The 144,179-nt window shown below is 40.3% G+C and overlaps 6 protein-coding genes across 13 annotated transcripts in view; all 6 read left to right on the top strand.

Moving 5' to 3' along the window:
* The window catches only part of gga3a (golgi associated, gamma adaptin ear containing, ARF binding protein 3a), a 12,155-nt gene extending 2,886 nt beyond the window's left edge, over positions 1-9,269 (top strand). For both annotated transcript variants that reach the window (XM_047579357.1, XM_047579356.1), the window contains exons 7-16: positions 1,385-1,465; positions 1,645-1,782; positions 2,115-2,196; positions 2,398-2,517; positions 3,746-3,952; positions 4,038-4,527; positions 5,235-5,443; positions 7,129-7,298; positions 7,451-7,561; positions 7,830-9,269. In XM_047579357.1, the coding sequence (XP_047435313.1) occupies positions 1,385-1,465; positions 1,645-1,782; positions 2,115-2,196; positions 2,398-2,517; positions 3,746-3,952; positions 4,038-4,527; positions 5,235-5,443; positions 7,129-7,298; positions 7,451-7,561; positions 7,830-7,940 (1,719 nt within the window). In that variant the 3' untranslated portion in view covers positions 7,941-9,269. The remainder of the gene's footprint in view (positions 1-1,384; positions 1,466-1,644; positions 1,783-2,114; positions 2,197-2,397; positions 2,518-3,745; positions 3,953-4,037; positions 4,528-5,234; positions 5,444-7,128; positions 7,299-7,450; positions 7,562-7,829) is intronic.
* A 1,203-nt stretch (positions 9,270-10,472) lies between these two features.
* sumo2a (small ubiquitin like modifier 2a) lies at positions 10,473-14,167 on the top strand. The gene is made up of 4 exons (XM_047579507.1): positions 10,473-10,627; positions 11,468-11,599; positions 12,238-12,309; positions 13,649-14,167. Exons 1-4 carry the CDS (start codon positions 10,607-10,609, stop codon positions 13,715-13,717), a joined length of 294 nt encoding a protein of 97 aa, XP_047435463.1. The 5' UTR covers positions 10,473-10,606; the 3' UTR covers positions 13,718-14,167.
* A 2,505-nt stretch (positions 14,168-16,672) lies between these two features.
* On the top strand, positions 16,673-28,776 carry jpt1a (Jupiter microtubule associated homolog 1a). The gene is made up of 5 exons (XM_047577596.1): positions 16,673-16,867; positions 18,038-18,180; positions 24,205-24,302; positions 24,538-24,565; positions 27,297-28,776. Exons 1-5 carry the CDS (start codon positions 16,812-16,814, stop codon positions 27,434-27,436), a joined length of 465 nt encoding a protein of 154 aa, XP_047433552.1. The 5' UTR covers positions 16,673-16,811; the 3' UTR covers positions 27,437-28,776.
* A 933-nt stretch (positions 28,777-29,709) lies between these two features.
* On the top strand, positions 29,710-37,537 carry zgc:174863 (uncharacterized protein LOC100136852 homolog). 5 transcript variants are annotated; one of them, XM_047577592.1, is made up of 9 exons: positions 29,710-29,857; positions 33,186-33,262; positions 33,353-33,673; positions 33,914-34,222; positions 35,002-35,127; positions 35,526-35,558; positions 35,941-35,988; positions 36,074-36,112; positions 36,240-37,537. In XM_047577592.1, exons 2-8 carry the CDS (start codon positions 33,196-33,198, stop codon positions 36,109-36,111), a joined length of 942 nt encoding a protein of 313 aa, XP_047433548.1. In that variant the 5' UTR covers positions 29,710-29,857; positions 33,186-33,195; the 3' UTR covers position 36,112; positions 36,240-37,537. The 5 variants fall into 5 exon arrangements, with proteins under 5 accessions (XP_047433548.1, XP_047433546.1, XP_047433549.1 ...); XM_047577590.1 differs by having other exon boundaries at positions 29,711-29,857; positions 36,253-37,537; XM_047577591.1 differs by lacking the exon at positions 29,710-29,857 and adding an exon at positions 30,630-30,652 and having other exon boundaries at positions 36,253-37,537.
* Positions 37,538-42,683: 5,146 nt separating this feature from the next.
* On the top strand, positions 42,684-45,737 carry LOC125004372. The gene is made up of 4 exons (XM_047578933.1): positions 42,684-42,793; positions 42,997-43,323; positions 43,611-43,753; positions 44,798-45,737. Exons 1-4 carry the CDS (start codon positions 42,685-42,687, stop codon positions 44,888-44,890), a joined length of 672 nt encoding a protein of 223 aa, XP_047434889.1. The 5' UTR covers position 42,684; the 3' UTR covers positions 44,891-45,737.
* A 1,384-nt stretch (positions 45,738-47,121) lies between these two features.
* Positions 47,122-115,676, top strand: septin9b (septin 9b). Of its 3 annotated transcripts, none has more exons than XM_047577481.1 (11): positions 47,122-47,385; positions 76,057-76,737; positions 99,386-99,571; positions 102,581-102,709; positions 103,289-103,370; positions 104,019-104,156; positions 107,784-107,901; positions 110,265-110,360; positions 110,542-110,638; positions 112,992-113,043; positions 113,727-115,676. In XM_047577481.1, the coding sequence occupies exons 1-11, from the start codon at positions 47,364-47,366 to the stop codon at positions 113,941-113,943; spliced, it is 1,818 nt and encodes a 605-aa protein (XP_047433437.1). In that variant the 5' UTR covers positions 47,122-47,363; the 3' UTR covers positions 113,944-115,676. The 3 variants fall into 3 exon arrangements, with proteins under 3 accessions (XP_047433437.1, XP_047433436.1, XP_047433434.1); XM_047577480.1 differs by lacking the exon at positions 47,122-47,385 and adding an exon at positions 60,644-60,794; XM_047577478.1 differs by lacking the exon at positions 47,122-47,385 and adding an exon at positions 67,884-68,098.
* Positions 115,677-144,179: the final 28,503 nt, after the last annotated feature.

Raw genomic sequence — 144,179 nt, 5'->3', positions numbered from 1 at the left:
TTATCAGAAAACCATCCTGCCTCTTGTCAGTGCGAATGAATATCAGCTGGTTCAGTCTAAATTAATGGCCTATAAAAAGGTGTCATTACCAAGGTGTCACACAAGGAACATCTTATGATGGATAAAAGCAAAGAACTCTCTCAAGACCTTTACAACCTTATTGTTGCACAACATTCTGATAACATTGGTTACAGAAGGATTTCTATACTTCTGAACGTTCCAGTGAGCACTGTTGGGGCCATAATCCAGAAGTGAAAAGAACATCGTTCGGCCATAAACCGGCCACAACCAGGAGCTCCTCGCAAGATTTCTGACAGAGGAGTGAAAAGAATTATCAGAGGAGTTGTCCAAAAGCCACTTGTGGTGAGCTTCAAAAAGACCTGGAATTAGCAGGTGCAATTATTTCAAAGAAAACAATGAGCAATGCACTCAACAGCCATGGCCTGTATGCAAGCTCACCATGCAAGACTCCATTTCTGAAGAAAAAGCATGTTGAAGCTTGTTTGTACAAGCCTATAAAATACTGGGAGACATAGTCTGGTCAGATGAGAGCAAAATTGAATTCTTTGGATGCCATAGCACACACCATGTTTGGACGACAAAATGCAGTACACATCACCCGAAAAACACCATACTGACAGTGAAGTTTTGAGGTGGGAACATCATGGCGTGGGGCTGTTTTTCTGAATATGGTAATGGCAGATTTCATATAACTGAAGGGAGGATGAATGGAAAAATGTACAGAGACATTCTTGAGAAAAATCTGCTACTATCTACCAGAATGATGAAGATGAAACAAGGGTGGACATTTCAGCAAGACAATGATCCCAAACACAGAGCCAAGGAAACTCTCAACTGGCTTCAGAGAAAGAAAATAAAGCTGGTAGAATGACCCAGCCAATCACCTGACTTGAATCTAACTGGAAATCTATGGAAAGAAGTAAAAATCAGAGTTCCTAGAAGAGGCCCACGGAACCATCAAGATTTAAAGACTGTTTGTGTGGAAGAATGGGCCAAAATCCAACCTGAGCAATGCATGAGACTAGTTTCTCCGTACAGGAGGCATCTTGAAGCTTCATTACCAACAAAGGCTTTTGTACAAAGTATTAAATAAATATCAGTAAGCATGTTCAATACTTTTTCCCTCTGTTATTTTATATTATTACACATAACTTAATTTCTGAACTTATTTGTTTTGGTTTCTTTCAGATGTGTGTGTGTGTAGAATTGAGAGGCACAAATAATTATGATTTGTGGATCTGTGGATTCAGTTTGTGTTTTTTTTAAGATTGTGGGAGCAGGAGTTGTTTTGCTGCTGTCTGTGTGGTCTATGGGGAAACAGGATTGTCTGTTTGGTAACGAATGGTCCCTCATCTCTGTGCAGAGATTAGCAGAACTGCTTAAAAGCAAAAAGCCTGAAGATCTGCAAGAGGCCAATCTTCTCATCAAGAATATGGTCAAGGAGGTGTGTCAGTTTCAGATGAACGGTTTAACTTGTTATGGTTGAGTTTTATGTAAGCCTTAGTCCTGGCTGCGTTTTCCATTTTTGCTTCAAAACTAGTATTGTCAACTCATTATCAGGTTTTGTGACTTTGATAGACAAATGCCACTCAACAATTCTTTTTTGTCTTTTTTTTTTATCAGGATGAAGTGAGGACAGAAAGAGTAATAAAGCTAAAAACCACCTTGGAGGCTGTCGACAACAGTGTCAAACTTCTTAATGAGATGCTTGTTCACTTCAGCCCAGACGACTCCACAGATGGAGACAAGGAGCTTATTAGGGTTGGTTCTGTTATATAAGATTCAAATGACCTTTTTAAAGCAATTAATTTATTTTTTGACCTTAATTGACCTTTCTGGAAACACTTGGAAATGTCCAAATGTTACTGATACAACCTCAAGAAAGTAAGTAAGCTGCTGTGGAGCAGGAAGACAAAATAGTATATTTATTAGAAAAACTGTGGTGATATAAATACACTTATTAAAAAAAGTTATAAAACTGAAGTAAAAAAGGAATATGTATGCAACGAAAGGACACTGTATTCTTTATAATAGAGTTGAGTATGAGACGGCATTGGTTATTTTTTCATGCTCTATTGCTTTATTATTTCCAGGAGTTATATGGTGATTGTGACAGTCTTAGGCAAACGGTATTTAAGCTTGCCACTGAGACTGAGGATAATGACAGCAGCTTGGGTAAGAGATCCTGTAATTTGTTCCTGTTGACTGTGACAGTCTTGCTGTTTTCGCTTGTGCTTACGACCAACATGTACCAGACCCACTCAACTTATGAAAACAGTGTATTTACATTTTACAAATTCTGTGGGAAAAACTGGTTTGTTTGTTTTTTTTTTGGAAAAAAAAAACTTTCATTAACTTTCCCCTGGTCTACTTCAGGAGACATTTTGCAGGCCAGTGACGATCTCTCCCAGGTCATTAACTCCTACAAGAAGATTGTGGAAGGACAAACCATCAATGGGGATTCCGGAGTAGCACAACAAACATCAGTCAGACAAGGTAAATTATAACTTTTAGGTCATTTGAGATTACAAGCAGATGTCTTTATGCGGGTTTTGCAGGATTTCAGTAAATATTGTAGCATGGTAGTTTCTTAGCGGTTCTCCTAAAGGTTGTCAAATAGACACAGTATTGCCTCATATTTTGTGTGAATCACAACTGATTAATGCACTGCTGTAAACACTTAAAGCTATACAGTGGTGTGAAAAAGTGTTGCCCCCTTCCTGATTTCTTTTTTTTTTTTTTTTTTGCATGTTTGTCACAGTTTGTCATGTTTCAGATCATCAAACAAATGAATATCAGTCAAAGATGTCACAAGTAAACATAAAATGCAGCTCTTAAATGAAGATTTTTATTATTCAGGGAAAACTAAATCCAAACCTACATGGCTCTGTGTGAAAAAGTGATTGCTCCCTAAACCCTAAACCTGGTTGGACCACCCTTAGCCACAACTACAGTGAAGCATTTGTGATAATTGCAAGAGGGAAATGCTCTCTGCCTCGCTCCTTTATGTGGTCATAGTGCGCAGTTTTCTGAGCCATTTGAATTTAATAAATAACGAAAAGAAACACAATCCTTAAAACAGCTAACTTCAACTGCTCCATGTTTGCCGTTTGTATTAGGTGCTACTGACTGTTGACTTTCTTTCCACTGATCATTTGTTTTTCCTGGAGGGGAGGGAGGGACTTCCTGTCCTACATCGTCCAATCTACGAGAACTCCTTTCAGCCACAAGATGTTGCTCAGAAAGCTTGGTGCGCTTCTGATGTTGCAGTTTGAAAGCAGAACTGAACCAAATGATAAATGAAAAAAACAGACAAAAAAAAATAAAAAAACAAAGCTCTCCAATTGAATGGAATCCTCTTGGCCAAGAATGAAAACAACCTAATAAGTGATTTCTTGATTGAGAACAGGTGTGGCAGTAATCAGGCCTGGATGTGGCTAGAGAAATTTAACTCAGGTGTGATAAAACAGTTTAGTGGTTTTAGGTGTAAGAAACATGCAGAAGTGTCAGTGGTAATGGATGGGATGGATTGTCCATGATGGAGAGCAGTTTATCCAGTGTCTTCCAGTCCCTCACTCCAACTCTCTACCAATCACATGTCCAGCCTTCTGGATCAATTTGTTGATCCTACTGACGTCTTTTTTTTGCTGGTGCTACTCCCCAACAGACCACAGCAAATTAGCACATTTGTTTGCCAGTTCTGATGTTGTGCTCCATCTGATAGGCACTGGACGCACAAACCAATCAGAGATTCTGATTGACCTGGTGGATATGGACACACAGAGTCCCTCTCCAACCAAGCAGCAAACCCCAGTAACTCCTCAGTCCTTTCCTGTCGACCTGCTGTGCGGATCAGCAGCCACTGATGCTCAAAGTCTTAGCTCACCCTCTGCAGCATTCTCACTGCTGGATGAAGAGCTGCTATCCTTAGGTAATGGGCAGTATGATGTTGTTCAATCCCTGTGATTCTTTTCTGTTATAAGTGACATGTTTTCAACATATTTGTGTATTTACAGGCCTCAATGAACCCGTTCCTGTTCCAAGTGAAGCAACACATATAAACCTGAGCAATCATTTTCAGGATTCCAGTAAAAATGTGGGCCTTTTTGACACCAGTTTACCAACAGTTCCTGCATTCTCTACATCTTCACCCTTTCTAGATGGCCTACCTACAACAACCCCCACTTCCTCGATGGGTTCTGCCCACACTTTTACAACTGCCTCTGGCTTAAGCTTCTCAGGCCCTGTTTTTTGCACACATCCCGTTTCTACAGCATCTGTCCCGACCACATCAGTTGTTCTACCACAACCCCTCAGTTCGGTACTGACTTCCATGGCCCCAGCTGCTCTTCCTCAGTCATTCAGCACGACTTTGCCTTCTTCGTCAGCTACACATGTTAACCAACAGCAGGTCACCATTTCATCTGGAGTCTTTCACTCACCCTCAGCTTCTGTCAGTAACAATCTGCAAGACCTCTCCTTGCTGGATCTGGGCAGTCCTAATAAGTGAGTAATGTGCACGTCATGAAACAAACCTGGGTAGAGCAGGCATCTGTCCACCTGCCACCCAAAATATCTTGCATTCTGCATTTCCTTTTCATGATGTGTCATTAAGTAGTTTTACTTGCCATTGTTCTGTTTTATTGTTTTATAAAATTGCCTAGTGAGATGTTTGCCAATGACACCTCTGTTTTGCCATATGAAATTGCATCTCAAGCACAGGTTTACAGTTGACTGGTGAGACTGTCTTATCCTCTGATAGGAACTGACACTAGTAGCCACTTAACAAACCCAGCTTTGTTCACTGTGACAACAAAACATTACTGAAAGTGATTAAGTTTTTTTTTGGTTTTGAAACACCCTAACATTATTTTGTGTTGTCTCAGTGTAATCAAAATTCAAATATGTGGGGCTAATAATATAATGTGTCTGTGCTAAATGTTCCAATTTGTTTAGTTTTCTGGTGGTTGAGATGTTCTGTAATGTGAAGCTAAATGCGTCTGCATTCCACTTTTAATGATAGACCAAATGGTAGTATTTATTTTTATTCTGCTTCTGTCACCTTGTTATCACAGAGGTGTATTCTTGTGATTTTAAATGTAGACATTAAGGAAGCTATAATGTCCTTCATGCTATCAAGATCTTTACAGTAACATTGGTTTGATGGACTTTGGCAGCTTGTTCAAGACTGAATTCTCTTGCTTGTCTTCCAGTTTTGGTGTTACTTCCACTACACCCAAATCACTGATTGCAGGAGGAATGCAAGACTGGCCTACTCCTCCCACTACCAAGAATCAGGCAGATGACAGCCCTCTGCTACGCTCTCTGTCCCCCATCCTTCCCCTGAGCCAAGTCAATCCAGGCTGGGGACAGGAGGTGTCCCTGGCTAATGTATTTGTCCCTTTGGATGCCATCAAGCCAAGTGAGTTGAAGAAAGTAAAGTTTACGATTTGTGTGTTTTAAGGAGTAGGGATGGCTCAACACCACTTTTTTCCATCCGATTCTGCAGCCTTGAGGGTCGGCCGATACCGATCCATTTGTTTTTGTCTCAAAGTTGTTAATAATACATGAATGTAATTTGCTTGATACTGACATCTAATAATATCACAGCACAACAGCTATTCTGGTCCCCAAAAGAAAAAAGGGAAAATATGTGTAAAATATTTATGAATTAACATAAAATAATAGTAACTCCACTAGAATAATGTAGGTAGTAGTTACACCTGGCTCTTTAAGACACACAATCAAAACAAAAAAACTCGAGGCTATACACCTGATTTGCTGCACCAAAACAAAAACAGAACAACCCCCTGAGATACTCGTTTTGCCAACATTGAACTCAGCTGTTTATCTTCGGTTAGTGTAAAGTAATTCCACACGGCAGACATGACCACAGCTCTGCGGGCTTCTGTTCACATGACAGAAACATAGGCACATGGCAACCATGGGACAGCTCGACAACAGTGTTGCATGTGGTGCAAAATGAAGTTGGGCTTATGGATTGGATCAGATGGATTCTAATAAAAAAAATCCGATACCTAATCCAGTCTTTTTGGCCTGGATCGGACTCGATACCAATCCAAAAAAAAATGTGATATGGTACATGGGAGATGGTCTTTAATCCATGCCATTTTACAAATGTGAATTTCTGTGAAGTTCACAATTCTTTAAAATAATACAATAAAAAGCACATACTCGTATTAGAATAAAAAAGGAAAAAGGTGGTTGCCTTAATAGCAGAGCGTCTCCCAGGTACAGTTATATCTTGGTTGATTTAGGCTGGTTCAAATGTTTGTGTCCATATCTAGACTTGCATAAAGATCAGAGCTCTGCAGAGTGTCTGCCATTTGCCACAGGACTCTTTGTTCCTATTGTCACTGTTGATAGATGTATATGACTGGTTGGACTTTATGGGTCATTTTCATGTACTTCTATATGAATTTGGGACCGATCAGAGGTCTACATGAGGATGGCAAATTACAAGGCTTTAAACGAGGCTTTTATCACTGGAAAATCCAACACCTTTGTCACAAATCACTTCATGCAAATTGTTTCATGCAGATTTTTGTTTATGCAGTGAAACAAGTGTTTTGTAACCTTTAAACTTCCAAGTAAAGATGGCTATTTTTCCTTCAACAACCACAGTGATTTGGGGAACTGATTGTTGTATCAACAACAGTCTGTTTTTCATCTACACTTCAGTAAAATATCCCGTAGACAAAGTAATCACATAAAGATACTGATACTGATGTCTTTATGGCAGGGGCAGTTTTATAAACTCCTACTCTTTCTTGTCAGAAACAGCTTTTTTCATCTAGGTTCTAAACATGAACATTAGACATTAGTGCCTCTTAGTGGTGACAGTAGCAAACTGGAAACAGAAACTTAATGTGCCATTAGTGATATTGCATGTAGTTTTGTAGTTTAAGTAATTATCAGAGCATACGGAAATATATGGATGTGCACAAAAAAACGACTGCTCTGGAAACAAGATGAGGTATTTGAGGGAAGACTCTTTGCTGCACCACACTGGCTCAAATTTCTTTGTGCCACTCTACACTGTATTAACAACCATTTGCTTTCACTCCCTTTTCTGCTGTCTCTCAGGTAAAGTGTGTCCTGTGACAGCATATGACAAAAATGGTATTCGTCTGCTGCTGCATTTTGCTACTGACTGTCCACCTGGCAGGTCTGACGTGTTGGTGATGGTGGCGTCCATGCTTAACACAGCCCCACAACCTGTCAAGAATATTGTTCTGCAGGCTGCTGTGCCCAAGGTAAAACATCCATGGCATCAATTTTATTGCATATTAAGCTACACATTGTGGATCAATATTTAAGTATTAATGTAGGCAAATGTTCAGCTCTTAACAAAGATACTTGAGTGAATAGTAAATCGTGTCTATGGATGTCTGTTCCAATTTTCCAGTCGATGAAAGTAAAGCTGCAGCCGCCCTCGGGGACAGAACTGGCTCCTTTTAACCCAATACTCCCCCCTGCTGCCATAACTCAGGTCATGCTGCTTGCCAATCCTCTTAAGGTAGAGCTCATCCTTGGGCTATTTTTTGATGTTCATACATGTGTTCATACATTCAGCATTCACTGTATTCACTGAAAGAAATCCTGCTTGCTTCAGTTGTATCTCAGACCTAAAAGCAAAGCTCAGTTTTACTCCCTATCACAGTCCTATCCCTTCTTCTGTTGTATCCTAGATATTATGAGTGGCATCATCAGCGCACAAGATATTGTGTATTCCAAAAAGCTAATGACAGCTGCCAGCTGACTCTGTTATGCGTTATGTTTTTCAGGAAAAGGTTCGGATGAAATACAAACTGACTCTCACTCTGGGAGAGCAGCCACTCACAGAAGTGGGGGAGGTGAATGAGTTTCCACCTGCTGAAACATGGGGGTCTCTATAGCCCTGCCTAGCCATTTAGGATGGCCAGACACCACACTTAAACGATTTAGTATGTCAATGGGAAAAATAAATTTATATTGTATACTTTAATTGAGAAGCTCTAGATGGCCTGCTTAAGTAGCCAAAGTTCTGTAGTGTATATCCATATTTAGTTATGACAGTGCTGGGAGTAGTCAGTGACACAGTAACAAACCATAAACACAGGTTGAATGTGGATTGGATGAAGTGTTATTTTTTGGTGAAATTTAACATTTGCAATGTTGTATTACTATTTTGTCCTTCTCCTCTTTAAATGTACTCCTGTTTCTCTATCATATCAGAATATATTGGATAAGACTTAAATGGAGCAAAAACACACTGATGGAGAATTTAAAGTCATGGTTATATGATCATGTCACCATAAACTGAATTTCACAGGATTTTCTGCTGATTTTATATATGATTGAAAAATGGTGAAGACTCTGGGCTGGAGCAGACAAAAGCCCCTCTGTTACTAATTACTAAGCACACATAGGTTGGATTATGGGTTATGTTAAAATGTTGTTTCTCACAGTTGCTACTGAATACTTACTGCGTTTATACTAAATCATAGCTCAGAGTCTTATACTTAGAACGATGTTTTTAGTATTTCAGTATTTATTGTCATGAATGTATAATTTATTTTTCTTTGGGAGAATGATATCAGATCTGTTACCGTACTGAATAGTATTGCCATCCACACTCAGTATTGCTGTGAGAGATATACAAGCCTGAAGCTGTGTCTCAGAGGCTTAAATGTTACCAAATGTTCAGATAGTCATGTTTAATTATGTTACATTATTTATTGGAATCCACACCTAGGTTGCTAGGCTACATGTCCTGTTCCATGACCAGGCTGTAAATTCTGGATAGTGTTTTATTAAAGAAATTCTTGCTAGATATAACTGTAGCCATGTACAAGAGACTACTAAGGGCAAGAATCAGGTGTTGACCCTCTGATAAGCCGTGGACGGTATATTGCTAGTCAATTAGATACTAAATATATACATTTGACCTGAAAGACAGTGTGATGCTGACAATTCTCTCAATATCAAGCATAAATGTTGTTTGCATAAGAGTATTCACATCAAACTAAGTACATCAGTGGTAAAACAATAAAAAAGCTTACAATGTCATCATCTGAAACGTATTTATTTTTTCTTTCTGGGGTTACTTTTTCCTTACATAATAGTTTTCTTAAAATATTATTTATTTATCTTTGAATGTTTAGCTAATTCGTCATTGCATTTTTTCAAAGATACTTCTGTGTTTGGGAAAAAAAATAAAGACTGGGAATGATCTATTTCTCTTATCTTGTTCACATTTCTTGCCTCATTTTTTTTTTTTTGTGTATAGAGACCCCTGTGTAAAGGACAATGTGCACAACACTGATATGGTCTATTTAATGTGGCAATCATAATCAGATTGAGTAAAATCTGTTGCGTTGAGGGTTTAAAAGCGCTCTTTAAAGGTCCTACATTTAATCTCAACAACGGCAGCGATGCAGGAGAGGGATCCCTTGTATTGTGATATAAGAAAAGATTCACTGATCTCCGAAGGGAGATTGAAGTGTTGCAGTGGTGGGACAAACAGTGCAAAAATACAATGTAGAAAAATAAGATAAGAAAGAAGTGACAATAGATAACATAATAGAGGTACAAGAAATATTTATAGCTGTTTTACCAAACCTAAGTCAAGTGAAAAATGTGGAAGTGGTGATGAAGTATACACTACAGACATGAATGTCATGAATAATGACAACAGTTATAAGAGTACGCACTTGAGAAAAACTGAAGCTGAATGTGAAGTTTTTAAGATGGAGGAAGATAGAGTATGTAGACAGTCCTTTAGGCACGGAGGAAAATCAGCAGCATTGCTAGGGTAACACTGTTACATTAATGATGCATTCATATGCAAGAAATGTATTAACTCAGCTGTTCAAATATAAGCGTACACTAACCCCTTTGTGTGCTCTAATGATAAAGTCCATTCCATTCACGTTGTGGAGTAGAACTAGAAAGTACAAAACGGAAATACTACCTCACTCAAGTTCGCAGGTAAGATAAGAATGCTAATGATGGAGTATTACTATGTTATTTCTTTGTAACTCGTATTGTGGAAGAGGAGCTACCATGACATTGCTCCAGCCAGCATATTTCAGCAGCGCCCATATGCACCACATTGTCTGCAGCTGACGCAAAAAGCCGCGCAAGACAGTTTAGCTGCAGCAGAACAGGCGCAGCCGCAGAACACAGTGGTGCGCGGATCGACCAAAGTAGCGATGCTATCGGCATCGTATCGATCGATATTAGCGGTTGTTTGCACAAACGCTAATAAAAAGTATTTTATTTGTCTACAGTTGTGTCCTTTAGTGACCATAATCTTCAAAACAAAATTAAAAACAAAATCATTCACGCATCATGCATTTTTTTTTATCTTCATTCAAATTTGGATATTGATGATGCGTTCACTTAAAATAATGATGTTGCATTGCTCTCCATGAAAGTAGCTGCTTTTGTTAAGTGAAAAGTATTTGTATCGACAACACTGTGCTGTATTTACTTGGTATCGGATCGATACCGGATTTTGCGGTATCGCCTACTCCTAGCAGAACAGGCGCAGAGTCAGACAGCAGCTACAGCAGCAGTCATGGCGGACGAAAAGCCCAAGGTGAGGAGCGGACTTTGTCTACAGTATTTTTTGTTGTTGCTGTTGTTATTGTTGCTGTTGTTATTGTTGCTGTTGTGTGCCACCGTCGTCTAGGTGGTAATTGTAGAGTCTGTGCTGTGGGTAATTCCAGAAAACGATTCAACCCAAACACTAGCTAACGTTAGCGCCTTAACCGCCCATGTAGGAATTAGCTGAATGAGCTAACATGCTAAAACGCCTGAATCCCCGGCACAATGGAAGAAATAATATTATCTGTCCGTTTTGAATGCACTCAGTCGTCTCCCTCCGAGCGTTACCACCACGATTAATGACTCACTTTAATATTAGTGAAAAGATGGAGTTGTTGTATATCCAGGGGGCTTGATATACAACAAGTACCAAAGAAAAGTGAGTGAACCGCAGTGTGCAGCGGATGGGCCCCAAATCAATTAAGTCTTAGTTGTTAAATTAATTCTACGTAAATTGGGTTCGTTGTGTTAAGCATCGACTAAGGGAATAGCCTATCTAGATATGTGGGATTGTTGATAGTGAGCATTTCCAACTTGGCTAGGCCGTTGGGCATCCTTGTTGTAGGCCATTGTCGGTTTGCTTGCTTAATGCTAATGCTAACATTGTTGAAGTTCTAAGTCTTCGTTCAGTGTCCTGATCACGTCCGATCTGTGCCCACCGAGGGCAGTCATGCAGATGTTTCAGTGGTTTTAAATGCAATTTTGTATTTGAGTTATATCACACGCTTACTTAAAACGTATCTGGCCCCGAGGGTGGTGGATGCGCCATTACTTCTCATCCTTTTTTTTCAAAGCGATTTGACTCACTGTGAACTTGTTGCTGTCTTTCCAGGAGGGAGTGAAGACGGAGAACAATGAGCACATCAACCTGAAGGTGGCAGGGCAGGATGGCTCGGTGGTGCAGTTCAAGATCAAAAGACACACTCCTCTCAGCAAACTGATGAAAGCTTATTGTGAACGGCAGGTGAGGCAGTTACACAGCTAACATGCAGATACTAAGGAACACACTTTTATTGCTTATATGATTACTCCAATAATATTCATGTCAGTACAGTACATGTCAGTATTGAAGTAGACAATACTGTCATGAATGCAACATACATATGACTATAACTGGTTCTCTCGCTCTAACTGGTTACATTTATGATCTATTCCTGAAACTCAGGATCCCCTTGCCCACAGATGTCAAACGTTAAAGATGCCCGCCAGAGGGTCTAATGAGACCCGTGGGATGAATTTGCAAAGTGCAGAAATTACATATTAATTGCTATTTATCCAATAAAAGCAACTGTGACTCATAGGTTTCACACAGTTTTAGTAAGAGTTGTGGACATGACACAACGCTGAGACCTACAAATATACAGAAGTTGCACTTCTTTTTCTTAAGAAATGTCCTATTGTTCCTTACATGTTTTGTAATTGAGCAGGTCATTGAATGTGAACATTTTCATAAAGGACTTTGCACTAAAACAAAGAGAAACATTTGAGCTTGGCATTATTTATTGGTTAATACACTATTGTGTTATTGTTCTGGCCCCCTGCCCTAGCCCATAATGGTGACTTTAAGTAGTTTAATACTAATTCCTCTGTCTGTCTACACAGGGACTGTCAATGAGGCAAATACGGTTTCGATTCGATGGTCAGCCCATCAATGAAACAGATACACCTTCGCAGGTAAACCTACAACCTCTTTTCCAACCTGTGCATTGCTCTGGGAAGCTGTATACATTCATCCCACTACTCTTCCATCAGTAAACATATCAGATGTAATAATCAGTTTCAATGAAAATCAATATTATTTAGTAACAAAATCAGCTGGTGTGGGCTATTTTACGTTACCTGACTCTTCATACTTTTATAAGACACTGTCATTTCCTTTGCATTCCTATTGGAAGTTATATTAACCTGCCTTGATGCATATTAATGCAACTCATTATTCAGACCTACATGATTTAGTTGCGCTGTGAAACCCTGTAGTGGCTGTGAAGCTTCTTATCCAGGTCAGATTAAGTTATACGTTTGTCAATCCCCCATCCAATTGAGGGTGAAAGGGCAGCATCAGGAAAAATAAGAAATCTGCAAAAATACTTTTGTTAACAAAATAGCAGATTAACGATTAAGATAACAAACTGTGTACACTAGAGGTGCATATGCAGTTTTATGTACATGTGCAAGCAAATTTAGATTGAGTGGGGACATGCTCTTGTGTTATGGTGTGCTTATTGTTTACAGACAAAGCGCACAAATACCAGTGCTGAGGAGCTATGAATAGATTTAAATACATACTGCAGTTGCAGGCTCCCATATTGTACATAGAGACGGTTTGTTTTCTCATGGAAAGTCAACGATCATCTGAAACTCTGCTAACTAATGGGTGAAGATGAAGCAAGGTAATATGATGATAACCATATGTTAGGGCTGGGTTTATAAAATTGATTGTCTGATTCAAATTGATCTTTAAGAAATCCGATTTCTATTCATATCACACTAGGATTGATTTGTTTGTAAAGTTATATGCCGTTTCCTACACTGCAATTACTCTACATCTTGTTTAGAAATCTTCCTGTGGTCTTGCAAGACAGGTTTTGTCTGGTTAGTTTTGCAAGATTGTGCAATGAGAAGCACATGAAAGGAGTTACAAGCTGATATGTGGCAGCATTTTTGATTTTAAAAGTATGATGGTAGCAAAGAGCTCAACAAAAGAAAAGCCATGTGCCAACTAGAGGTGCAGTACTGTGGATTTACTACAAATCTTAAAAACCAATAACATTGGTTTTATGAATTCTCTTTCATCACTAAGTTTGTTACAAAACTGAAAGATCTCTAAATTAATCAATAAAGAAATTAACTGGATTAGAATTGAATCAGTTCAGGAAATCAATGGTGATTCTCATCCCTAGTAAGTGTGGAGTTGATTTCTGTTTAGGTGAACATTCATGCAATACACACCTGAATGACTCACTTACGTCTTTAATGTTTCAAACCACTAAAATTTCAATATTTGTTTTTACAGCTAGAAATGGAGGACGAAGACACAATTGATGTGTTCCAACAGCAAACCGGAGGATCGCTCTTTCTTTAAAGACTATTTCCTATGAACGTCCCTACCTCCCCTTTTTGCCCCCTGAAGATCTTTGTTATGCAGTCTTCACATGCTCCTGACCAGTGTTAATACCATTCAATCCACAAAATGCTCAAATGCAGCAGTAGCACAGTTGATGTGCAGTTTTGTCACTTTCACATTCATATGTTAACGTGTGTGAACTGCGCAGTGTAGACAACTTGTGAGCTGCAGTGAGTCTAATGTGCCGAGGAAATTAAAAGCTTCACATAATAAGTTGTTGCTTTTTTTTTTCTCTCAAGACTTTTCTAAAAACAAATCCTACACCTTGTTTTTGTTTTTATACTTATGTCATTGATGGTTTGATTCAGATAGAATTTTGTCATTGTTAGGTAAGCCTGTGTTTGAAATTCACTGACATCTGTGTTTATTATAAAATGTATTGGAATAAACTGAGTCTTTTTTTACACATTTTGTTTTGTCTATTTTTTTTTTTTTTTAACCATCCTAACATACCCCCATCTGAACATTTCCGCCATCATGTCTGGAGGTTTGAGATTCCACTGATCTGTCTGTAAGATGCTAGGCTGCATTTGTAAAGCTGTGCCTTTGAAGTCTGTAAACAAGACCTACTTCCAGTCTATAAAAGAAAAAAAAAAAAGAAAAACACTGACTCTCTTGAGAATTAATTGGGGAAAAATATCCAACAGTGTACAAAATGTCAATTTTGCTCTCTGAGGCAGATGTATTTGACCTCAAACTGCTGTCAGTTAAGATTTAGTGTTGTATGACATGTTGTATCTGCTGTGACACCATGTCAACATATTGACCCAGTACCTAGCAGCAGCTTACTTGAACCACATGACTATCTACCAGGCACTGTTGATTTCACTGTTGGTACTAAACAAGACGTGACAAGTTACATCAGTAAATCAGTGTTTTCCCTCTGGGAATGATATGTATCTCTCTGCCCAATGTTTCCCAGAGACATTCAAAGGCACCATGATTTGTGAATTTGTGTGGTTTCCCTGAACGCCATGAAAACATTCTCAAAACTTAGTCTGTGCTGCCCTTTCTGTCTATGTCATAGGCTGTTAATAAAGATTATATTTCTATACAGTCTGTATCTGCCAATTTCATATGCGCACGCTTAACAATTAGGAACGTCCTGTCACAGAGTGATGCTTCAAAACTAGTTGATGCATTTGTGTCTTAAAGGTAGGATTGCTGTAATTCATTACTGTCTGGCTGTCCAAATAGCTCTTTAGAAACCTCCAATCGATTCAAAATGCTGCAGCAAGAGCATTGACAAGAGAGATCATATCACTCCAGTTTTAACTTCTCTTTATTCAGACCAACTGTAATATATATGTAAATATTACACACACAGCTCTTAAAGGCCTAGTTCCATCATATCTGGAAGACTTTATTGTACCATATCATCTCAACAGATCACTTTGAATGCGGGCCTGCTTCAGCCTGTGGTTCCTAGAATTCAAAAAGTAGAATGGGAGGTAGAGCCTTCAGCTATCAGGAACCAACTCCCTGTTTAGGTTCAGGAGGCAGGCCAAGAACAACAAAATTAATATTTTGGAATGGCCAAGTCAAAATCCCGAACTTAAACCAATAGTAATGTTGGAAGCAAGCAGTTCATGTGAGCAAACCCACCAACATCTCAGACCTGAAGTGGTTCTGTGGAAAAGGCTAAAGTTCCCCCAAGCTGCTGCAGACCACCGATCAGAAGTTACTGAAGACATGTGGTTGATGTTATTGCTGCGAACATCAAGGAGGCCACACCAGATAAACAAGGGTACACATACAGTATATTTGAACCTCACACATCTGTACATGTGATGCATTTTCCTGAATAAACAAATACAAAAAGCATAATATTTGTGGTTTATTTGTATGATCAGGTTCTCTCACACTTTCAGACACACTAACACACACACAGACATACTCACACTTGTGGTCCCCAGTAGCCACGTGGCTCCATTATAATAATGGTACTTTTACAAGAACGTAAATGTACAGTAAACATGTGAAATATCACTAGTTGTCTTTTAATGAAACGTTAACATCACAGAATGCATGGTCTTAACATTTTAAACGTCGTATTTTCAAACTGGCATGTAAACGGTTAAAATCCTGAAAACTTGAAATTTTGGTAGTTTCAAGCAGGTCTGAAGTTGTTTTAGTGATTCATGAAAAAAAGTAGAAAAGATTTCGAAGTATGATGATTTTATGATTTATTCTTTATGCGTGTATATATATACAGGTGTCCAAAGGAGTAAAATTTTAAGGAGGGCATAAGTGTTAATTTGATTTGATAATCCACATTCCTCCCGACCTCGCTGTATTTACTGATACCGTTTTTATTATGTATTTATTTCAGTGTACCTATCTAGTCGGGTTAATCCTGTTTATGTTTTATGCAACAAAATGTCTTAAGAGCGCTTCTTCAAGATATATAACTGCATCCTCATCTATTTGGGACTTATATAATCCGTAGCCTTGACTGGAAACAAAAAGCAAAAGAAGCAGTTGTTGACTATGATACTGATGTTTGACGTCTATCTCTATCTCTTTCCGTGTCATGTAAATAAGTAATCCAATCATTTGTTTGATTAATGTCGCAGGATCCAATCAAAAAAGGAGCTGTGCTTTTGTGGGTGTTACTTATGGTCTGTGGTCTTATTCCGCATCGCTGTAAATTTATCAGAATGAGCAGAGAGAATCCGGAAGAGCGGAGAGTTTGCCTTCACAATATAAGCCAACAACTCACATGTATTGAGATAAGAATTATTTAAAAAAATATCACATCTGAAAACCCAATTTTATTCTAAACTAGTTATAAACAATTTTATGACTTGGCATGGCCATACAATCGAAATATTCCATTTGTCCTCCTGTTATATTTAATTTAGAAAATACAACCGGAAGTTATATATCGGCTTCTGGTCAATTTGTCACTGGGCCACTCAGACAGGAGGCAAGTTGATTAGACCACCAGCTAGAACAGACAATGATGAGGTGGTAAAGTACTGCTCATGAAAGTATAATTCGCGTGCATTCAGACAGATTTATATATACTGTACGACATATTGTGGAGAAAATGACGACTACCACGACATTTCAAGGGATGGAGCCCGGTGCTAAAAACAGTTCCAGGTAAAAGGCGTCGTTTGGTACCCGTTAGCATCCATGAGGCCAATAAGTCCAGCATTTTCTGACTTCAACCTCAACGCTACACAGCTCAACCGAAATTAGAAATCAGCTTCTTTTGACCTTTTTCTGCAAGTGTTACTGAACCGCTTTGAATGGATCTGAAACTAAGCGTGGGACTGCATTAGCAGGAAAGGCTCGGTACCACACCTTCCTGTTTTGTCCGTAAATATGGACCATTTCCATTTTAACGTTAGCCTGCTATATAGCCAGCTAACATGCATGGTACCCTCCCTTTTGTGGTAGCTAGTACACAGTGGGCGGCTTAGTGGTGGTACCTCCGCAGGCCTTGTACAGTCCCGCATTGGTTTCTCGAGTTTAGTCTGCAAAATGGGAGAGGACATAGCATCTGTCACTCCGGCTGGGTGGAGCCCTTGGAAATTCATAACAGCTGTCGATATGATCCCAAGTCATCCTCTGGTATTTCTTTCACATGGCCTGGATATGGCGAGGCCCACAATACAGCTGGCCACACCTGACGTTACCCGAGCCACATTTATACTGTATTCCATCTATTTTATTATCATCATTTAGGGAGATGTAATTCTAGGTGTAGCCTTCTACCGCTGCCTCAGGCACGACAAGACCAGAATGATGCAGTTTGAACATTGACAATGTTTAAATGAATGAGTTATCAGCAGCTTATATGGTAATTATGGTGGAATCCATAATGTCGTGGTAATAATAATATTGTCACAAATATTTACCACGATGTCTAAACACTGTCAGGAGTTATCTCCTGCAGAAAAAATGCTTTATTTAATGAATTTACTATGTGTGCAGTACAATAAATAACAGATGGATGTTCAAAATACAGTGGGATTCATGAATCATATGACTTTTTACCTGTGCTTGGACAAAGTTGTTTTTTTCTTTGTGCTAAAATCTGGCTGCCTAAATGTGCAATTTAACTATTTAGGTCAGTGAAATAAATGTGTCTGGTAAGACATCATGAGGTTATCCCCATAGAATCTGACATCATCCAAAATATTTGATTTGTTTTGTTTATGTTATCTGAGCCGTAGGCTTTCAATAGTTTCCTAAAAACTAAACAGAATGGTGAGAAGAAATTAAATATTCATTATCTAGCTTTCAGTAATACTGTTATCTTTTTAGGGTTTTGCGTCCTCCTGGTGGTGGCTCCAACATTTCACTTGGTGCAGATGAGGAGAAACCTCCTGTTCGGAAAAACAAGATGGCCTCCAGTGTTTTCGCTGAGCCAGAGGACCCCTATGCTAATCGAAGGAACAATCCGCCAGGTATAGTATACCTCACCTCCAAACATGTGTTGCTTTAGTGTTACTGCTTAAAACTTGCTTTGTCATATGGATCTTTATATTAACAGATTCTGATATGTGATCTATGGATTTAATGCTCCAGCTCCTTGTTATCTTGTTTTCACTGGGTTATAAAATTGAAGTTTCACAGACTAATATGAAGTTTGCCTGTAACATATCCATCCCAACTAGAGATGGCCTCATATGACTTTTTTTCAGTGGTGGGGTTTCTGCTTCCTCTGTAAATGTTGAATGATGCACAGTAGTGTCCAAAAGAAGAAATAATAGGAAGGGAATGTGATATTTGCCAGGCATATTGTATCTAAATGTTCTGTTCCTAATTTTCACTGGTCTGTGCACACATCAAAAATAATTTGAGCTAAGATCGTTTGCTACGGAACATGTCTGTTGGACAGAGGTAATACTGCTGCCTATCCAAGCTTTTCCCTGCAGATGAGACCGTCCATGTATTTGTAACAAGACATAATCCCAGCTTTCATTGTACTTAACACAACCATTGTAGGTCCCTCCTTCCACTATACTCTAAAATCTAGGATAAAAGCGCAGAGTTTGTAGTAAATATGGTTTCATGTCTCACATCCTGTGGTAGAAAGGAACTTAACGTTGGGACAGAATTTAGTTTGATTTATTCCAGTCGTTCTCACTTCCTACTTTTACTTCTGGTGACACAGGCCACAAGTCCTACCATTTTGAACCTTGGTAAAATGGAGTCAGAGTGTCTTTCTTCCTTCAAGAATCGGTTTCCTCACTGTCTTGACTTTAACTGCCACCACACATATGTCTCAGAGAGACACATCTTGGAAGACGTATACCCTGTCTGACTATAGAATTAGCATAATTAGAGAGTCTTGGTGTGGATGTTATTTAGACATGTACCACCCACATCCTCTTCTTCTCAGATGCAGAGCAGCTCGTGGATCTCACAGTCTTACCAATGCACAGCCATGATCGTTAAAAAACAGAGTGTGGAATATATAAGCTGTATATAAACACAGTCACACATGCATTCCCTGATCGGTACAATTTCCCCAACATGACGTAGGCCTAATTCACCTATGCGCTTCCACTAACAATTGTGTAACAACACATTTGATTTGTTTGGCCCTTCAGAGATCGTTTTTTATGGGAGTAGACCAAAACTTTCCTCTGTTTTTGAGCTGGAGCTTCTACAATGATACAGTCTGAAAGGTCATCGAGTGCCAAAATCAGAATGCAACAGGCAGGCATATCGTCAAAGCGAAAAACCTGGGTCAACGCGGTATTTCTGTTTACATCGAAGCTGAGCCAATCCAATAAAATCTTGGGTCAACTCTTTCACATCGAGCCGGTTTTTTAGGTCACGTTTATAAAGACTGATCTCTGAAGGGCAGAGATTTTTGTTAATTTTTTTTTTTTTTTTTTTTTTTTTTTTGGTTTCAATAACAAAAGGGGCTTTAGACCAGACCAGGCTCCCCCACCCCATAGCAATGACACTCGTTGATGGTAGCAGTCATCCCCAGGATGCAGCCTGACACAGACACACACAAAAACGGTTTAGGAGCAACTCAAAAACACCACAACATGTTGACCTGGCCTCCAAATTCACTAGATCCCAAACTAATCAAGTACAGTCCCCTCCAAAAGTATTGGAACAGCAAGGCAAATTCCCTTGTTTTTCTTGTTCACTGAAAACATTTGGGTTTAAGATCAAAAGATAAATATGACACAAGAGTTCAGAATGTCAGCTTTTATTTCCTGGTATTTACATCTAGATGCGTTAAACAACTTAGGATATTTCACCGTTTGTATCACACCACAGCATTTTTAGGTGAGCAAAGGTAATGGAACAAATAATCTTAAAGTAAATAACATTTAATATTTGGTGGCATAACCCTTGCTTGCAATGACTGCATCAAGCCTGTGATCCATTGACATCACCAAACTGCATTCTTCATTTGTGATACTATTCCAGGCTTTTACCACTGCTTCTTTCACTTCTTGTTTGTTTCGGGGGGTTTCTCCCTCCAGTCTCCTCTTCAGGAAGTGAAATGCATCCTCAGTTGGATTAAGGTCAGCTGATTGACTTGGCCAGGCTAAAACGTTCCACATTTTCCCCTGATGAAGTCCTTTGTTTTCTTGGTAGTGTGCTTTGGGTCATTGTCCTGCTGCATGATAAAATTCCTCCCAATTAGTTTGGATGCATTTCTCCATGAATTGGCAGACAAACTGTTTCTGTACACTTCGGTATTCATTCTGCTGTTACCATCATCAGTTACATCATCAATAAATATTAATGAGCCTGTTCCAGTAGCAACCATGCATTCTCAAGCCATGACATTACCTCCACCATGCTTCACAGATGAGCTTGTATGCTTCGGATCATGAGCAGTTCCTTTTTTTCTCCACACTTTGGCTTTTCCATCACTTTGGTACAGATTAATATCGGTCTCATCACTCCATAAGATTGTGTTCCAGAACTTTTGTGGCTCATCTCTGTACTTCTTTGCAAATTTCAATCTGGCCATCTTTTGATATGGCCTCTATATTTCTGCTCTCGGAGTCTTCTTCGAACAGTGGATTGTGATACCTTAACCCCTGCACTGTGGAGGTCGTTGGTGATGTCACTTACTGATGTTTGGGGTTTTTTCTTTACAGCTCTCACAATATTTCTGTCATCAACTACTGTTGTTTTCCTTGGCCGACCTGTTCGAGGTCTGTTGCTCAATACACCAGCAGTTTCTTTCTTATTCAGGACATTTGAAATTGTTGTGCTTGCTATGCCCAATGTTTGTCCCATGGCTCTGACTGATTTTCCTTCTTTTCTCAGCTTGGCTTGCTTTTCTCCCATAGACAGCTCTCTGGTCTTCATGTTGGTTTATCGTCTTTAACAAGAAATGCATACTTTATAGGTTTCAACCCAGGCCAAAAAATAGACTAGTCATGTAGAGCTATTTAATGTTTGAACAATCAATCCTGGTCAACAAGAAACACCTGTCAGTCACATGTTCCATTACCTTTGCACCTAAAAATGCTGTGGTGTAATACAAACGGTGAAATATTCTAAGTTGTTTAACACATCTAGATGTAAATACCAGGAAATAAAAGCTGACATTCTGAACTCTTGTCTCATACTCATCTTTTGATCTTAAACCCAAATGTCTTCAGTGAACAAGAAAAACAAGGGAATACTTTTGGAGGCGACTGTCTCTGTGGGATGATCCACAGAGGCCCCTTACTCTCTTAACGTTAATAATATTCTTCGAGGTACAACTGTAACATCTGTTCCTGGCCATCTGTTGTGTAGGCAAAAAATGGGAATTTTCTTTCTATCATATCACATAACTGGGCCAGAAGACTGTCTGTGACATATCCTGCAGCGTTGTTTTCCAGAAAAAGTTCTCAAGTTGTTCCTTCATCAAACAATAACATTTTGTCAAGTGAGGTTTTAAGGAATAACCAAATATATGCACTCACAGAAACATTTGGTGTCAGTATATGAACCAGACAAGTTCACATCATGCAGTAGAAAATGGCAGACACCACGTCAAATTTTTGTGGATTTTGACAGTAGTTGTTCATATGTTCTGTCAGGCAGACAAATGGTTTAGATATGTTAGTGGTGCACACTGCCCTGGGTTCTTTCCTCTGTCAGTCATTGTACAGATACTTGCTTTGTGTCCTACTCACAGGCTGACTAATAAAATGTCTGCTAAGCGTTATTTTGTTTAAAAAAGATAGTGAAAATAAATCTGCAAATCTGAAACAATCCAAGGCTCCAAGGGAAAAAGCCTACACAGCAGGACATGAATGCATGGCTTTATTGAAAATTAACATTGCTGTGAACAGAGCTGTTGTAAGAATGACATTTAGAAGTAAAGTGAAACTTCCAAAACACCGTAAGGCAAATAGAAAACTAGATGGAGACTGTCTGGTGTAATTTCAGAATTCATAGGGTCAGGCCATTATGTCAGCAGACTGCAGCGGTCAGTGTTGTGCACCTTGTGGGAGTTCAATTTTATCAACAATTAACAGAGGATGGCGTTGCCTTTTTAAATTTATGTTCATGCAAACAAAAACCCTTTTGCTGAACCCCTCAGCTTAGCTTTTGGATCAAACTGTTCTAGGAATTCTGAAAGTGACTATTCACTGGAGAGCTACCCCAACAACTGTATACTTGAAAGGGACTGTTTTTTCAGTGTCGTACCACACTGATCCAGTCTTAGCAATGATTTGGTACAATAAATGTCACTTAGGTCTGCAGAACAGGAAAGTCCTGATCCAGTACCGATCTTTTGGTATTCATTATTTTCTGGATCCAAAAAAAAGGTATTTTATTATTTTACTTGTGCCTCCAATAATGTCAAATGCAAACAGTAATAAAGCCTTGATGTAATTATTGATTGATTTCTCATTATTTTAATACTAACATTATATTTTTGCCTAGACTCCGGGACAGATTTTCAAATTGGGTTGCATCACGTACTTCAGTAAAAACTTCATAGATGTTCTCTAATCTCTACAGGATATTTCTTATATCACTGCACCAGGCCAGTGCAGCAACTCGCTAGAAATCTACTGATCCACACCCTTCTCCAGTATACGACATCCACCAAGAGCTAATGCTAACGCAGCAATTAACAGGCTATATGTTAGCCTTACCAGACAACAAAACAAACACCCTCATGGCTTCTTTATTGTAGCTGGTGACTTCAGTCACGCCCATCTGAAGACTGTGCTTACCAAATTTTTTAAAAATATAGATATCAATACAAGGAAAGGCAGAACACTTGGAGCTGTTGTTTGCAATAGTTAATGATTGTAGTTAATGAGTCAGCAATGGTAGATAGGCTAAATAAATCTTGGACTTTGCCTGTTCTAAATGAATGTGTTTGAAGACGATGTTGATAAGTATATCTTACATCCTATTTCAGCTGCTACTGATGATGTTTTTGATCTGTGCCTATTGCCTTAATCCAACAATAATTCAACGATTTAAACACATGTAAACACCTTACTTAGACAGATCCACAAGGGCCATTAATTGGTCAAAGTAGCTTAATTGTTACAAAAAGATGAACTGTCATACAGCTAGATGGAATAAGGAATAAAAGAAGTTCTGTAGCGTTCACTATGGCAGTGGAGCTGAATCAGTCTGCTGGAGAACGAGCTCCTCCGCCCCTCTAATGTTAGGGTTAGGGTTAGTGTTAGGGTAGTGTGTAGTGGATGGGATGGATTGTCCATAATGGAGAGCATTTTTTCCAGTGTCCTCTTGTCCCTCATTGAGACAAACAACTCCAATACAAGGAGCGTCTACAAGGTGTTTTTTTTTTGCTGGTACTACTCCCCCAACAGACCACAGCAAAGACCAGGCCACTTTCTACAACAGACTAGTAGAAAGACTAATATTAGATTAATAGTAAAGACTAATATCAGAGTTCTCCTTATCTGATTAAGACCTAGGTAATACAGTTGGAAATCAGTTTTCACTGGCATGTATACGACTTAATCGGAGTTGAACTAAACAACACTGCCCTGGCGTATGTCCATAGAACAAAAACATTCAAGAAAGCTAGCTACAGAAGAAGAACGTAAACAGAGTTGGTAGAAGAAACACCTGAGGGATAGCCCTCATCTTATCTGCACCAGAAGTAGTGCAAACATTTCATACGAGATTAAAAAAGCTTTACTATTACGCATCTGGTTGTTATTTGAAATACCGATCTACTGCATTAACAACTTTTCTTCTTCTTCTTCTTCTTCTTCTTCTTATTATTATTATTATTAACTCTTTTTTATGATTTATATTGACAAAAATACATATTGCCACCTAGTGTTGTCTTTTATTCGATTTTCTCCATTGCATGTAAACTGGGACAAGGAATGCATTCAGAAAGTTGAGTTTTGAGCATAGCTAAATAAAGCTGTGAGTGAGTGTCGCTGAATGTCTTGTTATTAATCCTGTTGTTAATCTTCTGACAAAGGCATTATGTTTCTTTTCTCTTCCAGGTGGGAAGCCCACAGGTGTGCTGTGTGGTGAGCCATCAGCCCCCCTGAGAAGAGGGGGAAACCACGCCACCAATCACTCTGGAGACGACCCCACCACAGTAAGTCCATGAATGAGGTCATGAGTTGGATCACAACATAGAAATGAAGTGAAACCTGAGGCCAGGCAGACACAGAGGGAACTTGCCCTTGTTTTCCAAATCTCATGGTGTATGCGTCAGTAACAAAGAAGTGAGAGATTACCAAATATAATTTAGGTAGTATCACAGAAATTTCCCGTTCTTAATTCTGTAAAAGTTGTTGAATACTAACCAGTTCTTTTCTGCTTATTTTTAGGATGGAGAAAATATTGTGCGTAATAATGGTAAGCATCTATTTGTCCTCATTGCATCACAGCTCATAATATTATATTCCACTCAAAGTTAGTTTTAAAGAGGACACTAAATATAGTTGTGATAATTTAAAGAATTATCAGCTACATATACACTACCGTTCAAAAGTTTGGGATCACTTAGAAATTTCCTTATGTTTGAAAGAAAAGCACTGTTTTTTTTTCAATGAAGATAACATTAAACCAATCAGAAATACACTCTATACATTGTTAATGTGGTAAATGAGCTGCAAATGTCAGGTTTTTAACGCAGTATCTACATAAGTGTATGAAGGCCCATTTCTGGCAACCATCACTCGAGTGTTCTAATGGTACATTGTGTTTGCTTATTGCGTTAGAAGGCTAATGGATGATTAGAAAACCCTTGTCCAATTATGTTAGCACAGCTGAAAACAGTTTAGCTGGTTAGAGAAGCTATAAAACTGACCTTCCTTTGAGCTACAGTAGATGAGTATCTGGAGCATCACATTTGTGGATTCGATTAAATTCTCAACATGGTCAGAAACTTTCATGTGAAACTCGACAGTCTATTCTTGTTCTTAGAAATGAAGGCTATTCCATGTGAGAAATTGCCAAGAAACTGAAGATTTCCAAGAACTACTCCAAGTACTACTCCCTTCAGAGAACAGCACAAACAGGCTCTAACCACAAAAGAAAGAGAAGTGGGAGTGCTGGCCTTAGGGCAGAGTGGCAAAGAAAAAGTCATATCTGAGACTGGCCAATAAAAGGAAAAGATTAATATGGGCAAAAGCACACAGACATTGGGAAAAAGTGTTATGCACAGATGAATCGAAGTTTGAGGTGTTTGGATCACACAGAAGAACATTTGTGAGACGCAGAACAACTGAAAAGTTGCTGGAAGATTGCCTGACACCATCTATCAAGCATGGTGGAGGTAATGTGATGGTCTGGGCTTGCTTTGGTGCTGGTAAAGTGGGAGATTTGTACAAGGTAAAAGGGATTTTAAATAAGGAAGGCTATCACTCCATTTTGCAACGCCATGCCATACCCTGTGGACAGCACTTGATTGGAGCCAATTTCATCCTACAATAGGACAATGATCCAGAACACACTTCCAAATTATGCAAGAACTATTTATGGAAGAAGCACTCAGCTGGTATTCTATCTGTAATGGAGTGGCCAGCACAGTCACCAGATCTCAACCCCATTGAGCTGTTGTGGGAGCAGCTTGAACGTATGGTACGCAAGAAGTGCCCATCAAGCCAATCCAACTTGTGGAAGGGGCTTCTGGAAGCATGGGGTGAAATTTCTCCAGATTACCTCAACAAATTAACAGCTACAATGCCAAAAGTCTGCAATTCTGTAATTGCTGCAAATGGAGGATTCTTTGACGAAAGCAAAGTTTGAATGAGAAAATTATTATTTCAAATAATAATCATTATTTCTAACCTTGTCAGTGTCTTGACTATAATTTCTATTCATTTTGCAACTCATTTGATAAATAAAAGTGTGACTTTTCATGGAAAACACAAAATTGTCTGGGTGACCCCAAACTTTTGAACGATACTGTACATTGAAAATGACAGGGAAACAGGAGCAGATTATAAAACGAATTAAAGGAGGCATGTTCTGAATTGCTCCTGGATGGCCACATTTTATGAAGTTAAAGATCAGGAGAAACCTGTTAATTTCCATCATTTGCCACTAACACAACCACTTGTTCCCTGTTGTGGGCTAGCTGCACTTAAAAGGAAGAATCTAGAACTGGAATTTGCGTCTTGTCACAGTTGGATCTGAATAAGATTCTAAGTTGAGCTTTAAAATGCAAAAAGAAGAAATGGGAGCAAGAGACCAAAAAATTTGAGCAGGCAATTTATTGACAACAGTAATTAAACTGAGTTCATTCATCAGTTGATCAAGTTTAAGAATGAGCTGTGGTTAAATAATGTTAAAGTTGCTCATTACCGAGTGACAGTTTTATTGCTGTTTCTGTGTTGCTGATCCTCTCTTCACTGCTGTCTCCGTACAGAGCTGCTGAATCTCCTTCATCCTCTGTAAAAATGTCATCCTTCTTGTCAGTGGCTCAAACGTGCAGGCCTCATCCTCTTGATTTTCTCCCAAACTAGGTCTTCTTCACTAGCGGCCAACACAACTAACCCATCTGATGATGTGGGTAGTTGTGTAAAATAAAATTAAGTTGGTAGAGATATCACCCCAAAACAGATCATAAAAAGCTTTTATTCTTTAAAATGGCTGATTATTACAATGTTTCATTTCATTATTATATTTAAAATATGTTTACATATACTATGATGGTGTCTGTTCCATTTGTTTCATGTCCTCTTTAACACAATGTATGCAACAAAAACCAAACCAAACCAAAGGCTGGATAGAGATTTAAGTGATATATTATGTATATGTAAGTGAGGGTTTGATTTTTGCTAAAAGTTAATCCAGTAAGTTTGGGCAGTAGGAGTCCGTGTACTGTCTGCACACCATTTGAGAAGAACAAAGCAGGAGAGAAGTAAATACATTTGTAAGTTGTAGCTGATACGTCCATTGCAGCTGAAGCCAAATGACACACACGCGATGTGGTTATTCATTACCTGTTCTTTCGGGATAATGAATGTTGTAATATGAGTCATTAAACTTAATTGACGAGTTGCTGACAAGTCTGTCCCAGACTGAATTGTGTAAACTGTTCCGGACAGTGTCATAATTTTTTTTTCCTGTGTCTGTCCAGAAAGTAGTGCTGCTGAACCTGAAGCAGTTCCAGAGCAGGCACCACAGGCTGAGGAGCCGCAGGCTGAGGATCCCCCTGCAGGACTACCATCTGGTCGCCGAAATCCTCCAGGGGGCAAATCCAGCCTCATCCTAGGCTGAGTGCCACTCAACCACCCCTGCTTACCTCCACTCGTCAAACTCATCTTTTTTTTTTTTTTTTTCCAAACAAGATACCCCATTCGTCTGTACCGCATTTAACCCTCTGATGTCCAGCAGACACCAGTCTCCTCCACATCCCCAAGTGCATTGTTTTGATACCTCTTTTTTGAAAACTGTTTTGTACTGTTTTTATTGTTTGCTTATTTTGACAGAAGCACTTTATGTATTTCTATGTAAATGGTTCAAAGTCAACCTTTGCCCCTGAAATGCATTAGACGTGCCATGAAGGGTACAAGGTTCACATTTCTCATATCAACCAATGGTAAAAGTCCCCTAACTTTATGGCAACAGCACAAGGCTGTAGAGGATTACACAAGCAGTTTGGAGAAGAAGCAAAGAAGAAAACCTTTGCACTGTCTTTATTTTGGGTCCATCTTGCATGCACGTCGGGTCTTTAACGTATGAATGTGAGAAGAAACATAACTGTGAATTTATTTTCAATTATTTTCTTTTGTTTTACTTTTGTTTTTTTCTTGTGGACTGATTATTGTATTGTTGTTGCATGATGTCTTTCTACTGATTATAGTATTATCCATATAGGAGCCAAATAGGATCCATATAAATTACTGTAATTGTGATCTGAAAGATTTGTATTGAGATAAGCACTGTAGGTCCCATGTCCAGTAACAAAGTTGGAAACAAGCCTTCTTTTATAGTGTAGTCAGTAACCCTAGGTTATTGTAACCCTAGTGCCAGTTTTGACTGCCCCATGTTTTTACAGGTGAAATTTACTCTAAAGTGCACGTCTTTGTGTGTTAGGCTACAACATCAAACAAGGTTGGGTTTCCCAATAGCATCCTAGAAATGTCACAATGAATACTCGGCAAATCAGTGAAAAGCTGTTGGTCATGACGCTCAAGTGTTTCTAGTAAACTCATCCTAGATTTGACAAGTGACCTTATGACAGCTCAGCCTTCTTTTTCACTCTTTTACCCCCCGATCCATTTAATATTTCCTCGAATCTCACTGCAAATCTTTTGTACATTATTCAAACCAAAACAACTTCCTGCTTCTGTTCTCTGGAGTCACGTGTGACTGCTCTGTCTACAAGCTGTCACGCAAGAAAATCTGCATTTCACATACACTATGTCTTTCCGGTGGTGTTATTTTTTATTTAAAAATGTTACTTTTTATTTTATTTTTTTAACGTGTGTTATGATGCCAGACGTGTCTGTCAGCATCATGTACCAATTCATGTTGCTGGATGTAAGCGACTGCAGAAATTTGAATTCAAGAAATGGCACAAGTGGAAATTAACATTAAAATCAATTTTGACCATGCATTTTGTTAGCTGTGTGTAGCATCAGTCTGATAGTTATCAGTTGTTTCAAGGGATTTTTTTTATTTTTTATTTTATTTATTTATTTATTTATTTTACTGAAAATCTTTAGGTCCGGAAGATTTCAAACTTCAAAGTCCACTTGATTTAACTCATTGTCTTTGAATACATTTTTATTTAAATGATTGTTCTCTGTTACATATGATTGGGTCCATATACTGTATGTTTGGATAAACAGTGTATGTAAGCTGGTTCATCAAAAGTTACATGTTCTTATATTTAAGAAAATTCAGTGTTGTCTTAAATTTGAAGGGAAGTACATCCGCATTGAAGGAAATGTGTAGGAAGTGTGAGCATTTAAACACAGCCACCTGTTCTCAGGGGATCATAAGGTGATTTGACACATAATTATTATTACCAGCTTGCGATCGAAGGAGCTCTCGACTTGAAGTGAAACAGACTATGTTAAGATTGCAAAACAAAATAAATTGTTCAGCTAGTATAGGCACTGGTGAACTTGGCAACAAAACAATCTTCAGGAGGTAGACATAACATCCAGATCTGCCATAAAGAGAAGACTTCACAGGACCAGAGACAGTTTACCACATGCTGCAAACCATCCATACATCACAACATCTGTCACTGGCAGCACATTTGGATAGGATCTCCTAACAGTGTTATAGCAGATACCTTTATGGACATCATAGTTGGCAGTTGCAGGTCAAACCAAGGAGGAGCAGGTTGTGGATTTCAGCCATAAACACATAGCACGCACGAATACTGGTGACACGTGGCTGGGATTTGAGACGCAGGGTTAAACTTTTTTTTTTTTTTTTCAATTTATGTATAGCTGTTGTTGGATGCCACTGCAACTTGATCTCATTCTAATATCCAGCCTTTGGACGGCAACAAAACTAAAAGTGCAGTCTGTGGTTACAGCCCTCTCTAGCCTCGTCTAGCCAATGACCCTGTTTGATTACTCCCTCTTACTCATAACGAAAATGAAAGCAAGTTAAGACCAGACTAAGGAGTCCGGAGTCCCAACAGATCCACACATCTCCCACCGAGAGGAGCGTGTTAAGGTGAGTCATAAACATACCTAAACGTATGTAAACATAGGCTAAACTAATGTAGGTCGTATGCATTGGACAGATTTAAAGTTACATAGAACCAAGGCGTGTAAACCAAGATACGTACCTTGAGGTTATCAACTATTCGTTCATTTGACTTATTTATTGGTGTCCGTTGAGTGTTTTGACAGACACAGTGTTTTAATAGTGTTTTAACTTGGTAACTATTTCTGTATAAATCATTATTGATCACATTGAATTCATTGTAAATGAAGTACGTCGCGGATCACCACAAGGAAATGAAAGTGAGCTGGTCGAAACTGCGCAGAGAAAAAAGTCGTTCGCTATGTTCCCATTCCTTCTCCATACGCTTCAGTTTCAGTCGAACGACACATTTTAACGTATTTCATTCAGCTGAAATGGTGGGTGATTTCTTTTTTATCGAAGCAGGAGCCGACGACAGCAGCACAATACCGCAGCGTCGACAAACATATAAATCGAGGTCATAGCCCTGCGGGCAATCTTTAACGTCACAAGAACTCGCTTTACGAAAAAAAAAACTGGACTGAGCTCGTGTAAAATACGTAAAAATACTATTTTTATTATCATCTATTATTATCGGCTGTGAATTTTACATTCAAAGTGTAAGTTTGCATTCAAGTGCAATTTTTCCACACTTCCTGGATTTAACATTCAAATCCTACTTTGAATGTTAAATCAAGGAAGTTGAATAGTAGAGCTGATTTTTTTTCTTTTTTTTTCCCCATCAGGATATTCTGACTTTTCTATGTACACAGGAAGAGAAAGGTCAGTTCCCCTAGGGCCATATAATTTATCTTCTCACAAAAAGAAAGAAAACTGAGGAAAAAAGAAAACTTTGACTCTTGGGAAATCACTGACAAACAATGTTGCTGGAGTAATGTTAATTCATGTGTGCGTCAGGCCCTTGAGACATCCACAGTTGGAATACTGTGCTTCAAGTGCATGTTTGAGAGCGATGTGGTGGGCTAAACTGGTGTGGGGATTGCAGATGCTGATTCTGGCATCCAATACCACACAGCTGTCGTGGTTAAATGATTGTATTGGGAATGCATTTTAGAACAGAAAAGTCCTGTGCAGCTTGCATACAGGTGTCATATTAGTCCATTTCAGTTGTTTAGGAAATTGTTTGGGGAAAGTGGTCTGTCCTTGCCCTTTAGCATCGTCGTAACTGTTTCAGATCAGATAGCTGAGTAAAGCTCTGTCACAAACGAGGCCTGAATTCATGGGATAGTGGGCCTAATCTTTGATTATGAAGTGTTTTTTGACTGCCATCATGCTGTGTTGTGAAGGTTCAGGATGAAGAAGTATTGTCAAACTAAAAATAAAAGTGGGCAATTCTATTACAAAAGCTAGTTACACAATGAGTAATGTTAGTGATGTAAGGAGCATGTTGTGCTTGAATACACTTGAAACCTCTTTTGTCCTGGCAGTCATTGTCCTTTTAGGCAACTCTACTCTACTTTACAATATTTGTAAATATTGATGTGGATTTATTTATGAATATTTGTTCTATGATTATACGATAAAATGTTTTGGCCTCTGGGATAATAAGGGTATTCTTGATATTTGATCTCAGTGTGAATAAAACAAGGACACACACAGACAGAAAGACAAGAAACTAAAAACAAATTCAGTCGGGCTTAGAACAAACACTCAAGCCAGGGAAGTTCCTGTCAGTTCTGAGCAGTATCAACACTTAGCAATGTGGAAGTGAAAATGATACAACAATGGACACGAATGGACACTTTTTTAGTGAGAATATATTTTCTCTACTCCTAAGGTATGTAGCCTCATTTTTGGCAAGGCACTAGACTTTCTCTTTCAGTATGACTGCCTTTAGCCCTGAGCAGATAAAAAATAAAAAATAGTGGTCAAACTGGCCACACAGGCTTCTGTTTGGATTTAAGCTACACTGATATTTGCAGCACATGAAACAATGGGAAAATCAGTAATTAGATCAGTAGTCCACCCATCAACCCACCAGGGGAGTAGCATTGCAAATTAGCTCCAATCTTAACAAGCTAGGATATTTTAAATTAGTTTATTTGTGAATGTTTTGTCCTCATATATGTTCCTTTTTAAAGTGAACACACACATCAGGTGACCCCACCCCCCCACCCCCACAGCAGCAGTATACAGATAATAATGTTTAATGTTTAATCAGTTCATTGCAAGAAAGCAAAATGTTGTTCGCCAATCAGTTACAGTTATACGAACTCAATTGCTATAAAACCATAACGCAGTTTATGCCAGTGTAAATATTGGACCAAGTTTTCCCCTCAGTCATGATAAATCTATTTGAATCACATCCTGATTGCTGTTTTTTTCTGTTCTTTCTGTCTGTCAGGGAATTGATCTCTCCCTTTTTGTTGTGTGAAATCAAACGTGCATGCAAGGATTTTCACCCAGCAGTCATGAAAGGAACAAAACTAGAAATTTGAGTTTAAGTTTGCTTAAGAGTATAATAAAACTTAATTAGAGCATGCTGAAATGGTTTCTCAAAAAGATTTACAAGTTGAAAGGAATGGTTTGCTGTGGTTAAAACTAGCCCGCGTAATTTTGGTGCTGGAAAACGTCGCTGGCCCTGCTCCTATGATTTTGAATACTTTGAAACAAGGAAAGAAATTTGCCAGGAAAAGAAATCTTCCTGTATTAGTCTTTTGGCACTTCATCGCACTCACGCCTCCTATGAATGAACAAAAATTTATGAAACAACCTGTAAAAATAACTTTTTACTCGTGACTAAGATTCTTTTTGTGAGCAATTCTCAAAAGCCTTTTCAACCAGACATACAGCTAATGAGAAGCATTCATCAGTAATCAAGCCATAGTAAAGATCTAAATAGTTATAAAATTTTGTTTTGAAAGAGTTATAAAATATGAATCCTCAATAAACACTTGTATAAACAAGTTTGTCACAGGGGACACAGGGAGAGGAAATGAATACTGTTAGTATGATTGGTAAATCTTCTGTGTTAAGACTGCATCTGTCCATTTTTGGGTGTGAATCGAGCGCTTCCCCCAGTTCAGTAATGATAACCAGTAATAATGCTGGGTTTGTTTAAGGTGACATGAATCCCAATCACGTATGCTAGTGAAGTGTGTGTACTCCTGCTGAGCTGCTCCAGTCTGGTGCTTTTTGTGGCTCACAAAACTACCCAAAGTATCCTGAGTGCACCTGAGTGTTCTTAACACCTTAATTCACAGAAATGCTTCCATGTGAATTAAAGCAGCTGTGTGTGATTGTTACATCTGACCTGATTGGCACATAAAAATGTTCACTCCAAATGTCATTTTAGGTGAAGAAACATGGCCTCCTGTGGTACCATCACCTTCATCTTCGGCTTCTTCATCTTCATCACTGCAGTTAACACTTGTAAGTTCTTTCATATGTGGACAATATCAAGAATCAGTTGCTGCTTGCTGATCATGTTAGTTACCATTCATGTTTTTTCCATCTTAACAGCTTCCATGAATGTGAAATGCAGTACTGAAAGTGTGGGAGAGCATGGCCACGAGTCACTGCTGAACTGTGTTGTCGAAACCGCAGCAGATGATCAAATCCGAGTGGTTATTTGGAAGAAGGGTGAAGAGATTTTGCTTCGTTATTATGATGAGGAGCTGACTCTGAAGCCAGGCTATAGATTTGCTGACCCCTCCTGGATGAACACGAGGAACGTATCCCTGCTCATAACCAACACTGTCGTGACAAGTGAAGGCGAATATTCTTGCAAAGTGCACACATATAATGGGGACGACGGAAGCACAGTCAGCTTCAAAGTCAAAGGTGAAACTGAAACACTTTTAAAACTTTTAGCATGCAGGATCGATAATTTATCTACAAAACTCTTACAAACTCATTCATAATCTTAAACACAATATAAGTTGTTGAACATTTGTTGAACATTTTCTGGCCAATCAGATTGGCATTCCCCTTAAGTTGTGTCAGCTCTATTTATGTATACTTTCAGTTTCATTATGACACTCAGCTCAGTGATTATGTTTGCTCTCCATTTTCTGTTTGCAGCCAAATACAGTGAGCCTAGAATCAACTCCATCCCTGAGAACATTCCCCCAAATACAGACAGTACCCTGATCTGTAAGTCTGAAGGTGGCTACCCACAAGGTGAGATTCGATGGTTTGATGAAAACCATCAGGACTGGACAAAAAGTTCGAAGATGGAGGTGATACAGACCGACAATGGTTTGTATCAGCTCTCAAGCAATCTGGCTTTGCTGAGTGGATCCACTTTCTCCAAGTATACCTGTGTCGTGTTCAATTCCAGCGGAGGCAAGGAGGGGGAAGCCACATACGAAATAACATCTATACCTGAAGGTATGTTACTGAGCAACACAGTTAATACTTTGTAGGCCTATCGGGACATGCCTGCTGCTCACAGTCGCATGCCATCCTGTAATTCAGTCTGCGCACATGAGTAAACACACCTTGAAAATGTTTTTGTTGGCTGCATGGAAAGTCGTAGGTGGCTGAATTATCAGAGACCAAGACTACAGGAGTGGTTAGGCATTGGAAAAAAAAGTCTAGGTAATGTTGAACCACAACAGAACAGAAAACACATGTTGTAAAACCATGTTTTTATGTTTTACAGCACAAATGTTGGTACTGTTTTTGGTGTACACTTCACTAAATGGACAGACTGCAACCTGTCTTTGTCCTAAAAACTTTAAACATTCTCTGAGATAAAGAAAAAAAATACCAGCAGGCATGATGATAAGCTCCGAAAAAGACTGAGCAATGTGTCTCGTGTTTCTTTTTTAAATACTTTCAGTCTCCTTGATCGGAAAAAGAGAATACCTTAACAGGTTATTTTTGCTTCTATGTGAGCTGTTACCTAAGTTATCCAACTTCTCGTAACTGCCAGATCAGTATCTGTCTATGCCACGTTTTAACAACAGTAGTGACAGTCTTGTACACAGTCTGCAAGGGAGGAAACTAAGAGCTACTGTACACACTGTGCAGACCCCTCTGTGTGAGTTAAAGTAAACTGAATGTGGGCTAATTATTACACTGATAACTTTACTACCTCACTGGATGAAATAGATCATCCACTCTTATGAGTCATGATTTGTTTTTGTTTTTTAAAATTCATTCAGTTTACGGCAGCCTAGGAGCTGAAGAAGGAGGGAAGGAGGCCTCCAAAATAGTGGCCCCTATAGTGGTCATTGGATCACTGCTGGTGGGATTGCTGATGGTGCTGCTGTATAAAAGACGATCTCACCGTGAGTATTTTGGGAGTATGATGTGTGGTCTTAAAGTACTGGTTGAATAGTGAAATCGTATACGTTTGCATCACTTGCATCCTGTAAACAATGAAATGCTCAATGGAAAAAACGTCCAATGAAAACAAAAAAGGTCTAACTGGAAAAACCTGTTGAACACCTGGCTAGCAGCCATGCTATTCAAAATGGGAAAGTACGATGCTTTGTTTTCTTGTCATTCAGGATTGAGCAGCCTAGTTTTTTCCACGGTCTATACAGACGCTCAAATTTACTTTTCATTTTCTTATTCATTCAGAGACAATGTTGTCCAAAATGTCTCATAAATGTTTAGTTAAGTTAGAGATATCTGTAGTGAGTGTGGGCTCACTGTCGTGTCTTTCCTTTTTGTTTTTTTACAGAGGCACGAAGGCCCTCTGCTGCACCCCTTATGGGTTAGTCCATCTTTGGACACACTTTTACAGCTCATTTAGTTCTTTTCTACCTAAAACTTGACCTGATCTCATTCTACTTCAGTTAAGCGTCACTACTAATCACTGTCTAGGATCTCTACTGTTCTTGCTCTAACTGTGTATCAAACTGAACTGAATTTCTTCTATTTGGGAAGTACAGTGATATAACACACTATATTTCGTGGTTAATCACAACCATTCAAAACTTAACTTTACATGACCTTACTTTTCCTGAAAACCTAACTGGCGGGGGTTTATCTGTGCTCGCATGTCATGAACTTGCTGATGGTATGGTGATGGTTTCACAACCTACCGTTGTAATGTGCAGACAAAACTTATGTGATGTTTTCATTTGTTCCAAAAGGTCCTTACATGCATGGAGGTGGATGTCACCATGAGGAATGTAGGCAAGGTATGTACTGTATGTGTAAATCTGTCTAACTTTGTTTGATTCCAGTAAATGTCTCCCCCTATAATGCTCTGTGATCTTTCATCAGAAGCTGAAGAGGTGATGGACACCAACAGCCCAGCCTGAGGTAATTATAATGATCCAAACAACCAAAAAAGACTAGTTCACCTCCTTTTTGTAATGTGTGCACTGCCAGACAGATATCAGTAACTAGACAAGAGTAAATAAATAAATAAAAGCTCTTTCTCATGCAGACTCTCTCCACAGGAGACATGGCATTCTACAGGAATAAAGGATGGCATCTTCCAAAACCTTCCACAGCTCTGCTCTCACTGTACTTTTCCTGTTTCTAACACCTTCCAATACCTAGGAATAACTTGTATTATTGTGATTCATCAGAAGAAGAAGATGTTCACTTTTTTGTGACTAAACACTCTTCAGCAAAGAATACGCCTAAAAAAAGGGCTGAGTTTGAATGAAGTGGATTCACGGGGAAATTCCATCAATGTCAGACGCAAAGTGATACATGACTGAGAGAAATGACGAAAGTGGTTTTACAATGGTTGTTGGAAAGTATGATTGCATGTAGGTTTGTCTTTGTTCCGCCCAAGCAGTAACTGTAGCTAATGCCAGCTCGGCACTTCCTCTTCTCATGTTGCTTCATTATTACAAGGAAATCATGAATCAAATTTTTTGGGATAATGGGAAGTTGTCATCTACATTATAGGTTTGCGTGTGTATCTTGTAATCTAATGTATCTCAGGTCATTGTGTTGATTGTATGATTTTTTTACAGTTTGATTTTTATCTTTTGTCTGTATTGTTTTTTTCAAGATGCTCACACATGCACTGTAGCTCATTTACACATAAACAACGCTCTTGAGAACCCCAAGTAAAAAGAAAACTAATATATAAGTAAAAATGTAGTCAAATAAAATAAAATAATATAAGCAGAAAATGCACAAAATTAGTAGATAAACAAATATTCGAGAAATAGAGACAGAAACTAGCATATGAGGAACTTATCCCATGTGATGTCTTAAAGCTGACCACTCTTTTTTGTTTCTGCTTTTGTGTGATGAATGAAACTGTGCATATGTAACTTTTGGAAGTCACACTGAAACTTTATGGTCAAATCAACATGTAATCGTACCACCTCAGGGTTGATTATCGAGGACTGTCGCTTGTGGTTGGCTAAGCAGGTTAAGGGTGATTTGAGTTCATTATCGACTGTATTGAGGAAAATCAACATCAGGGTGAATGTTTTAAGATCAGCATTATCAGAAAGAAACAAAATATTCTTATATTCAATCAAATCATCTTGTATCAAGAAAAAAACATCTGCCAATGAGTTCAGCTTTTCTTGTTTGACAAAAATTCTTAAAATAAGCACTCTCGAAAATCCTTTTTTGCAGTGCTTTACTTAAATCATTCATTGGGTTAATGTGAAAACAGACACAGTCCTTGCTGTGTATTTTTTCTGTGTGGTTCACTTATGTACACTGTGATTTGTGGTGGTAAGCTCTTATTAAAACATTTGTACCTACAAAAAAGAGAACGTGTGAATTATTTCCTGTATGATAATGTCATACAGATACAGATACAAATAATTTCCACGTTGCATGTGGTTACATGTGGTTACATGTAATAATTGCTGCAAAGCTCCAGCTGCAACACATCAACATACCTAGACTTAGAATGTTCAGACCCAGTGTCAAACTGTTTCACTTGTTGACTGTTTTGCAGATGTTTGATGCTGATATAAGCTGGTTTCTGTTTTCTTCTTTCTCATGATATGATAAGATCATTTGGCCTTGATTAACATCCTACTGTTAAAGTGAGTCTTTCTTTCTTTTTCTCTTCTTAGTCCACTTTCTCTTTCTAGTAAACTGTCTCGTGTGGACATAAAGCCATGGAAAGTGACCAGTGATGATACATTCAAACCTGCAGTTTTAGTTACTTTGTCAGCTATTTAGGTTGGTCAGTAAATAATATTATCAAAGGATATACAGTATTATTTCATTATATGAGATATTGTTGGGACCCTTCAGAACAGGTTTAATAAGCCACTAATGAATTTAATAAGCCACCAATGAATAGAAAGTCTAGTTAGTCTAGTTAGATTGATTTACAAAATTACCAGGTGCAATAAGATCACATGCATTTAGGAGATGTTGTACACTCTCATCTTTTGAATGCACGAAAGTGCCACATTATTAGAGTAATAGAAAATAGCTATAGCTAAATCTATTACAGTAATGGATTTACAAATTACTTTTGTAAATCACCAATTTACATTGGGTTTAACAAGGTTCTTCTTGAATTAGGGTTTGCCAGCAGACACAACAAACTGAATGAATGCATGTAAAACTTTACATGCTCACATGTTCATCCGAAGGTTACATTTTATATACTAGTGGCAGTGTTGTAATAAATAAAATGTTTTGCTTTTCACATTGATTCATCTAGTAACTGTATCATATATTTAAAAAATGTCCACCAGAGGGTGATCTGGCTGTTGTATTACTGTAAGCTTTTGATGTTGTGCGTGCCATGACAGGTCTTACACATGGTCATACATTAAATTTTTTATTCTGGCGTCTATATGTTTTTAATATATAGATGTAGTGGTCTATGATCTCATTTTCTTTTAGATCTCTGTCCCTTTCTGTCACACTTTTAAACAGTGCACTACAGCTCGTTGCATTTGTTGATTTAAGGACACAAATGTTCATGGCCTCCTCCAGATGTCCACTCCTACCTAGATGAACAATTCACCAACCTGCCCATGATTCCTGTTATACTCACAAACTGTCACATAAGATCATCAGCTATGTGTTATATTACTAGATTCTACATGTTTCCTTCAGCTTGATGGTTGTATCTATGACAGAAGTTTATCTTGTTTCTCTTGTTCTTCTTTACTCTCTATCTACTCTGTTTCTACCCGGCTGGCCTTCAGCAGATGGGTCCCTCCATATGAGCTGGGTTCTGCTCAAGGTTTCTTCCTGTTAAAAAGGAGATTTTCCCTGACACCATTGCCCTCAGGCTGATCTGGAGGTTGCAGGCTGGTTTTTGTAAAATGTCTTGAGACAATTTGTATTGTTATTGGCGCTAGATAAATAAAATTGAACTGAATTGAAATAAGCTGCAGGTGCTTGACATTTTAAAGGAAAACAAGCAAAGCTGAAAATACTTATATAATATTTCTGGTATTATTTATAAAAATTCTCAAACCCCATGTCTACATCTTTTTAATACTGTTAATGATGATCTCAAAACTTCTATTTGATTGTCTGACTATGTCTATAGCCTATTCCAGCTGTCAGTGGTCTCCAGTCTATCTCAGTGCAAACACAGAGAGACAGACCATGCACACTCACACCTATGGCCAATTTAGGTGGGAACCTGGAGAGAACTCATACAGGCATGGGGACAACATGCAAACTCCACCCAGGAAGGCCCCAGTCAGCCAATGGATTCAAACCCAGAACCAGAACCACCAATCCACTATGCCGCCCGCACACTCAACACATTTCCACGGTTTTCTGCTGACTGGACTGACACAGTTAAAGCAACCATTTCGCCACCTACCAATGACTTATCCATCACCATAACCTTTTTGTTTTTAGTCAGTTTGAGCTTGTAGTGGATGCTGTACCTCCACAATTCTTAAGGGATATTTTTTAAACTATTGGAGCAAACATTCAGACTATTGTACAGTCTAGGATAGTGGCTGGTGGCAGGGAATTTTAACCATGCATTGTGGTAACCATTTACCAAAAAATCCAATCTGGACACATTCTGAACTTAGTCCAATCTCAAAACTCTCTTCTCTAACATACTGCAAGCTTTTTTAAAGATACAGTTGGTACCTTAGAGGCGATCCAGTCTGGTTTTGGGTCTCTTGGGATCACTGAACCTGCTTTTCAAAAAGCTTTAAAAAGCCATATCACAGCTGAATTTTAAATGGTAGACCACACAATCCTTACAACTGTGTAAATGTTAAAAGCACTGCTCTGTAGTGGAAAGTTCTCTGTTGGCCTTGGTGACTGCATCTTCCTCAGCACCTCTCTATATTCTGGACCAACTTTATATGGGTATATTTCTATATATAAATATCGAGAAAAGTAAAAATATGATATCTTTACTCAGAAAACTGAGGAAGCACACAGTGACTTGGATAAGTAACTTTAATCTGATTACTGTGTTGGAAATAGTAACACCTAAGATTACTTGTTACTGAAAAAAGTGGTCAGATTACAGTTACCGGCATCAATATAATATTGTGTGTGGTGACTTTGTATATTGATTGTTGTTGTGACACCTGGAATAAGATTTCATTATACTTATATAGCCAGTTATGTTATTGTACAATTTGTTCTGAAAAGTATTATTGCACTCAACAATAGGTGGCAGTAGCTTACTGTGACTACACCACTGATGCCGTTAATGTGTGCAAGCAGTGTAACTGTGTAACTCTGCTGTGTATAAGGTGTGCACCGTTCACACAATGAGTGATGCATTGTGTTTTAATTGTTGTCACATTATTGTTTCAATCTTTTCAAGTGCAACACCAGTATTTATCTATAAACAATGCACCAGAACCAAACAATTTAAAAAGCATGCTTAGTCTCAATATACTTTATATATTGTAAAATACCTACACCTTACGTGAGTGACGACTGTCTTATTATGTGCACGACCAAAGGAATGAGTGTTTCAATATACACTTGAATCACTGCAACCATGGTTACACACCCATTTTTATGAACTGAAGCCCATGAGTATTCTGGGAATTCTGGAGGTGTTTTGTCACCTCATATCTAAAGTTGCTGTGTGATTAATTTCATACACTAAAAACAACTATGGCTGCCAAATAAGAACAGCACTATAATAATCATTCAATATAGAAACTGAATGTAGAAATATAGAGAAGCATCTTACTCTAGCATAAACTTTAGTAAGTAAGGTTGAAGGTGACTGTGTCAACAGCATATTGTGAATTGTGTAAGCAGTAGTTTCCTTTGCTTGAGACTGGTAAGGGGTAGTTACAGGGATGGGTAAGATGTCAGTAAGCATTCATGCAATTTTGTTCTTGTGTTTGAGATATAAACAGGACAAGAGTAACTGTGTGAATCTTAAAGATTGCATCTAATTGGTCAGAGTTCATGATTATCTTATCAAAATATGATATTTACATAATATCTCATCTCATCTTCCGTACCGCTTAATCCTTCACTAGGGTCGTGGGGGTTGAGAGGCGGGGTACACCATGAACAGGTCACCAGTCTATTGCAGGGCTAACACAGACAGCCATTCACACTCACACGCCGTCTTGGTACAGTGCCAGCAGAGGCAGCAGTGCATGTAAACTAATGAAGGAAAGAGGTACTAAGCAATTTTAAAGTACAATTATTTGCTACTTTTTGGACCAATTTCAAAACAATTTGATTTGTTAAAAACGTCAATATGTTGATCTTACTACCCAAATACAAAATAAAATAAATGTCCTATGTCATTTTTTTTTTCTTTTTTTTAATATTTTTAACAATAAATACTGTATATTTATTCACAAGTATGATGTTAGTAAGGGATAATATAGAGTGAGCAAGTTGTTGAAATAAACACTGACAGGACAGACAGAGCATCGCAAGGGTGAAACAAGTAGCGTCCCTAGCAACGGCCTTTTACCCTGGATAAAAACAGACCTTAGACTGTGATTGGTCAGCTACAGCATCTAATAGACCTAATAATTACTGATCATTAAATTATTTTTGCTGTGGACAGTTCTTTCCTTGGTTACTTTTCTCGCAATTTTCAGTTTTCCCAAAGAGAGCATTCTGAAGGTTTTTTGTGTTCCTTTCATTCTATTTATTATTTATTCTATCTCTCTGTCTCTATCTATGTATCTATTATGTGTAACATTTGTAACGAACAAATCCCGTGACAATAGCTTGCCAGGTGAGCAATTTATATCACATTAATTGTGTAGAATTGATCTATAAGCATAAAAGATGGCCGTCCTGTAGGCACTTCTCTCCAATGAGTGGCAGCAGTCAACGCGGCGTGTATGTATAGAGGGCATGCATGTGACGTCACAGCCAACGAGTGACGTCACAGTCAACGACTGTGTGAATGACAGTTGATCATGGAGATCAGCAGCATTTTAAGTTATGTTCTGGAGGGCTGTCATATACGTTTGTGGATGTTGTTGTTTTCAGGTAGTTGCCGCCAGCAGTAACTGTTTCAGTTCCAAAAATAAAACAATAAATGGAATATTTGCAATCACACCTCGTCATTCCTTTAACCTCTAAAGTATTATGTGGCTAACGTTACTTCTCAGTAATGCTCTTAGCGTTAGCATCTTTTATTTAGCTACATTTATCATAAAACTAACTTAGACTAACTGAAACTGAGGCTAGCCCACTTTTCCAAACTAATAAGTAAATAACAGAATGTAAATAATTTAGCTTCACAGGATGCACATCTGAGATAGACTGGTCACCTGTCCACGGTATACCCCAACTCTCGCCTGATGACAGCCCCGCGCAACCCTCTACAGGGCAAAAAATTAAAGAGGTTATAGAGGGAGGGAGGGAGAGAGAGAGAGAGAGAGAGAGAGAGAGAGAGAGAGAGAGACTCCATATCAACCCATACAGGAAGTACTGCTTGCCTGTGGTTTATTGTTTCCAGACATATGTGGATTGTGTGTGTGAAACAACGGCAGAAGATGCAGTTACGCACCCACAGCTGCAAGATGATGCTCCTTCTGTCCTTAATGTTGCTCTGTGTTTCCACTAATTCAGGTATGTCTGTTTACATTATGAGAATGAGTAGTCTGCTAGCTGCAAGGATATTTTCTTTCTTAGTTTCATCTCTTAAAGGCTGATCTGAAATTAATGTAACAATTCCTACTGTTTTCCAGAACTGTGTTAGAATGATGCAGATCATCACATACACACTTTATTTTTTAGACCCTCTACTAGACTTTTTGTCTTTTTAATGACAGACAACACCATGATGTTCATACAGTCTGGGGAGGACATCACTGTGAAGTGTTCCTGTGGTACTTCTGAGAATATTGTCGGGATGTATCTGCTCCACAAAACTGGAAACAATGTTAAAGAGAAGGAGGTGGTATTTCTTCGAACTAATTCAGTTAGCATACGAAGCAAGTACCAGAACAGAACTCGTATAAATGGCTCCCTCACGGACTCAACCATAACCATCACAAATCTGACCGTGGATGACTCTGGTGTCTTCAGATGCAACTACAAAGATCAACGCATCCATGATGTTGGTGCATGTGGAATGACCTACACAGTTTTTGTGAAAGGTGTGTTTCTGTTTTATTCTCAAAAACTCTTTTATGTATTTACTTTTTTCTTGAGTAACTCATAGTGGACTACTGTCAATTCTGGGGCATTGCGGTTGTGTAGCACATTTGCAGACTTACACAGAGAGTTGGCCGTTGCCACAAACACAGCTGCTGCACTGATGACAGGATTAGTAACAACATCTACATTGCGTTACCCTATTTACTGTTCTCTGGCAGCATTATTCAAAAAGAGGAGATGTTAAGAGGTTTAACCTCTTATTGATATAAAACTCATTGCATTGCAGGGCTGAAGCTCATCATGGCACATTGCAGACGTGAAACTCCTCCAGTTCAGACTTTGACATTCTCGGTCACCTGTGTCATCTGCGTGCTCGCTATTGTCATTGCCATCTTACTGATTTTACTGATCCTAATCATGTACCGGAGGGTAAGTTCAGACTTCTCTTCTCAGAACTTTGTCAACTCTATCCCAAGTTAAAAGAATCAAACATCGTAATGTTCTACTGACCCTCTCACATTTCATATGTCTGAGGTTAATAGTACATTTATCAGTTTGTCACACACCATCCTACAAAAACCACATAACGTCTGCACAGTTCACTGCACTAACACGCTGATTACACCTAAAACTGCTGCATCTAAAGCACAGCCATAGAAACAGCTTCTCAGAATGTGCTATACCACTTGTCATAAGAATAAAATAATACTTTACATCAAGCCTTTCCTCTTTACTGCCCCCTAAAAATGAGATATTTACTGGTCCATGTAGGCGGAATTCAAAAAGACCCAACAGCAGCGAAGGGAGTTAACGTTAAAAGTGTGTGAAATTGGAACAATGAGTGTGTATTCTACTTAACAAAAGAGAGAGACGTCCTTATAACTGGTGACATTGTCTTTGCATAGTATTTCAGTAATTATTAGAATAATAGCCCAACCACACCCAAAATACCCCACATAACAAGTCGAGTGGAACGAATTGATAATCAGAGTGAAGAAGTATTGTCCATGTCAGTGTAGTCTGGTTGTTGCAGCACCCACTGGCCTGTATCCTGCAATTACAAACTACTTGTTAGAAACTAAACTAAAATTGAATTGAAATTTTTAACCCCATTTATTTGATGGGTACAATAAAATTATGTGATTCAACAGAGCTTAATTAAGTGAAATGGTGCAAGAAAATGAAAAGTGAAGCACCACATGTTGTACTTGCCATAACGCCACAGTAAATAAAAAAATCAACTCTGGCAGCTGGGCTAAATAGCATTGTGTATAGAGAGTAAAATCAGAGGTATCAGTGAAAGTGTTCACTTGCCTCTTTTCAAGGTGATCATGGTTGAATTTCATCTACTGTTAACATTTGTCTGAAAATCAGTTTTCTTTATATCTACTTTATTTGTGGTTTGTCTTTAACCTTCCACAAGCCCTCATAGTATATAACCAATCTACTTTTCTGACTTTTCACTACCAACAGGTGAAACCATCCAGCGGAATGAGAAGACAGCAAGTCAATAATAATGACTATGTGTATGAGGTAATGACCAAGAAATCCGATGCTCCCCTGTAGAACCGGAGCAGTTGTCACGAAGTCTGTATGATTTTGCAAAGCAATCCAATGTTATTTGAAAGTGATTGCTGAATCAGTATTTGATATTTCAGTGCTCATAAAAAAATGTAACAAACATTACTGCCACACAGATAAGAGAGGTTTTGAATATCACTGGGAATGACGGTAATTCCCTAGGATTGAAGAGGCTCATACTATATTATAATTACAAATAAAATGCCTGCCTAACACCTTGATGTAACATAAACAGAAGAGAGCAAACAGAGTCAAATTAACACGTTAACTGTCTAAACAAAACTGAGCGGCTTGGAATAAAAGTACAAGTCTGCAGTTTGAGCACCATGGTTAAAGTTAAAATAATCTTGAGCAGTGATGTTATTGATTTCAAACTAGGCGTGGAACACAACCTAACCTAGAAATATTTAGCTGTTCGTGAACAGTGTGGGAGTGTGTGGGAGGAGATGTTAAACCTCTGCAAAAACCACACGGCTTGTGTATCAGTTGGTTTCAGTTCATGTTTAGATCTGTCACGTAAATGTCCATATGTGTATATACATATAATCCAGGCATTCATAATCAAGATACAAACATATCTGTAAATGGTAAATTTGAAGAGGATTCTGGTGGATGGTGCAGGTACTTATGGTAAAGGTTTAAGTCATTCAGTTTGTTTTAGTTTTCAGCTACTGTCCCTACTCTTGCTTATGATACAGTTTTCTTTCAATTGTTTTTCCATACTGAAGCTACTGATAATGCCTGCTGTGTGCGATTTATGCCATAAGTGACAGCAATTGTAATAATGTTCAAGCCTCCTAATATTGAATATTGCATAAAAGAAAGAAAGCTATGTCAGAGTGTGCTGTTTTGTCTTTCTGTAAGAATGTTTTTTTGCAACATGCTTTCTTTCTTTGTTGGTCTGGCTCAGACTTTCTGTTCTCTGCAACTCTAGATCAGGCTCTTGTTGTTCACACCTGCCACAGCAGATGACTTCCGTATTTTTCACATCACTTTGTAGAAGATTATTTTTAGACCTGCTGTGCAGACCGAATATACAGCTTGTTTACACATGTCAGATGCATTTACTTTTGATCTGGTTTAACAGCACTACCATGCTGCTTTACAGTCTGGATTTTATACATGACTATAAGGTCATAAAAGGTGATAAAAAAAAGTCACTGAAAAACAAAAACAACAAAAAACAAAATTCAAATACTGAGTCAGACAACAGGTTAATAATCACAGGCAGCATTATGAGATTGTAAATTTAACTGATTACTGCATAGAAAACATCTGTAGAAGTCGCAGTTACAAAGGTTTAACTTTAACTTTTTGCAGGCATGCGAGAAACTGAGACACTTGGGAATAAAGTCCAGGTTTATGTGGCTAATAAACACGTTACCTGTTATCTAAACCCAGTGGTTTAGATTTAAGCGTGCAGTGTGACACACTGAGGTTTGTTGAGTGACAAGTGGCTGTGGTGTAGGCTTGTCAACAATCATCACATAATCAAAATCATCACATAAAAAAAATAGTCAGAAGGTTTTTTTTCCACGCGCGTAGTGAACGTTGAACAATGGTGAACGTTGCTTCAGTCATGTCATAGGAGAAAATAAAAATACAGGCCGGACCACTTCAGTTCAGATTCCGTTTAGATTCATTTTTTTCGTCTTCTGCAGGACATTCAAGCTTCTGAAGAACTGCAAGTCTCACTTTAAACCGGAAGAGAGCAGCATTTTGTAGTGGTTAAACCGCAGCACGCTCAGTCACCACCCGAGCAAACACCTTCCATATAGAAAATGCCACGGACTTCTCAATACCTTATACTCCACTGATTGGTGTAACAAAACTGGCCACTAGCGTCATGCATGTGTTCCTGATTATTCAGTCACATGTTTGTAATGATTAAGACAAATGTGAAACTACATTTGTTACATTTGTTACAGTGTGCAGTGTATTTTAATCCACCTCTAATAGTGTATGTGTATTAGAGTCTGGCCACGGACGTAACCTTAAAAGACATGATCAGGATCACACTATTTAATTGCGTGGGTCACTCAGTAAATCTGAGAAGTAAGGAAGGTCGGTTGTTTACATGTTTTTCATTCGTTTGTACACACTAAACATTTTGCGTGGACTGAGCAGCGGCAGCCCTGTACGCACAGTCTGGATACGCGCGTAAAAGCGCGTCAGTGGACTTGTCCACCCGCCTGCCCTCGTGCGCTAGTTTCATCGTGGTCGTGAGCTCTCGAGACTCCCAGCAACCCTGTGAAGCACATATCGAGCCTGGCGGACTTCACGGTATATCTGCATCTGTGCTGCCTGCAGTCACACGGTGCCATCACGCACTGACAGCTAACTGCACGGGAACAAGTGCAGAGGAACGGACAAGCAACTCGACTCCAGTTTCCCCTGAACACCAAAGCGCTGTTTTTAGTAACGACTGAGTGAAGTGAGCCAGCTGCTAAACCAGAGTATGAAGAAGACTCCAAATTCAGGTACAAATTTTATACGATTTTTGGCATGAGTGGACGGCATGGTTATGAATTATCTTACCTATGTAGTTTATCTCTGCAGAAAGTACTTACAAGAATTATGCATGGAAAAATATGACCTACATTAGGCAAGCTCTAAGTATGACTTAATTAAGTACTTTTAATGGTTAACCATGCTATAGTAGTAATATCAACTAATGTACAAGCATTATCCTGCTAATCATATTTCACATAACCCTTCTTTTTCGTTGGCCTTATCTCTCTGTGGTTTTATGCCAGTTTGTTTTGCAGCTGAGTGTAGAGGACCCGGGGGAGTCCCTCAGGGTCTCCCGGCTATTACAGTCTGATTCACATCACCATCTTCCTCCTCAGCCTGCCCTTCTGTGTGGATGCACTGGTTCCTCCGGCTGTACTCTCTCCCTGGGCTCAGTGCTGTGTGTGTGCAACCTTTTTGGGATGTTTTAATATTCACTTTTTCATGATGTCATTATACAGACACTGGTATATACACGAGCTACTGCATTATAAGTGTGGGTCATAATATACTGTGTGCTTGTGCGTATAATAAACACATCACAGGCTTTCCTCAGGTCCCATCTGCATGATCACATTCTAAACATTTCAACGGACTCTAAGGAGAAGCACTCTAGATTAAACAGACCCAGAAATGTGGCACAAGCTGATGTTGTTGAGGCTTGTGTTGAAAACAGGAGACATCAAATCCAGGGCATGATTATTTGCACAGTTGCACAGTTTTTGTTGCTTTCGGCTTCATTTATATGTATTGAAACAACTGTGTGGTTTCTCCAAATTTCTATCGTCCAAAAGTAAATGGACACTTGTGTAGTGACTATCACAGCACAGCAGCAGTCTGGTGTCTGGAGAAATCAATGCTTGGCCATTTAGGGAATAGAAATGTGGGGAAGGTCAGAAGAGGTGAAGTGCTGGGAGTGAAGTGCTGTTTAAGGAGTCTTATCAGTGACTGTCAGTTTCTACCTCTGGAGATCCTCAGTGCTACACCTGCACTTACACTGCATAGCTATACAAACACCCTTGAGCTTTCTCTGTTGTCTTTAGACACTTGCGATGTGGTAGCTTAGTAGGTGGTCAGACCACTGAGGAGGCCGCCATACAGTCTCTGTCCCATTTGGTGTGTAATGATCACAGTTATCTGTGCTTTGTCATTGTTTTCTCCCTCTTTTCATAGAAAACTGTTTAGATATCAGATCAGTATTCTCTGGAGCAAGACAAACCATAATGTCTGGGTGCGTCATGCTCCCCTCCTCAAGTGTTTAGCTCCAGGGGGTTTTTCTCAAGCAACATCTTAACCTCAAGGTGGTAAGTCATCTGTCAGGCAGGGACTTTTTCATGACTGAACTCAGAGCGAACTCGATTAGAAGTAGAAGCCTTTAAATGGTGATTTTTTTTTTAATTTTTTTTTTTTTAAAAGCATCCTCCTCCCGCATATGTGTCACTTATCCCAAAAGCAAAAACTAATGTTTGAGTGGGCAGTCCCTGTGGTAATGCTGGTGTTTGCAGCAGATGTGTGAAGCTGTGCAGATGTGTCGCTGAGAGTAGCTATTATCTGTTAAAATGGTCAGCTCAGACCAAGATGAAGGAGAACTGGTGTGAAAATTCTTTCATAATGACCGTCTGTCCTATATTTTCCTTCAAGAAAATATCTTAAACATGTCAAAATACTACCTGGGAAAAACAACCACTCCAAAGCTTTTTAGGAAAAGTGCATTACATCGTAGTTTTGTTGTGATTTCTCAGCTTAATCTTACTCATCTTACTCATTTAGTCTGGACACAGGACTCAGGGATATTTGGGCATAGTTAACTATATGTACCCATGTAGTTCTGTAGTTTCATGTAATGTGACCCTGAATGAACAGCGATGCCCAGTGGAGTAGAAGCACTGTGGGTTTTTTTTTTCTTCCACGTTTTTTTTCCCCTCTCTTCCTACGCATGAGAGATCCCAGTCAGCTGTGCTATATATTCTGATGGCTGGGTCATTTCTGAAAGCAAGGCTGTACTCAGCTTGAATAGACTGCTTTGTGGTGGACATTTGCTGTGGGCTGGTTGTTTGTCTTTATGGAAACTTTTCATGCTTCATAGAAGATTTGACATACTGTAAAAAAGGAGCATTCCTGATAATAACATGTAAGTGGAATACAAGACACTTGGCCTATAATGGAGGTCTACATTTCTGTCAGCATAATTTTAAAAATGTACTTTGCCAGCAAAAAAAAACAAAAAAAAACATATTTTTTTGTTAGCCTCAGAAATCACATTCTACAAAAATCTTTCTGTGTAAACTACCATATAGACTAACACAAGTCATTCTCATCCACATCAATTATACAAGGACATGTCAAATCTTCATAGTGACTCAACGTGCCAGTACTCTGCAAGTGCTGATGGCCAGGATTTATCCTTCTGGATTACTTACATTGCATGATATGTGCAGACTTTGGCACTACAACATAGACTAAACTGAATTTTGCCAGTGCATCCTGAAGCGTGAGCATACATTAAGTGGGAATAAGTCACACGCTGGTCCTTTCTCCATCCAGACTGCCAGATATTTAGAGACTGTGATTGTTGGTTGATTTTTTGTCCCATTTTGATATGAGCCCATTATAGTGCATAGTCAATTTAGGTACAGCTTGACCAAACACAGTATTTTAGGTTTTACTGTTAATAAGGCTTTCTTTTAATTCCATAGAAAGGTATATAACATAGAACACTGCAGGAAACATCAGAATATGTTATATGATCTGCCTTTGTGGCAGTCCCAATAGACAAATACTGTAATGTGTATAAATATTGTGTGTTTGTATTTTTTTTTTGTTTGTTTGTTTTTTGTCAGGTTTTAGTCCTAATGTAAGCAACGTGCGTGCATGTCCGTTAATGAAGGAGTCCAACAACGTACTGGGTTCTTACTCCAAACTTTTAGTAAAGTCCCAATACAACACAGGTTAACAGTCCACCATCTCTTCTCTCTCTCACCCGCTCACTAGCACCACTAGGTGTTACCTTAAGATAACGCTATAATGAACAATTCTCCAAAACACTACATTTAACACATATGTGACCATAACCTTTCTTCATAAAACATAAATTTCATCTTACATTAACACTACCGCACAAGTTCCAGCATTAATACGATATAATGTTAAGGCTTTTTGACGTCAGCACAAAATCAGGACAGTAGATGCAAGTGGAGATAAACTGGAAGCGATGTAAAAAGAGAGGGGGCAACAAGCAGGAAATGGTGTAGGCCAGATTGAAACTTGTGTCACTGGAGTGAAGACTATGACCTTGGGTTATGAGTCATGCACTCAACCTTTCAGGCAACCCTGAAACAATGTATTGTCAGTTGTAGTACTAGTTACACATTCAAATTCATTACAAGGCTTAACCTCATCTAAACCTGGCCTGAGGTGTCATACATGCCCAGTAATAAAGCTTGTGTCTTGCTGTTCAGATGCAACTTTCATGTGGTTCTCACAAGCGTAATTACTTATTTTTTTTGTGGAAATACCAGGAACTGCATTTGAAAATGAGAACCATACTAGTTCTCAGTTGATCGAAAAACCCTATTTGAAATCAAGTTCAGATGCAGATGATTTTCTTGAGGACTGGTCACAGTCATATGGTATGACTGCTTTCTTTAAAAGGCTTTAACACTTGAAACTGCAGAGTCAGTCACATCATCCATCCACCCACTAAACCACACCAGTAGGTCCCACAGAGAAAGAGCAGATGAGAAGAGTCAATACAGCTCTTTATTTCTCCTTAACAAAGGCTCCTCAGTGACAGCTAAGCTGCATTCCCCTCAGTCTGAGTCATATATTGGCATGAACTGACACTACATTCACTACAACTCTCTGTGATAATTAGACTTTTAGACTTTCTTTGGAGACTTTGATATTCACTGGCGAGTGTCTGTTTAAGTCACTACATTAGGGCAGAGCTGCCAAGGCCTCTGGTTCATTAAATGCATATCATATTAAAACCCTGCTTCAGTATTAGTCGAAATTTTATCAGTCTTATTTCATAAGTGCTAAGTACGAAAGCTCTCTGCCTTTGATTCAAGTTATTCAGCCAAACTTTCTCTCATTGAAAGATTAGAACTTATGATTTTTTCCACTTTTCCACCTTGCCAGAACAATTAGCCTAATGCTTTTCCTCCCACCAAGGGAAGTAACATGTTTTTTTTTTTAATCTCTCTTTTATGTTTCTTCACAGCTGTAATTCCTGTCTGGTTAAACTCTAAGATGATTCAACAATGCATGCATGTAAAAATCTCTCTCTCTCAAATGAATAGTCCCTTACACCCTTACTTTTGTGAGTCCATTCATACACAGTCACACACTCGTGTGCAAGCATGACATCATTAGTCAGTGTTTCACAGCTCGTCTATAAATAGATACGAGGCTGATGATGACGTTTCAGCTTAACAAAGCCCCCTGCGAGGAACATAAGGTTGAGAACGGGCCATGTCACTGCTGCTTATTGTGATGAGCAGCCACCCAGTCGTGAGTAATCCCGCTGCACGTTCATTAAAGAAACACCTGATGTCACGAGCAGATGCTGTTAAAGGGAAGGACCCAGTCTTAGCAAGAGCATCACTGTCCGTTTGCATGCTGATTATTTCATGCAGCACAGAGAATAACATTAATGGTCTTGCAGATTTTTATTTGCATTGTTGCATCATCCCTATTGGTATTGTTATTTATTATGTCTTTGAGCCATCAGTGTGTCACTGAGTTTGGTCATAATGTCACTCTTATCTTGTTTATAAAGTAAACAGGATTTTAAGTGACCGTTTACAAGCATGCATTGGTGGTCAGCGCTAGTGGTTATTTTTTATGAAGTAGGCCTTTATGCACATGGTTCAGTGGGAATTACTGTACACTGTCACAACTAAAATTTCATTTTGAGACTTAGATCAATCTTAAATCTTAAATCAATCAAACCCAGTAGCCAAATTAGACCATCACATAGTAAGTTACAGGTTGTAGTTTATCACAAGTATTGTAGTACAGGGATGTCAAACACTTGTGTAGAATCAGTGTTCCTGTTACATATGTTGTTTGCTGCAGGAAAAGTTTATTTTAATAATATATAGTAAAATGGCCTGCATTTATATCTGGTGTGTTCACCTTTCAAAGCAACTCAAGGTCATCTAACAGCAAAACAGCAATGCATAAGACATCACAAGAATAAAACAAACAACGGAATAAAAATGAAAAGGGAAACCAATAAAATGGCTTTAAAAAGATCTGTTTTGAGTCTGAACTTTCAGATGTCAGCTGGGAGAATGTTCCAAAGGCGGATAAATAATATTAATAAATATCTTTGACCCATTTAAATCAACAAACAGCACCAGTATCTTCCTTAAATATCCAGCATGAGTTGGCCCCATAAAGCTGATGAATCATGTGCGACAATAATGCCTCACTACAGCATAGATACTGTACGCATTTCACCCGCACTCATTTTGCATTTGTTCAGGACGTGCTCCTTTTCCAAACTCCACATGAGCAGCGATCACCACAGAGCTCATGTGTCAGGAGCTTTCTCTGTGTGTGTCATTGTGTGTCTCTGTGTATGCATGTGTGTTGAGCATGTGTGCTGTCTGGGTCTGAACTGTGGATTTAGACATCAGGAGCTTGGCATGCTGATTACAGAGGTCTGAAGCCACAGGGAACCACAGGAACTCTCCTCTCGTTCTCCCTTCGTTCTCTTTCCAGCACCATCCCTCCATCAGTTCAGGCTAATTTGCAGAGTTGGAGGTGAAAGCAGGAGGACTCGGGCTCATGCAGTGAGATTTGGTGCCTTATGATCATCATCCAAACAGCACAGCTTTCTTCCTCTCATCCATGCTTTGTCTAAGTTTTCCTTCACTCAATTACATAACGCATGATGTGGCCTGTAACAGCACAATGCACAATGAGGTATGTTACACACTGTAGCTGGCACTAAGCAATGCTGACAGACTGTTTGTTGTCCCAGCTTAATAAATTTCACTTGGATGTGTGAAGCCAGCGTTTCAAGCAGTTTTTAGTGTTATTTTAGTGCCACTCCATACCCCAAAATACATTATTCCAGGGTGGATGAAAGATGCCATGACATCCGCAGTTGCTTCTACTATATCTGCTGTATCCACACAGTGCCCGCATATTCATCAGTCAAACTTTGAGGATATACTGTTTTATGTAGACTACTGCCAGCCCCCTCTCACATCTAATGATTACCTTATGGTGGAAAGGAAATAGCCAGCAGAGTTACTACAGCCATGCTGGGATGGACAGACTCACAGACTGCACCGCGAGTACTTTTACAGCCTCTGACAGTCCAAATGACCTGAGAATGGGATCTAAATTGTCGGGGAACTGGAAGAGAAGGGCTTTTGTGAGTTATTGCCAAATGGAATGGGGATTTCTGTGAACTAGATGGACCCTGTGCTTCTCTGTGTATGTGTAATATGCGTCTGTCTTAAGTCACAGGGCCATGTATTAGTTATTGTCCTTATTGCCATGATTTCTTTTCTCACAGAGGATGGGTTGAATGAATCCTAGCTCTTACACGCCAGCAGCCGACTCAACACGGGAAATTACTCTGGGCGTGAGTTTAGCACTGTGTTCTGACTTCTGTATGGGCTGTGAAACATCTTCTGGGGCTGAGGGTTTGTAATTGACTGTTGGTAATGATAAAAGACTGTGTTTGTGTCATTTTTTGTTTTTCTTTTCCTCAGTCCGCCACTTTCATTCAGCCTCAAACATATCCAACTATTGGATGGATTGTCTCAAAATTATTTATAAGACATTTATGTTCCACGAAGGAGGAATACCAATGAATTTTGGGATCCCCCTCCCAATTTATTATTTAGTATCACCCAAAGGTCATACGCTTGCTTTCTCTAATATTTTTGAGTTTATGGTCAAAAGTCGTCATTCTGTATATTCTGATTTATTTACTGTATATAGCACCAACAACAATACAAATTGTCCCAAGACACTTTACAAAAACTGGCCTCTCTGTACAGGGCTGTCTAGTAGCCTGCTAGTGAACACTACTGTTATTCTCAGTTCTGAATCAGTGACAGTGGAACCACTGATCAGTCTGTTCACATCAGGCTCCTGATATCCACCCTGTATAATCTCACCATGCAGCTCAATAGATGGTATTGTAGCCTAAAAATAGAGGAAATATTAAATTATATCACTAATAGGAGTTTACTAAGTTTATTTTAAAGGGCACTAGAATACCAGATAGTCAAATTCAGTGGGAACTACTTGAAGGCACATGTGATTTCCATATCCAGAGAGGATGGTCACTCTGATTGGAAAATAGGGAATAAAAAGGACTGATTGTGTCTTTAATTACTGTAATGATGCGCTGTCTTAAGTATCTGTATAACTCCTGGGTTCATTGTGATTTAGTGTTGTGGAAGGTGGGTTGATTACTTTTTAGCTCTATACAAAAGCACTTCAAAAATAAAAGTGAAATCTCTGTGGAACATGTGACAGGAGCATTTTCTGTTTACAAAAATGCATTTCACCATCCTTTTTATGAGATTTGGCTCGTGGAGATGAGTGACGTGTAGAGCTGTGTCGTGCATGTACAAGCCCCAGGTTGTGTGCGTAGACTGGAGCAGCAGCAGTGAAACAACGCAAATGAGGAGGACAGGGCCTTTCCATTTCTCTCTCTCTTTTTCTGTATGGGGTTTAAAAAGAGATGATGCTGGGGGAAGATGAGTGCCGCGTTTCTCTCTGGTGAGGTCATCCGAGCAGCACCACATTACACTGTTTTCCCTTTTTCACTCTCCACCATCTCCTGTGCGCACACTTATTTCTTGAATCTCTGCTGCTGTGTTTGGAGAAAGGAGATGTTTTGGAGAGTTAAGGGAGCTCAGGGCTGCTGCTGCGTGTGTGTAGTTGAGAATTCCCCTGTGTTATATATGAATATGTGTTTGCGTCACAGTGTTGATGCATAGTGTGAATTTCAGTGTTATTGTGTCTGTGTTTTGATAGGTGCCTGTCTGGAAAGCAAGAGTTATGCTTGTGTGTGTTATGACGTAGCAGCTGAACTTCCTCAGATGGAGTCCCAAGCTGTGATGTGGCTGAAGTACACCTCCTCACACGCTGAGGTTAAGGCAACAATTCAGTCAGGAGAGACTTACTTCTGTGTGAGGATTTGTTTTAAATAATGTGCCTAGTAAGAACATAACAGTGATTAGACCCAATCATGACGCCATCGTATTTTAGGTGGAGAGGGTTTAGGCTGTGCTTAGTATAGGAAAAGGAAAATGGTAAAATTGATGGTGGCAGTGGTGATGAGAAGGCTGGAAATCTGGGTGGGATGAGTAGTGCACTCTGATGAGCAGGAGTCTGGTTATAAAGACCAGAGGTGGATGGGTTGGAGATTTGCAGGAGTTTGGAACTGAAATTACATATTTAAAGTCTAACAGCAATGACATGTTTGGCTGATTGTGGTTGCGTTAAAATTGTAAATACTTTCCTCACCTTACCTTACTTTCAGTCCCAGTGAATTCAAGTATGTAACTGAGTTACACCCTCAGCGACTTATTAAAGGACCAGTGTGTAGCACTGAGTGACATCTACTCTGAGTTGCAGATTGAACCAACTGAATACCCCTCCATTTAAATTATACCGTAAAGGAGAATTTACACTGGCAACCACACAGATTCCCCAAAAGCCAACATATTGGTCCTTTACATTGTGAAAAAATAACGTACATGAATGAGAGACTTCATACATTTACTTTGGGATATACTCTGTAGTGCACTCTTTCCTCATAGTAGATGTTTTGACTTCTCAGCTGATGCAGTATTCTTCTGTCTCAATAAACTGTGCTACCGAGGGAAGCCAGTCGATAAACTAAAACAGCTAAATGGAATTCAGCCATCATCCATTGAATTATTTACACCTGTGCTTTGCCACTGAGACTGGTCAAATGTGTTTTCCGGGGGAAAGCCTTGTAAAATCACAGTATTGGTGGATTCTATAAAACCATGCTTTGACTTTTCCGTATCATAGCATAGCAGAGTGTATGCCGGTTCCTCACACGTATTTTTCACTCCTGACACACGAGGCTTTGAGCCCTCACCTTATCTCCTTTCTTCTTCCCCTCCATTTACTTCTTTCACTACTGCCCCTGCTCGCTCCTCCTCTTCTCATTTTATCTTTTATCTTATTTCCAGCGTTTCTTCCTCTTCATTGTGCATCACTGCCCTGCAGGCATCCCTTTAGTCTTAGATGGCGCGTTGGTGTGCGTTTTGTCCTACTGTTCTATCTTGTAGCTAAATTTAGCTTGTTTGAGTCACGCGTCCGGCCATAGGTCACGCTCTGAAGTGACGCCTTCCATTAATGTGCACCCCAAGGCTCACCATCCACTCTTAGTTGATGTGTAGTGCAGTTTTTATTTGGGCGGGGCATGAGGGCTGAGTTTGTCTCGCATGAGTGAACGAGCGCACGTGTCCGCCTGCACCTCATGACCATCTGCCTCGTCGAGCGCAAATATAGGCTACATGTTTGCTATACGAGTATGTGTGTCAGTGAATAGGGGAGTGTGTGTTTTTCAAAGACATACTGTCATATGAGAGGAATCTGCCTGGATAACCCTTGGAGTCTGTGTGCTTGTGTGTGCGTGCCTGTTTTGTGTGTGTCAGTGTGTGTGTGTGTGTGTGTGTGTGTGTGTGGTAGGAGGGTCTGACTGTATCTCGCCAGCAGGTTTGGATGATGGAGAGGAGAGGTGGTGAAAGGTATGAGTGAGGGAGGCCCTCTCAGTTCTGTTATTTTACAAGTCAACTCAAACAACATCATTTCCCAGAGCCTGACATAAAATGTACTCTTGCAGTGTGAAACACTACAAAACTGTATGATAGACATGTGTATTTCTGAAAATCTTTTGTTTTGGGTGGTTAGCAGATTCCACAATTAAACCATCTTTCTTTTTAGAGCTCTCTTGAGTTAAGTAGGCCTCCTTAAAAGAAATTAATAAATAAATCTGAAAGGCCAGTGTCACTTTAAATTAAGCTCTGAAGCAGTACACTGAATAATCTAACTGAGGTTATGTAAGATTGTTTGAAAAAGGAATAATAATTAAATGAATAAATTACATTATAAATTGTCAGAAACACCTTTAAAATAATAATAAAAAATGCTATGCCTTCATCTATGCAGTTGAAATAAATAATGTGCCCTAATCCTCTTTGTATATTGTACAATTCCTTGTTTACTTATTCCTTAATAATAACTATAGCTTCTCTGTTCAAATCATCTGTAGGTTGTGGTGGAGAATTGCATCCATCCAAAAAATGGGAAGTAAAAATAAATCTTCTGACAATTTTAGGTACAACTGTAGCAGCGCCACATGTGCACACAAACCCACTTCACATGGTTGGCCCTTCCAATGCTATGTTTGTGCGTTATGCAGATGAGAGTGAAACAACAAATGCATAAGCGCATGTTGTGTGTTTTATGTGTTTTTTTGACCCTGACCCTGTGATTAACTGCAGCTTTGTGTGGAAAATAATCATGGGGCAGAAAGAGCCAATGGCCATCTGAGACGTGCCTATTTTTAAAAGCACGCTTTTGTCACAGTACTGACATCCTGCTTTCCATATGGACTCAGCACCAAAAGCACCATTCATAATTTATCCTGTTTTTGATCTGATCTCTGGTTTAAATGATCACTTTGATCAGATATTTTATCACCATTGTGTACACTTAACGGAATTCCTTCCAGGGCCTCTCTGGTTATCAAGCTCAGCCCTTCAGAATAAGATAATTAGACTCTGACAGTGTATATCTACAGTTCTGCTGTAGATTTCAGCTAAAACATGAGCTGCCTTGATGTATACTTTTATATTCCTGTAGCTAGAGATACACCTGGTTTTAAACTGTGTACTTTGCCAAAAAATGCGGTTCCTTAAATGACCACTTGTTTGCATGTTTAAAACCTGGTCCCATCAAAAGTTTTTGGTCCCTGTTACTCAATCCCTCTCCTGACAACTGTATTGGGATCCATATTTATATAACACACCAGTTCAAATTATATCAAGGGCTAAAGTTATGCATACTATGGGGAGTGGCTGCTCTGGGTGACAGGCAGGTGCTGTCTCAGATTTCGAGCTCTGTGCCTCTGTGTCTTCACTCCAATCTCGCTCCACCTCTTTGGCCTTTTTTGGATTAGTTGGAAGTTTGCAAGAGTCATGTGCTGCCAAGATGGGAACTGCCAGTTGGCAGTCCAGGAATCCTCTGGGTGACTTTGTAGAGACTTTCTCCCATCTTTATATACAGTTTGTGATTTGTTAACATACTTGACTATGTACAAACGCATTACTAGGGCTAGTGATTTCTCACTAGCCCTTTTATGAAAATGCAGTTAATTACAGACTAAGACTTTAAGGTTGTCCTCATAATGTACATAATGTGCTGCCTGGATTGCTCATGTGTGAAAGCATCTTGACGATGCATATTCTGTAGAACTCCACAACAGAAGCTCTAAATGAAGGTAGATTGTGCAAGGCAAACAACGTATGCAGGTAAACATGTACGGTAATTAAAAGATGATCGTTGGCCTGTGCATTTATTTCCATTCTTCTTGTACTGTAATTGTGTGATGTTGTAACATCAAGAAGTATGCAGTACTGTATAAATGACGACAATGACTACACTAAGACTAAATTAGTATTTTTCAAATCTTAAAGTAATAGGAAACTGGCACCTAATACGCTTACGTAATGTTTTTTTTTAATCTGATCTTTAGAATTAGTCACAGGTGTCTCACTGGGGCCAAATCCTCTCAAATTCTTACATTGCACCTACATTTGGATATCCCTTATCTGCTTCCTCTGCTCTGCTTCTCCTCACTTCTCTGTTGTCTCTGTCAGAAAAGGCCCTAGGACTACAGGGGAGTGGGAGCTGTGTGTGCATGTCTTGAATGTTTGTGAATTCTCCTGCATCACTGCAGATGATTCAACCATCAGTCATTGATACATTGATATGCAGGAATTAATGTGAAGCACCTAAATCTAACCCAAACTGAAAGTATTAGTTCCTTGAATCGGGGCAGGCCAGATAGTGTTTGGGGAACACCACGTTATATCATTGCTTTATTGAAGTAGTGGCCTCACTGAGTATGTTTTGTCCTCCTTCCAAGTGTGTTCATACATGATTTTGTGGTTGGAAGTTGGAAGTACATGCAAGTTATGTCTAAATTTGGAAGACCTCTCTTTGAGGAGGGATGTTCCTTGTAAGAAAGGGGAAGAGGAAGTGACTTTTTCTGTGTTACTCCTCCTTCTGTCTCTGACTTGAAATCACAGAATTGTGTGTGTGCTATGTTTTCTCGTGACTTTCTAGCTAAGACAGCATTTCACTTAAGTGGCTCTTGACCTTGTTTAGCAGCAAGAAGAGAGTCAGACATGACTCGTGTGTTTGAGTGGTTTTTGCTATGAAATCTTGTTAAGAATAATAGCGCATTCAGACGATGAGAGATGTTGAGTCATTTCCTATAGACCTCAGCTGAGAGACACTCATAGACATGTGCAGAAGGTCAACAAGCTTGTTGGTTGAGATCGTGTACTGATGATTATTAGTTGCTTGTAAAGGAGTCTTATTGAGAGGCTCTTCATGTATGAGTGCCAGGGACTGGAGTTTTTTTCTTTTACAAGGATTGTTGAGAATGCTCTTTAATCCATTTCAACCCTGTTGTGCTCCATGAAATTTCAGTGAGTTTGTACGCTGTGACTGTGCAATAAGTATACCGATGATAACATGGCAGGAATAGGTGGTGTTAATATAGTAACAGGATCTCCTTGTAGACTGTTGTAGGTTTTCTCTTGCAATATGTGGAGCAAGTTTATTTTCCGACAAAGGCCTTTGACCAAATGGACTGAAGCTTTATTTCAAACACAGATCCAGGGTCAAAAAAGCAGGACAGAGAGAAAGGAAGAGGGAATAAAAGAGAGAAAGAGAGACTTTGAAATAGCGTCCACTTATATGTCCATATGATAAGAGCCAGAAAAATGTGTGTAGGAGAAAACGAGAAGGTTATGAGGGAGAAATCAAAGAAACTAAGAGCGAGGGACTCCATCTGACTTGCACATGGCTGTGGACGTCTGTTCTGTTCACTTGTTATCCCGACAGACTGAAGACATTAAAACTTGGAGGAAATAAGAGCAAAGGAGACAGAGGGAGGAAAAGGTGGGAGGAGAGAGGGAGGGTTGAGAGAGGAGGACAGGGTGACTAAGTCAAGAGAAAGGGGAAGTCTCCATGCAGAAAAAAGGGAGGGAAGGAAGGAGAGGAGAGAAAAGCAAGTTACATGTGGCTATTTGACGTAGCCGTTGAGTTATGGAGCGAGACAGAATAGCCGGTAAGTAGCAGCTTTTTCCAACTTTTTTAACATGTTAACACAGGGTTTTCCGCCACAATGTGTTCCTTTTTTCTTTGTTGGACTGCAGAGGAAGTCTTAGCAGTGTGGCAACAGCCAGCTTGAACCAACTCTGCTTCTGTTTGCTTTGCTTGGTCAGTTGTCGGTGGGTGCAGCTGCTGAGAGAAATTGTGTGTGTGTGTGTGTGTGTGTGTGTGTGTGTGTGTGTGTGTGTGTGTGTGTGTGTGTGTGTGCGTGGGTGTGTGTGTGTGTGGGTGGGTGGGTGGGTGGGTGGATGTCTCAAAGTGTGTCTAAATGCCAACTTCACCCTTCTTGTCCTATCATCTGTTATATGAGCAACAAAACAGAAAGTCCTTTATTTCCTTGCTCTCATTTATTGAATGTACAACCACAGGTACAGTAAGCTCATTGTGAAGTGCCATTTCTGACGGCAAGTAAACCTCATGTGATGTGCCGTCAACTACGACTTCCCAGAATGAGGAAAACTGTTCCAGTGCAAAGCGGCTGCTCTACTGTAATTGGCAGGAGGGGATACTGTTTTGTAATTGACCCACATTCACAGCTTCAGTAAATCTTCACTCCATCAGCACAGGATTGGACTTGAAGCAGAGTGGTCCAGTTGTCATATTAATTCTAACTGACACACTCGGTTTATTTTAAGACCGGAAGAGCAGAGCTTGTGTGTCTGCTAATATGATTTAGTTTTTGACAGCAGGCTCTTGAGAAATATTTAGCATGCATCAGACTCTATTTGTTGTCCTGCATCTGCTGTGTTGTCACTATTTTAGTTAGAAGCTTCCTCAATGGAAATGTCTCTGATTATTTTAAGTAGCAACTATGTTTAAATTTTAATTTGTGCTTTGTTTAATGCAGAGGGAGTGGAGCTTCTGTTAAGGAACACATATGTTGAGGGTGCACTGAGAGTATAAGACTAATCGTACAGTTATTAAAGCTAAGCAGAAAACTGAGAGGCACTCTACACTCTGGAAATTACTCTTTAATTTGACTCTTATTAAGACAGCTCAGCTCAGCAAAGCTTAATGTTCCTCATTGCACATCTATTTTTATTTCCGCTTGGTGGCACTGTTGCAGTGTCATGTGTTCCTCTTTAGTGCAGCCACCATTTTCCTGCTTTCTGTGAAATGTTCCATGTGGATGATTCATATTTTGCAGACTCAGAGCTTTTTGTGGCCTGTGGAAGGTTTTAGTAATGACTGACGGCAGACGAAGGGGGTGAGGATAGTGGAGTAAAGAGAAAAGCATTATTTTACTACCAAGAAAACATTGAGATCAGGAATGACTTCACCCCTCACTCTTTTGGAAGTCATGGACCAGGCTACTTCCTGGTTTTCAACCTGTGCCTTAGTATTTATGTTTGGACCTGCTGTCTTGACAACAGCCCCAGCCCCTACCCCACTAACCCCTGAGCCCTTCAGATTTTGCTTGAATAGTGATAAGAGCTGGGACTATAGTGACTACGTGTAACTTTAGACCCCCTCATTGTGTTTACATCTGAAACATCACCATCTTGACTCAGTGTGTCTCCTACGTTCCTTTTCCTCATCTGTTCACAGTTACAATAATATGTTCAGTATGGCTTGTCATCTGCCATGGCTGTCGCGTATGGTCACCACATTGGCTTGATGTAATTTCTAATTTGTGATGCACTGCTTTTAAAGTATGACGAAGGTAAGGGGAAACAAAGGACTTAGTTTAAAAATAGGAGAAATAGTTGTGTCATATTGCTTTATGTTTGGCCAATTAAACAGGAAGTAAGTCTCTGTCCTGTCATTTGGGTAACTGTCAGTTACTGCAGTGCTTGTGTGGCCTGTTTAGCACCAGTTTGACAACAATAAAAGTTATTAAGTAGCTTAAGCTTTCGTGTTGTGGCACAACCCTCTTTCATATTTCCTTAAATCTACTTACATTGGTGAACATGAAGCAGCCAAGATCTGGACGCACACAGGATTGCATCACTCTTTCTGTCATAATTTTACTTATTCTGGTTCTTTTTTGGCTTTGTGTTGGTTTAAAACATCCCTGAGGTTCGTAGAGGAATTCAACAGTGGTCCTCTAAAGTAAAAAACATTTAACTTGCGAAAATATGGAGCTAATCTTCAAATGGTAACATAAGATAAGAAAGTAGAATCATTTAATTAATTTATGTTTAAGTTGTTGAACATTTCTATTGCACTATGAACTGTGTGATTATTCAGCTAGGTATGTCTTGCTATGGTAGGTCTTTAAGAAAAACACTGATTTATAAGTCCAAGAGTTCAGCAAGCTAACTGAAGTCGCCTTGAGCAAGATAGGAAACTTAAAGTTGCAAGTGCATGACACTGGTGTCTAAATGTGTGTAGATGTGCCATTGTGACTGTAAAGCTCTTGGAGTACAAATAGGTAGAAAGGCCATTTATAGGCTAGAAAAAAGTCCATTGAGACCATAATGAAAATATGGTAGTTGGATATATCAGTGTTTTACTCACTTCTTTATTTTATCAGTAAAAATACAAATGGTCTAATCTTGTGCATATCATAAAACTACAAAGAAACCTTTACACAACTAAACTGCAAAAAACTCATGACCCTTTTACTCATGAGTTGTGACTGAGATCAGAAGAATGAAATGCAGATCCAGAAAACAAACAAAAAAAAACAACAAAACAATAACAGACGATTAACAGCAGCAATGATGCCATTAGAGGTCAAGAATTTCCATAAAAGACTCATGTGCAGACCATTCGAAAGAGGCTTAACATGTATACAGAAGGAGAGTGACACGTTAAAGCAATTTACAGTATACCTCATCTCATCTTCCGTACCGCTTAGTCCTCACTAGGGTCGCATGGGTTCTGGAGCCTATCCCAGCTGGCATCGGGAGAGAGGCGGGGTACACCCTGGACAGGTCACCAGCCTATCGCAGGGCTCAATTTATGGTATACCCACAAAGAAAAAGAAAGAGAGAATTAAATTTGCTCAAGATGCACAGAATAGTAGCTCTGGAGAACTGTGTTATTTTTAAATGAGTCCACGTCACTTTTTAACTGACATGAATGTGATGGTTAATGTGGAGAGTCTGGGGTTGTCTGTCTTACAGCTCAGACTTAAACCTCATCTATCGGTTGCCTTGGAGAGCCCTTTTATAGTCCCCTGCTCCTGTAGATGGACGAGCTTTATTCATGAAGGGAAGCGCACTGCTTTAAATTCCCGACTTTAATGGAACTTAAGTATGCAGCATCTGTCTTTAATTCACTCTTTTTGCACATGAGTCTGCGGGTTTACACGGTCTGTATACCCTCACCGTAAAACACACGTGCATGCATACAGTAACCACACCCACAGCCATAAATATATACCAGCCCAAAGAAATCAAGGAAATCACTCCGCTCACCATGTTCCATAAAAGAAGTGTACAGGATATCCTCTATGAGTAAACGCCTCGTGGTTCTCCTCCCACTGCCCTCCCAGTATTTCACCTCATATTGTTTCCCAGATTAACATTCAGTAATGATAAATGAGGGAGCCGTTAAGACAGCCAGCATGGGAGCAAAGGAAACTGACCGGGAAGTCCCACCTTTAGTCTTCCTGAGGGAGGATTTGTGGCAGGTGATATTATTCAACATTACAGAAGCACGGGTCAGTCGAGGCCAGGATAGGACATAGACACACTCCTTTGAGAAGGTTCATTCAAAGGATGACATCCACTTACAGGTCAGCTAAAGGTGTAAAGAGGGAATGGTCTTGGGTCAGAGAATTAACATAGAGGCAAGCTGAGTGTAGGGGGAAATGCATTTCATTCCCAAAATAGTGAACGTGAAAAGTGTTACTTTTCATGCCACAGGATGCATGTCTCACCCTAAAACATGTGTCCATAACTCCGCCCACATGTGAAGCCAGAATTAAAGGAGAATCACAGTTTCTGTTCTGACTTTTCTGCTCACATTTCTGCCCATAATTATAGTATTATTGCTTCATTGAAATCTACCTTTCATGTGATGCTTGGGGTTGTGTTGTGTGCTTGGACCAAGTTATCACAGATTCCATATGTCTGTGTTACAAATGACACTTGGACTTAGGAGAACAATTTCTTGCACAGCGAAAACCACAACAGCCGCAATCCTTCCAGCATAAATTGTCCACACAGCTTTGAAGCCAATTTAAAAATAATATTTTTTTCCGAAAGAGCTGTCTACTAATAAAAACATGAGTGAGTGGAGGCATAGTTTGAACTCACTTAACACAAGGTCCTATGTGCTATGGATAGTGTCTCTCGGTTACCTCGTTCTACTCGATGATCAAATGTTTCTATTTCGTTCTGGATTTATGCTGCATTTACACGATCCTGTTTAATTGCACAATAGCACAATGAGATGAACAAAGTCAAGCATAATTTTGTCATTGGTCTTGTGCACGTACTTCAAACTGATCAGCTATAAAAAGTGTTATTTAGATGAACCACACATATTGCTCATCTGTGTGAACAGAAGTAACACTCAAATAAGAAAGTCTGTTTTTGTGCAACTTCCTGCCAGTGGATGTTTGTGGTTGTGCTGAATTTTTGTTTGTCTTAAACTGACCGTAGAGCTTACAACGTGAGCGGCATAATGAAATTTGTCTGGCCTAGATGTCACTCTTATTCTTTAACAAAGTGGCTTAATTGCAGGTGTGTATGCGTGTGTGCCATTCACCGTTTCAATTCATTGTTGTCTGTTGGAGTGTATGACAAGATCCTTGTAATACGTTCTGCATGATGAACAGAATGAATTTTAATAATTTACAAAACATTGTGTTTTAACTTTCTCTTAACTCAGACACACAACTAGCTTAATTGGTGTCCCCAGCACCAGAGGGAGCTGAATGGTTTTGGTTAGATTCCTCCTGCTATGTGCAGAGGTCTCTGTGTTTACAGGGCTATTTCGGGGGCACAGACACACACACAAACACACCCGAGTCGACAGTCAAGTAACCACACGGGCACATGTATACACACATATTCAAGTAATGTTAGTCACAGTGTAAACACGCACACGCTTCCCCAGATTTTGGAGCTTTCCCTCATTCTGTCGCCCAGCCTCGCCTCACAGCCAGACCAGAGTGTGTATCCATGTTTGGATAAATACACACTGGCTGAAGGAGGTGTGTGTTCCACACAACTTGTGCTTTAGCTTAACTACTACAGAGCGTTGTGGCATATGGCTTACAGTGCAGCCCACTCCGCTGCCTGCATGGGTGCAGAGGGCCCACACATACACATGCACACTTTCCCTGACATAATGCATTCCCTAGTCCCTCATCCTAACCATAACCACCACAGCTAAGTGCGTAACCCAAACCCTTGCGTCATGCCTAACCTAAAACTAATGCTAACCTTAACTCTGAAACCCAGTCACAACCCTCAAACAGTAATTTAAAGGGGTATGAGTTAGTGAAAACCAGCCAAAATGTGGTCTATTTCACGAAATATGCTTACCCGGTAGTTAAAAACTCAAATTGGTTCCCATAAAGACAGTTGTTGAAGTGCATGCACTCATTACTCAATTGTACAACATATGACAATAAGGGGACAGATACTCCACTCAGTAAAGTTTCTGTTGGATACATGTACACCATTCTTGACACCAGACTTGTGCCACGCTCTGTTCTTTGTCCCGAGACACCTCCCCAACCACTATGTGAAGTAATGAGACCACAAACACACAGGGTTATTCTGTGTTACCAACGACCTCTCAGGTGTTAGGGTTAGGGGCCACGGGTGGGCTTGGCATCCTATAAGTGCACCTCCGAATAGAGATTTTCATTCAGATAGGATTCCCCAAAGCCTATAAGCCCATAAATGGGCCTGCACTGTTTTGTGCATGCTTGCCTTCCATTATGGTGACTCGCGACTATGTCCCTTGACTATCTGAAAGTGGCTGCTACTCGTGGCCCAGGTTTTAGTTTTAGGTTTTGTTTGATTACTGACTGGGGATCGCCCTCTACATTCACTGTTATGACCTTAGCCATTTTTATGTAAATGGAAAAGCTAACCCTGGATTATTCATTACAAATCTCGTCCGCAGTCATGCCTGGCTCCAAACAGGAAGCTGTGAAAAGCAACTCACTCACAATCAGTCAGCAATTACACTGATACCATCAGCACTGCATTGTTTCAGTAGATTGCAGTACATTTACTGAGAAGAAATTCAGTACATCCCGCAGGGAGATAGTGAAATTGGTTAAACCAACATAGGGCTGACTTTGATATTTCATCACTTTGGAATATTTTATCAACACCTTTTCAATAACGTTTCTCCGTCACTGCAAGTATCAGTAACTAAACTGGCCGCAGCAGCTTCAAGGACGAGCGGTGTAACCATAAACCATCACATCAAAAGCAGGCTTTTTCATCACCACCCCTGTCAAAAGAAGTGCAGCAGTGCTAGTTTACTTGGTCAAATCTGTCCTCCAAGCTCAAATTCCCCCGGTGTCCCGGATAACACATTCACAGAGGGCAGGTTGCCGCACGAATCACTTGTTGATTGCCCAGAGGCGCCATTGTATATGCCTAATGTCAACTTTCTCCAGGAAGTCTCACAGCTTTTCGTGTCACAAGAAGGCAGTGTACAAAACAACTGCACTTTAATTAACATGCCAGCCAGTTTGTAGGGGTTGTTTGTTGTAATTTAAATACAGTCTCCCTTTAACTGTAGTTGTGAAACTAAGTGAAGCGATTCCTTTCGAAGGAGAAGAGCCATAGATTAATAGGTGGTTGCCTGATTGCAAATTAAGTTGGTTGAAGTGACTGTGTGACATGTCCACTTTGACTGTCAACACTACTCAGCCTCGAAATGAGGAAATCAGACCTGAGAGCCACTTTGGTTGAAAAGGGGTCTCGGGGTATGACAGCGTCTGTTGTCTGAATGCTTGTATGTGCATGTATGAGTGTGTTGGGGGCAGGGGAAATACGCACACACACGCACACACAGGACACCAGGAAAGGGGATGTGTGTCTAACTCTAGGGAGGAGGAGAAGGGAGGAGGCTTTCCTTTTTCACTCCCTCTGAAGTCAGAACGCAGCAGCACAGAGAAGTTAGTGGAAACTCAGAGAAAATACGTTGCTCCTTTAAGAGAGAGTTGTGGGCTCAAACTTGCTTCTCACTGAATCTATTTTGGAGTTCGTTCAGAATTAACAGGGAGCCACTTCACAGCTGAACGAAAAAGAAGCTTTGTGAGGTTTTGCGCCTGAAAAAAAATGTCTGATTCTGGAGTCAACCCACACTTGGAGGGAATTATTTCTGATTTTGAAGGTTTGTGATGTATATTCAGCATTTCTTTCTCTTGCGATGTTTATAAAAGCACTTTACTGTAAGCCACAACATCTGTCAGCCATAATGTGCCTACAAATGGTGTTGATATTGACCAGTACCTTTCCTCTTGGTGTAATGTGTGATGTGTATGTAGATCTGTATGATATCATATGTATTTTTAATAGCTGTATGTGCATGTGTGTGCGTGTGGTTGTGGCTGTGTTAAAAACAGGGCGGGGGTGATACACTAGCCAAGTCGTGTAGTGTATCGTCTGTTATTGATTATGCCCAAGTTACATCAATAACAGAAACAAACACAACACTGACAACACACTATTCCAGCACCGGAAAGCTTTCAGCTGAAAACTCTAAAAGGGGGACAGTGGAAGCCTCAGCACTAAGAGCTAACATCTGGCTAACCCCTCAAACTAAATCCACAACTGTGTCTCTCTTTTGTTTGTCAAGCCTGTGTGGAGCTGGCATTGATTCCCTTTATCCTCCTTTTCCTCTGCCATTCTATCTTTCTTCCTTCCTCTCTTCCTGTTCCTTCTCCAGCTGCTCTTTGGCCTGATGCTGACTGTCAGATGTCACGGACTGATGCTCAGAGCACTTTTACGTCAACAACAGCTAGATTATTGGAAGTGCTCTGTTTTAGGCAGTATTTATGGCAGGGTTTGAATCTCGTGCTCTTTCGTAATGATCCATAGAGGAAATACTGCTTCTCTATCAAATCACCTTTGTGTTCTCTAAAGTGGTGTACCATGTCTAACATGCACTGGTAGAAGAATTGGAAGGTGTGTCAGCAGTGGTATGGCTATTGTCTCATTTGTCACTGTGTTCCTGTATCTGACTGTACTTCCTATTAATTGGAGGACTTTTTTAATGATAGCATCGAAACAACTTTAGAAATAGCTTGTCTCATCCACTAAATGAGAGACATCTCAGTCTATTTCAGTTAATATATATTCAGTATTTATGCTAAAGCAGTCAGTTTGTCTCAGCAACAGAGTTAGACATAATTTAGCTAATGAGAGCTAAAACATACATCTTCTGTGTACCTGGATGGAAAAGTCTGTGAACATCACAAAAGAGAAAAAAAGTTTTACAATTTTGAAAGATAAAACCTTTCATAAGATTTGACCTGGTGCAGAATTAGTGGCCAGATATTGCTATGTATATTTTGGTGGCATTAAGTGGATTAATGAAGATAGCCTGAGAAGTAAGGCCATGCATGATCAAATGCACTGATGGCATCTGATATTACAGATAACCCGGTTATAAATTCTGGATATAGAAAGAACTCATAAATCTCACTCAGGATGCAGACTCTTAGGCGACCTCATTAGGTACACTAGTAAAGACAAATACAGTCTAACACAATAGTCCTGCACTTAATCTTAGCTTAACGAAGGCTACGGTATTCAGTATTTGTTTAAAACAAGGAAGTGCTCTTGATTCAACTGTGTTGTCATTTTGGAGGCTGTGGTTTGTAGTTCTATTGAATTGTATTGTGTCGTACCAACATGTTTCTATTATTTCAGCAGCCCTGTTTTTATTGAGTATCACCAAAGTGATCACACAGTTGTCACCTTTCAGACACTGTTTCAACATAAATTGAACACTGTCATGAAGTGGGATTTAGTGCATGAATAGTGAGTCTATATTAATAAATCAACTTTTGATTGTATGAACAAGGTTTTCCATCCAGGGCAAAAACAACCATACAATGAGGTGCACTGCAAACAGTCTACTGAGTAAACCCTCATTTTATCCCAGATCATTGTGTTTTCCAGTACATTGCACTGTACTGTAGCTCACAATGACAAGGAAATGGGCAAAGAAAGAAATTTATTTGTTGAGCATGTGGAATATGTAATCACCTCTGTGGATGAACACATGTGTAGGGCCATTATGGAAAATTGGTGATAGAGACTACCATAGAAACTGCACGCTGGAACAATATTATGATTTTGTAAAAGGTAGAAAATGTCTCTGCTGAACATAAACGTATGAGTCACCAGGGAACAAGCCCAGAGAAAGCCCTTATTTGTATATCCACAGAGGCTTTGCAGACTTGTACTTGAGCTCCTTCTGTTTTTGCCAATCTAAACTGAGCCAAGTTATGTGGACTGATTGTCTGCTTAAAGGTGCCATGTTGTTGCTCCAGAAGGACATGTGGACATAGAGAGGAAATTAATATTGAAATGAAGAAGGTGCATGTGTGGGGTACTTTTCCTAAAGCTGGCAGAGAGGCTGGTGTGTTATTAAGTGGCTTTGAGAGAGTGTAAATGCAACACATTCCTAACAGTTCTCTGTGGTCCCGTTGTTTCCAGGCAGATATATTAGAGCACAGGTGGCATGTAATATAAGTCCTTGCTAATAGGGCTTGTTAAATGAGTTCAAGAAGAGGGCAATTTTTATATGTACTAAATGTATTTTCTGACATTCAGCACATGTGATTGTTGTTTTGTTAGTCAGCCAGTCTGTGTTGCTTGTACCATCATCAAACACAAACACAGAAAAGTACACACACATATTAAACACCCGCAGCTGCACATAACAGCTGTGTATCATCACCTAGCAATTTACTGGTAGATTCAGTGCACAACCTCCTTGAAAAATTACTTGTTTCACTTAGACAGGTTGTTCTGTGTGCTGTGATGTGATTCATACTGTAAAACACACTTGGTCTGAGTATTATCATTTCTACTTTGAGGTCACAATGCTCCAGTTAATCACATGATAAATCTTTTCGGCTTTGGTCCATGCTGCCAACCTCTATCTCTCCCCCACACTCTCCTTCTATCTGGCCTTTACATGAAGTCCAATACTGTGTGTTAACAGGTGGTAAGTGGAATGCAACCACTCCCTTTATACCTTCACCTGGTCACTGATGTAAATCAATCAGTTCATGTGGAAGATGGTTAACCAGTGGCTGATCAAAGGAGCAGAATGAGGCCATACCTGTCAGAGGTTGAGGCCTGGAGAGCCTGAAGCTAAGAACCAGGCCAGTTATTCAACAATTGCCTCAAGGACGTTGCAGTTTTGTGTGTGCGTGCGTGTGTTCTTGTACACCTACCAATTTGAGTTTTACACCATCAGATTGAGGACCTTTTGGCTGGTGCTCACTTCTTTACAAGTCATGGTTAGGGTGAGGGTTAGGGTTAAACATTTAGTTGAGATGATTAGGTTAGGGTAAGGGCCCAGGGAAACAATTACGTCAATGAATGTCCTCACAAACATAGCCATACAAGCATGTGTGTGTGCGCATGCACGTGTGTGCTCTGAAATCTTCAGTCAGGGGTGAAATTGCCTCTTGATTCTGATTAGGGTTAGGATCCTCCTTTTAAACATCTGGTTCTTAAGGTTAGGGTTAGGACAAGAGCACAAAAAGGAAAATTTTCATGCGATTGATCCAAGCTCTTCACTAACCTCTCCAATCATCTCTTTCCACTTCACCAAACACCTATAGCTCTCCCAGAATTAAATTTTGTCTACACGTTGGATAGCAGCCAGACCAGTAGGGAACCATGCAATAAATCTGACACAGTGATCTATGCTGCTGCTGGGCAGCATTAACAAACCAGGAACCATCAGTGGGCAGCGAGAGGAAGTGTCTGTTTGACAGTGTAACATTAAGGTTTTGTCTTACCAAGCAAAATACCCTGGTGAGAAATTCTATCGTTCATTGTTTGGCCTTGTCTTGTCAGTTCAGAGGTTTGGCTTTTCCTTGTCTGACCACATCGACTTGTATTCTGTGGCTACTGACATCAGTTAAACTCCACTGTGTTCGAAATTGTTCTATATAAGCAGTCTGGCACAGAGAGTAACTGTCTTGATCACTTGACTTATTGCCTGAAGCTAGAATTACAAGGCCCAGTCATGAGTTCAGGGCTTCGTACAATGAAGGACATTCTTTATTAAATAGTGCTGTCCTATTTACAGTATTTCACATGTATTCCTCACCCTCAAACATTTACAGATGTTGTGCTAATCAAATAATTGAAGTGTTTACGTCTGCAAAGAGGAGCTTTCAAATTCTTAAACTGGTGTCATCCTTTATTAAATTTTCATTCTCTTCTAACTTCTACCCTTTTTGTCCATTATTGTAAAAAATAAAAATAAAAAATAGTTTCTTGCCTCTGTTTATGGTGTTGATTTGCTGCTGAAACTATTTGGTGTTAATACAACATCAGCGTTTTAGCCCATGTGTTCCACATTAAAGACCTCCCAGCCGTTCAAGGGAATCTTCGCTTTACGTTCCAAAAAGACTCTTATTGTGATAGATCTGGAGGAAGTGTTAAAGTATGTTAACAGGATATTAACATCTTAGAGCAGCTAAGGGGTGGGTATGACATACTGGGTGAAACAATGTTGTTAATGATATCAATGCTGTGTAATATTCTTTACTCTATATTGTGACCGATCATGAGACTGATGTACTGCAGCTTATACGACTTTTCTCTCTCCTTACATAAATTGTGGCCTGAATACAAGAATTCCTCAGTTATTGTTCATCAGTTTAATTAATATCATAAACATTATCATTCGTATCATTGTTCTAACGTATTCGAAATCAGTCTTCTCAGTCATTATGCTTAGTCAGAATAATGCGATATTTATCTTATCTTATTTTTAACCTCTAAAGACCTAAGTAGACTGTTAGCATCCTAATCTTTGCTGACAGCTCAATACCAACTAATTTTGTGGATAAAAAAGCTTTGAGACCGCAGATTGTCACTTGTGGCCTCTCAGCTTGACCTGTTTTACCCTCATCATTCCTCACTCTGCAAACTTTTTGCTTCTTTATCTCCAGTCTTTTTTTCTTCCTCTCCCTCCCGTCTCTTCTGTTTTCTTTCCTCCATCCACCCCGTGACGATGCCTTATTAGAGCATCTGGGCTGAGATGATACTGAATGTTTGTGTTCATTGTTTAGATTGTCCTTGAGTGTGATGATTAGGAGGCAGCAGCGTGACCCAACACCTGGACTGCAGAACAAATGACTATGAACAGCTGCTTCTATCTTTGTTTTGTTTTTTATGCCAGTAATCCTAATCCTATATTGTGTGTGCTGCATTATCTGGGCAGTGATACAGGGTAGTAGAGGGATGTGGGAAGAGGAGGCCACTGGCTGCTGTTAATGAGGTAGCTCTGAGGCAGACTTCTCGTTTCTAGCTCATAGTCTGGGAATGTCGTTTCACTGGGAACCATACTCCATCCATCTGTCAGTCCCACACAAATATTCTTCCTATCTCCCCACCATCATGTATTTAGGATATTAATGTGAAAAAAAGTTCCTTTCCCCCCATTTTCTTGAGACACTGAACTATCACTGACCACATTCATAAGCATGACCCTTAAAAACAGAAGAGCTGTCAGTTTTCTATATTCCCTGCTAAAATTAAAGCCCAGAAAGATTAAAATGCATTTTTTGTTCTTATACTATGTTCACTTGGCTGCATGGCTTTTCAATACGAACAGCCAGAGAGTTAAATATTCAAATCCTGCAGGAAGTATCAAGAGAAGTTGCAGTATACAGTTTCCTAAAGTGTTGCCTCTTAAAATTGAATGTTTCACTCACTGCACCAGAGCATGCATCACGGTCTCTCAGTCTCTCAGCCTGTCATGAAATTTGCAGACTGATTTTGGCAGACCATCTTTTTTTTCTGGCCAGAGTTGAAAGTAGCCAAAACCTTGGATTCCATCTCAGTAATCATAAAACACAAGGCGGGAAGGAATCGGTAAGAAAGACACAGTGCAGTAGTGGCGTGGATTTGAACACTGGTTACAAATTGCAGGTTTATTATACTATGTATACTATAACTGTGATGGAAGAAGTATTTAAATCATTTACTCATATCAATAGTAACAGTACTATAGTATAAAATATAGGAAATATTCTGCATTCAGTTCTATTCTATTCTGTTCTTTAGAAATGCAGTAGAGTGCAATATGTACCTCCAAAGTGTGGCAATTAAGGGAGAATGTGATGTAACATGTAAATATTTTGTTGACAGAAAAGTAATACTTATCTGTAACTGGATGGAACTGGATAAGACATGGTACTGAGACAATTACTTTTGAAGTTATGAGACTCAGTTTACTGTGTTTGAAGATTAAGAGCTTTGTGTTCTTATTAGCATGTAATGTAATCATGCTTTAAGGTACAAATAAAGGGCATTCATGGATGGAGGTTGAAGAGAGGAGACAACACAGACCACCACTAACTCCAAGATGTGAGATCGGACCTATCAATTCCAGAAGCGAATAAGAATGCCCTTGGCGTGTCAGACTAACACTATGTTGGCCGTAGCCAGAATTTTGTTTGGGAGTTAACTGTATCATATGTCCATTGTGCGGCAGTGAGGCATCCTATAGCAGTAAATCAGATTAGTGATGGTGGCTGATGAATGTGCAGAGACAGCTTTGATGTGTTGGTGTGGAGCGCCACATCCCTTAACAGCGTTGCAGCTTTACACAGAGAGCTGTAAGCCAGGGCAGAGCCATGGCCATATCCTTGGGAAGGTGTGGGCGTAGTTGCTAAAAAATAAATGAGTACAGTTTTCTTTTACAAGCATTTAGAACAAAGCTACAATTAGTTACATAAAATCATAGGCGCACATGAGCACGCCATAAGCCACAAACAGATCAAATGATCAGCGCTGCCTTTTGGATGGAAGAAAACTGGCGAAGTTCTTAAGAGCCTGCGTGAGTGGACCAGTCTAGCTAGTGTGTCATTACGATGGCAGCCACTGGCTACTGGGTTGATGCAACAACTCCTCAATGGAAGTCAAACTCAAGTTGACTTTCAGCCATTGCACTCACCCCAAAGGGGTTATTCCATCCCTTAGTATCTTTGTCTTGGGCACTGCAGCTATTTTCTCATGTCACAAGTAACCTTGGGGAAGGATGTCGCTCTCTCTCTCTCTCTCTCTGTGTGTGTGTGTGTGTGTGTGTGTGTGTGTGCTGATGTTGCTCTAAAACAGGCACATCATGCTTGGCTGCATGCATCATAACATGCAATGAAATGTTTCAAATGACTCTGTTGAGCAATATAAAACCCTTGAGTTTTATATTGTAGTGTACCACACACATAGCATTCAAGTCTACTGATACATGTTAGATGCTAGTGAAAAGCTCGCTGCTATCGTGGACGTAATGAAATTCGGAAAGGAAGGCTTAATTGCAAACTTTTTTCACTGCTCAGTTAATTGGTGCAACCTTTTTGATGCGTATTTTATGATATTGTTCCTTCTTCATATAAATACTAATCATCCCATAAATTGTTTATAAGGGAAAGATTAGTTTGTTTTGGTTAAGGAATTGTAACGGTAAATCAATTTGAGTTTGGTATATTGTGTTCTTTTTTTTTTTTTATTGCCAATTTTGGAAAATTCCTAAAAGTGTTTATATTTATGTGTTTCTTGTAAAAACAGGATGCTGGGATGGACACTCAGTTCCCAAAAAGGCCACCCTGGTCTGTCCTTGAAATGGTGTGAGAAGGCATTGCCCTTAAACACGCTTCAGTATTTGACAAAAGATTTCATTGGACACAAAATTTGTCTACACCACCGAGTACAGGATGACTCATAAACATTCTTAAATCATACAGGGAACTCCATTTTTTTGTATTGGTGATGCACTGTATAGTTGAAGACATCATATAACGTATATACGTGGATGAAGCAGAATTATTCTGTTACGTTTCCTACTCCATTAATAAATCCACAACCCCTTACATTTGTTTTGTGACACTTCTGTAAGAAGTAAACAGTAAAACAATAAAATGCTGATTATGATGCGTATGCACTGATATATCATTATGAACAAGCCAGTTACATTATATACAGTATAAATCCGCAGAACACTTTTTGATACCTCTGCTTATTTGAAAGTAGATATTGACTTGTAAATACCTAATTACTGACACCTTACCGTATCTATTCTTCTTCATGCAGCCCTGAAGAGATCCTTTGAGGTGGAGGATGTTGACACCTCATCTCACTCTTCACCCGGCTCACGTCGGACAACCAATGCTCCTCAGCGTAACGCCATGTCTCCCACCAGCATCTACTACCGTGACCTGGGCACTGCCACCCCTGCCACCAACAACAACAACCTCAACTACACCCAACCCCGCCCAATCTTGGGTGGGGGAGGCTCCAAGACCCCTGAGCCTGTGTCACGCCGCTCTGAACTTTCCATCGACATCTCTTCTTCCAGCAAGCAGGTGGAAAATGTCACCAGCCCTGCTTCCATGCGCTTCGTCAGCAATAGTGCCCTGAAACGCCCTGAAGTCTTGGGACACTCGAGGACCCCCGAGATGAGCCACAAGAGGGAGGTAACGTTTGCTAAAGCGCCTGCCGACTCCCCGGTGATACGCCGTAATGAGGGCAACAACAACAACAATGGCAGCAACCGAATCCCTGAGCAGCATCATGCTCGCAAGTTTGAGCCCCCTAGTCCTGGGGATATCCGTAAACCTGACATCAGCGTCACCAGAGCTCCTCCAGAGAACAATGGCCACCATCCAGCTGTGCATCACCCACACCACCCCAATCCTCACCACAACACCATCGTCACCACCTTCCGGTGCTCCTCGCCTAACCATGCTGGACGCAAATCCCCCAACCCTGACAGTAAGTCTGCTTTAACTATATATCAGTCCAACACACTTCTTTATTGGCATTAAGTGGTAATTTTGACAGATACAATAGATGTTTCATTAATTATTTTCTAAAAAGAAATAGTAAATTGTGTGTATTTTACACAAGAAAGCAAAAACCTGATTAAAAACATATGTGTGACTGAAAAGAGTTTCTACTGTGATTGTGTACACTGAACTTCAGTCTCTGTTTGTGTCAGCTTGTACCATATGGCCCTACATCATAGCTTTGTTGCTAAGGTTGCTGTTGTGGAGAAATGTTGGTTATTGTTGGTTATTTATTAACTGATGTTTTTCACCTGTTTTTGCATATATTTGTTTCTTTTTAACCTATGTATTACATAAGTACTTTAGGATAGCAGTGCTTTGGTTCTATGATTTAGTCCACCAGCTTGTGTGATTGCTTTTGCATAGACCTAGCCATTTGGTGTGGGAATGTCATCAGTGGAAACTGAAAGATATTAAAATGAGTCGTGGAGACTGTATTCAGCTCAAATAAAACTAAACTACATTTTCTTGTGTGACGAGCAAACAGCGACTCTTTGCTCTTGGCCGTTAGTTTCCACTCACACTGAACTGGGTTAAAAAAAAAAAAAAAACACATTTTCCAGAGTATGTTAGATGCTGACTTTCTGCTGGTCATTCACCTCTCACATTACTGAGGCAGCCTAAACGAAGTATCAGGTCTCTCACTAAGAAAAAAGACAGCATTGAGAGCTGCTTGTTTGATTAATCTGATGTCTGCATGTCTGTCAGTAATATAAGTAGCAATGTCCTTGGAGGCTTGTGCAGACTGTCTGTCTGTATTTGCGGTAATCCGTGTCTCTTCTTAATGCCTCACTGTAGCCTCTGTGGTTTTTCTGATGTGATGAAAACTTAACTTTTGCAGCCCCAGAATAGTAGTATGGAAGTTAAATAGTAATTGATGTTGTCTCTGAGCACTATAGTCACTATTTTTTCCGTATAGTGTATAGACAAATACTGACACATCTTCCTTTTTATTTTCCCATAAATGGACATGTTTAAATGGTTTTCCATTTACCAGATATTTGTCTGACATTTTAACAGCAGATTAACCAATATACTGTAAAGTTAACTTTAGAGTCTTCAGCATTTTTCAGGCCAAGGCCCCTAAACTGAGAGATGAGAGATTAAGTAGGGACCCCCTACCTAGTATATATGTTCTATATTAAACTCGGCCTAGTACTATTTATGAATATAGATTTCATAAATATAGATATAGATATAATTTGCATTCAGTATTAAGCTATTCAGATATTCATTCTCATTCATTCTCATTCTCTTCTTACACTAGCAACATAAACAGGAGCTGTTGGTTTGATTCATGTATTTTTTTGACAGCTAACAAACTAACCAATACTAGTGTTCATTTGGAATTATATGAAACCGTATAAAACAGAGAAATTTGTAGAATAAGGTTCATTTGGCGTTATATGGTCCTAGTGTGTATGTTATTACTTAGGATGAAATACTGCGTTTTGCCATTCGGCAGATGTTTTGTCGACAGATTTTGAGCAGTGTCCCATCGTCCATGTGCCTGTGCTGCTGAATGTCACGTTGTATCTGTGGTGTTTTTACAGCATATGACCGTAAATCTCATGACAGTTTCTGTGGTGAAAGTTTTACACGGTTCTGTTCAGGACTATGGGGGTTGTAGCCACTTATTTGTCCACAGGGAGAGGCACTAATATGGGTCTGAAATGAAGGGTGACCTGCCTGGAGGGCCCTATGGCTGTGACTGGGGCCCACCCTGTTATGCTGTAACTCATGAACTGGAGCTGCCCCTTATGTCTAATGTATACCTCGTGTACTGTCTAATGAATACACATTGATATCTTGGTAAATGGCTCCAAATGTAAATGCTTTTCCCTTTTCAACAGTGGTATATGATAATATGATAAGATGATATGTATTGTAGCTTTTCATGACACAAGCAAATATTATTTTTCCACATGTTGTTTGTGTTTTGGGAGTCTCAGATAAGGTGCTTTCCTGCCCAGTTTTTCCAGGAGGAAATGACATCACACACCATCCATGCACTCACACACACACACACACACGCATGCACAGAGTAGCGTACGCTGTTCTTCCTTCCGTGTTCTGTCAGTGTGATTGTTTCCCCTGCAGCGTGACCTCACTGCAGAGCACTTCCTCTCTCAGGGGTCATGTGATCTGAGTCAGTCAGCTTCCTAACCAATACCCCTCTGGACTTTGATGTAAGGATTTCAGAGAGTGAGATACACCAGGATGTTTATATAAAAGGTCAGCATGAAAAGAACTGTGAACATACATCCACACAGGGTGAACCAAAGTTGTTGGTTGGTCGCTGGTGAGCAAAATGCGTAATTTTGGGAGATTAAAGAGAACTGATGTCACAGAGTGCGATTAAATCTCATTAATATTAGCCACAAATCATAGCATATGCCATCTCAGTGAACTGTACGTAGTGAGGTCAGCAGTGTAGAGAAACCCAACAAGTCCCCCTTTTGAAGGCATGCGCGACTGTGGGGAAGACAGATCTCTCTTTTAAGAAAAACAAACCTCAGATAGGACTGAACTCATTGTGGGTGGCTTTCAGCCTTAACAGAAATGCAAAGCCACAAATTCTCTTTTGGAAATTAGCGCAAACTGTATGTCTTTTACAATTATGTTGACCAATCCACATTGTTCACATCCTGAGATTCTCTCAACTCACTCACAGAAAAGTAAATGAACCCAGTCTTCTTTAATGATATTAGTGTTACGCTTATAAAATCATTATGAAATCATCCACAGTTTCCCACAAGGTGTGATGTGAAGCCATGAAAATACATTTCAAGATTTCCCTCAAATTAGCTATTAAATAGCAAGAAGAATGTACAACAATCAGTCGTACATTATGACCACTGATGGAAGAAGTAAATAACATTGACCATGAATATTCTGCTGGGAAACTTTTTGACCTGGCATTCGTTCATGTGGATGTGACATGAAGCAATGACACTCCTTGATGGCAGCAGCCATCCCCAGCAGGATGCTGCCTGACACAGATATACACACCAAAACACTTTAGGAACAACTCAAAAACACAAGGTGTTGACCTGGCTTCCAAATTCGCTAGATCCCAAACTGATCAAGTATCTGTGGGATACTAACAGCATTCTGTTACCAGAAACCACAGGACACCCTCAGAAGATCCATGTCCATTCTCTGATGAGTCACAACTGTTTTGGAGGCACAAGGGAGACCTAAACAGTATTAGGAAGGTGGCCATAAAGTTATGTGTGATTGGTCTACATGCCATGGCTACAAACTGATATTAAATTGCTTTAGCACATTCACAGGAATGACAAGGCTACAGACTCTAGACTCATCCTGATCAGTATCTGGTCCAGCCCTTTGTGGACAGCCAGACAGGCAGTCTTATCTTGACAGGCCGGCATGCTGTTCATCAATTTATCAAACACTACAGAGAGAGGTCTATCTAACTTCTCTCGTTTCTCCAGGCAGAACGCTTGGACCACGTGTGGTCAGAAATTACACATCTCTTATCACTTCTCAGAACCAGCTTTCATATTTGAGACAGTTTGTCTTATCTGGAGACTTTTATTTGCAGTTTCTTTACATGATGAAACTTAGTAGCAGCGAATTTCTGTAAAAACATAAATTGCAGCATAAGAAGGCTTGTGTCCTCTCTGACATTGATATGAAAACAGAGAGCTGCTTTCATGTTAACAATAAAGAAGGACTTCCTCCTTTTCACAGCAACTAGGCAATGAAGAGGTCATTAAACAGAGTAGCTGGTCATAAATACTGTCCTTATCACTGGGGTGGTGGTACTGCTAGGTTATTAGGCCATTTAGTAACTTCTCTAGTGTTTCATAGTGATAGGGGATGTTCAAAACATCAGATATGGGTCTATAACTAATCTTGTTATAGCACTAAAGGAAATGAAGACTGCAGATATTTCTGCTTTCTGATTAGAAATGTTTATTTGATGGGTGTTACTGAGGAGTCAAGCCAGTGCCGTTATGTCTTGTCTTCCTGTCTTGTGGTGTTAAAAAAAACAAAAGGCATACTCTATATATTCTGTTCTATATTTGAGTTAAGCACATCTTTAATGCTGACCTGGTCGATGTTATTATATGGTCTAAATAAACTAATCGTCTATATTTGTTTTTATAGCTGATGAATAGTCATTATGGAAGAAAGTAGCAAATGAAGGAATGACCTTCTCTCCATTCTATAGGAGGGGTCTGTAGAATGGAGGGTGATTTGTCTCTGCCTGTCCATGGGTCAAAAACACTTTCTTCGTGTCGGGTTTAGTTGTCACACCACCCACACCTACACAATCACGCACACACAAACAGACATACACACACGTGCACCTAAACACACATGCACCCTCGGGCAGAGGCACATCCGAGGTCAATCCTCTCCCAGTGTAATTACCCTGGACTGATCCCAGACCATTACTCAGTGTGACCTGTCGGCTAATTAGCCAGAAAGAAAAAAAAGTAAGAAAGAAATGCAAAGAATAGGAAAAGAGGATCTTGCCTACGTGCTTGTGAGGAGGAACTGTTGCTGACAGCAGAATAACATTTAGTTTCTAATGCGGTGTTTTTCTCTGTTATGTAATTTAAGAGATTTTATAACCCCCAAATGACTAGAATCAGAAGCTGAAAGTTGAAGTTAATGTAAAATGAGTTTAGTGCTGTATCATCTTAAACTTAATTGTTGACAGAAAGTTGTTGCTGAAAAAACAGCTGATGAGGTATTATTGATAGTATTGTGACTGATTTGTACTTTTGTTTTTATTTTTAAGCTTTAAAATCATTCTGTATTAAATCATCATCATCATCATCATGCTAAATCTCCAAATAAAACGATGTCTATACAGACATACAGGATACAGTCACTGAGCCTGTATCATGACATTTTTTCAGTTAAAAAATTCCCTAGAGTGACCATAGCGTCACTCCTCATCATCTTCATATGATTGCTGATGCACTTCCCTTACAAGCCACCAGGAGGCAATGTTTGATAGGATAGGTGCCGAACCAGGTGGCAAGCATAAAAAAGAAAAAAAAAACGCTGTATTTCTTCTGTTTAACTGCCGGTTTCACTTACAAATGAAAAAGAAGTGCGTTACTCTCAGTGTCCCTGTGCTCTGTGCTGTAACGGCTGTAGAGATGAGGCCGGTCAGAGATGTCAGGCTTTTCCATTCGTATCAGATGAAAGATTTTAACACTCCAGTATATCACTATGCTGTTTTTCAGCTCTTTGAAGTGTTCAGACACTAACATGGCTTTAAGGAAAATATTTTCCTTATTTGTAATGAACATCTGACACTGAAGGAAGGGGGTGGAGCTGAGTAATGGGAAAGGGACAGCCCTTTGCCCCAGATAAATAGACTTATGAACACACACACACACACCACCACCCTCACACACACAGTTCCCCTCTCCCCCAGATAAGGCTTTCGGAAGTTGAAGTTTACGTTGAGCATCTGGTGGAAGTCAGGGGTTAAAGAAGTTTCCCACCACTGCAGAAAGACCTTTGTCATCATGCCAAATCCCAGAACTGCTTTAAACAGACACTTTTCATTCAGTTTCCATGCTGCAATTCCGACACACTTAAACAATTTGGCTTGCATGCATTCAAGAGCATATTCAAGCACAACTTTGGAAACATACAAACTGTCAACCTCACCGTCAGATAAAAGACAGTACAATATGGGCCATCTGAGCCTGATGTAGGAAACCAAGATAGTGTTTAGACTCAGCTGACATTATCTTCAGTTATCTGGCCCGTCTCTGTGAATCCTCCTTCATGTTTATCCAGATACGAGAGTCAGCTGTGATTCCTTTCTCCAAGAAATTGATGGGAATATCAGGTCTCTTATCTTGGCAGTGAAAATTAAGAAATGAATTCAGTGTCATGTTTGTCATGTCTTGAAACAGCTGGGGAAAAAAGTGTCATCAGTCAAACTTGCTGACTGAGAAGAACTGACATACAGCCAGCGACCAAGACTACCTATCAGATTAAAGATCAGATACACTGAATATTCTAATACTTCTCCGGGGTGCCTATGTATCTCAAGAAAAGTAATAATAATTTAATACAAAACAGTTAGCGATCACAGAGTTTTAGTAGTTCATTTTTTCTGGTGAAGTTCATATGATCATTCAAACCATGCGCAAAAGAAGGAGTTTATTTTAATATTTTTATTATTTTTGTTGTTGTTGTTGTTATTGTTGTTGTTGTTGTTGTTATTAAATTATTTTTATTGAGGAAGTAAAGTTTCCAAAGCCTGCTAATGATGTTTTACTCACTTGTTGTCTGATATACTAGAAGATAACAATAGTGTGTATGTGTGTGCACGGGCAGACAGATGGCCTTTTGTGCCATGGCCGTGCCATCTGCTGAGATGAGAAGATAAGGGAGCAGAGATTTGTATGTGACTGTCTGTCTCTGAAGTGAATGAAAATAAGAAAGAAAGAAAGAAAGAAAGAAAGAAAGAAAGAAAGAGATTGCAGTTTTGTTCCTTATGTTGTACCGGCTACAAGTGGTTATCAGCAGATCTAATACTAGAATAGCATTAGATCTACTGAGTTGTTTTTTTTTCTTTTTTTTTCAAGACATGCAAGTTTTTAAAATGTGACTTAAGTATCCTTAACTAAAATTCAAATCACAGTTTTACTCCAGCAGGACAAGTGTCGTTTTAGTGCCATTCACTCTGCAATGCATCTGTTTAAATTCTCATCTCTCAGTATATAGACAACACAGTGTAAAGAATACAAATGGCATTTGTTAAGAGTTGAACCTTACCTTTATTCATCATTAACTCGCCTTGCCTCTTGTTTGCTTAAGTAGTCTTACCATTTTCACCTTGCAGATTACTGCTTTAGGTTGACCAGGCTTGCATGCAGACGTCCTGAGTATTTAGGATAATCGAGTCTCAACTTTGTGATAATTGGCACACATTTAAAGCACTTAAAACGGATCTGGGAATGAGTCTGATGCTATAACTCTATTTATGGACTTATATAATAAGAATGTAACTTAGTTTATGGGCAACTGGCTTCATTGAAGAATGTCGTCATGTTGGAGGAACTCTTGGTGAACTTTCACCTCCAGTCTCAGTGGTGTGAGGTACTTGATGATGCTACACAGCACACTGCAGACATCGACATCACTCAGGACGAAAAGAAGCAGACAAAGGAGAAATGCATTACTGAAGGGGAAAGGGCAAGTTGCCTTGGATGAGCGCTTCTTCTTGTCCAGTCCTGACGAGCAAATTCTGAATGTAACACCACTTCAAAAGGAGTATGGTTTATAATCTAAGATGCAGAAATTCTCCCTGTCTCTATCTGTTGCTTTGCGTCTGCCCATGGAAGGTTTCTATTATAGATAATTAGCATCATAACTTGGTTAGCTGTTTCTGGAAGGCATGCAGCGACCGCACAAAGAGTTTAATCACAGAGCTCCTTCCGTCCTCTCTTCGTTTTTGGAGTTGAGTCATCTTTATCCCTCGCCCCCGCAGTTCCAGTGAGGGGCCAGGGATTCCCCACAAGGCCGATCCCCTGGAGTCGCTCTGTTTATTGTTCATGAGGGAAGGATTCTACTCTGGAACATCACGAGAGAGCGCATGTTCATGTGCATGCATTAGAGAGGGTGCTTAGTTTGATTAGTTCTTGTTCATCTACAGAGTTCTACAGAATTTAATCGCACCTACCATACAGATTAAACCGGGGAGCTGGAGTTTTGCTTGTTAAATCTGAAGAGAGAGAGAGACGAAACAGGGCTTGCAGGAGAGATGACTTCTACTTGCAGTGAGATATACAGCAACCACATGACGGAAAATCTTTGTGAGTATCTGTTCAGTTGCTGTGCCTGTGAGTCTGTGGGAGAGCCTGGCTGTTCTAGACATCACTATACAGAGGTAGGAGAGCTGCCTGGTATCCATTAAGGCCAATCAATTCGAGGCGTGATGAATCCTCTTCAGATGGGGATGTGGGAAATGGATGCAGAGAATGCTAGTTGAACCCCTTTTGTACCCCTCCTTCTTTGTCTCAATTTTATTGCAAATGCTTAGTTAAAACAACTTTCCACTTTCTATCACAATTCTTGTTTTATTCTCTTAAGAAACCAACTCAACTCACTGCTTGAGTGTTGCTAAACTTTAAGCATATGGGAACTGGAATTGGTACCCTCAACTATTTTTCAGGGTCCTTGGTGCTAGCCCTCAGCATTAAACAGGCCAGCTGGGAAAGCTTTTGGTGACTTAAAGTGGACGGAAAGTTATAACAGACTAACACTTCTTCATAAACAAATGACCAGACCACAATTTATCTTCTCATGTTTCTCTGTTAATGCAGAAAAACCCAATGAAAAAGCAAACACTGCTTTTAGTTTTTGTAACCTTGAGATAAAATGTTCAAGATGGGGCCTGAAGTATGGACGTAGACAAAGGAAGTGTTTTACTGTCGACATGTGAAGTGGCTCAAGATATATACACAGATGAATCCGTCTGCACTGTTAATATATGTTCAGTGGTTTCAGACGAGTCTCTCGGAGGCCACTTCAGGGTGTCCTCACTCATCGCACATGCTGTCTCCATCTGCACCACAGGGGAGCCGAGCAAAAAAACACAACAGGAAGTCTCCAGCAGACCCAGCTATCTTCCCTGTCGATATCCAGGCCAAGCCAGATGTTCTTCCTCTTTCCCCTTCTCCCTCTTGCGCTTTAATCCCCCCCCCCGCTATTTTATCTCTACCTCGTTTTTCCCTGAAATCCTTCCTTCTCCTTGCTTTCTGGCCGCCCCTCGACACAATGTGTCGCCAATCCACTTAATCCGCTGAGTCATGGAGGCGACTCTTTTAATCAGCTCCATATGTGCTCTGCCCTGATTGGGTGGCCTTCAGCAATCAGCCCTGACCTTTGGGCCAATCACTGATTCCCCCAATTGAGTTTACGGCATGCCACTTATCACAGCATATTAGCTTTCAGTTACCTCTTCAGCTCGCACACTTTGATAATTCGAGCTGAAATGAACAAGGCCATAATTTCAGTTTTGCAAAGCAATATAAGTGCATGGCTTGTTTCACTTGTTGAATTGTTCACTTCAAATGTGGATGAGATCTTGTGTACTGCATTATTCTTCAAGTGTTGCCAACAGCACTTCATCTCCTGTGAGTGGCGGTGCTTAAAATAGAAAAAGGGCACATACATTAACGCTTATGCATATGTCTGCATGAAAATGATATCCATTACATTCATGCACAAATACAGATACTGTACCCCTCCTGCATCTGCTCAAAGCTGCCTTTAAAACTCATCTCAGGACTAATGAACTAATGTTCCTACCATGCAGACATCTGCTTTGATCTTTGGTTCCCACAAGAGGAAATGGCAACTTCAGACACAGGGTTGTCTTGAAGTTCATACTGAAAACATTGATTATTGTCTGGTGACAGCCATGTGGAAAATATTTTCTTCGATAAAAAGAGATATATAGATGGAATTGATCAAAATCTGGCAGCCTTGTTCTTATTTTTTAAGATTTTTTTTTGTAAACATGGTTTGGAGAAGGAAACCGGTAGCAGCAATGAACGTATACTGATTGCTGCACAGATTACCTGCTACACGCTGTTAGTTGCATTTAGTACATCACAGGGAAACCACAGCCAAGTGTGAGATTCAGCTCCAGTTTTAACAGGAAGGAAGCATTTCTGCTGAATGTTATGAAAACCTCTGTCAGACCTTCAGCCTGTGCACTGATGGAAAAACAAAATGTTGAGCCATGTCAACAAAGGAACAAATGAATCACTCTCTGCTTCTAGTCAGTGTGCCCTAAATCCACTTCGTAACCCAAACTTTTCTTTAATCGTAAAATCTATTGTTAGAAAACATCTCTTCACATGTTGACTGCATTAGTATTTTACAGTCAGAGGGTTGGATGTGATAAATGTGAATCTCTCTGTTGTGGGAGAGCTGGGACGCAGGAAGCAGGAGCAATGCAGATTTCCTGGAACATTCGGGATTTGGAATCACTTTAATTTGTTGCGCAGCCAGTATTGACTTGAGAGCAGCTTTACTCAAGATCAGTAACCTCAAATACTGGTTCTCATTGAGAACAGATCCTTGTCAGATTCAAGTGACAGTCATGAGGACATCGGCGTCATGGGAAGAAATGTGACTTTTATGGTCAACAAAGATATCTGTTGAATAGTATGCAGAACTTTATTTCTAAAAATAATCAACTGAGTGCCTTAAGTATGTGTAAGCACCTACTCCAGTGTAGAAATGCATTGGTTTGCTACTAGGTGATTGGTTCTGTGTTTGCTCGAAAATATCCTATGAGTGGTCCAAACAGTACAAAAAGCTTTCATTGATAATTTAAGGAATAGTTTAACATCTTAGGAAATATTCTTATCCATTTTCATTGGAGTAAGATGAGAAGACTGATACCACACACCAGTCAAGTGACATATCAACTTCCTACAACTATTTTAAGAAGTTAAGATAGCAAGGTAACCAGTAGAACTGCAAATGACTACATCGGACAAATTAAAAAAGAGAGAGAGAACTTTAAGATGCTTCTTCAGGTCGTACTGTAGGTGGAATATTTGGACTTCAAAAGTAGGTTACTGGCAAGCAGAGATTGCACTGCACAATAATGTTGTGTTCTTCCTTCTCTTTCTATAATGTGAAGTGCTAGCTCTGTTGTGCCAGGTCCGGCTCTGGCTCCAGCTCCTGCTATATTATCTTTACTAATCACACAAATAGCTCCACTGTTTAACGTTGTAGAGTCTTTGGTTGCATGTTTTACACTAGGTCTTCTGGGATATGCCAGACATGCCTTACTTTATTTAGAGAGTGAATAAACATGTGAAACATAAAAGTACCATTATGTAATCTCTTTCAACAATGTAACTGTATACAGTTATAATTTGTATTCTAAACGCCCAAACGTGTATTCCATTACTCCCCAAACCTCCCCTTAAACGTAAAACTAAAATCTGAACAGCCTTAGCTTTGCAACTGGAAAGTAGGATTTTAAGAGTCTCTGCAGCTTAAAAAGTCAACCTTTATTGGGATTATCTGGTTGCTTGGATTCTAGAGGTATCAGCTGTCTCCTCCTGCTCCCGGTGTTTACCCTGTGCTAAGCAAAGCTAATCCCCTGCTTTCTCTGACTTTAGAAAACAAATGTGCTCTTTTAAAGATTGTTTTATTTCTCTAAACTTAGAAATGTTCTGTGTTAGTCATGGTCATGAGTCAGCCACAGTATGAGGCATGGAGGCATGTGAGTGTGTGCATATTTCTCTGGAAGAGAGAGAGCGAGAGCTGTGGAGAATTGAGGGGAGATGACCAAATGTTTTCAGCATGCACACACACACATACACATACACACACACACACAGAGAGAGAATCCAATACCCTCCTCTATAAAACAAAGGAGTGGGAGGGCAGAGAGCAGATGGACACACACAAGGACACGGAAGTAGGGTATTGCTTCTTGTGCAAACACACTTTTACCCTCCCTCCCTCTCACACGCACTTTGCCATAAACATACAGTGTCTTTTAGTTGGGTTCAGTCGCACACACGCACATATGTATACAGCTTTTTCTCTCGTGGGTTTACTGAATGACACGTGGGTTGAGATAGCTTGTTATATCCACACTGCTCTACATTCACTTTCTCTGAATGGGGGGTGTGGCTGCCGAAGGCCTTCCTAGCCACTTGGGATGGCAGTCACATGACCACGTGTGGGCGTGGTCAGGGGAGCAGCAGTAGCCCAGTCACACCAGCTGGAGCTGTGATTGAGAGAAGAACAGAGTGGGAGAGGAAGAAAGAGAAGAGAAGGAGAGGAAAGGGTTGGGTGAGTCCTTAATTTTTATGTTTGCCGTCTTCTTTACTTTTCTTCTTTGCAGTGAGGAAAAAGTTCTTAGAGAAAGAGCTAAGAGGCAGAGTGAGGTTTGAAGAGACAGGGAGGGAGGGGAAAACAGAGAAGGGGAGAAGAATTTGAGCTTCACAGTTAGTTTGCCAGGTGTTTCGTGTGTGCTGTGCAGAAAATAAAGTTTTGAGGCTGAGAGGTGGTGATATAGCATGTTTTGTCTGCAGATGGACCCTTTAACATGAAGGCCTCCTGCTTTCTCTCTCTTTTTCTTTCGTTACTTTTTTCTTTCCTATTGTTCAGCCATCAGGGAGAGTTTGGGGGGTCAGCCCTACCACTCATCCCCTCCTCCTCACTCTCATCCTCCTCCCCTCTCCTTTTTTTCTTCCTTTCCCTCCCATTGTGTCTTCAGCTCTGGAGCATGCATGGATAGTCTGTCTCCCATAGCGTTGGCCAAACGGGATGGCCATGTTACAGGTTTCCAGGCTTCTCTGAAGTCGGGTTCGCTTTTTTGGCCTCAGCTCTCGTCACATCAGAGTTTCCAGGCCCCGTTTGATCCAGTGCAATGGATTAGCCAAGCATTGATGGAGCCAAGCTGTTTTGATGTGATTTAATTTTGACAATCCCTTGTGTCTGCTCCCTAAAGAGTTTGTTGCCAAGTTCAAGGAGAGGTGAAGAGCCCAACAGGTCCTAGCCTGAGAGTTGCTCTTCCACAGGGAGTACAAAGAAGTCATTTCTTCTCAGAACTCCTACTCAGTGCCTCTGGAAGAATAATAGATTGTGGTTAGTCACCAAACTTTAACTTTTCACCCTGGAGACCTGCATAACTTTTGAAATATCAGTTACATCCCATGTTTTCAATGCGTCACATGGTCTACTTTTGCCCAGTTTGCAGTACTTAGGCTGAATAGCTTGCTTTGTTGGATGCTACACCCAGAAATCAAAGTCTGCACGAAAATAACATAAAAAAATATTTCAGTCTTATCTTTCTGTTCCTTGTGAAGTCTGGCTATGGAGATTCATACAACCCTTGAGCCACATTAAGACTGTCACAATACCAGTGGAGCATGGTTGAATTAGGAAATTCATTTGCATGAGTTTTCTCAGTCAGCAGTCAGTCTGCTGTTTCAGTCTTGCAGTTTAAACGCAAAATACATTAGATATCACTAGTTACTAAAGCCCTCTCCAATCTGATAAACAAAATGCTTGATGCACCAACATCAGATTGGCAGCAATTTTGGGACCTCTGGTAAACACTTGGTTTGTTCAGGTTCAGAAAAAATAAAAAATAATGTGGGATAAATAAAGGATCATCTTATCCTAACCAAAAACCTGATATGGCATAACTTGCACCAGCTCTTCAGGAAACCATATGCTTTGTTGCAAGTGCACACAAAAGGATTTCAAAGGTGATGGTTAAAAACAAAACCACCCCTATTTGGACGTCTGTTGTTGCCATCATGTTGGACATTTAGTACACATTCGGTCCATGTGTTTGACCAAAGAATTCTCCCTGAAGGCAGCATTGCTGCGAGAGGGGGGAGGCGTGAACATGTTTCACAGTAAACAACCTGACTGTCTGAAAATATTCTTTCCCACATTACAGTATGTCGTTACAGTCCTTTAGCTAATTGAATCCATGTGTGTGAATTCTCTTATGGACTTCCTTTTCCTCTCCAGTTTGTAGTTTTTATAGATTTGTTCATGCTTTTTGTCATTGGGTGTTTGTTGTGATGAATGACTTTCTTGTTGAATGCAGTTCAAAGGTGACTAACTCCTGAATGCATATGTTGTACTGTAACAGTATAGCTTCCCAAGAAGACATTTTCTTCTATGTGTGAATCAGGAATGGGAAGAGGTCAGACATGCCATCTTCATTTAAGGCTTTTGACAGCTTGTGGGCTTGACAGCAGTGGATGGGGGGAGGGGAGATGGCTGAATGTGCCAGTTTGTGGTGGTCTTTTCTGTGGCAGTGTAATGCCTCAAGGCAGTATAGGTCATCTTTGATTCTGGATGGCAATCGGAAATTGCGGTTATCTACATTAGAATGGATATTGAGTTTACACTTTGTACTTTAATATAGCACATTAAAAATTATTCATTGTCAAAACATAATTAATTGTGGAAAATAATTCCTTTGACAACAAAGACTACAGAAATGAATGCACCTCAGATTTTAGTATACTGTATCTGCAACAGATCTGTCGGCGAACTAATTAGATACCCAGTTATTTGTATAATTTATTTCCACCACAAGAACTTTTCAAAGGGACTAGAAACCTTTGAAACTACATAAAGTTCAAGAAAATGTATTTTACACCACCAAAAAAAAAAAAAAAAAATCTTGTTCAGAGTTTAGTACTTTTCAATTGTACAGGAAACTTTGAGGTTATGTGTAGCACTGAACATTTCTGAACAATTGTTAAAAACAATAGTCAGACTTCTGTAACTGCTATGCTTAATCACGCATCACCAAACACAAGAATATCAAATGGCCAATTCGTAAAGACACATAATTATTTGTACAATTTACTGATGAATTGAGTTGCATTTCAATCACAGGAACTTTCCTGAGAGACCAGGAACCTTTAAATGACCTTTAACCTTACAAAAAAAACAAAAATGGGGGAAATACACTTAGTCGTTCGTCGGTTAGTACTTATTAAACGTACAATAATGTTAGGGCTGTGACTTGTAGTGCTGACGAAGTACTCACAACATTTGTGCTTGTTGTCTGTCCTCTTACTTTACATCTAGCATTTTAGAATTTTGAACCTAATTCTAATTCTGATTGAGTTTAGTATGATTCCATCTGCAAAGCAGTAAATAATATTCAGGTTAACGTCAGTCAGCACGTTTACATGCACGTGAAAAAAATGAATTATTGCCTTAATCGGACTATAACAGGAGAACTTAAGTGCATGTAAACACGTTACTCTGATTAAAATTCTCAGGGAGTTCTCATTGTCATTGTCCGATTGAGACACCCAGATAATGCAATTGGAATTCGGTTTTCTCCGCCATGTGCACGGCTTAATGACAGTATAGATCGGATAATGCGTGTGCGCATGCTCCACAACCGCTGCGCTGATGTGTGACCCCGGAAAAAAAACATCCAAGAAAGCCGATCGCAGAAGAAGAAGAAGAGTAACGGAGCCACTAGAAGAACCGTCTGAGGGATAGCGCGGATCTTACCTGCCCCAGAAGTAGCGTGAACATTACATACGAGATTTAAAAATGTACTATTATCCCTATGGTTGTTGTTTGAAACGCTGGTCTGCCGCATGAACAACTCTTTATTATATCACGTAATAGGTCAACTGGAACGTGAGCCGTATTAACGATATATTAACCCACTGAAAAGACGCATATCGCCACCTAGTGTGGAGGAGGAGAACAGTTATTCGATTTTCTTGTGCTGCATGTAAACTGGGACTGTAGTCAGAAAGTCGAATTTTGAGCATAGCTCGATTAAGAGTGAGTGTGTGATCTTCTGCATTATCACTGCCTACTGGATTAGAGTGGAGCAGGTTGTATTATAGTAGTGTGGAAAAAATCCAGTTAAAACATATTTTGGTAGGCTAACTAAGTGTATCTGTGCAGGTCTTTATACTGTGGTCGGCAGACAGCCTGAAGGAAGCTACAAATTCCTAAGTCTAAAGGTTCCTGGTACTTTGGGTGGAAACTCAGCTTAACTGGTGCAAGTCATAATAAAGATCAACCTTCAAGTGAAGAAGTCATCTCTGAAAGTGTGATGCTGCTCATTTCTTCTCATTAAGTGCTAGGCAACGTTCAGTATTGAAATATGTGAACCAGTCGGCCCCTTTCCCACTTGATACTTAGTGGTTGTTTGATTTACTGTACTATGGGCTCTGTTTGTCCTCTGCCCTATACCAGTTCCCTTTCTGCAGCTGTGGATAAGTCTGCGGCGGGACCCTCCTAGTTCCCCTTCCATGTTTCTCAGAAATGTTTGGGCTTTGAGTTACAGCTGTGGTCCCTGAGTCTGCAGTACTGAGGGCTGCCCAGACCAGCGGGCTCTCACAATGGTACTCAGTCTTCCCTGCTGTGCTGTGTGTTACTTTCTCGTTTTCTCAGTCTCTGCTTACAGCTATTGATCCAAACCATGCTCAGTCTTTTTGAGTTTTTTCAACGTGTCACTGTTATTGTAACATTCGTCTCTTATCTCTTTCTGACCCAACCCTTTGCCTCAGCGACCCTCCGTTTACAGCTTGTTTTCTCTGGTTCTTCTCTCTCTTTAAATCTTTTTGAGGTGTCTTTTAGACAGGTCGTTATCTACACTACCAGAAGTTTCCATGTGGAGAGCTGTATTTTAACGCCAAGCAGTACACCATCTGCTTTGCTCCACATTAGGCCAAGGGTTGCATTCTCAGTGGGCCGTCACAAGTGACAAGACTGAAAGATGAAGTGGGCCGGTAGCATTCTTCAGACCGTTTTTGAAGTACTGATTCCCGTTTATGTGGGCTGTAGACCTCACCAAACCCCATGCTCTTTCATATCACAGAGGCGATATTATGGAGAAACATAGTTTGATTTTTAATAAAAGCTTTCCTTTGGATTTAAAGTACAAATGTGGGACTGAGCGAGAGGGATTTCCTAGTGGATGCACACGACATTCCTTCCAGCTTCCTTCTCTTGACCTCACTCTGTCACTACCTAACATCATAACGTTATCGCCATCAAACAGAACACGGTGCAGGATTGAGCTGGGGGCCTGTTCTCCTAAAAGCACGTATACACCTGGCCATGAAGTCAATGACACCAGGCAAACACTGGCAAATGCTTTCCTGGATATTTGTGAAAACTTAACTCCAGATTTGGCCTAATATTAGAGAGAATCAAGATATAAACTAAATAAAATTCACACCTCCAAGGAAGAAACATGAATATCCATGTTGCCGTTGCTACCCTGGGTTTGGTCTGTGCTGTCACTGACAGTCACTTCCTGTGACTTGGGTGTAGATTTGTTTGTTTATTTGTTGTTTATTTTATTTGAACACAGAAATACTATATTAGTTTGGATTAAGGCCTCATTGTATCAAAAATGCATCTGAGCTGAGTCCTTACTTTATAATATTTATCAGTGACTTTTCTCATCATCAGGAAAGTAAGCACAAGAGCTTATCCCTAATTGAGATTGTACAACTATTCCATAAAATTATAAAAGGATGCTAAATTGAGCATGTTGCAGTGTTAAATGCCTTCTTCTTGTTGGACTCTCCACCCAACTCTACAGCAGTGAGCATAAAATGTAATTATCTCTTCCTCTTTAGAGGGTGCCACCAAAGGGCCAGTGGAAATGCCTTCTCTTCTTTCATTGAAGAGAGAGAGAGACAGTCAAACAGGAAAAGGAATGAATAGACAAATGACAAATAAAAAGAGAAAATGGAAAACGCAGCTTAACGGGACTAGAGCAGAGAACTATGTGTGTGTGTGTGGGGGGGTCTCTTGGGAACCATGTTAAAAAAAAATTACAGGGCTTCAGATAGCAGACAGTGTTTAAGAGCTGTCAGTCACACTGTGTGAGTGGAAGAACAGACATTATACTTTCTTTTTCCAAAGATCAGCCCCATTAAGAGTGACCAGAAAGCCTTTGAACACCAAAAGGAAAATGAAAAAAAAGTTTGTCTGCAAATTCCAAATGACTTGTCACATTATAATGTAGAAAGATTATTTTGTAAAAAAAAAAAGAAAAAAATATGCTTTTTCATTGTGATGATTATCAAAACTACTGATTGAGATTCTGGTATCCCATTGATCACATTTGATCTAGGGTAGTTGATCTGTTTGATAGACACTAAAAAGGCTTTAAGCAGAGTAAACCCCCTGACTGGTGAGCTGTGTGACTGAAAATAACATTGAGGCAACTCTTTGGACATTAATGTCAAGTTACTTCTGCTTTGTTATGTTTGAAAGTCTGGTTCCTGGATGAACCCAACAAAAGATGAGCACAACTTTCTTGACACAAGGTTTAAACAAATGCTTAGTTAATGTTGAGCATGCACATTAAACCTACAGGACGTCCATTATGGTCAACTATAAAATTCTCCCACAGAGACCAGTTCTTTATGTATAGTGTCAGTCATCAACCACACCATTTAAACAGTTTTGCACTAATTACATGCTGTGCTGTACATTGAATCATTTTACTCTCCTTCACCTCCTCTTTTCTATCCCTCCCTGCAGCATATTTACTGACATTGTCAGGGTCTGGCCTCCAGTTGAACAATAACACGCACAAAATATTTCTCATATAATTTAAAGCAGGGCGGAAAAAGGGGTGACGTGGCGTTTGTGGATCGATGGGAGACTGAATTTCTTTGGTTTTAGTGGGGGAGGCTTCTCAACAAGACAATGAAGGCTTTGTTTCTGTCGATGGCCTGTTCAAGTTTCACTCGGTCAATATTAAATGTAGGCCTGGATGTGATATGCCTGATGGGATTTTAATGAAGGGCTTGAGCGAGGAGTGTTGAGTTATGTGTGAATGTGGAGTGGGCAGGGGATTCTCTGTTACAGAAAAACAGAAAATTATATCTGATCGAAGGGGAACACTGTGTTAGTTTTCCAGGAGGGTTAGGTTACAGGTCAGTTTAAAGAAAGAGCATAGTGGATTGGATGCTTTGGGACAGTGGTTATTGATGTATGTAAGCTAAATGTTTACATGTTACATTCTTTTGGAAAATCCTAGCACGATGTATCGACAACGGTTGAGGCAATGCAAGAGTTTTACTTGGAAGTATTTTTGTATCATACTGGTTTCCATAGAGAAGATCAACAAAAAATAGAGTGTGTCACTGCTGTTTGCTATGATTACTTGTGTGAAATTTCACAAGATTTGTGCAGTATTTTCCAAAGCTTAGTCCTCTAAGTAATGACAACATTGCACAGTAATCATCCATAATTTCTTACAAGAGGCAACCCTCAGGGCAGAAAATTAGGCCAACAGGAAGTACCAGAAACAGTTCCTTGAATGACCACTTGAGGCTAGTGAGGCAAGTCAGTCCTATAGACCTCAATGTTAAAATGACCTGATTTACATAAGTAAAGATATTTAAAGACTAGAGCAAAATTGTTTTGGTCTCTATAGCTAATATATGCACTGGGAGTGATTTTTTAACTTAATCTTTACATTGCATGCAGTCTAGAGGGGCCTGCATTGGGTGACACGTGGGTCCCATCACAAATCGTTAGCTGTCTGCTTAGGTGTCAGCCATCAGTCTCAGCTCCACCCACACTCCACCTCTTTGCCCATTTTTGGAATAACTGAGAGTCAGAGTCAGGCACTGCCAAGATGAAGCCTCCACACCAATTTAAAGAATCATTCACTGTATTGCTGTGCAACACATCAGGGACCAGGAGCCATCAGGATGGAAAGATACCTGAGAAAGTAAATGAAGCAACGATAGTTGATTGAAGGATGACTCTCTTGTACTTAGCAAACAGTGGTTGTAAACATTTCCATACTAAATCATGGGAGTTTTTTTTTCAATATGATTTCCTTTCCTGTTAAATATGTTTCAGACTCTATCTTTCAAGCTTGTGACATGAAGCTTTCTGTTAACAAAAAAAAAAAAAAAACGGTCTGCAAGATCGAACTGAAAGAACCCTGATGACATTGCAGCAAGATTATTTTCTGCTTAGGCTTGACAAAACAGTTGGAGAAGATAACATGCACCTGTTTTCAGAATGAATACTTCTTCTGTAGAATAAAAAGCTCTCTCTGTGTAAATATGAAAAATAGGAGTGTGCCTTTAAGCCCTATAAACTGCTTTAGTGCGGATGTGAAGGCTGTGGTTTGTCTGCTGTGAGGCCCTCAGTGAGAAACAGGAAACCAAACATCTACCAGATAAAACGACAAAAACCCGTTTCTATAGAGCACAGAATCAAGTGAAATATGAGCAGTTGTTCCTCTTTTCATGGGAGAAAAGCAGCTTGTACACTGCAGAGCATGCAGAAAACATGAAGTCAAAAATAAATGACTTGAGAATGGAGTAATCTCTTTGATGGGATCTATCTATTGATGCAAAAAAAACGCATCTAAGCTCATTAGACAAAGCTCTGGAAGATGCTAATCCTAAAGTCCCGGCCTTTCACGTTGTGTCAAAAAAGACAAAGTCCAATGCTCAGTGTATTCATTTGAAGTCATCTGCTTGGTGTTTAGAAAATATGTTTTCATTTGGAGAGTTTGTACTGATGGCAGGAGTTTAGGCAGCTTTGAGGCAGTTCAAATATCTTTTCTCATTAACGGGTCAGTTTTGGTCCAGAGGTACCTGTCTGGTATGTTGTTCCATTTCTGTGCATCTGTTGAGTCTGTCCCATATGAGAACAGTCGGGATTCATCTGCTGAGACAAGAAAGTAGTGATCTGAGTAATGTGGTATGTTTCTGTTCTGCTAGCAAATGACATTTGATGCAGCTGTGGTTATTAACACTATTGTTGTGGAGAATAAAAAAAAAACATAACACACACTATCACTTTAAGTACGTGGGACCTATAAATAACCACTGACCACTGGTAACAGCCAGCTGATCTGAAAGGGCTGAATGGTGTATCACTTGAAAGCAGCACTGATAAAAGAAAGTGCGCAGCTTGACCATAAGAGAAGAAATGAATATCAAAACACCAGGGTGGCTGTCGTGCTAGGTCACATTTTCAACTCCTGGTACTGCTTTACCCCCCCCCACACACACACATGTCTTGCCTTCGCCTGTTTTTGCTACTATGCCTGTGTATTTGCCTTTGCTAGAGTGTGACTGCCCTTCTATTCTTAGAGACTTGTAAGCCTGTAGATGGCCCAGGGCAGGCATGGTCATGTTGCCCAGAGTAGTTTGGCTGCAAACCTGGAGTACATCATAAGAGCTAATCTGCACTCTTGCCATGCAAGAAGGTTCTGATGCATTCAGTGCAGAGTTAACCCAATGACAATTTGTGATTCTGTGCAAACATTTGTGAAGTGAAAGATAAATTGATCCAAATACCTCAGGATTGTTTTTGATGGCAGTTTTATGTGGGGTTTCTCGAGGACAGCAGTGCTCTACTAAATCATCTCAAGCTCACTGTGATGCGATGTTGGCAGAAGGTTAACATTACAGCATGGATTTATCTGCACTCCTGGCCTGTAATTATGTTTTTTTTCCCCTGATAAAATGAATATCTTGGCATATAATAAAATTGTGTCTTTACGTGTCAAAATAATTATGCAAAAACAAACCCTTGAATAGTGGTTATTTGCTGACTGGTGACAATGAATTCACTGAGTTTCAGTGAAGCCTAAGATGGTTCACAGCACACTTCCTCAGTTAGACTTTTGGAAAATGCAAAGTTAGAAAGAATGATGGCTACTGTAGCATCTGTTAAGGGTGTGGCAGGCTTCACCATGACTGAAAACTTAACCTCCTGTCTTAAAGGTTACAGAGATGGTTATGTCTGTGTATATTAATGTGCATGTGTGTGAAGTACAGAAGACTGTGATCACAGGGCACACAGCTCAAGCTGTTTAATTAGGAGGTGGTTACACTGTATCTTTTGAAATATAGCACCCTCCTTCAGCGTGTTTCTACTTTCTGTGAGACAAGTCCCAGTAGGGCTCTTAGAAAACTATAAAAGCACTCACAATTCTACAAAGGCTGCACAAAGTGCTTCTAACACTTTTCCCAGGACAGTTGCACTTTGACTACAAAGGAGCACTTTTACTCCTTGTGGTGAATCTGCAGAAAAGTGATACTTGGAAAACTCCCACTATCTCCTTCACTGCCATTGCACACATTCCATCTTAACTAAGGGTCCAATAAGACAAGGGCGGGGACTTGTCAGAAAATCTACTGGCTTGTCTGCTTCCTTTGCATTTATATTGTCATGCTCAGTGATGCAAAAATCTGTCACTGGCATATAATGCCACACCATGTCAGAGAGAAAGGGCAAACCACAAATTCCAGAAAAACTAACAGAAGCTAAACTGTTACTAAACTGGCTAAACTGTGCCTTTCATGATATCAGAAAGATGTTGACCTATCCAGGCTATCTGTCTTCATTGAGCTTTAGGTGTATGTGTCTGTGGTTTGTAGTGTCTGTGACTGCAAACCTCACACAGACACTACCACAAGTTTCTGTCGCAGCACAGGAAATGTTGTCTCCTCCTACATGAAGAGGAGTCAGTCTGCTGCTGCAAGCACATACTAGCATATTTGGCAGAGCCAAGCGGCGTTTTAGCTTGCTTGTTGCAGCGGTGCCTTGGCGCACACAGCCTTCGTCTTCTAGCAATCAATCCTGCTCAGGTAAGCTGCGATTTGAGTTTGGCCGCTTGTTCTCCTGACAGAGTCTGCACATTTAGTTCTTGTAATTCCTTTACAGCCATTAAAACAAAATAGCTCCAGTATTTTGCCGTTGTTACAACTTTCACATCATTCATCCCTGAAAAGTAAGGTTTTCTCTTGTGTGCTTGGTTTTTAACTTTCTCACTGGACAGATTTTATGCAGTTTTAAGAGCAGAAGTGTTCACATGTTCACTTGTGTAAAGGGCGGCTGCTCATACATTTCAAGCCAAGCATCCTCTTTCACACAGGAAATGAACCGTTCAGATCAATGTCTTCTAAGTCACGCTTTTTGCACTGCAAGTAATATGATTCCACTTGCTGCTGTATGTCGTCTAGTTGCCTTTTAAGTCACCACCACCATTTCATATCTCATGTCTTTGTATCTCTTAGGGTCAGAGGTCAATCTGAGCCATAGCAACATGTCTGAGTCCGCCAAGCCCCAACAACCCAACCCGCAAGGTAAGGGGGAAAAGACCCATGGCAGTGACTTCAGCTATGTGGGCATTGATGCCATCCTGGAGCAGATGAGGAGGAAAGCCATGAAGCAAGGCTTTGAGTTCAACATCATGGTTGTGGGTGAGTTACAAATAATTTAATAAAAGCTTTTGTTGTGGTCTCTAACCTAGTTCTCTACAAATTGAGTAGGATGACAAATTATGGCATTTAATTAGATAATTAAAGTGAGAAAAGGCAGTCATCTGTGGAATGATGTAAAGTAGCTAACCCAACCTTGAAAAAGACCATTTCGTTATACACCAACATCTACACAAAGTGCAGAACAAAACGCTTTGCATGGTGGCATGGTTGACCTCATTAGATGTATAACGAAACTTCTTATCTGCTGCTCCTTGATTCTGCTGTTAAAAAACAACAAACTGAAAAGTAAGAGCTACATGTGCTTGTATGCATTGATCCACTTCACTTTCTCTAGCGAGTGTCAGCCAACATGGTGGCTTCCTCAACAAGCTCACTTGAGTGGATAAAAGGAGGCTGTCAAACCGAAAAAGTGGCGTAACGATGGCGATTACTCTGTAGCTGAAGCACACACTCCTGTGGGAGCTCTCATACTCCCCTGGAGAACAACTATACACTTCCAATTAGATCATGCCATCACGTCTGTGTCCACTAACATGGACTCACATTTAACTATAAATGTTGTGCGCATGTGTGCATGTATGTATGCACATATGCAACAGAGGCAAACGTGTTTATTGCTTAGAGAAAGGAATGTCAGAATATGTTTTATTACCCACTGTGTTACATCCCAATCAGTTTTTTTATCATGCTTTTACTCTCATTGGTGTTTCACTGTAGAGTGCAGCTGGTTAGTTTCATGCCCTGCAGGGAAATGTTATGTACACACAGCTAGATGGCATGCCTCGCTCCAAGGAAACATCTCCCAGCATGACAAACAAGGACTTGCTCCACAGATACTGTTCATCAGAATAGGCATGCTGTTTTATAGAGAGAGTGAGATTTTAGTGAGAAGATGATGACAGTGCTGTTTGCCTCTGAATGTTTATTTGTGGGGACGAAAAAAGTAAGCCAAAGTAAAACAGCGCTGCCTTTAATTAATCTTCCTCAGATGTGCATCTGAGTTTTCATTATTATTGCAGGCAGGCTGCACTTTTCTGCTGACATGTGTCTACTTGCACTACTCCAGCAACTCAAAAACAACTGAAACTCATTTGGTGAAATGAAGTACTGTGTAACACTGACACTCACACTGACTGTAGTGAAGAGCCATAAAGGTCCATGACAGAAAAGAACATTGATGAGTTAAAACCTGCATGATGTTACAAAATATTTGCCTGACAAATCAGTGGAGTCCTGCTCCTCAATGTAAGGCCAGTACTGACCTGCTTTTGTTTGGTGTATTAAATTCTGATGAATATTTCTTGACACTGATTTTCAGAGGTGCATATAACATTGTGTTCACTTATTTGCACAATGCTACAGTGGGCGCTGTGATTCTAATAAAGTCTCTGCTGACTGCCAGAATTGTCACTTGGATGGCTGGTTAGGACGTGAAAGGTTAGAACAGCTGTGGTCTTGGGCCTGTCCCCTGTGGAATTGTGGCATTCAGGCAATGCATTTGCTTAATCCCTCCCCTCAGATGGCTGCCCTCGGCCAAGGTGTTGGGAGTTGTGCGTGCGTGCGTGCGTGCGTGCGTGCGTGCGTGCGTGCGTGCGTGCGTGCGTGCGTGCGTGCGTGCGTGCGTGCGTGCGTGCGCCCTACAGTGAAAGAAAATGTGAGTGTTTGCTTGTTGGTGAATGCATGCAATTGTGCAGACTGCACATGAAGTGTGTGTGTGTGAAAGAGCAAGCGTGTGTGTCTGCGAGAGGTGGAAAAGGCTGCCCTCTGGTAGCTTGGCACCCACATGCCGCAGTGGATGACCATAGGCACTCCAGACAGAGAGAGGAAAATATGTGTAATAGGGTGCAGAGAGCCCTGTGTCCCTTTTCTTAACACAGGGATTACTGAGTCAAAAAACAATGTTCAAATATTTTGACTCCAGAGGACTCTTTTTTCTGTTGTTTTATCCTTCCACAAGTAAGCAGAAAATATGTTTCTGTGGACTGAACAATAAATGTAAAGTAAAAAGATTTTTGGTCACTCTGTTTATTATTTGTAAAAGCACCAGCTTATTATGTGAGTTCACACAGTAACCAAATTTTAACAGATGATATGTCAGGGATGCACAAATATTTTATGTGAGCAGTGGTGATTGTAGGTTCTGAGGAGCTCCTAGCAAACTACTGCAATCTGTCATAGTAGGGGGCCCTGGATGGGTTGTAGAGTATTGACTGTGCACTCTAGTGCCTCCATAGACTCATAGGCCTTGAGGATTGTCATCACAAAATATGCCCCTTTCTCATTGTTTTCATGGCGCTCCAAACTATTGCTTGGTTTGCCTGTCCTGCATGTGAACACTTATGCAAGACTGCCTCTTATTTTAGCTAATAACTACAAAATATAATCGAACCACTATTATGGTAATTATGTGTTACCCAAGGGAATATAACATTAGTTTCATTTAAAATATATTTAAAACTAAATAAAAACACAGGTGCTTGGAGATGTGATATTAACTACAATTTTAAACAATAATAGTGGCACAAAATGTATTCCATTCCTCTTACTTGAATAATAGTTGGTTCTGTTTAAGAAGGGGGTCAAAGGCTTCTCAATGGCTCCCTCCACCATGTCAAATGCATGTTTACTTTAGAATATATCACCAAACACAAAGACAGAGTATATATTACTGTAGACACGACTCGAGGGAGTTTATCCCCTGGTGTGTGATGTAACTTGTGTTGGTGTGTGGTCCATGCCTTACATTTGTCTTCTTGGTTACCCCTTTGACCTAGCAGTTGCCCCTCTCTGCTTGTGGTCTATTGAGATACATATAGTACATGATCACTAGAAATCCATACATTAGTGTAGCCGGTATCATGGACATATGACAAACATTTGATTGTAAAAATGTTTTATCAAGCTATTGTCTTCAAAAAGGTTTTCTGGGTTACAGGCTGTTCCCTAAATGTAGCTGGCATGTCTGTGTGTGTGTTTTTTTCTGACCAGGGCAAAGTGGCCTGGGGAAGTCCACCCTGATGAACACACTGTTCAAATCCAAGGTCAGCCGTAAGTCAGTGCAACCCAACCCGGAGGAGAGGATCCCCAAGACAATTGAGATCAAGTCCATTAGTCATGGTGGGTCAGTGTTCATGCTGACGTGCATACTGCTTCTCTGTCATGCTAATGTTTTCACTTTCCAGAATACTGTCTCCTAAATACTACTTATATTTCATCTGTGGTCCTGGCCAACTACCTGCTTCTTCTTCATAGTTATCCATTCATAATATTTAATTGTCCAACCTGCTCGTAGTAGCTCTTACATTCATACATTAGCAGCTAACTCACATGAAATAGAAGCTCAGATGCCACTGACAGTTTTATGCTCCTGTGCTCTTATAACAGCAACTTTATGAGCTTTCTGTATATTCACTAAAAGTTTCTACAATTAATATTTTGAATGCTAGGTCCATCCATTCTTTTTGTTCACTATCAATCTCCGACAGAACCTGTAGCAACTCAATCTTATACTCTTTAATTGCTGTATGTACTCTTTAGTATGACACTTTTATGTTACCTAACTGGCCTCAAGCAGATAGGACGATATGAACTGAGTTCTGCTCAAGGTTTCTCCCTGTTAACGTGTTTCCTGTTTCTTCTAGGGGGTTACCCTCTGTATTCTATATATTCTATATATTCTTTATTTTCTCTGTCTAGATATCGAGGAGAAAGGAGTGAGGATGAAGCTGACAGTTATTGACACTCCAGGCTTTGGGGATCAAATCAACAATGAAAACTGGTGAGCTCAGGTTACCTAATCTGTAGGCTGCAGCAGCAGTTAGCAAAAAGTTACAGCCCTTCACTGCACTTGTTCATACTTTTGGTCCGCTTATCAGAAGTCGGATTGCAGTGTCTCCCTAGCAACACATTCTGGTTCCTCATGAGGAATCCCAAGGCTCCCTCTGAATGTCCCAGCTCCTCAGCTGACTCCATCCACCCTACGGAAGAAACTATTTTCTACCACTTGTATCCAAGATGCCAATCTTTTGCATCCATAACCAACATTTGTGACCATAGTTGAGGATGGATATAGCTCAGCTCCCTCTTCACCACAGCGGTTTGGTACAGTGCCTGCTTTACTGCTGCCGCTGCAACAACCACCTGTCCAGTTTCTCATATAAACAATTCCCAGAGATACTTGAGCTCCTCTGCTCCTTTAACAGCAACTGATCCCCAACTTGGAGCGAGTAATGTTTTCCAGCAGAGAAAACCTTGGATTTCTTTCTACTCTGCACTTGCCTATCTTTTTCTTGTGGTGTAGATATCTAGCTTGACTTTTATTCCACTAATTATTTTGAATCATTTGTGTGGTTTAGGTGGAGATTTAAAACTGTAACCAGTTCAGGTTTAATTTTCGTACTATTAAAAAGTTTCTTTCCTTTGTCAGCTGGCAACCCATTATGAAGTTCATCAATGACCAGTATGAAGTGTACCTGCAGGAGGAAATCAACATCAACAGAAAGAAAAGGATCCCAGACTCCAGGGTGCACTGCTGCATATACTTCATACCTCCCACTGGCCACTGGTAAGAACACACATATCCTTGTGTTACATTTTTTCTACAGAGATGAGTCAGGACTTCTGGGAATTTCTCTTGACCTAATATCTGCCCACAGCTGTTTAACCACGTCCTTCTTTAGTTTTTCTTTTTCATCTCGCTCTCTAATGACCACATGTGGAACTTATTCTCTGCTCAGAGAAACTTAAGGATTATTTCAGGAGTCAGATTTCACTAAGACATTGTACTGTTCCCACTGCTGAGAGGGGTGTAGGAACAGTTGATCAGGATTTAGAGTATGTTTTGTTTTGGTTTGTTTTTTTGTTTTCGAATAAAAGGAATATGCCTAATTTTAGTATGCTGACTAAACAAGCTGAATCTGCCAGCACCTAATCTACTTGTGTTTTTCTGTTCAATTCAATTTGAAAAATGACAATGTCAGTGGCCAAGATTTGATTACTGATCCATGCGTGTGTTTAACTAAATGTTAAGATGTGATATCAAGACGTTTTTAGGTGATTTTGTGTTAGAATCCAACATGACAGCAGTCAGAGATGAGCACATTTAAATGAGGCTGTGTGTCAGTAAGAGACTCAATCAAAAAAAATGGCATAAAATGATACAGACAAAGTGATGATACTGACAAAAGTGTGCAGAAGTAAAACTGGTCACGTCTCTCTCAATTGTGCGTAAAGTTTATTAAATTAATAACATTAATTCAAATTTACTTGACTCACTTGATGTTTGCTTTGGTTCAGTTTACAGAGATAATAGATACATTTCTGTTGTCTGTGATTGTAAATGTTGCCTTCAGTGCCTTGACCATGTGGCAGAGGGTCAGAGAGGACATAACATTCACACATTGAGAAGCAAAACAACAGATTGTCTGTGGCCAGTAGAGGCAGCTTGGGGTTTTCGTGCAGGGCATATGTTGATGAAAATCCTCACAAACAGTTATGTGCAACAACATGTACCACACATCTAAGCGACAGACCCGTTCACTGATGCCTCATATTTCTCTGCACCAGTAACTCAACAGTTGTCCACTTAGACGTTCTTTCTGTGAGTGGGGGATGACATGCATGTCCCGCTGTTTGACGGACCCCCTCATCATCTGCTCATGTCGCTGCAGCTGCTGCCCCAGAGAATGTGTGAGCACCCTTGTTCTTGTACAGCAGGCTGCAGTTAGTGGACTCGAATGGGCAGCGGGCATGCCAACACTTGTTAAACTACACATATGTGGATGTGCTAGGATATTGTCATGCTGCAGAGAGTTCAGCTTGTTTGACGTTCAAAACGCTTTCATTAGGAATCTGCATTGCTTTTCTCTTTCGTCCTTATGTCATTAAATGTTGCACGTAGGCAGGCTTTAAGCAAGAGTATCAATTTCACACATATGCCCTGCACGAGAAGGCCTGTAGACTTTTTCAGAAGGTGTTTGCGAATACATACAAATTACACTTGTTTCATAATCAAACATAGACATGTCTGTAAGGAAGTGTCGCCTTCCGTGCAGCCAACCAGACAGCTGTAGGCAGGAGTCACCAGAGACATCTGTTATGGTTGTATGTCAGTTGTCACCTGACATATAGATATAAATGAATGTTTATTTTCATATATATATAAGTGTAGACATTCACACGTGCAAACCTACAATACACAGTATGCAGTCCATCCATTGAAAATTTAGTTTGAATCTTAACTAAACAATAGCAGCAGAGATCCTCCTGCAGATTTAAGCTTGGGTTAGGAAAAAACAAAAGCCCATGAACGCATCTAAAAACTCTATCTTACTCTAATATGCCCTTTTTTCCTATTTTCTGTTTTTCAATTCGTGCAGTAATGTCGGCTGAAGTTTTAATTTGGGGTCTGTTACCAATTACGCAGACACTGTTCCAAAAGCTTCTGGAATCCTCAGCCATGTGACGAGCAGGGAAATGTAGAGAGAACTAGCTCTTAATGCACTCTGTCATTGGAGATATCCCCTTCCATATTGTCTTTTTGTTTGGAGCGTTTCAAACAGCAGTTTGTATTTATCAAGACCCAAATGCAAGTAATTTGCTTTTAAGTTACGTCCGTGGTTTTGAATAGAAGAACAGTGCTCAGTGAAGCAAGACGCAGTCTTGGCATCAGCAGCCAATTCAGATAATGGCGGAGTCAGCCGCACTCTTTTCCCCCACTGTGCAGTTCTGTTGTTACCTCATTTAACATTTCTTCATGAAAAAAAAGAAGGCAGCACTTTGACTCTCATCAACTCGGAGCTGGTTTCTGATCCATTGCTGAAATGGTGGGAGGGGGGAGAGCTGTTTGTGCTGTGGTTGGTTGTTTTCTCCACATTTCGTTTGACCGCAGAACTTACCTCAATTTATTCAAGCATGACTGCTATTTTTTTTTAGCCAATATATGTTCATGCATGCGAACATAAAAGTGAACATCTGCACATGCATGTATACATACATATTTAATGTTTACTGTCCGTACAACATATGTTGAAGTGCGAGGATACGTGTGTGCATGCATGCTCAGTCAAACACAAGATGTGTAACACACATGCCTCGGCACATGTTCAGCTCATGTATGAGGTCACATAATTATATTCAATAAACACTGACACGCAGGGACCAGCCTATTCTCTACTGTAACATATTGCTGTCTTTCCTGTATAAATTTGGATTTTCCTGTGACATTTGTCCCCTGAGAATTTGATGCATCACTAACGCTGCATCACTTATCTCTCTTTACATTTCCGCTGCTCTGTTTCTTCTTTCCTTTCTCCATGCTCGGTGTAACATGTTCACCAGAGTTTCATCCGAGTCTGATGATGAAATATCTGTCAGCCCTTGTGGAGAACTAGTCAGGCCTCTCCTCGAGCTGGCCCCGGGTCTTTGAAGCAGGCTGGCCCAGCTTGGCTGAGGCTAATTGGGTCGCAGAGCAGACAGCATGAAGGGAGTCTGTCTGGATCAACAACTGGAGGCAAAAATGGGACAAAAAATTGAAAACGAAAACATGGAAACATAACATCGGGGACAGCGCAAGTCATAGCTGCACAAAGCGCAATTGTAGGCTGTTAAAAGAAAAAAAGTGAAAGCTGTAATTGTGAACACAGGATCCAGTGAGGCGAGTATGCTTTGATCCAAGTTTGGTTCGAGTTAAACACAAGCAGAAAATGTAGGAAAAATGGGAAAATGGCAGACGACGCACTGTTAGTGACTGTTATATGAATCAACCCTCGAAATAAATAAGCAGGCTCCTCTACAATTTACTGAAATCACACTTTACATAAGAGAGTGCAACAGCAAGATGGTTTCAGTCAGAATAAATAAAGATTTAACAGGACACGTTAATGCAACAAGCTGCCAACCCAAGCAACCGACCTGAATGTAGTAGGCTGTGATTGCCCTCTAATGGTTGATCTGTTTAATTACATTCAAATGATCCAAAAAACTTCCTGGAGAAGAATTAGAGATAAATTAGGGGGGGGGAAATGACCTAAAGTGAAATGACACTAAAAAGATATCAAAATGTATTGTTCTCTTCCCTTTTTCGTTGCTCCGTGTGTATTTTAGTGTTCAGCACCCAAAGAACGAACATACATAGTAATAGACAAACAAGCTTAAAATAAGGCTGTATTCTCCTGTCTCTTTTAATTCCCAGTCTTAGGCCCCTGGATGTGGAGTTCATGAGGCGCCTCAGTAAGGTGGTCAACATCGTCCCTGTCATCGCCAAGGCCGACACGCTCACCCTGGAGGAGAGGGACTACTTTAAACAGACGGTGAGGAGAGTGTGTTTGAATGTGTTCGTGGATGACAGCTGCGTTTATACAAGAAATATTTTGCATGTGTGACCTGGTTCTCACTTGTGACATTATTTGGCTTTACTTTCCTGACACCGCTCCTGCAGCGACCTGCAGAAGCTCTTCAGTGTATGTTTGAAATAAATATATGAAGTGCATCTGCAGGTCAGTCGTTGGGGTAAGGATAAGGGTTTGAACTGCGAGAGCTGCCACACACCACAATCACAAGTCATCTAGACAAAGCCACGTTGTAGCCACCCTGAGAAATACTGTATTATCTCCATAACCATAACACTTAATAATCGTGATATAAGTTATTAGATTATAAGAATAATTTATCTAATTTATTCTTCTAAATAATGATCTACCACTCTTACGTCTGAGTCATTATGTAAACATGGAACCTATGACCACTAGCCAGTTGAACAGACAGGCATTATTCCACATTACCCAGAAATTAAGGGGTGACTGCGCAACGTGGGCAAGTTCAAAGAGGTCTTCCCTGTACACTGAAACAACTAGAATAACCATCAATTTCGCTTTTTAATAACAAAATCTGTGAAGGTGAAGCTTTTTTCACAATTTCTTATCTACTCAATTTTTGGCCACAGATGCTTTCGCTCGTAGGTTGTTGTTCCAAACAAGCCTTTATCATCAGAACACTGTTAAATGAAACATTGAACAGCAATACATGCCAGTGCCTAGACTTGCTGCCTATGCCCCTATTTTCAATTTGGTTGTTATCGCAAAGCCGTCTGCCAGAACATGCATTGAGGGAGAGTTACAACTTTGCCTCGATTAAGCTGTGAACACAAAACAGTGCAACATTGTAACTATAGAGTATCAATTACTACCCGAGTCGGAATGAAATGTTGATGTGAAAACCCCCTTAGGTCTAACAAAAACATCTCCATCTCCAGATGCTGTGGAGACATCCATGGTTTCCAGATGATGTCACAATGAATTTAATGGATTTTGTCCTTTTCCACTAGTGTCACAGTGAGCCGAACCTTTTTTGGCTATTTCAACAACTGTTGCATACTGAGCCTGACTTGTGAAATGTTGACCTGAATGAAGTGGAGGTCCAAATTTCACTGGGTTCAAGAGTTTGTGACTAAATACTTGCAAAGTTTGTGATTAGTCCCAAGAAGCAAATGTTGGTATAATAACACACCAAACTAAAGTGTGCCAGCCTTCTAGCAGTCATAATAAGTACGTTAGTATGCTAACATCAGTATGTGTAAATAGCATCACAGAGCAGCGAGCATTTCGGATTTCTCAGTCTTTAACCATTTAGTTTTAAATCCCAAGACAATAGAGGAAACTACAGAACCACATTTAGTGTATGAAGACGTTGTACACGTGTTCAATTTGGCTGTCTCGACTCCATTTACGTATTATTTTGGTGACCGTGACGATTTATGTAGTCAAGTGCCACTAGCAGGTCAAATATTCTATTCGTCCAACACTTTGTAAAGGGGTTTATACATATGAGCAGCATTTCATTCATTCATAAAAATACAGACTTAACCTTAGCCCTGGTCCGGGCTTCCTCAGTCTGATAATCTAATTCCACAGTGCTCATCTTCTTATCAAGGCTTTCCGCTATTGCCGACTTGTGCTGAATCGCTTCCTCAGTGTGTTTCTGTTGGCTAATTCTCAGTCCACAGGAGGCACACAGCCACCTGCCTTACTCCATCGTTTCTTTTATCTCTCCCTCCCTCCTTTCTTTCAGAATACAGCTTTATTCATTTTAGATTGGTTGAAGCACTATGGGTGTCTTGGCTACCATTTTTCACCCTGATGCCCGTAACACCGTCCAATATGAACAAAGCAAGGACCAGTTCAGGCCCTGGCAGAGAATAGAGCCCGCAGAGGTTGTAGTTGAATTACTTTGGTTGGCCACACATGCTCTCAATGACCCTGAAGATTACTGACTGAGAGCTTCTCTTGCCAAATGTTTTTTTTTCCACCAATTTCCCTGCAGCAACTTTACATGTAAATTTTTTTTTTTTATTAAATGCTGTGGCTCTTCATGCCCAGCTGTGAATGTCTGTCCTCTAATCAACAGTTGATGTGGCTTTTTTGTCAAATTTCACTTGGTTTGCGTCCTATAATGTAACCATGAGGATAAACAATGGAATGTTTGATCAAGGACCAAGTGGAAACTGTCAGAGTAGTAATTGTGGGAGTGAGCAGTCATTCATTAAAAGAACATTTCTCTAAGGAACGAGTCTATTTTCCTGCACCCATGTTGTCCGACTTTCAGTTATAATGAAGACACAGAACAGGGATAGCCATAACGTATATATATTAATATTTTTGTGCACTGTTGTGTGTAGATTCGGGAAGAGCTGCGAGCCAATGGGATCGACGTTTACCCCCAAAAAGAGTTTGACGAGGATGCGGAGGACAGGCTGATCAATGACAAAATCAGGGTAAGTTCAGTGCAGTCACTTTTTTACCGCCTCTGTAAAGGCTCCAGCCTCCTGTAGCATCCACACAAATGAGTTAGTAGACGTCATTCTCCTAATCTTTTTCTTTAGAGAATTTTTAAAAACCATGAGTTTTCTGGAAACACTTGGAACATTTGTGTGTGTGTATTTTTGCTCTCAACAGGAGATGATCCCTTTTGCTGTGGTAGGCAGTGACCAGGAGTACCAAGTGAATGGAAAGAGGATTCTGGGAAGGAAAACAAAATGGGGCACCATTGAGGGTAATGCACATGAATCTTAATACACACATATAATGGCACAGTAGAACATGAATTACCAGTTATAATAATGTATGTTTCCTCACAGTTTGAACACAGAACAGCCTTTATCACATATTGCTGTCACCGCCAGTGTCAATTCATGCAGAATTCCTTAAAAGTGAATTTCTACAGCTTGGCCTAATAATATTTTCTGATGATGTCCATCTGCATGGGTTGATTAAAGAGTGAGACAGTCCATTTCCCATGCTCATAACTAGGTCACACCTGTCCAGAACACAGTGCCAGAGCTGTCTAGCTTCTCTCTAATAAATGCTTCAGTCACATGCGTTCTATGGGTCAGTCACCTCACCACAGGTCAGCGCCGATAATGTGAAGCAGCTCTTCCAAAAAAAAATCTGATTTTTGGTGTATTTTAACAAGTGGAACATTATGGGCTGCAGCTTTAAATTCCGCCATCGTGTTTGACCACCAGATGCCTGTTTACACAAGCTTCTCTGAGACTGTAACTACGGAGACGTATGAGGCAGGAGGAAGAGATTTACGTGGCCTTTTCACGTCCTTTGGGATGAGATGCAGAAACATAAAACACACACGTACTGCCTCATGGACACACTTGCACGCAACAACTTTGAAGCCGTTTACATTCTTTGGCCTGTGCTGCACTCTCACACTGCCAAAGTAGTTCTTAGCAAGCAAGAGTCCTGACATCACTTGTGTGTATGTGTCAGAAGAGAAAGAGGACATCTGTATGGATTGTGAAAAGACAAAAAGACAGCTGAAGGAGGCCTGGACAGGGGCATTCGCTGTTTAAGTAACGCTGTCTCCTTCTCAAGACGCCCTTCAACTCTTACATAGAGCATACTGCACACAACTTTATTGTCTGTCCTATAAATACACTGTAAAGTACAAATCATTCAAACAAAACATTTAATATTCCGTAAATTATTCAGACTGTAGAATTAAAGTATATTTGTGGTATGAGCCAATGTGGTTTAGATGCACCCTGAAGCATAGTAGGACCATGAAAGACATTATAAGAAACCAACTCAATAAATATTCATATAAATAGGAATCATTCAACTCAGTGTAGGCCTCTGAGAAGGAAGCACTGGAATTTAAGCTCCAAATTGCATACAATCTAGGACAAGAGTCTATCTATGATTATAGTCAGAAGATGGATGTTTGGATGTTAGAACCTCTCTCCAAGCCTTAACTTCCTGAGGAAGCATGTTCTCAATCTTTAAAACCTGTTTTCCTCATAAATTCTGTCAACAGGGACAAGCTAGTACGTTGCTTGTTAGTTAACTTGTTAGCTAAAGTACTCGTTTGATTGCTTGTTTGCAGTTTTGCTTTTGGTCAGGTATCAAACTTAACACTTTTCTGCTTCGTTACATATTGGTGACATTATTATAATATAACATGAAACAGTCCCCATGTTTGTTTTTTCCCCAAAACAACTTCCTGTTCAAAAATGACACTTTTTGATACATATATAAAAAAATACATATATTTGGTCCTACTAATTAAAAATGCATGGCAAACAAAAGCTTGGTTCTGAGGAGCTTAAGAAATCAGTTCCACCGAGCTGCAAGGTGAGAGAGGGAAGTGAAAGAGCTATAGCACAAATACTCCAGCTGAAAGTAAATACCCCATTCTAGTAAAGCCAAATGGCAACAGAGAAGAGGGAACACAGAAAAAGAGGAAAGCGGGTGTGCTGGAACTGACATTATAAATTAGCTGAAAGCCAGAAATCTCTGTGTGGAGAAGGAAATATTTATCTTCAGGAGTTGAGGGGAGAGAGCAAAGCATGCACTTAAATATTATGTAGGAACTCGGAGGACCCCAGGAGCAGTGAGCAGCAGCTCAGCTCCTTACAAGTTAGTAGCATGTTCCCTTGATGCTACTAATCAGCGCTCATAGACTCAGCAGTTATTCCACCCGCCTCCTTTCAAAGAGGATTTAATTTCCTGCCCTGGCTTTCAGAGCTATGCATAAATAGCACCCTCCTTTATTTCATTTTCACACTTGACACAATCTATAATTTGAACTTGTGTTAGCCCTGCTGGAGGCACCAGCAGCTTGTCATGGGGAGTTTGTTAAAATGCCTCACTTAAAGTTTTCCAATATAGCTGAGATGTATTAAATTACGCGAAAGTGGAGGATTGTGTTATCTCACCTTAAAGAAATTGCTGGAGATGTCATGTTAGAGGATGGTCAACAACACTGACATCTTGTGGTGATTGTGAAGTATGGCAAGCAAGTTACACAGGAATTAATTCAGGATTCTTTTTTGAGCTCTCCCAAGTTGTGTCATTCAAGTCTTTTTTCTTTTCTCTGTTTCTCTCTTTCCTAGTTGAGAACATTGCACACTGTGAGTTTGCTTACCTGCGAGACCTCCTCATCAGGTGAGCCTCCATCACATTCCAGTGTTTGTTTTAAGATATGTTGGAGTATAACATGATTTGAATAAAAGTCCTGCCATGGCCTGAGCCTCCTGCTAGATCACAAATCATTCACTTAATCTTGTGGAGGTGTTGAAATGAATTGGAAACAGCAATGAGTATATAAAGCTTCGCTTCCCTGGTAAAATCAATACAAATGAAATTCCTTTTGATGTTTTGAGTGCTTCCCACGACAGTATTGCGACAGGCATTTCCACTCAGGTCTTTTCCAGTGAGTCTTTTGAAGGACCCTTGTTCTGTGCATGACTAAAGACTCAGGCAATTCTTTTCAAAGTTTTGTCTTACACTTTCCCTTCAGAGATTTTTCAGAGATACTACACAGACCCATTCAGTTGTTTCAACTAAAATGACCATGAGTAGTTCAAATTAATGCAGCAGCAGCCTTTAAAAACTGTTTGTCTTCTGGGTGGAACACCTGACCCAGTAAAGATTGGTCCTGTTTATGGGTTTATGTGCTGCATCCCTCACTATTCAAATACATATTTATGTCATGGCTCCTACAACGGAAGATATAGTGACATTTTTTTTGGAACCTGCTGAGCTAAACCATGTAAAATTACACAACAGCACATTTGTCATAGGCATTAGTTTTCTGCCTTTTGGTAACACTAAATCCTTGTTCACAGGACACACATGGAGAATATCAAGGACATCACAGGCAGCATCCACTACGAGACTTATCGTGTCCGCCGGTTAAACGAATCCAATGCCCATTTCAGCACTCACCCGTCCGACCATCCTTCTGGTCAGCCAAAGGCCAACGGTCAGCCCGAGGAGCAGCCCAGCACCCTGCAGCCCAATGGAGTGGCTGCCCAGCATGAAGCCATGTCCCATGAGATGTAGAGCGGAAATCACCAATATATGATATCAGGACACAGCCAGGCACAAAACATGCATTCACACACATATTTTCTGTTTACATGAACAAGCCCACACACACGCAAACACAGACTCATGCTGTGAAGCCCTTTTTTGTTAGTCAGAGGAACTACCTAACTGCAGCTTTTAATTTTTCAGGAAGTTCCAAGACACAGGATGAAGAGTAAATTCCTATATTTTTCTTCCGTGGGATGTTTTCTTGTCTTTTTCCATTCTGAGCTAAATTGGGTCCTCACTGTAGATGCACATATTATTTTTCCTAATTCTTTCCTAAGTGTGCAGTTCAGTCTACATTCATACTTGTTTACTATAAACACACAATTTGTCAAATCATGGATAATCGCTGATATACATCTTAAAATGCTTCAGTACTGAGCTTTGGAAGTTGTCAGGTCTGCAGTGGGGTGCAACACGGAGTAAGTAACTCCGCTGTAAAACAAGATTATAATCAGACTTGGTTTGTACGGTTTATTCAGCCAGAGGTGTCAAGAAGATGAGATCTGGCATAATTCAAAATGAAGTACAGTGTATCAATTTATAACGACTCTAAACTAGCAATAACTTGGTGCCATTGTCCTGGTCTGCTTTGTGTTGTGGTGTATAGTATTGTATAGTTAGGGTTACGTAGGGATGTTTAGACTAGATTTATGGTGTTATGGAGAAAGTAAAAGTATTTGACACCTCCACACTGTGAAATGAAAAAGAAAGCGACAGCAGTGTGGAGCAGGAAGAAAATGACTCCCTCTTGTCGTTTTTCCATCGTGTTATGATGTTTTTAAAACCCCTTTTTGCCAAACCATACTGTCTCTTTCTATATAATGCCAATGTTGTGTAATGCAGTCATGTTTCATTTTACATTGCTCATTTATTGTTGTATTTTTATTGCTGATGTTCATGTTCTAATATTATTGTGTAAGATGGGGTGCACCTGATGTCCCATACAGCCGTTTTGTCTGTTTTCCTCACTGTAAACCAAATAAAAGTTGATTTTCTGTCCTGAAGAGAAGCACATACAGAATATAGAGTTGATTTATGGTTATGTATTTATGTGTATGTTTCATGTAATCCATTTAATTCAGCTTTCATTCCTCGTTCTCTTCATTAATTGCACGTCTTAATCGGTGATGATGATTTAGGCTTTAGACTGTGTTTTTCTTTATTACTGTATGTTTTACCATGTTTGCAAGACTGCACTAATATCTAGCAACAGATTACTTCCCCTGCTAGTGCAGTCCAGTGGTCGATAATTGTACAGTGAGTATTAATAACTGCACACAAATCCTGCCCGTGGATAATGATAAAAACAGACATTAGAATGAAAGCTTTTTTTCAGTCGAGGATGTTCTGCAACAACTGTGAGAAGGAATTGGTGCCTCAAAACCTGAAATAACAGCTTTAAATTTACCAGTATTTTTGGAAACGTGTGCATTCATATGAGCTCCATGGCATATTTTCCAAAGACTACATAAGACAACATAGAATTCTAATTTCAAAAAGACAACATTGTAAATGAAGCATATTTTTCATACGTGAGGGATAATAAATTCGAAAAGAGCACAATTATCCGGAGAGAGTTATTGGGCTACACTTGGTTTACCATTGTATAGTTCTTGTGGAATTTGTCATAGTATTATAGATCAAGGTTTTATCTTTAATATGCTATCGAAAAATAAAGATTGATATTTTTATTGTTGAAAGTTGATTGTCTTGATTGATAGGAATAGTAGAAAAGGGACATTTGCCTGTGCCTTTTATTCTTAAAGTGGAACTAATTAGACCAGTATGTCAGTGTTTCATCACATAGGAAGATATCTATGTGTTACATTGTATTTACAAAACAGAAAATAAATGTTGATGCAACGACAGCTGAACCTTGTACTAGGCACAGCTGATGAGTTTGCCATCCTATATGAAAACATGCAGGACCCCATTCACAGAATAAACCCATCCGAGAGGGAATGTGACTTTGCAGTAGCATCTCACCATGCCCACATCGCACTGGCTTAATAGGGCCACTCATTTGCACCTCCTGTCACACTCTCTCTCAAATACCCTGCCGATTGTAATGCGTTGACACTGCTGCTTGTCTAAGGTCATTGTCATCCTTTCACACGCTGGAGCTCTTGCTGTGGTTTCCGCTATTGATTTGAAACTCCTCTGTGCTGAGGATGGCACTGCTGTCGTGACAAATGGCATATGTGAAGGTGAGAAACAAGAAACTTGGAGAAAGATCAGTATCTACTGTAAACTCACTGTTGACACCTTTGTATAAACAGTTTCCCAGGCAGCTAACCCTGAGGCATGAAGCTGAGTGATAATGACATTTCTGACACTGCTCTAACAGTGCCAGATCCACTGCATGCCAGGTGTACTAGACCAATTTAGTGGTGCATATGAATGGACATCAGTATTTTCTGATTGCTGCAGCAATGACTTTGACAGTGGAAAGTGTTTCAAAGATAGATTTAAACCTAATAATTCAGTAGGTCATTAACAAGCTGTTTCTGCGCGACTGTGACAGGGTCTACACTGCATTTTTTGTTGTGTGACACCAGAACAGATTTGTTGCGAAACCACATGGATTACCTTGTGGCACAGAAATACAAAAATATGTGAAAGATAATGTGAATGATAACTTGGAAGGATGAAGCGACTTAGTCAAAGCAGCAGCACATTGCCTTTATTAAGGTTTTTAAAGAACAGCAAAGTGTTACACCAATGATTCCCAACCTGTGGGCATTGTAAGTGGGCTGCCAAATAATTTCATTTGATATTTGGGTTTTGGTTGTGTTCTGCGCAGAGATGGGATCAAGTCACCCATGTCCAATTTAAGTCCCAAGTCTTAACTTTCAAGTCTCAAGTCGTCCCAAGTCTCTTTTTTTTTGGGTAAGTCAGGTCAAGTCAAGTCACAGGTTATGTCAAGTCAAGTCAAGCCAAGTCCAAGTCACATTATTGCAATTTTACCTGCAGAAATCAGTCTTAATAGAGAGAAAATATACAATATTAGTAACTGTCAGATACATGATATCATTTATATCATGTATATTTATATTTATTATTATTTGTAAGTCAAAAAACAACACCTTCCATGGTTGGCTGAACATGCATCCAGACGACGAGCCTGGAGGAACTGAGAAATAGCAGGCTGTCTAGACTCTTGCATTAAGTCAGTTGCTTTGTGAGTTAATGCTCAACGAAACTTACAGATTCTTTAAAATAATGATGCTGAAAAAATATTTCGTATTAGCCATTTTTAACTACCATGTACACTACCAGTCAACAAATAAACACACATCTTCTCATTTAATGGGTTTTCTTTTTTTTCATGACTACTTACATTGTGGATTCTCGCTGAAGGCATCAAAACTACAAATTAACACATGGACTGATGTAGTGAACAACAAAGTGTGAAGTAACTCAAAACATGTTTTATATTTTAGAAAATAGCCACCCTGTGCTTTGACTACTGTTTTGCACACTCTTGGCATTCTCTAGATGAGCTTAACGAAGTAGTCACCTGAAATGGTTTTCTAGCAGTCTTGAAGGAGTTACCAGAGGTACTGAGCTTGTTGCCCCTTTTGCCTTCACTCTGTGGTTCATCTCATCCCAAACAATCTCAGCTTGGTTTAGGTCAGGTGACTGTGGAGACCAGGTTATCTGACGCAGCACTCCATCACTCTCCTTATTAATCAAACTGCCCTTACACAGCCTGGAGGTGTGTTTAAGGTCAATGTCCTGAAGATAAGTGTTGGTCCAAATAAACACAAACCGGATGGGTTGGTATGTCACTGGAGGATATTGTAGTAGCCATACCATCAGTGTGCCTTCAATAAATCCCCAACTCTATGACCAGCAAAGCACCCACACACCATCACACCTCCTCCATGCTCAATGATGGGGACCACACATGTAAAGACTATTGGTTCTCCTTTTCTGTATCAAATAAAGATCTCAAATTTGGACTCAGACCAAAGCACTAATTTCCACTGTCCATTCCTTGTGTTTCTTGGCCCAAACACATCTCTTCTGTTTGTTGATTTTCCTTAGTAATGGTTTTAGTAGTGGTTTCTTTGACCATAAAGGCCTCTACCTTTATCTTTATCTGGACTCTAATCTGAGGTGCTGTTAACTTGAGATTTCTGAGACCAGTGACTCTGATGAAGTTATCCTCAGTAGCAGAGGTGACTCTTGGTCTTTCTTTCTTGGGGTGGTCATCATGTGAGTCAGATTTACATTTGCAAAAGTTTTTGCAATTTTCCAGACAGAATGACATTAAGCCCTCAAAGTAATTATGGACCGTTGTTTCTCTTTACTTAACTGATTAGGTCTTGCCATAATTTGAATTCTAACAGTTGTCAAATAGGGTTGTCAGCTGTGTATCAACCTGACTTTTGCACAACAGAACTGATGGTCCCAATCCCACTAAGAGGGTAAGGCAAGAAATTCCACAAACGAACTCTGACAAGGTACATGTGATTTGAAAACCATTTCAAGTGACTACATCATGAAGCTCACTGATAGAAGGCCAAGGGTTTGCAGTACTGTCAACAGAGCAGGGTGGCTACTTTGGTTTGAATTTGAATCAGTGAAATCCATGTGAAATTGGTGGACACCCTTTGAGTCATTCAGTTACAACTTCCGAACTCTCCTCATTTAGACAGTGATTCAGGCCATTTCTGGTCCATGGAACTTATCAGGGGATGTATTGTGAATTATAGTTCACAATGGATTCTGTTCGTATCATCTGAACAACCAAAGCTAATGGGATGGCTGAAAATGGGCCTGAAAATCGCCTACTCAGTATTTACAGAGGTTTGGCTCAGCACTCATCAAAGTCCTCGTTTTAAACCAGCGATGTTGACATGAGTCATAAGAATAAAGGAAATGTTCCCTGGGGAGCTTCAGAAGCGTTTATGAAATTCTTCAGAGTTAGCGAATACAGCACATGTTGAGCTACATTTTGTTCTTGCCGGCAACTAATGCTCAGCTCAGGCAATGAGCCAGCATGTAGTAGCACACTGTGAAACTGTGGGATGTCTGAATTAATTAGCCATTCAACAACACATGCTACTTAGCATCATTTTAAGTTTTTTTCACCGACCAAAGTAGATCTGACAAGCTTTTAAATTTGACAGCATGGTGAAATATGTTTGGTTGCTTTCTCTTGATGATGAGCGGCATGTCTGCAGGTTAATATCTGGGCTTGGAGTCAGTCATGATTCTTCAAGCTTAGTGCCTATGGAACACGTTATGAATGAGTGTTGTTTTGTTTTTAAGTGGGTTTGAGAGTAATTCACAAGGCTTATGGCTTTTTCAGTGAATTAAAGAATTACTCACCTGCAACTCTATAGTGATTAAATAAGAGGCTGCACTGTCTGCCAGACTATCCCGTCACCACAGTGCTGTTTTAGAAATAAAAAGATTCATGCCAAATCTAACAGCAGGTACGTTATGTGTCTCAGCTGGATCATATCGCCTAATATATCACTGCACTCCACCTACCACCATATTGCCCTGTGGTTACCAGTGTTCACTGGCAGGAAAACAGTGATTTGTGTTGCATTCATTTAGGAATACAGCCAACACACCATTCAGCTTTTTCAACCATGGCTGAATCTCAGTCCATTAAAATACACTTTACATGTGTGTGTATAAAGGTAAATGAAAACAACTTCAAAGCCATTTAAGAAAGGAAAGAGAGAAGAAAAGCTTCCCTTGTTCCCTCACTGGCTCTGTTGTTACCAGGCAGAGTTCTTCCAGTCAGACAGCCAATGAGCCACAGGCTAGCCAGACAGCCAGCAAGCCAACCCGATAGACTTCCAGACAGTCAGTTTACCATCTGGCTGGTAAACCTTATCGTTGAGCGAGCCAACGCCTGTCTGTACTGGTGTGGCACCAGTGGATACTTGTACCCCCCCACCCCACACACACACACACACACACACACACACACAAACACATCTTCCATCAGCCTCAGTCTCCTCTAGAGCAACAGAGGCACATGCACAACAGGAGAGAACTCTGTTATATCTGCCTGTTTCTCAGTTCTCAGCCGCAAAAACAACCCAAAACAAAAGACTTCTACCCGTTGCCCAGCTCACACATCCCCTGCCTCGCTGCACAGCGCCTCCAAAGTAATCGACGCAAGGTAATTTGTTGGTAATTAATAGCCTTTCGTTAATGGATTTGCATTTATTAAAACTGTGCATGCGGACAATTGTGTTTTGTGTCATCATGTTCGCTATGGGGTAATCAGCACTATTAAATTCACCAACCTATTCTCACTAAAACAAATATGTGTACGCACAGACTTATGCACAAGCTAGTATTCTCTAATCCTCTGCACGCTTTACCCTTGAGCCCTGCTGGACATGAAGCACGGCACCTCTGTTTGTTGTTAGCATATGCTAATGTGCTACATCCATCTGTTTGTTTAATTTGGATTTTGCTTGTTTCCAGCCATGTTCCCGCCCCTCCTACTCCACCATCCCCTCCCCTAGCCCCCATCCACATCTCACACATCTTCTGTTCCTCCTACTCCGCCTCCTTGCCGTCTCCTTCCTGCTGCTTCGACATCAGGGTTCTCATTTTACTAGTTCGCAGCCAGCTCTTGCACAGTCGAGGGGGGGTATACGCCCCATCCTGTCCATATGCAAATCGGCCTTGTTTTGATTAAAAGACGGTTGCATATTTCATTAAAGTCACCAGTGGAGGTAGGAAAGAGAGGCATACCTCTCTAGGGAGGAGAAGGTTGTTTAGCTGTAGTGAATGTTGTGAGAGCTGCTGTTCAGTGCGGCTGAGGGGAACAAATAGAGAAGACGAAAGGGCTGCCAGGGGACTGCTTTGGGGTTTAATGGGGCTGACTGACTGGCGCATCAGTTAAAACTCACACTGATGCAGAGTGCGAGTGAATGTGCACGGCATGATAACTGGAGCAACTGACAATGAAATATAGACCCCATCAGCCTTCAAGGTGCTTTGGCATGCCAAGGCAGTTGTATTGTCACCTACTGCTGCCAGGCTGCAGAGAGGAAAAGACATCCCCTGTTTCCATGTAATAAAATGAGAAATGGTTTCTTGTGTGGCCATCACTCTACACTGTAGCAGATAGGCTCTTCCTTTTCCTTATGAACTGGGGGAGAGAACATCACTTCTTCAATACATTTTCGACTCTTGAGAGAAATAAGTCGTTTCTAAGAAAGTTTTCACCAATATCAGTCTGGGCTTTTCATGGTTTTCACAAGTTTTCAGATTACTGAGAAATACTACAATAAAGTGAGGTCGTCTTAGACTAGGGTTAATTTGCCGTCGACAGCGCAGACCCCTACACAGACCCCAGTGTCGTAGCTGCACTTCCTCGGAAATGTAAAGGTAGAGAGTATGAAGAGTATAGGCGGGCATTTCAGAGGATGGGAATAAGAAGGACGGGGGAGGATATGCTGGCACTGAGCCAACTCCAGAGGAATTCAAAGACATGGGGAGGACTGGGAGGATGAAGCGATGGTTGCTTTGCATAATCAATCAGAAACAATAGAGGAAGAGAGCGAGGGGTTTTAGCTTTCCTGACACTGTTGATTGTATTTATGCAGGGATGAAAGTGAGGGGGTGGGGGAATAAAAAGGGATTGGGTAGTAAGATGTCGGCAGGTGCAGGGTGCGCTGTAATGGGTGGTGCAAAGCCAAGGACATATACCCAGAGGGACTGATTGAATGCCATGCCAATAAAAGAAGGCTGTTTCATGCACCATTGACCAAGTTGGCATCCTCACACTGTGATGAAACCCCCTCCTAGGTCATGACAATATGAATCACATTTAGTTTCTCTGTGTCTCATACCCTACGTCCTATGTCCTCAGACCTAATTCTTTATTTTGTCTGATATTCTTATGATGTTTTTAAGGGGAAAATGAGACTGGGTGTTTGTTTGGACAGTAATGAGAAGATCAAATTCTGAGTCCCAATAGGTGGAGAAAATAATCAGATTTGATCCTACTGTGCGCGTACAGCCAGAGAAATTTTCATTTTCATTTTCTCTGTTGGTGAAGCAGCATGTCCCCAAGCAACCTAATAGAATGCTTGTCTTGTATCTTCTCAGCGTAGAACTTTTCTCCTGCACAATTACATTTAGCCTGGAAGCATATGTGCCCTGCAGCCACATATGGTTTATTAGCTGAAATAAAGTAGTGAAATGATTTAGTTGATCTTTGCCCGGATATTTAACCATTAAAAAAAAACAAACAAACAAAGAAAAACTTCTGCACATAAAGCACAAATGTATTCAAATGGTGAACAGAATGGATTATAAAGCTTTTTACCATAATATTTCAAGGACATTGGTTTCATTGTTTCTGAAATGTCTTTATGCCTTACAAAGAACTGATAACACATTAGAAGGACCGACAGCACCGATACGCAGTCAGTTCATTTATTTGTTTTTGATTGAATTTCTGCATTATTTAGTCAGTTAACAGATGTGAGTTTTTTTAATGAATGAGACAAAACTCTCCAGTGCTCTTATGTATGAGTATTTCAATTGATAGATGGTCCAGAACACCTGCAAATGAAGTCGGAGAGATCAGATCTCAAACATATTGAATGCGTTGTGACTGGATCAGTCGGGACACATGTTAATACCAGGTGGCCTGAGTAGGAACAGAGACAGCATGCTGCAATAGAGAACACCCCAGCGAGCACACAGAGGGGAATGTTTCCGATTAAATAAAGGAGTTTGAATCCATTTATGGTTAGTTTATCATTTACACTTTACATAAATGTGTTTTCTTGAGACTGCATTTCTATGTTGTGTATTACATTCACATAGGGTCAGTCCAGAAATGTGACAGACAACAAGAAAACTGTTAATAGGAATTAGAAAATCTTTGTTTGGCGTTTTTTCCCCTGACTAACTAAGATTTTTATACACACAAATAAAGCACGGTTTTAGATTTTGGTCAAACTGGTACAGGTTATTTATTTCCATTAGGCAGCTGAGTTAAATGTCTACTAAGACACGTCCCTCTAGAGCTGTAGTAAAGTCTTTTTGCCACGCAGTATAGACTGATTTGTGATAAGGCTATGTTATGTTTGTCAAAGTGTTTCAGAAAATGTACTTCAAAAATAAGGAGTAGGGAAAGCAAAAATTCACCATAAAATAAAACTTGTACTGAAGAGTGTCAAAGCAGCAATTGTTTTCAATCGTGCCATTGATGTCGCACCACTGCCTCCTGCTGTTCATCCGCTGCCATGGCACCTCAAGTCTTTGCCAGCGTGCGTGAAAAAGGCTAATTCCCCACTGTCTGTCCCAAACATTAATGCACATACTAATCCACAAGCACCTCGGAGCCCTCTCCACTCCATTCACCTCTCGTCCTCTGCCTGCTGCTCACTGGCGTTATCAGTTCACTGTTTTCTCAAGGAACATATAAGTTAAGCTCACCTTATTTACATTTATATGATCAGATTTTCCTCCTTATGGAAGGTATGCAAATTTGCCCTTTTCTCGAGTCTTGCAGCCGCTCAGTGCGTAGATTTGTTGCAAGGGATGGAAAAAATAATAATAACATTGCCCTCCAGGAGGAAGGAGACCCAAGTTAGGATTTCTGGACCTCATGAATTTTGTAATGATCAATTTTGTTTACCGTAACCCCACCAAGACTTATCAGGGCATTTGAAATGGGGATATATAATGTGAGACTGATTTACCACCAAAATGTCCATCTGTTTTTTATGTCATTTATTTAGTTTTTTGCAGTGTAGTATATACCCATTCTCAATGTGTTCGGAATATAATTTTTCATTTTCTTCATCTGATGGCCTCTAAATTCCACTATCAGTTTGTGAGATGTGGAGGTGGCAGGGTGCACTCAGGCATTGGTCCCGTCTTAAATCCTCTGTGTGCTAGAGTAGAGGGGGAATGGAAGGATAAATGTGAGGTCTGGCAGCTTGGTCTTGTTTGAAAAAAATAAACAAACAAACAAAAAACACAGAGTCATATTCTATTTGGGTGTGTGCAAGTTAGAGGCAGAGAATGTGTATGGAGGTGAGCACTTTATCTGAGTAAAACTCTTGAACCCATTGTGAAATGAATGGCCAGACATTAGACTGCTTCATTGTGTGCGCGCACGTGCAAGGGTGAGAGTGTGCGTCGGGTGGATGCCAGAGAAGGAATAGCACTCGAGCAAATTGCTTTCTGCCAGCATATTGCCAGCGCCAGTCTTTATTCTTCTGGATAGGGAGGCACGTCTCAGACGATTACAGCCCCCAGTTCTGCCTCACCCTGCTGGCCTGCCCTGCTCAGCCCACAGCCCTACTTCATAATACACTCCCCTATACCATGCTATACCAAGCTTGATGAAATGCTGATGTGGAATATTTAACTGGCACTCCAAGCGAAACCCAATAATATAATCAGGTAATAAGAAATTAATTTTCTCCCTGGCTGCACTTTGACTGGGGTGTTGATACAGGGAAGAGAAAGAGAAATCAAGAGGCAAACGTTGGTGAGGGAATGTTGTAGGTGGCTTGGCCTCTCCCTCACTCCTTCTCCCTCTCTGTCTCTCTCTATGCATCAACATTTCTCATGACACACTCCAGTGATTTGATAGCCAACCCCACGCACCCATTCACACGGCCCATGCTCCTGTGCACATACAAATTTTCAGCGACCCACACAATAACAAGAATGCCTGCCTCTCTACGCCACTGAACTGTAAATGACCACAGCCGGAAAGCCACTCATGACACCTGCACACAACTGCAAATGCACATAAACACACTTGCTGTCACTGTCAGTGAAGGAACTAGATGTTCCTTACACGCTCACTTTGTGAGTGGCAGTGCAGTGTTGGCCTGCAGCGCTGGCAGATGTTGATGGGGCTGATGGTTCATGTTAGTAGACGGGAAGTATCTTGCTGGGCTTGTGACCTTCTATATGCAGTATAAGGTAGTTCGCTTTTGTTTTGTTTTCTCTTTTCTACACTACTTTCTATTCTTTCTAGGTTTATCTATCAATCTCTCTGCATGCATCCTTTCTCTGTTTCTCTCTCAATCTTCATGCATGTCCTTTGTATAGTTAATTAGGAGGCAGGAGTCCATCTGTGTCAGTGCTCTGGTGTTTTATTGCCCCCCCTTGCCCACCCTGCCCCCCAACGGAGAGACATCAATAACCCTCCCCCACAACACACAAACACAGTCTTCATGCCAGAGTTTCTACGGCCCTGCATGCTCTTGCCTGGCATAGCCATCCATCTTTCCGTGCCCCATCCCCCCTTCTCCTCCCCCTGCCACCCACCCGACCGCTGCTCTCTCTTCCTCCTCCTCCTCCTCCTCCCCTCCCCACCCTGCCTCACCATCCCCTGCCATCGCCTCTCTACCTGAGAGCATTTGTCATCCCGTCGTTCTGTGAGCTTGGCGGACGCAATGAAAAAAGAAAGGTGGGGGAAAAAACTCAGTGGCAATATGCAAAAATGCGAAAAGGTAGATGCGGGTTGCCCTGGCAACGGCTCTGAGGTTATTTCCAAGCGCTGATGGAAATCAATGTCATGTGCCAGGCAGGCATGCACCTCCGTCCTCAGGAAAATTAGAAAAAGGGGGAGTTGAGGGAGGGGAGGGGGAGAAGGGAGGGCTGGAAGGACAAAGAAAAATGCAGAGGAACAGAAATCAGGTTTTTCTCCTTTCTGAACCTCAAGGGCTCCATCCCCCCTTTCTTCAAAGGAACTGAAGGCATGCCACCACGTTACTTGGGTCCCACCGTGGGTCACTTTGTTTTGCTCTGTTTCGGCCTTTGCATTCACTACAAATTCTGCCTTCTCTCCACAAAGTTAATACTGCCACCAGCATATTTTTTTCAGTGTACAAAGAGAAAAAAGATCTTCTGGCTGTAACACAGCCATATAAAACAGATAAATAAGGCTGGAAGAGCAGCAGTTTAGTGTGCAGGAAGGTTTGAGGTGTGTGTTTCTTTTTGACCTGGCTTAACAATCGACTGATCCATTCTGTGTTGTGCAAAGCCCCCTGTAGATACTACAACACCAGTAATGTCATTTGGGAGAGGCATTCTGATATGTTAAGTTGCAGCACAGTGACACGCTTAGCTTCACTGGGTACAGGATACTTGACACTTTTGGCAATGGCAGTTCAATGTTGTTTTGTGTATTAGTTTGGATAGACATTTCAGTCTCCAGAAGGACAACATATTTTATCCTACAAGAAGCTGAAGAGGACTCAAGAGGAGAGATGCTATTCAGCATATTTTTTTGTATTTGAGTGGCCTAAAGCCGAAGGCCACGTTTGAAACCATCAGTAAAACAGTGGCTGCACTCACAACCGGGAGCTTGTGGCTCTTAATGTGTGACAGTGGTCAGAAACAATCAAAGGTGCAGGTGAACAGATGTAAAAACACAGTGCATACAGTGATTTCATTACCACACAGTCAGAGACACACGGTATATCCATAATGTAGTTTATAGCCCCATTCAAACATTACTAGTTTTTTTTTTTTAAATTCATTCCCCTATTTTAAATTAAGTTGTTATGTTGAGTGTTTACATCAGTGTCTCCCATTTGTAGAAACAAAAACACTATATTGTTAAGCACATGATGATCGTATCTGTGAAAGGTGCTATATAAATAAGGTTTATTATTATTATTATTTTAAAACAAGTCTGATCAGAGATGTAGTGAATTATAAATAATATTTTAGATGCTTAGATAAAACTGGTTCATGCCGTTGTCAGTGTCCTTGCTAATGAGCAGACTAGTAGAGCTTGCATGTTACCTGCGTTAAATTTTCTTAAACCTCCTTTTGAGGGGTGGCACACCAGTCAGGGCATGGCATTTTTGTTATCACTCAGCCTAAAGCAAAAGATATATTGGATTAATTTCCCAAGGTTGGAATCAATAACCCATAAACTATAATTTACAGTGTAAACGCTGCAGCCACCACAGGCCACCCTCGACAAGTCTTGTATCATTGTGGCAGGCTGTTGTGGAATAGATGGGTCGTGCATATCAAGCCAATAGGTTCTCCACCTCATTTGCATACCTAACGTGGCGTTCACACTCCAGTTGACACATTTGCAACCCGCCACTTATCCCATTACCGGCTGTCCCTGGTCGCAGCATTGTTTGCTGTGTCGACACTCTTTCTTGCTGCCTGGCCAGCTCGTTCCCAAACACGCTGTGTGCTGAAGTTGTCACAGGTTGCTTGGATGAGGCTGAACTCCACCACTGGGCTCAAAGACACAGGCGCATGCTTACTCAACATCGGCACTTGTGGACAGCATACAGCTCTTTAGTGCATTGCAGATTATACACAGTGAGACAATATTAGTCGTATAATAATCTTCAGTAAAATGGAACATTCTCAAATCAGGTTTAATCATCTTCTCTGTCACAGGAATAATGGTTGTTTCTTTATTATAGATTAACAGCATGCACAGTCTAGGCTTTGTCTGTTAAGTATGTTTTTTCTTTTTGTTTTTTTGCATAAACTGTAAATAAATATAAACCACAGTCCATGACATTACCCCAGTTTGAATCCTCAGTTTGGGTGTTTGACACCATCTCAGCAGTACCTAAATAATTCCAGATAATTCTAAAATAGTCATATAGGTGGAGCGTACATGGAGTGGAGGTAGGCAGGTGGCACCTAGCAACATGTGAAAATGAGCCCACCTGTCACTCAAAGCAGTCACCCAGGCTGTAAACATGTGTATTTCTACTGTGAAGATGGACAATTTCACATGGAGATCTATGGGAGCTGACTGACTTTCTGGTCGAGCCTCAAGCAGTCATTTGAGGAACTCGTTTCTGCTTGGCTGTCCACTATGCTGGACAAACCCTATAAACAGTGTAAAAGAAAATGTCAATGGTAAATGGTCTTCCTTTTTTATAGCACTGTGGCCAACCTGTTCTACCTACTGAGACACAGCCGCCAAAATGTATTTTTTCTTTTTCTTTTTTTTTTCCTTTTTGCAGTGAGTGTAATGAGTGATGTTAATTTGAGAACCAGAACCAAAATCACACAAATAGACAGGCTCACACATCCATTGCGTCTCCAAAACCACCCTCGCTCTGTTTTTCTTTGAGTAGTTAATATGTAGGGTAATAATTTGTCATTAAGGTTTAATTTTTGTTGGCACTTTTGCTCTGGGTGTTTAATTTGAGTCTTAAATAAACTCCCCAGACCCTGCAGCCATTTTTGTCTCTATATCCTCCTTTTCCTGCCTCCCTCCCTCCTTCAATTCCAACTGCCTGCCTTCCCTCCTCTTCCACTCTCCCCTCCACCCTTCTCTCATTCCCTCTTTTATTGAGAGGGCAGCATTACAGTATAACTAAAAAGCATTTCCAACAAAAGAAGCACTTCTTAGTGTTCAAGGATGTGCTACCTTGTTCACCTTCAACATCCCTGCAGGATACAGTGTGTTACTGAGGCACAGGGCCACAGTGGCATTTACTTTTACTTTTACTGAATGGGGCAGTTATTCAGTTCTGTAGTAAGTCTTTCAGAGTTCCATGTTTTTCTACAGCAGGGGTTCTTGGTATCTCTCACACAAGACTTACATGGCATGTCTGCTGAGCTCTGTTATCAAATGGCTGCGTAAACTGGCTTACTCAAATACTCTGAACTCAGTGAACTTAAATTCGCTGAGCAGATTCTCCACGGTGGAGGGCTGCAGCTGAATGTTGTATGTCATCCAGGGATTTTCTGATAAGATAATTTTCGACCCTGCACATCTACGTTTCTTGTGCTATATTGGTGGCAAACAGAATAAATGAATATTCATGAACGTGCAGAAAGCCTATATGCATTATGGTGATTTCCACCCGTGTCATCAAGCTATGCAAATTACATCCCCACATCTCCATACCACCGTACTCCCTCATTCCCTTTAATTAATGGTGCTGAGAAAATGTTTTTCTTCCAAGGAAAATTAGCTCCTTCAAGACAGAATTGGTGCAGATGTTAATGGGAGGCAATTATTCAGGACTTGTTTTGACTCAGTGACTTAAGGAACTGCAAATGTCCCATCAAAGTATCACAGCTCTTTATGTGACCATCAAGCAAAAGTTACTGAACCCTGCAGGGAGACAATTGTCCAGTAGCAAAATCTGAATGGATACACTTTCATAGTCGCACTGTTGAGCAATAGCATGTCTGTTTGGCCTTCAACAGTTATTCTTTGAAGCTACTGGCGACTAAAGCCAGACACACAGACCACAAATTTGTGGTTCTATTACAATATAAAAACAATCTAGAATCCAATCACCATGTTCATTGTTATCATAAATAACACTGAACACTATCTATATAGAAATTAGGGGTTTCTTATTAAATCTATTATACACATATGTATTAAGTCGACAAACAGTCCTTGAGTAGGAGTTGACATTTTCTATATTAAATTCCAAAACCAGTTTTCTTGTTATATTATTGTGGTATTATTTTCTATATTTAAAGATACATTCATCAGGTATCTAAATAAACAAAGCTGTTTGTTACACATACCTAATTTCTTGTGTGGTTATGCTTGCAATCTTAAGTAGCATTTCTCTGTGAGCTACATCTGAAGCCTGCAGCGACCCCCCACCTTGCACTATTATAAGATAAAACACACCTGACAGTGGGCAGATTTGCTGAATTACAAGGCATGCATTGAACTCATCGCCTATGTCTAATGTGGGTGACGGATCTCGTCTTCATCTTGAGAGATAAATCAGATGATGGGGAGGGGAGCCATGGAGACGAGAAAGGGCGGAAGTGAGGATAAGTGACAAAGCTGACATTAAGGTCAAGTGCTGATCTGTCTTCACATTTCCCTTTCAAGTCTATCTATATATGCATATGCTCACGCACACGCGAGTCTTCAGCGACACGTGTGTAGCTGTACGCCCACATGCTCTGCTGGGAGAACCGCCAGAGAGACGTAAGTCACACAGAGATGGAGAGCAGATGGGCAAAATCAAATGAGTAAAATAGAATATTTCAAATTATTTCAGTGTGCACTAATGCATGAGTGTCTGCGTAACGTGCCACAAAGAGAATACAGGAGAGGAATGAAAGGGAGAATCTATTCAGGATGGAGGTAGTAGCTCACTGACAGACTGCACTGCCATGCTCAGCCAGTTCATTGCTGTCATTCCTTACTTCTTTTGACATTTTCAATTATGTCTTTCACACATGGTTGGGCACTTCTGTTTTTTTCTATGCTCTCTTTATCATCCTCCTCTGCTTTTCTCTCATGTCCTCTCTCCCGCCTTCCTATTCTGTTTCTCCATCTTATTCATTCCGTTCCCTTTTTAAGTGGCCGCTCCCTTGCTTTGTGTGTCGGCCCTTTTCATATATGGGGGTCAGATAGTAGCCGAGGCATCCCATTACTTCCCCACTGGATGGTGGATGGAGCGAGCAGAGACAGCAAGGTGAGCAATGGAAAGGGCAAGGAAGGAGTGAAAAGAATACTGTCAGATATGTCAGGGAGTGCTGTTCAGTTTATCTGGTTATCTCGGGGGGGACCTCACAGGACGAGGTGCAGAGGTGGTTTTGCAGGTCTACATCCTTACCATTCATGCCCCAGTCAGTAGATAGGAGATTGATATTTGTCAGTGATATGTTAAGGTGTCTCCACTGTGTCATTTACATAGCTTTGTGAGCTGTTACAGTTCAACATAATGTTAGCTAACTTGTCAAAGTTGGCGAGATGGAGGAGGGGAACAATGAATCTGTTGTTCATCTTTTCTGTGTCTTTCAGCTCACTGTTTTGTTTTTCTGCACAGGTTCACCATCTCTCAGATTTACTTCCCAATGCTGCCCAGCATAAAAATGGGAGGCATTAAGCCAAAACTAGATAGTGGCAAGTGGCAGCATTTACCTGCACCTTCTTTGGAGGTGATGGAAAAACAAGGCTGAATGAGTAAAAACTGGACACACAAGTAGACACTGGCGTTACTCCAAATCAATGCTTCAACCATGGCTGCTCCATATACGTGTAAATTAGGAACTGTTTGCTAACTGGAAGCTTGTTTACTTGATGTGTGCATGATGTATCAAATTCCAGCGTAGCAAATAAGTTAAACCTGCATGTGGAACTTTTATTTCACTCTTCTGGTAGTGAGAATAATTACATGGAAACACTTGAAGTATGTGTATGATGTGCTGTACAACTATGTCACTGCAGAAACCAGACCTAATTTATTATATTGTGTAATACAGAGGGACTTTGATCAGCACTGTGTGAATTTGCATCGAGTATAATGGATGTTCATTTAGCCATTAGTTCATTTGCTAAAGTTCCCCTCTAGAGCCTTAAAATACTTGCTACATTTTGCGGATTCTTTATTTTTATGCATTTAAAGCAGCAAAGAATAATTAGTGTGTAAGTATAGCTTATTTTAGATTAAAATGAATTGTAAAACTCAGCAGTAAGGCATCATTAAATTGTAAATGTAAATGGACTACAAAGGAAACCATTTAAGTATCTGGTATACTCAACCATGGTAGAGGCCATAAAATAAGCCAAAAAATAATATTTGGAACTGTGTATAAGCGCCAATGGGCGCCAATTGTTCCAACATCAAGTGGGCCATAACCAGGAGGGTCAAGTTTTATAAGATAATAGATTATCATCTGCACACTTCCTCTTGTGTATATTATTTATTTTTATGTTATTGTTCCTGTTTATAGACTACTAACATTTACCACAGTAGTACCTCAATCAATCATTGTGTATATCTTACTCACTTGTATATATGGTCTCACCTGTACATAGGTTTTCATCTGTAAATATTGTCCATATGCTGTAAAACCAACCTGTACCTCACCATTTACATACCAGACTATTTATGCTGCATGCACTTACTGCTTATTGAACTTCTGGTTAGATGCCTAACTGCATTTCGTTGCTCTGTACCTGTATACGTGTAATGACAATAGAGTTGAATCTAATCTAATTTTTACTGGATTTGCCTGGTGATCCAGTGCTAATACAGCTACTGCTACAGTCATCATCACTATTTGGAATATTATTGAATACACTGTGAGAGCAAACAGGCAAAAACAAAACGACAAATCAGGAAACATGGAAACATGGCACATGGAAACACCCAAATACTGACTGATGCATTGGCTCTGTGATTCATCTTGTGATTGACTAATTGATTGAGACCCAATTAGTGCATAATGTTTTTCTCCACTAAGAGTATCAGAGGACACACTACATTCATAACGCATGTTCCATATTAACAGGAGCAGAGATCATTTTCCTTCTAGACCATCTGATGGATTTACTGATTGTTTGACTGGCTGAATGATTCATTGATTGGAGGAGAGGAGAAAAACACATTTTTCTCTATTAAGGTGAACCAGGGGGATTCCCTGCACTGGCAGCCATGATGTAATGTGTAGGTTCTAATGACCTCAGTATAATCACCACCATTATGAAACAGACGCCCAGCTCTCAAAACCACTTCATCATCAGAGTGTGGCCTACTTGTGCCTACAGCCATCGCTCATCCAATCCTTACTCCTCTTCAGCCAAAGTCAGCCAAACAGATTACCAGGGCTGCTGCCAGATCTTCAGCCAAATCACAGCAGAAATTGAGCTGTGTGCCAACAAAGCTTTGTTTGAATGGGTTTGGATGGAACAACAGAGTGTGTGAGTGTGTGTATATGTTAGGTACAGGACTTTTGGCATTGCCAGACTGGTGGCCTTGGTTGTACTTGCTTTCACCAGGAGGCAGTCAAGGAGACGGGAGGCCAGATTGCTATTTTTCCAGGCTAATCATGGTAAAGGATTGCCAGGTCTTCTGCACTCTTCCTCCCCCATCTCCTGCTGACTCTTAGCCCTGACCTTTCAGCAAGAGATTGCTCTGTTGGCAAGAGTGATACAGAAAAGCCACAGGAACCAAAAAAAAAGAGGGAAGTCAGTAGCACAGGCTGAACAAGAGGAATGGGGGAGTCATGGTCAAGGGCTGATTAATGAGCCTTTAATTTAATCAGCGATTCCCATCTCACCAGGGCCCCTCCACGTGGCTCTGAAGCAGCTTATTAGTTTTAACAAGTCTGTGATCTCCCCCATTTCCCTCTTTTATTCCTGCGCTTTCTGTCTTTTCCTCTTTTATACAAATCCCTTATCTGTGTCAGAGTCAGGGATATGAATAGAGGGGAAATGATTAATGGAGATTTAAGAACTATGAAGGATGCCTAACTGACTTGTCGCTCCACGCAGAGCTGCATTTCTTTGACTCTTTGGACTCAAATGTCCACACACAGATTAATAGCATTGCTCTTTTTCTGGTAAGTATTGTGTTTTTTGTTTTTTTTTAAATGAGCTTTGCTTTTCCATTTTGTTAATGCCAATTTAATAGTGCTAATGTAATAACAAGGTTATTTCTGTTTTTGCTTTTATAAGGTTGTTTAAACCCTTTTCCACCTCCAAATCAATCATCTCATCCAGTTGTGGGCGTCCGCACTTCTTCTCACCCTATGAGCCAGTCATCTCTTTGCTGTCAAAGTTTAATAACTGATCTTTTCTCTGTTGCTGTCAGCTGTCGTTTCAGTGTCAAGTCATTGCAACCCACTTCACCTATTGCTCCATCAAAACTAGCTGTCTGCTGGTCTTTTCTGAGCTCACCAGAAGTCCCACTCCACATCATCAAGCATCAGGGTCTTCTTCTTGGTTGCTCTTCACTCTTTATCACATAGATTCCACTGACAGGGGCATTCCTACAGCAAGCAAAAGTTTCCTGTTGTAAGTTAAGTAAATTGATTTCCTCAATGTGATTTAAGCCCTTCTTTCATACCATCTCCACCGATGAAAATAATCAAAGCAATCATCAATCAAAGCAACCTGAGGACGAACACTGAGTCAAAAAAAAGAGCAAATTAACAAAAAACAAATTTATTCTTTGGCAATTCAACAGTTACAGTTTTGTCCTCCACTGACACATAGTGCTTTCTTAAAACAGCCCCACTAGACATCTCTTCCATTACAAATCCCTCTGCATACTGTGCATGCTCTCGCTCACATCTTTGGCTGGCTAAAACGGCACACGCAGCACCTTTTTCAAATGCAATTCATTTATTTCTAGTTAATTAGAAATGATGGCAGGTGAAAAAAGAGAGCGTAAGAAATGATGGAATAAGAAAGCCTTTGTAGTAAGTCAGAATGGAGATGAGAGAAGCTGTTTAAGTCTACCTCTAATTACTAAGTGGCTCCGTCCATTATCTTTACACAGTGAATAGCAGAACACCATAAAAGTAAAATGTGACTCATCCATCCCACCGGTTATCACACTCACTGGCTTATGGGAGGCAACCCCACCACCCCATCCATCCACACAGATTGACACACTGCCTGCTTAACATAGTCCTTCTAAAGTACTTTGTGTGTCCTTGTGTGTGTGTGTGTGTGTGTGTGTGTGTGTGTGTCTATGTCTGTGTGTGTGTAGGTTTTTTGCCTAGGATTGTTTGTGTATGCATGAAAGTCTGCATATGTGTCTTTGTAAGAATATTTTTCTGTGTCAGGTCGTTTCTTCTCACTTTTGAGACAAGAGGAGGAGTGTGTAGGTCCCCTCTCCTAGCCTCTGCTATGGTTCTCCGAGAGGTATTGCCTCCCTTATTGCTGTTGAAAAGTCCCATCAGTGCCAGGCGCACTGATTTATGTCTCTGATCCCCTCCACCTCCAGCTCCTTTCCATTAGGCTTTACAATATTCCCTCATTGTTCGGCTCCCTGCGTTATCTGCCCTGCCCAGGCCTGTCAGCAAGACCTTCCCCACACACAATCACACAGAGAGCAACGAAAGGAGGGAGCAGGGGTGGGGGGCTTATAGGATCGAGGGAGAGATCGAAGAGGTCGGGTACACACAGTAGCAGAAAGGAGGGGAGGGCGAGTGCTGGGATGAAGAAGGAGATAGAAAAGTGGCAAGCAGAGATGGGTGGGGGTAGGTAAAAGGAAAGATAGGGGGTGGAATAAAAAAGGAAGCGGAAGATGAGGTGGAGGGCAGCATGGTGAGGGACATGTGAAAATGGGAGATGTCCATCTAAGCCTTGGTTTTATTGTTCCTGAAAGGGTGGAGGGGGCTGATGATTTAAGGGGGGAGCGGCATAAGTTAGGCAAACGCTGCAACTGTAATGATGTGGGGTGGAGATGCCATTTGGAGGCATTACTGTGGACGTAACATCTCTTAGTGTATGTCCATAAAGATATAGATTTTATTGCCTGAGACTGGGTTGGGGTTGCTGTGCATCCAGAGCACTGTTGACAAGATAAGGTGCTGCAAAGGTGGTAGCATTTCACATCAATTTCAGTCAGCTTTACTGCCCTGAAGAAAGCCTAAATGAAGCAGGAGCGCCACGATGCACTTGCTTAAATGTAGGTGCCTTTCACACCTAGGTTGAATGTAGTACAGGTGGATGCAACACAGTTGTTAAGTGCGGCACAATGAATGCTCAAAAGGCAGCCTTGAGAAAGGTCGAGAGGGCCGCGTGAGCCGCATGTGAATGAGGGAGGACCGTTATAACAGATTCAGGATCAATGCCTGTCCTGATTATGTGCGAGCAAAGGCATCATGCATAAAGGTTGTTTGTGAGGGTGAAGCTTCACAAAAAATGGGTTTCCACTCATGAGCACTTCAAGTTAACGTTGCACTTCTTCAATAATTAAGGACATATTTATTCAACTATTAATGAGTTCAGTGTCATCATAAAATCTGTCTTCTTTTCATTTGTGTCCAAAGTCAACTGTTAAAACAAATGGTAAAATTTTCCCATTTTTTCAGTTCTGTATATGCCTGCCCAGACAATCACATGGTAAATTTAAAATGAATTGCAAATCGCCCTCATTTTATATGCAGGGGCTCCTCATCGCTTGAAGAGCTGGGCCGTTTCCCTGAAAGATCTTTCTGACATATACCTTTAAGAGAAGGAAGATGAGAAAATGTGGATGAAAAGAAGAAGAGGGTAGTGAGGGAGGGGGTGATGAGGGTGGCCCGATAAGCTTGCTTGCTTTCAACTCTGTGGAGGATAAGGCAGAAGAAGTTTTAATATCTCTAAATCAGCAGCTCGATATTGAAAGTGTCATCTAATTGAAAATGATTTAGGACACGGGCCCGCCTGGCAATCATATATAAATTCACTCCTGACACCAGCTCCAAAGTCTCTCTATTTCTGCTTTATGAGTCATTTGCATGGTGGGGGCCTTGGAGAGTATAAACCATGCAAATGATATGGAGCGCTGCACAAGGTGATGTATCCCCTCCCCTCCTCCATCTCGCCATCTCCCTCTCATTCCCCCTCTTAGCCTCAGGAGAAATGCTTTCTGCTTTGCTGCTGCCTTTGTCCAGAAAGTCATTTATTTCTCTTGTTGTTTGGTCGCTTGCCATTTTACAGCTTGCTGCATAGGTTAGTGGGAGAGCGCTGGCTGAAACCCCTTTCAGCTGAATGACTGTCATCTTCTATTTGCAAGCTTATGTCGTACGTGGAAGTTATTTCCTTACTCTGTGAGGACACAGACAAAGACACCCACAATGGAAAGTGTGATGTGTGTCCCTACAATGCACAACAATAAATATACCTGTGCTTTAATCTGACACTAAAAGCTTTGGAGAACATCTTTGCACTTTGGACTAATATGAACTAATACTTGTATGGCTAGAGGCTGAAAGAAAAGTTTTTTTTTAAATTTCATCTTTGAGCTTTTGTCTCCTTCACTGCTGTGATATAACTACCATAAACACACTTAGCAGGTTGAATCAACACGGAGTGTGTCACAAAATCAGAAGCCTTGAGGAAAAAAATGGCACAAAACTAGAAATTCAAGAGGAGAAGCTATAGATGTAGAATGGGGGAAATTTGCTCATAGATTCTTTCAAGAGCAATTCTTTACCTGAGCGAACACCCCTATTCTCAGATTAAACGAGTAGCAATGAGAGTTCAGGGCTGACTGTACATGTTCACCCTTTACGGCTCCTATAAAACTTTAATCACTTCAAAATTCTATATTTCCCATTTTAGAGAGAAAACCTGAGCTTAAGGGATAAGAGGATGGGAGGGAATAGACGAAGATGGAAAGCAACAAAACAAGACTCTCTGTTGCACCTTTTTCCCCACAAGATGTCTCAGATTTTGTCCACTTGTCCCATCAGAGCTGCCATTATTAAGGTGTAAGCGCACTAGCATAAGGGAATATGTATGTGCAAATGATCATCTAACAATGTGTGGACTTTGGCTGTAGAAACAGGGCTAAGTGATTCCACGGGGTATAATTTGTGTGTAAACATGTGTGGCCTTGTTTTTTTCCCTCTGGATCTGTGGTTTTGGTTCATTTACCAAGAAGTACAAATCCACTTCATGTGTGCATGTGTGCATATGGTTTTGTGTGTGAGATTTAGCATGAATGTGTGTGGATGCATTTCATTTAAACTCCCAAACATGAGCATCTACGCATCCATCATAATTTAGCTGGTCTTATCTGTGCCTATATGGACTGATTGGCGTATGCTAATGTTAGAGTTGGGACTACATGTGTACAGTATGCATGTGTGCGTTCAGGAGTCGGTGAGTGAATGACTGCAGCAGTCTCAAGTGTTGCCCAGGGAGCTCCCGCATGCGGTGGCGGTCTTGTTTGTCTTCCACAGCTGCTCAAACAAAGGCTCCCCACGGGCCCGCTCTCCGCCTAATTGAGAGACTACAGAGAGAGGGAAGAAGTGATATGGCCGCACTTACACCAGCTCAATTACACACACATCCAGAAACACTCCCACCACTTCCACGCATGCACAAGTAAACATCAACAAGCATGTAGTGGCATAAAGCATTACTAACTAGTTATGGAGCCAGTGTTATGTGTATCCACACAGACACACACACTGATAGCATCTGATGAAGAGACAGCAGCACTTAATCCAGCAACAGTGAGAAGTCTCTCAGTGTAGCACAAGGCTAAACCAAATAGTCGATACAGTATTTTGCTTTCTCTGCCTCTCTCTTACTCTCCTTTAGAAAGACATTATTTACCCATTACTCAACACATAGCCTGTCTGGATTCAAGACTTTGGCATTCATGCGTCATGAGCAAGTTATTGCTGTATGATAATTGCATCGGAGCAAAAAAACAAAACACTTGAACCATACATGATTCTTGCATATGTTCTGCCTCAGATTTTTGAGCTATGTTAACAGTGTTTAGCACCTCCTAGTGGCGATTTTGTATAAGCAGGAAGTAGCTTGTCTATACAGGATGTTGCGGTCGTGTGACTGTAGTTGAGAGCAGCAATTTCAATTTTCTGTCAGTAGACAAATGAGATCAGTTTTTCATCTGCTGTCATCCTCTCATTTGAGCTTGTGTAAGCATCATCTATAAGTTTATTTCTTATGTTATATCATACCTTGAGTGTATTTAATGTTATTTGCGCAAAGGATTTCTGAAGTTAGTGAATATACACTGTTAGTCAGTCACTGTTAGTAGGAGTTCATATAGGCCAGAAAAGTGTATGGGATTAGGCTCTATGTAAACTGGAAGTGCATTAATTATAATTTAAATTGACTTATTGTAGAAATTCTGTTGTTTAAAATGAATGTAGTTGTAAGCTGCACAAGTTGATAATCTACAGTATTTTTGTTATTTTTCACTCTGTTTTTTTTAATGCATTTTTGGCATCTTATTAAAGAGCACAACTAAGATGAATCCTGGCTCCTGCACATAATGATTTTAGTATATATGTATGTATGTACTGTATATACTGTATATGTATGTTTTATGTGTTGTCCTTCAGATGACTCTTCTTAAGATCTCTTAGTAGAAACAAAGTAAAATGCAAATTTGTGACAGTGGTAAAAGGATCAAACTAAGTGTGCTCGCACAGGAATATTAACATTAAAAAAAGGTGTGATTTTAAATTTAGCTGCAGATTAACACTGTTAAGTCATTTGTTCACTAAAGAGATGGTGGGAGTGCTCTGCTAAAATAAAATGACTTCTCCAGGAAGATCAAAATGTATGGATTTCTTCAAATCAAGTCTGCTCTATTTGCTCTTTTCGGTACCAGTCAAAAGTTTGGACACACTTTCTCATTGAATGGAATGAGAAGGTGACTCAAACTTTTGATAGTGAACATAACATACATTCATATAGCAGCTGTACGAGGCACATGGAGCAGATCCACCAGTAACTTCACACTCCCACAACTACTTCTCTAACCACTGGGCCGAAGACGCAAAGTGCAAAAAAAAAAAAAAAGAAAATGCATACTGCAAATAAAAGTATAAAGGATGAAAATGGAATGGAGTGTCAGATTTAGAAGGCTGGATCAGATGCATGTAATAAAATTCCACTGCATCTATCATTTGTAAGAAGACTGTCTGGGACTGTATTTTTTAGTCACATTCACATGCGCTGCTCCCACACAGTTTGGAGTAAATGGCCCAAAATTTCTCTTTCTTCTTTCTCAGCACCATTATAGGCAGACAGAAAAAGAGAGAGAGGGTTGTGTTTGTGCGTGTGTGTGTGTGTGTGCTCTCTGGGCCCATTAGAGTGGTAGTGCAGGGCGAGTACCAGGAGAATAGGAGAATAGACTGCAGAAACAAGTGGATTAGGACTTTCTAATAAGGACAGGCAATACCTCTTGATGGATGACAGCCTTCATACTGTACTGCTATGCTCATAGAGTGTGTGTGCTGGGGCTTCAGTGCATATGTGCACATGTTATGATTAAGTCTGTGTGTGTATGGCTGTGAGTTCTGATCTGAATGTGTATGTCTGTGTGCCATTTGGGTGTGCCTCAGTGCTGGTGGAAGGAAGAAGGAAGCTGTGAAAATCATGTCCTTGAAATTCAAATTCCCCTTAATAAGGTTTCCCTGTATTTTTGTTCTCCTTTTTTCTACTTTAAAGCAGTTTCTTTCCAGAGTATCATAAAACACCAGCTCAGGGATGTCAACATAAATATTTGCCACACACTACAGTCTAAGCCTTCTGAAAAAAAAAAATAAATAAATAAAAATATCCCACAGATATTCCTGAACAGGGCGCCTGTGTTCACCCAGTATCATTGACACATTCACTCAACAGTACAATAGGGCCCAAAGCGAGGAGGCATGGAAGTGTCTGCTGCTTGTGTAGTCAATGGGACCCTTTTACAAGCTATTTAAGGGGATAAAAAGCATGTCCTTTTCAGCACGACACCGGTGTCAGTGTGTTTCAAAGGTGCTTCAGGGCCATTTAGGAGCAGTGACAGAGCCGCCCGCTTTGATTAAAGCGCTACCGTGCAGAAAGGAGAGAGGCAACATTCTCCTGAGTGAATATGGAAATGACCTCCACCATCCTCTTTTGCTCCCATGCCAGCTTCTATGAACACACACAGCAGCATGATAGTCAAGTATCCCCATGTCTGTTTATGTATGTGCCAAAGCATTAAAAGAGAACGTCTGTGTATTTTTAGTTAAGATGTAAAATGCAAGGGGGGTGCATGAGATCCACGGGTGGAGGTGTGGTGGGGGGAGTCCTGGCTCAAGTGTCCTGTTTTTCATTAAGTAATATGCCTCCATTATCACTGGATCCTTAAAGACTATAAACATGGCCGCCACAATCTCTCCTCTCTTCCTCCTCTTTAGCATTATACACCAGAGACTAATACAGCTGATACTGAAAATATAAACACACAGATTATTTCATCCTCTTCTTTTTACCTCCTTAGTTATCTATTCACATGTGAACACATCACAGGTCCTAGTGTTGCTGTGTCCTATAGGTGAACTCATTTGCATGTGCACTCTGTTACATGCCATTGGCCCTCAAATGGATGTGTCTCACCACAGAAGAGTCCAGTAATTAACCCAGCACAACATAGTTGTCATCCGGTAATTGACCTAATTGTTTGGCTTGTCAGATCCCGTTCTACGCATTAAGCATTAAATATGCTGGGTGTCATTAATCAAAGGATTATCATGTATTCAGGGGAGAGCAAACACACTTTGCTTTGCTCGTGTTTAGCACTTTGGCCACAAGGTGTTGTATAACCCCACTTTTTCCTGGGTCTTAATCATCATAACGTCTGTTTAGATTTAAGCCATTAATAGCCTGTGAAGTCCATTTTACAGCCCAACAACACTCCATCAAATTATGCACAGGGTTTTACAGTGTGTCGTCTCTTCCAGATAAAGTGGGGTTCTTTGAAAAGCGTGTAAAATTGAATTTTGTTTAGCTGGGATAAATCGCAAATCTAAATCTGTTATTCCCAACACCATCATCCCATTACTGCAGAGCTCCCCACTTTATCCTTAATGTACTCTCTCTGAGAGCCAACATCAGCTTTACCAGCCCTGATACTTTTCTATAGGCCCTTACGGAGGTACTTGTGCGTATGTTCGTGCGTGCATGTGTGTGTGTGTGAGCTGGCAGATGGCTCAGGTCCAATTCACAGCTGATTCACGGCTGAGGCTTATGTATTTAGAAGCAGATTGCCTCCAGGTCGCTATAAAAGGTGTTGAGCTGCACCTTTTATTGGATTTTTAAAGTGAGGAGATTACCTCGCGTATATGTCTTATGGTTACCCACAAAGAACTTATTCAGTTTTGTCTCTCTCCTCTGGTCAGGTTTTTGAATTGTCTCGAGCAAACAAGGAGGGGTGTGCTCCCTTGTACCCAATGCACACACCCAGTACATTAATAACAATAACAATAAAAAGGTAATCAAATCTGTAAAAAAAATATGTACTTAATGTTGGCCCGGGAACCGCCGCTAAAAGCCCACCTCATCAAACTGCAAATTAGTCTTGGCCGTAACTTTATTACGGTCTGGCCTGGAGACGGGCACCCATAAATAATTCAACCACACCGTCTCTGGAAGCGCCGAGATTTAATTCTACAGAATGGAACGTGTGCATATGAATATGTGTGCACTTGCTTGCTTAGATGCAAGCACGCCTGCAAGGTTTTGTTTGAGCTAGTGTGTGTATGTGTTTGCGAAATTAGACAACACCTCTCTCCTCCCAAAAATACTCACACAGACACACATGCTGCTAACACAGCCCGCCTCTCTCTCTCTACGCTCCCATTGGCAGATTGCTAGCTTTAGCCCCCTGTTGCAGTGCATTCCACACCAGGTAGCGCCATGGCAACGCACTCATTCGTATCCATCAGTCAGCAAGCATCCGAGCCCTCCCAGCTAAAAACACCTAGACAGACAGACACACAAGGGCTGAAAGGAAAGGGGAATGAGCTAGAAACACAGAACAGAGTCAAGAAAGAATGAGGCTGAAAGCGCATGAGGTCTGGAACCTCCTCAAAGAAAAAAATGTGGTATATTTTTAAACAACCATTCAGATTCATTACAACTTGTGTCTTGCGATTTTTCAATATGGTAACTATTCTAAAATGATGTCCAAAGAAGGATTAAAAAATATATATAAACAAACTTCACGTCTGCAAATTCATTAGAAAACCACAATAAATGGTGAGATAAAATCATGTCACCACTTGCAGCAGCTGACAGCACAGAGATGTAATTTCCCTAATCTCTTCCTTACCCCTTTCTCATTGTGTCTCAAACTACGGACTGTCCAAATCACAGAGCAGACAACCATGGTGGGATCCGATGCCTCATGACAGACGGAAGCTGTTTGCTGCCCATGAAAATGTCATTGCCGTACCTTGCACCATATATCTTCATTAATAGAGCACAGATAGGCATCTGGGGAAATGTACCACAGTTTGATAGGAATGCTCAAGTGTAGCATATTAAACTTGTTGTTGGTGTGGTGCACAACAGGCAGTCTGAATTCATTGTGTGTGCACAATCAAACAATTGGTGATGATTAGCTTTTAGTACTGCAAAGTTACCCCATTATTATGTTTCATCTTGTCTGTATATGTGTATTTTAGGGTAGGTGACAGCAAGAGACTGGTGTTCAGAGTGGTATGGTTTGGAGCGTGTTACCAGGCTGCTCTGACTTCGGCACCTCAGTTATTGAGAAAGAGAGATAGGGTCCCTATCTTCTGGGAGGGCTGAGGCAGGAGAGGAGTGAAGGTTGAGAGAGGTAAAGGATACAAGCGGAGCCGCGGGTCTTGTAATTTAGGAAGGGAATGAAAAAATGTGCACAGGAAAAGTAAAAATAGTCATGCGGGCAGAGGGGCAAGGTGAATAGTTTTCCCCCTCCCTTTTATGTGTGTGTGTTGTGGAGTCCTGAGTCTGTTTACACAGTCACATTATGTGGACTAAAAGGAAGTCCCTGTAAGAAAATCATTAAATCTCAAGGTGAAGACATGTTTTAGGGTTGGATTTAGGCAAATAGCCATGGTCAAGGTTAGAGTAAGTCACCTGGAAATGAATGGAAGTCAGTACAATGTCCTCTGAAGGCATGGATACACCCATCTGTGTGTATCTCTGTGTGTGTGTGTGTGTGTGTGTGTGTGTGTGTGTGTGTCGGCATCTGTATGAATCTTGAATGATGTAACACAGAGGCAATATCAGTGGCAATATTGGTGGTCCAGAAATGGGCTTGAGTGAGCAGGACCCAGGGGAGTTTGTTTCTCTCACTCCCTCTTTTTGTGTGTGTGTGTGTGTGTGTGTGTGTGTGTGTGTGTGTGTGTGTGTGTGTGTGTGTGTGTGTGCAGTTGAATTACTCATGGTGTAGGGATATAAATCTGTGTGCAGAGTCACATTGTAGGGACTCAGAGTCACTGGGGACATAAAGGGTGTCCCCATAACATAAATCATAAAATTTGAGTTCAGATTTAGGCTAAGGTCAAGCTAACGATTTGGGAAGTAGACATTTTGGTCACAGTTGAGGCAAGTCTCCCGAAAATGTAAGTCCTCTGTCTTCTGAAGTAACAAAAACATGCGCCGTGTGTAATGGAGCAACAACTCTGTCGCTGCGAAGGGCAATCAGTTCCACCAAGCTGACATTCCACCCGCACCTGCCTCGCCTGGCTTCACCCCCTCCACCACTAGCCCTACCCCATGGCTCACCGAGTCTCAGCATGGATGCAGTCGCGCGAGCGATAAGGCCAATATTACTTGGGGATAAAAGCAGAATTAGCTTCCTGCTGTGAAAAACGGGCACTGCGAGGTGTGATGTAGAGCCAGGAGGTTTCAGATGAGAGGTACAGAGCTTTGCAGCGTGTGTGTGTGTGTGTGTCGAAGGGGTAGCAGTTGTGATCATATTAAATCACTACGAGGAGGAATAGCCCTACAACACCCCTTCAGTCTGTGC

The sequence above is a fragment of the Mugil cephalus genome, chromosome 2 (assembly GCF_022458985.1).
Source record: "Mugil cephalus isolate CIBA_MC_2020 chromosome 2, CIBA_Mcephalus_1.1, whole genome shotgun sequence".
Lineage (NCBI taxonomy): Eukaryota > Metazoa > Chordata > Actinopteri > Mugiliformes > Mugilidae > Mugil > Mugil cephalus.
The sequence above is the reverse complement of the archived record's forward strand: the minus strand, read 5'-3'. Positions and strand labels throughout refer to the sequence as shown.

Bases quoted from the DNA above. Each gene is read 5' to 3' on its own strand.
- sumo2a (XM_047579507.1), top strand. From the start codon at position 10,607: ATGGCGGACGAAAAGCCCAAG. The intron at 10,628-11,467 runs GTGAGGAGCGGA...CTGTCTTTCCAG, and splicing joins TGGCGGACGAAAAGCCCAAG to GAGGGAGTGAAGACGGAGAA. The intron at 12,310-13,648 runs GTAAACCTACAA...TTGTTTTTACAG, and splicing joins AAACAGATACACCTTCGCAG to CTAGAAATGGAGGACGAAGA.
- jpt1a (XM_047577596.1), top strand. From the start codon at position 16,812: ATGACGACTACCACGACATTTCAAGGGATGGAGCCCGGTGCTAAAAAC. The intron at 16,868-18,037 runs GTAAAAGGCGTC...TTATCTTTTTAG, and splicing joins GGTGCTAAAAACAGTTCCAG to GGTTTTGCGTCCTCCTGGTG. The intron at 24,566-27,296 runs GTAAGCATCTAT...GTGTCTGTCCAG, and splicing joins AAATATTGTGCGTAATAATG to AAAGTAGTGCTGCTGAACCT.
- zgc:174863 (XM_047577592.1), top strand. From the start codon at position 33,196: ATGGCCTCCTGTGGTACCATCACCTTCATCTTCGGCTTCTTCATCTTC. The intron at 33,263-33,352 runs GTAAGTTCTTTC...CCATCTTAACAG, and splicing joins CATCACTGCAGTTAACACTT to CTTCCATGAATGTGAAATGC. The intron at 33,674-33,913 runs GTGAAACTGAAA...TTCTGTTTGCAG, and splicing joins AGTCAGCTTCAAAGTCAAAG to CCAAATACAGTGAGCCTAGA.
- LOC125004372 (XM_047578933.1), top strand. From the start codon at position 42,685: ATGTGGATTGTGTGTGTGAAACAACGGCAGAAGATGCAGTTACGCACC. The intron at 42,794-42,996 runs GTATGTCTGTTT...TTTTAATGACAG, and splicing joins CTGTGTTTCCACTAATTCAG to ACAACACCATGATGTTCATA. The intron at 43,754-44,797 runs GTAAGTTCAGAC...CACTACCAACAG, and splicing joins TCCTAATCATGTACCGGAGG to GTGAAACCATCCAGCGGAAT.
- septin9b (XM_047577478.1), top strand. From the start codon at position 68,044: ATGTCTGATTCTGGAGTCAACCCACACTTGGAGGGAATTATTTCTGAT. The intron at 68,099-76,056 runs GTTTGTGATGTA...TTCTTCATGCAG, and splicing joins AATTATTTCTGATTTTGAAG to CCCTGAAGAGATCCTTTGAG. The intron at 103,371-104,018 runs GTGAGCTCAGGT...TTCCTTTGTCAG, and splicing joins CAAATCAACAATGAAAACTG to CTGGCAACCCATTATGAAGT.